This window comes from Pseudopodoces humilis, chromosome 20 (assembly GCF_049639895.1).
Source record: "Pseudopodoces humilis isolate 2021_Gansu_Grassland_sample_001 chromosome 20, ASM4963989v1, whole genome shotgun sequence".
In the NCBI taxonomy this organism is placed as follows: domain Eukaryota; kingdom Metazoa; phylum Chordata; class Aves; order Passeriformes; family Paridae; genus Pseudopodoces; species Pseudopodoces humilis.
In genome coordinates, this window is record NC_142219.1 from 438,108 (window position 1) to 558,098 (window position 119,991).

The 119,991-nt window shown below is 47.8% G+C and overlaps 2 protein-coding genes across 16 annotated transcripts; one reads left to right on the forward strand and one right to left on the reverse strand.

Moving 5' to 3' along the window:
• Positions 1-1,804: 1,804 nt before the first annotated feature.
• RIMBP2 (RIMS binding protein 2) lies at positions 1,805-102,337 on the forward strand. Of its 13 annotated transcripts, none has more exons than XM_088065103.1 (25): positions 1,805-2,057; positions 26,157-26,294; positions 42,489-42,544; positions 49,835-49,924; positions 55,948-56,070; positions 59,403-59,507; positions 64,740-64,790; positions 66,006-66,026; positions 69,844-70,048; positions 76,551-76,702; positions 79,410-79,486; positions 80,520-80,629; positions 81,042-81,851; positions 84,287-84,438; positions 84,746-85,207; positions 85,658-85,801; positions 86,770-86,928; positions 89,234-90,316; positions 92,084-92,198; positions 92,822-93,006; positions 94,177-94,345; positions 96,008-96,105; positions 98,090-98,161; positions 98,391-98,525; positions 100,872-102,337. In XM_088065103.1, exons 6-25 carry the CDS (start codon positions 59,406-59,408, stop codon positions 101,061-101,063), a joined length of 4,494 nt encoding a protein of 1,497 aa, XP_087921229.1. In that variant the 5' UTR covers positions 1,805-2,057; positions 26,157-26,294; positions 42,489-42,544; positions 49,835-49,924; positions 55,948-56,070; positions 59,403-59,405; the 3' UTR covers positions 101,064-102,337. The 13 variants fall into 13 exon arrangements, 12 of the variants coding, with proteins under 12 accessions (XP_087921229.1, XP_087921230.1, XP_087921228.1 ...); XM_088065104.1 differs by having other exon boundaries at positions 42,492-42,544; XM_088065102.1 differs by lacking the exon at positions 42,489-42,544.
• Positions 102,338-102,718: 381 nt separating this feature from the next.
• PIWIL1 (piwi like RNA-mediated gene silencing 1) lies at positions 102,719-116,608 on the reverse strand. 3 transcript variants are annotated; one of them, XM_005524545.2, is made up of 21 exons: positions 116,449-116,608; positions 115,827-115,901; positions 115,119-115,248; positions 114,698-114,823; positions 114,109-114,323; positions 113,075-113,196; positions 112,380-112,460; positions 111,693-111,890; positions 111,226-111,337; positions 110,220-110,337; positions 109,512-109,629; positions 109,246-109,360; positions 108,657-108,844; positions 108,045-108,117; positions 107,516-107,716; positions 107,317-107,420; positions 106,756-106,826; positions 106,108-106,261; positions 105,166-105,291; positions 104,617-104,764; positions 102,719-103,848 (listed from the first exon to the last, which is right to left on the reverse strand). In XM_005524545.2, the coding sequence occupies exons 2-21, from the start codon at positions 115,899-115,901 to the stop codon at positions 103,732-103,734; spliced, it is 2,592 nt and encodes an 863-aa protein (XP_005524602.1). In that variant the 5' UTR covers positions 116,449-116,608; the 3' UTR covers positions 102,719-103,731. The 3 variants fall into 3 exon arrangements, with proteins under 3 accessions (XP_005524602.1, XP_087921159.1, XP_087921160.1); XM_088065033.1 differs by having other exon boundaries at positions 115,827-115,904; XM_088065034.1 differs by having other exon boundaries at positions 115,827-115,953.
• Positions 116,609-119,991: the final 3,383 nt, after the last annotated feature.

Sequence of the window (119,991 nt, forward strand, 5' to 3'; positions counted from 1 at the left end):
TGGGTAAAACTATGGGAGGAAGGCTGGGATCAGAAAAGGAACTGCAGGAAAGACATTATTGAATTGAGGGATGTATTTCTGTAGATATTTGAACAGAATTCAATGAAATAGTGCCTTGAGAGTGCAATATTTCCTTCCCCTGTAAAATACTAAAAGGAAAATACAGAGCTATCACTCAATATAATTCAGATGTTTTCTTGATGATTTAACCTTCATCAGCCTGGAGAATTCAGTGATGTTGTAGTGAATGTTGTAGTGAATGTTGTAGTGAATGCACTCCCAAACTGATCAGATTTTGTCACTTGGATCATCTCTGCTCAGGAGAAACGAGGAGTGAAAAACAATGAGGGAACGACTAAAGTCGGGTTTCTAAAATTCGATTTATTTAAGAACCTTTCCCTTCCAGGGTCTCCCTGTGCTCTCTGGGGAGATGCACCTCAGCAGTTCTGCCCCTGTTGGCTCGGGAAGAGGCGCGGCAGAGCGGCTGGGATGCTCCAGGTTATCCGCGTTAATTCCCTTCTGCATCCATTCCTGCCATCGGGCGGCGGAGCTGCCCTGGGGACCCTGCGGGACCCTGGGGACCCTGCGGGACCCTGCGGACCCTGCGGGACCCTGCGGGACCCTGGGGACCCTGCGGGACCCTGGGGACCCTGCGGGACCCTGCGGACCCTGCGGGACCCTGCGGGACCCTGCGGGACCCTGGGGACCCTGCGGACCCTGCGGACCCTGCGGGACCCTGCGGGACCCTGGGGACCCTGCGGGACCCTGCGGGACCCTGCGGGACCCTGCGGGACCCTGCGGGACCCGTCACAGCTCCGTGCCAGCCCCGCGGCTCACCCCGCCACGGACCCCGAGCTGGCAGCGCCCGCAGCGCCTCTGCCCGGTGTGCCCGGCTGGGTCCGGCCCGGTTCTGTCCGGCCCGGTTCTGTCCGGCCCGGTTCTGTCCGGCCCGGCTGTGCCCGGCTGGGTCCGGCCCGGTTCTGTCCGGCCCGGCTGTGCCCGGTGTGCCCGGCTGTGTCCGCCTCAGCTCTTCCCGGCCCGGCTGTGTCCGCACCAGAGGTTGTGCCCGCTCCAGCTCTGCCCGGTTCTGTCTAGCCCGGTCCTGTCCGGCCCGGTTCTGTGAGGCCTGGTTTTGTCCAGCCCGGTTCTGTCCGGCCCGGTTCTGTCCGGCCCGGTTCTGTCCAGCCCGGTTCTGTGAGGCCCGGTTCTGTGAGGCCCGGTTCTGTGAGGCCCGGTTCTGTGAGGCCCGGTTCTGTGAGGCCCGGTTCTGTGAGGCCCGGTTCTGTCCAGCCCGGTTCTGTGAGGCCCGGTTCTGTTAGGCCCGGTTCTGTTAGGCCCGGTTCTGTGAGGCCCGGTTCTGTCCAGCCCGGTTCTGTCCAGCCCGGTTCTGTCCGGCCTGGCTGTGTCCGCACCAGAGGTTGTGCCCGCCCCAGCTCTGCCCATCCCAGCCCGGCCCGGTTGTTCCCATCCCGGCTGTTCCCATCCCGGCTGTTCCCATCCCGGCTGTTCCCATCCCGGTTGTTCCCATCCCGGTTGTTCCCGTCCCGGTTGTTCCCATCCCGGTTGTTCCCATCCCGGTTGTTCCCATCCCGGCTCCCCCGCGGTCCCTCCGGCGGCTCCCGCTGCGGCCGGGGCCATGTGAGGCGGGCACGGGAGCGGGGAAAGCCATCTTGGGGCGGCTGCGGGAGCGCTGCTGCCTCATAGGCTCGATCGCCGTGTGATGATGCTCGCTCGGCTCTGCCCGCCCGCCAAGCGCCCGTCAAGCGCCGGCCCCGAGCACCGCCGGCCCCGGAGCTGCTGCTGCTGCTGCTGCCGGCCCTGATACCGGAGCTGCTGCTGCTGCTGCCGGCCCTGATACCGGAGCTGCTGCCGGCCCTGATACCGGAGCTGCTGCCGGCCCTGATACCGGAGCTGCTGCCGGCCCTGATACCGGCCCCGATACCGGAGCTGCTGCTGCTGGCCCCGGAGCTGCTGCCGCTGCCGGCCCCGAGCGCCGCCGGCCCCGCTCCGGCCCGAGATGAGCCCCGGAGCCCCGGGCAGCCCCTGAGCGCACACAGGTACGCGGGGATGTCTCGCTCTCTCCCCCAGAGCACCGCGGCTCTGCGGGCCCGGCGGGGATGGGGATGGGGATGGGGATGCGTGTGCGGGGGGAGAATCCCTTCTGGCATCGGTAACTCTTATCGCAGGCAGGCAAACTTTATTATTCTGCAGCAATCTGGCCGTGCCCTTCAGTGAATCTTCCCTTCTGGGTGCCGCTCTGAATGGTAAAATGTGCATCGTGCACGAGCGCTAGGTAAAGGGATTAAACTCTTGCTAGATTATTCCATCCTCCCTCCGACTGATGTTTAATCTGATGTCATTTCCCAGGCACTTCGAGGGTTTCCAATAAGATAAAAGCCATTTTGGCAGGTTTGATGGCTGTGTTTCTGTCTGTGTCGGTGTCTGTGGGCAAAGTTGGTGGTGTCGGTGCTGTCCCTGCCCCAGCCCCGAGCGTGGTGCATCCGCACAGAATGTGTTTGCTTTGCAAATGTGGATTGTCGTGTCATGGCAAAGTCATCAGCGCCGCTCCTGCACAGAGCCACCGGCTGGGCAAATACGTGCCACTTGTCTGGCATCTGATGCTGAACGAGAGCGATCACCAGGGAATAGCTCATCCTTTTTTCCACAGAACGGCCAGATTTGCCGGCAGATCCAGACAGATCCGCGTCTGTATGGGCACCAGGGACAGCAGGATCGGGGGATGTCTGTTCTGCAGGCGAGCACGTAGAACAGAATAACAATCTTTGATGATTGCATATTGCCATAAATACCAGTGAATTAGCGTGTACTGGTGTGCTGTGCTCGGTGTTCCAGGGGATCCTGCAGGGGTTTCATGAACCTCTCCCCAGAATCGGGATTTTTGTGGCGCTGGGCAGGGGGTGTGTCTTTCCCGGAGTGATGTGATGGTCGACATTACAGCTGTACATGGGCTTAGTGCAGTTGTGACTGAGGAGAATCTCAGTGCACAGGAAAGCTTCGGCTTTTCTGTTCCAAACTGCTGCTGCTGCCTGTTATTTTAGAGGTAAAATACTGCCTGGGCTGCTTTGACCACGGCAGGTAGTGATGCAGGGCTGAAATGTAAAATAACTCAGCAGAATAACTTATTAGTGAATCTTGACACTGCAGCTGGCAAATACAGAGCCTGCTTCTTAAGGGGTTGGATATATTTTGCAGAAATAAGCTAAATTCAAAGCCATTGGCTGTAACATTAAGAACTGCATCAAGTTTTCTGTGACAGGGGAAGAATACCATGATTGTTATCATCCAAATAAAATTAAGGACTGTTACTTGGCAAGACAGAAGAGCTGCCTTAAGAAAACAGCAAGAAATACTGAAACACAGACCAAGCAGCAGAGGGGAAGTTACAGCATCCCCATAAAGTCAATATAATAGAAAGCAGCAGTACATGGCACTGATAGGAAAGTTGCTGTAGTCACTTTGTATTTTGGTGTTTTTGATCAGGAGGTGTCACATTTTTATTACAGGAGGGCTTTCAAGTCTGCCCAGCTGACAACTGAAGAAGGTAATTCAGATCAGATATTACAGATGTCAGCCAGGACTCACCACTGTAGACAGCCTTTGAAATACATATGTGCTACTTGTAGGTACCTTAAAGGATTTTGGGTCTTTTTTAGGCGCCTCTTGTTATTCCTTTTTGATCTGATGGTCCTGGTCCGTGGCCTTGTGCAGACTGTTTTCAGTAGGGAAAAGACGGACTGTAAATGAAAGCAGGGAAGTGCTCATGCTGTCTGCAGACTGGAGAGCAGCCCTGACTTTCCCTGCTTGCAGACCTGAATGAGTTCCACCCTGCTGGGATCCAGCACGGCTGCGTCAGCTATCACATCCAGCCTGATGGATCTGTCTCTACCTGGAGCACCTTCTTGAGAAAGGCAGAGCCTTTCTATTCAGAAATAGAGAAATTTCTACAATTCAAGTTACAACTCTAAAACAGCAGGCGGGTTTTAGGGGTAGGAAAAGTGAGATGGAACAAGATATGGGGCAGTGCAGTGCCACAGATTCCCGCATGAAAATGGTCTGAAGAGCTGCTAAATGCTGCTAAATGCTGCTTCAGTGATTGCCAGCTCAGAAAACTGAAGCATCTCTCCACAGGTCAACCCCACACTTGTAGAAGCTGTGTGTGTAGCTGTGCATCTGCACAAGCTGCGTTAGATGGGTGTTAGATGGGCACACACCCGTGTGTGTGTGAGCGATGTGGAGAGCTGTGGGACACTGAGCATTGCATTCATCAGCCAGCACAACAGAGCTGCAAACCTCTGAACCTGTCTGGGTTGCTGCAGGAGAAACGAGGGGCCTGTGATCACTGCATAATTCATATCCTCGGGTATTGGGGGTTTCCTCTTCGTGTGCCAATGCCCCACCACAGATCAAAATTAAACATCCAAGATCACGCTGTAATGAGAAACTGGTTGGTCATGCATCACATCCTGTCCTTTCAATATTTATGTTGAATGAAGCACGGTTTGACAGTCAAGGCTGTTTGTCATTTCACTGAAAGTGTTTCAGGCCCTGTTCACTGCTATGAAATATGTCACAGGAGCTGAAAAACCTGTTAGTCACGACTCTTTTCCTGAGACTTATTTTTGGGTTATTATTCAGCAAAAGGTTCTGACTAAACTGGAATTTTGTGTAAATCCTTTGTTTCCCCCTTTCATAGCCTGTATATCCTGTTCTGATAGAATGTCAAGCTGTAGAAATAACAATTTCTCTTTGGAAAGTCTCTCTGTGCACAGCACCAAGGAGCTGGAATCTGGTTCAGATTTTCTGGAAAACGCCGGGTGCCACTGGTGATTACCTCTGTGAGTGTTGGTGCTGTGTGTGAGATGCCTGGCCACCACAGAGGAGGATTGCCTCAGAGTGCTGCTGACAGTGGCATTTCTTCTGTTAAAGCACCATTTGCTGCTAGAATTGAAAAATAAATCCCAGTATCGTGAATGAAAATAGACCTGGAGTGTAGCCACAGCGCTGGGAAAACGCAGATTCCTCCAAGCATGGTTCCAGGGAGGCAGTGTGAGCTCAGGGGTGAGCAGGGGGCTCTTGCCAGGCTGCTTTGCTCTGGGGGGCTCTGGGAAGGGGCACTGAGCCCTGGGGAGAGCTCAGGCTCCTGGGGCTGCCCTTGGGATGGTCACTGTGGCTCCTCTGCTCACTGGAACCTGCTCAGAGACGTGTTGGAGCCGTGTTCATCCTGCACATCCTCTCACCCTGGAGATGGTGGCTGGAATCCACCTGTGCCTGGGGTTTTGGGGAGGAAACTCCAGTGCCCTAAAGGCTCGTGCTCACAACACTGCCTCATGCTCGTGGTGTGGTGCTGGTCAGGAAATCAGAGTGGGCTTCCAGCCCTGCCACACATTCTGTGAATGGCCCTGAGCAAAGCATTTGGTGTCTCTTGGGCTCTGTTCTCCTTCTGTAAATGGGAATAATAATGAACTCTTTCCACTACATTCTATTTATTTTATCTGCTTAGGAAATGAGATTTTCAGACCAAATACTGTTTTCTCCATCAGGATGCTGAATCCCAACAGAGGCTTCTAGATGCAACTGATAAATCACTTGACAGCCTGCATTGTGTGCTGTTGATCTATAGAAGGATATTGCTGAGTGCCAGAGGAATTTGAATTTGTTCTGAGGTTTCTGGAATAACATTTGATTAGCTAAATGCTCTGTTGTGCTCGTGGGTATGTCCAGGTTGGAGTGAAGAGCCTCATTACCCTGCTGGTGGCAGAAACATTTACAGTGCAGGTGTCAGGACAGAGGGAATGGGACTAGGGGCTTGATTTCTGCTTTTTTTTTTTTTTTAATATATCATTGTCATCAAGTTTTCTGTCTTCTGCTACAAACAGGCTTGATTTCTAGAAGGTGTTGCTGTGCCCAGTGTTTGCTGGTCAGCAGCAGTGCAGGGTGATGTGTGACCAGGCAAAAGGAAAGCACTGAGAATGTAACAGCAAGGCACAAATCCTCTTCCCTGCTCTCATCCCGTGACAATTTGAAACCCTCTTCCATTTCTCCCTTAAAGATCATCCCACAGCCAGCTCCTCTTCCTCAAGGCTTGATGTGATCACGGTGAGCTGGTGGGCAGCCATCAATGCACCCTTTTCCTTTCAGGCTCCACCTCCCCCAGAACTAGACTGATTTATTTTCTTTCACTGAGGAGCATAAATCATCTTTATAGACAACCTCATCAAATTTTTACACTGGATGGGTGATGGAAAAATTTACAGTGATGCCCCCTCGTGCCATCTTTGAAAGGAAAAGAAGCCTTTCTTGAGGCAGGTTATCTTGTTTAGGGTTGGCTTAGAAAAATCCTAAATCAAGGCTAAATTTCTCCAGAACAGGGAATTTATTCTGGGACTTTTACCTTTTCAGCTCCTGCTGAATATTTCTGTACCTCCTTCTTATGGAGTTGAAAAGATGTTCTTTGTTAGTCTGGTGTGGAATAGCAGGGTTCCTGTTCAGTGGTGTGGGAAGAGCATCTGCAGCGAGAGCCCCGTCCCTCAGTGTCACTGTTCTCTGCTGTTGATCAGCAGAGGCTCTCACAGACCTGTGCCAGTCCCAGGAGCACAGCACAGAGCCCCTGGCACTGTGCTGGGGCTGGCCACTCCCTGGAGGTGGCTGGGGGTGCTCAAAATTCAGGGGATGAAGCTCACAGTTGTCACTGCAAGCAGCACTCCAGGGCTGAATCCGGCCCCTATTCGCTGCCTTTCCCTGCTCTGTGACACTCACAGCTTCACCTCCTGCTAAATCTGACTTTCTGTTCCCCCCACCTCCCTGCCCCCAATCCTGCACATCCTTCAGAACCTCAGGAATATTCCCTGCCAGCTCCAGGAGTGTGTTTCTTCCCTTCTCCCTTGTTTACTGCTTGCTAATTAAATTTTGTAGGTGGCAGTTTGAAATCTTAGTGGGACGTGTCATGTGGCTGCTAATGCTCTGCAGATCTCTATTACATAACCTTTAAGTAGTTGGGGAAAATGTGCTTGTGTCATACTGGGCCTGACATAAGGCTCTGTCTGAAGCCAACAGTCTGATCAGGTTTTTTATGTAGGATGACTGTAGAAATCTTGTGGATGGTTTGTTCTGGCACAAGATTTGTGCCCTCGGTTGTCAGGTCAATTGTCTTCCTTGGCGAGATGCTTTGCATGGCTCTGTCTGCCTTCCCTGCAGGGCTCGCATTTAAACACTGGCATGCCAGGTAATGATCAAATAGAAATTAAATGCAGGATGCCAGGAGCCCTTCTGCTTTTCTGAGAGCTTTGCTCACGCCGCTTTTGAAGTGGCCCGAGCACAGAACAAACACAGAGAGCCTCTCAGTTCGTCCCCCCCTTCGCCTCCCACAGATCTCAGCTGGGCTCTGGTGCTTTATGTGAAATGAAAACAGGAATCAAGGCAGCTTTAAAAAGTGCTGTGTAGGGACCATCAGTTTTTAATGCTTGGTAATTCATTAGGTTCTGGTTTGCTAAAGGAGCATTTACTTTTGTAAATGACAGCGAGGTGTCCACTCACAGAGTCAGAGCTCTTCTCCCTCCCTCCCTCCAACCTGGTCCTGCTTCACACACAGCTCCACACTCCTGGTGCCTAAAGCACCTTGGTACATCTTCATACACCTTTAAATATATTTACACATCTTTACACATCTCTACACATATTTATGCACTGTCCAGTGCAGCTCAAGCACTCCATGGATGGACCAGCCTGGCCCTGAAGGAAATAATCTCATTTTGGTTTTGTGGCCAGGGTATGGCCTTGGAGGCTGAGTGCTGTCTGTGGCTCTGGCTGTGTTCTCTGATAATCACAGGGGATCTTCTGCCTCTCTTCATCTGCAGGGAGGGCTCAGGGGCAATGAGCTGCTGTGGCCTTGCAGTGGAAGTTGCAATTAGAAATGAGGAAGAGCTGGATGAAATTTTGTGTGTTGGGTTTTTTTTTAAAGGATATCAGACTTACAAGTTTATAATCTCATATTGAAATCTAATTGTGTGAACCTGTGTTTTGTCTAGAGAAGCTCTTAGTCTGCTTTAAAACTCTTTACTGAGTGCTTAAGAGCGGTGCTTTGATACCATTCTGTCCACTTTGCAGGTCAGAAATTTTCAATGTGCTTCAGGTTTATTTGCCCAAGATCATTCAGCAGGGCCAGTGGAAATCCATGGGTATTGTTTGCAGAACCTGGTCTAACATTTATCCATTGTATTGCTTCTCTTAATTAAATGTTGTATAAGAAAGGGGGAGGGGGAAGTATTGATCTTCTAAAACCAGACTTTTTTTATGGTTTCATTTTAAATTAACTGCCCATGTGCTGCTCATAGTAATGAGTCTGCAAATGTATTAATCTTTAAAAAAATTACTATTGTGATAAATCAGAGTGGCTGCAGTCAGTTTGTGCATGGCAAGGGCTGCCTGTTGGGTATCCTGGAATTGTAAATGTCCCTCTGGAAGGGTCTCCATCCAACAGTCTTAAATCTTCTGTGTAAATGTATTTACCACACACTGCCTGTGACTTTAGTAACTCTGGTTTATTTGAAGATTAAGTACAGTTCAGGCTGCTGTGTCTCCATGGTTGGTGGCTCCTGGATGAACTGGAACGGGAACAGAGGCAGCTGTAAAGGAGTTTTCTGCAGTTTTCTGGGGGTTTTGGAAGGGCAGGTGGGTACAGCTGGTGTTTTTGTGTTTCTGAGGAAAGCTGCAGCTCGTGGCTGCTCTGTTGGTGAGGGTAGGGACGGTGAGGCTGAGGAGGATCAGCTGCTGTGCTGACAGTGACACAGGCACGGCAGAGCTGTCACCAGGGACCCCAGGGACACCAGGGACACCAGGGACACCAGGGACAGTGAGGACACCAGGGACACCAGGGACACCAGGGACACCAGGGAGGGAAGGGACCCCAGGGACAGTGGGGACACCAGGGACAGCAGGGACCCCAGGGACATCAGGGAGGGAAGGGACACCAGGGACATCAGGGACACCAGGGATCCAAGGGACACCAGGGACCCCAGGGACAGTGGGGACACCAGGGACACCAGGGACCCCAGGGAGGGAAGGGACCCCAGGGACACTGGGGACCCCAGGGACACCAGGGACCCCAGGGACATCAGGGAGGGAAGGAACCTCTGGAGAACCTGCAGCAGCAGCAGCAGCTCCTTCCTTGCACTGCCAGGGGGATCCTCTCGTCTCCTGGGCCTGGGGGCTCTTGCTGAGGCTGGAGCAGGACAGAAGTGCCAGCGAGGGTTTTGTGAGCTTTGTGCAGACGCTGTGTGAGCACAAGGACCAGGGCAGCTGGGAGCAAGGGCTGCTCCTGGGGTGACACCATGGCACAGCTCTGGTGGCTCCAGCCACTGCAGCTCAGCCCCTGCAGGGATGGGAGCTCTCAGCTTTGCTCAGAGCTCCAAAAGGGGACGTTTCACACACAGCCAGGGTAAAGCAGCCACTCTGGACATTGATCCCAGCCATCATCCCAGCTGAGAGGTTTGCCACCTTGGATGTTGATAGTTACTGTCATAAACCCTGAACCTTGTGCTCAGCTTGCAGCCCAACTTCCCTTTGGAAAAATGTCTCTTTAATTTCTGCAAATACTGTTACAAGGAAACGGAGCATATAAAGCTTCAAGCTGCTGATATTTTTATAACATAATGCTAAAAGTTTTGTCAATACACAGTCTTTGCTTGTCTTAAAATAAGACAGAAGAATTTAGGAGACAGCAGAGGAGAGGAGGATGAGCTGTCCATGGTGGTGGGAGCTCAGGAGCTGAGCAGTGACTGAGCTGCTGAGCCCAGGCTGTGGCACCGTGGGGCTCAGGTGCTTCCACTGGCTGTTTTTGGGAGAACTGCTGTGAGCAGAGAGCAGGAGCAGCTGCAAGTGCAGTTCCTGTGCCCTGTACAGGAGGGAACAGGCAGGTTTCAGTGGCACAGCACCTGTGGAAGTGTCACTGCCCAGCTGGAGCGATCCCAGCTCCGGAACAGCGCTGGGCTCCAGCTCAGAGCAGCCCCAGAGCCCTCCCAGGCCAGAAATCCAGCTGGACACGGCACAGGCACGCAGCAATTGAGGAGCACAAAGGAAAAGCCTTCTCCTTCCTCCTTGCCCTGCATTTTAGCCCTTTCAGAGGTGCTGCCTTCCCCCTCCACTGCCCCATTGTGCTTTGTGTAACTAACATTTACTCTGTTACATAAAAAACTACCGGGACATTTAATCAAACCACGTTGTTGATTTTTTAGCATCACTTTATTTAATAGCATTGAAGGGCCCATGCAGCTGTTGAGAAGGATGTTTTCTCACTCCCATTTGCTGTAGCTAACAGGAAATGTTCCCTAATGCAGCTGGGCTGTGCACTGTAATGTGTGGATGGAACTGGCTGTAGTGAGTTGGAAATTATTGTTTGAAAGAAGGTTTTTTACAGCAGGAGAGGGGTCTGGAGCAGAGTATCCACTGCTGTTCTCTTTGGGGTTTCAGCAGCCTGGTTTGCCCACTTCAGCTCTTGTGCTTCTTCTGGTGCTCAGGTCAGGTCCTGGAGGATTTCCCAGGCTTTGGGGTAAGGAGGGAAGAAATGGAGAGGCTTAAAAAAACACCCAGTGAGGAGGTGGAGTGGAAAAAACACAATGAATTAAAAGGTAGCACCCATTTGTTTCCCATGTGGGTAAAGGGGTTCCACTGTTGTCTGTCTGCACTTGCATCTCCAGATCATTTGGCAAATGTGAGCTCAGAAGAGCTCTCTGTTAAACACTGATGAGTTTTACTAATTAGTTTTACTAATTCCTTGTCTGTGCTACTGGCTTTGTCCTCAGTAGTACATGACAATTTAGATTTTCACAGGCTTGGCATTTGTGGACTACTCCCCCTCCAAAGCACAGCTCCCAAGTCAGCAAAAAGGGACTGTCCTTGACACCACATCTGCCTCCAGGCTAAAAATGAGACTTTGTTTGTGGTGTGTAAGGGTTGCCAGGAGCACAGAATTTTCATAGCAGTCATGGCTGATAGGAAAATGCAGATTTGAGGCATGTAGCACTATTTGTTTTTTGTTCTCTGCTACATTCATTAAAAGTATAATTGCTGGCATTAGCTAGGCAGAATAACGTATGCCTGTGAGCTCAGTGCTTTTAAAGGCCCATGGCATCCCTATTATCAGAATTTCTGATTTACTGGAATAACTTCAGGGCTGAAATGGGTTTCTTTCATCGTGGGCTGGTGCAGTTTAAGTTATTCAGATACATGGTAAATCTCCTCCTGTGCATGGGAAAAAATGCATCTGGATTTTTATCCTTCCATCAAACCTGCTTTCGGGATGAAGTCCCACAGGAATGTTCAGCTATCACTATCCATCATTACTGGATTGATGACAGACCACTATTACATAAATAATAAAACCAGCAGGTAAATACTTCAGGGGAAATATCACAATATCCACTCTGTGTCTCACATCTCTTCAAATTACGAGGCACATTTGGAAGGGCAGGAGAGACATGTGAGAAACAAACCCCATTATTTCCATCAGCAATAATTAAAACCATTTACAAAGAGTGTGGAGTACTTAAAACACATCTTAAAGCTTTGGCTTTTTGTGTCAGTGTAGGATTTGTGTTCAGGGAGGATGGGTTGGAACTGGAACAAGCCAGAAGAAAGGGCTGTATGAATAAACCAGGAATTTGGGGAGCTTATCTTATGAAACACTAAAAGAGATTATTCTTTCTTGTCTAATAGTGACAAAATGACAAGGTAGGTCTGATTTCGTCACTAATTCTGACTCAAGCACAGACTTGGTGCTCCAATTCAAACACCCAGAGATTGCCAGGGTGATGGAAATGTTCAGAAATGCCAAAAGCTTCATATTCAGTGAAACTTTTCCACAGCATCTGTCTGGCTGAGCTTTAACCCAGCTTCAGTTTTTATCTTGTCTGAGTGCTCCCTGGCCTTGTTCTCTGTCTGAAGTCAGTAATTCTCAATGAACCCTTTCTCCAAGTGCTGCATGAATGTTATTTATGTAAAAAAAAAACCCTTTTACTTTTGCAGTCTTTACATGGTGCCTCTGGTACTTCTCTCAGTGTAGGTGAGTGAATATTTTTCAGTGCAGAGCTCCTAAGTAAAAGCTACATCTGCTCTGGAAGCCCAAGGTTTCTTCCAGTCTCTCACTGCCATAATATTTGTGAGTAGTTCTGCTGTTCTTCTGTAGGTTTTTCCCAAAGGTGTTCTTGGGAAAAGCAGAATTTTATTTTGAATTGTTATTCCCACGGGGCCAAATTCATTGGGTTATTACTTGTACTGTCTCCAGAATCCCTCTGAGCCCCTCATGCACGGGCTTCAGGCAGAATGTTGGGATCACACTCAGGTTTTCTCCACAAAGATAGAACAGAAAGTCACAGTAATAAATGGCTGTGTTTGGGGTAAACTGCCCCTGCTGCTGATGCATATTTTGCCATCACTTTGTGCTATTTCAGGTTTGTGTTTGTTCCGTGGCCTGGAGTGGGCTGCTGCTCTCGGCTGCAGGAGGGGCGCAGAGCAGCCCTGCTGGAAGCCCCTGGGGTCAGCTTGCAGATGATCCAGCACACACAGACCAGGCTCATTTGTTTCCTTTCCATGGAGCTGTTTTGTGCACGTTTGTCTCCAGGCAGTGTGGCAGGTACTGGCGCTGTTAAACTCATTCCTCCTCGGTGAGGTGAAGGAAGGTCTGCAGGCAGAGAGTTCACAGGTTTATTGGCCTCTGGCTCTCTCTCTGCAGGTCTGTTTCCAATGCAGTGGCAGCAGTTTGCCCTTTACAAGCGCAGGATTAATGGTTAAGAAGTGTTAAATGCATTAAAGAAGTGGTAAATGCATTATTCCATATGTGCTTTATTTTATGTTTCATGGATTCACGTGATGCACTTTGCCTTTCATCTGGAGATTTCAGTCCTTACAGACATTAATTAACAAAGTCTCTTTGCACATCTCCTAGGTAAGAATGATTATGATCCCCATTTTGTTCAGAAGGGCACAAATTTCACCAAATTTCTGCAGTGAGTCAGTGGCAGAGCTGGGAATCAAAAGTGGCAGAGCTGCCCACACCAAAGCTCCGCTGCACCGAGGAAACCAGCAGATGTGGAGGTTTCTGTACAATGCACACGAAACACGTTCAGTCATTTCCTGGTGCATAAATGAGAAATGAATTAACAACCAGAAAAGCCAAATTCAGCAGTTGGATCCTGGCAGGGGAAGCGATGGGAGAGGATTTTGTGCGAGAGAGAGGCAGCAGCGCTTGCAGGAGCGCTGGAGGAGCTGCTGGGCTCCCTGCGGGAAGGTGAGTCTGGAACCTCTGCACATCCTCCTCTCCCGTCCTGCCTGGGCTCAGGGCAGGCTCCAGGGGAGGCTCAGGGAGCTGCTCCTGCTGCAGAAAGTGAAGAGTGCTGTTCCTGCTGCTGGCTCACACGCTGGAAAACATCATGGCCTTGCTGAGAGCTCTCCCGCCGTGCCACCAGCGTTTTGCCAGTTATCCAAAGGTGAAAATATTCTTATTTGTGCTCTCCATAGCTGGATTCACTCCCTCCCCATCCCTGCTCCATCATTTGTTTGTGAGACAGACTAGGGGTTTTGTCTGAGCTCTTTGGGTGGAGCTGACCTGGAGATTTCAGGTCTCACCTGTTCCTCTCTGGTTATAAATCATCGCTGATGATTTTTCCTCTCAGTCTGGATAGAACAGGTGAATGCTTTTGACCTTAAGGTCTTCAAACTGTAATTTCTGGGGATGTTATGACTGGGATGTGAGTTATGCAGACCTGTGATGGGTGATGCACAGGAGCCTTAGATCTGCTGCTACAACCTTAAAAATAAAGAAAAATTCCTTTCTTCAGCTGAGAGGGAATTCTGGTCCTAAAAATCCTGCTGAGAATCAAGAGGTTGCTGGAGGTTTCTAAGGAAGGATTCTTTCGGAGAAAATCAGGCCAGGGTTTGCCTTTTTTTCCCCTAGAGTTTAGAAGAGAGAGTGTTTTTAAAGACATCCATTCTCTTCCTACATGAACAGTGGATTGAATTCAGCGTGCTGTCTGCTCTGGAAGTTTATTAATGTAATCACTCAGCTGCAGATAGTTAAAACGTTGAAGGAATCAGGCTGGCAGGGAGCCTAATCACTGTGCAAAACCAAGCCACACCACAGCAATATTAACCTTTCCCGTCTGGAGCTCTCTTAGTTTCCCTCTAGTGTGCTTATCTAAGCCTGCCAGCAGAATGTGCAAGGTAAAGACTTTCAGGAGATGTGCTGGGGTGGGTTTTTTTGGTTTATTTTCAATTGGAAGGATGTATTGCAATATTTGTGCTAACAGCTTTCCTGCAGAGCTGGAATGTGCTCTGTGGAAGGTGAGAGGGGGAAGCTCAGTGTGAAGATGGGACTGGTTCATGGAGTCCTGGAATCAGGGAATCATTTGGCTTGGGAAATAGCTCCAGGGCAGAGTCAGAACCTCTGAGCCAACCTGCTCCTTCTCCAGAGAGGGAGCAGCAGCACAGGGCTTGGGAGCTGATCCCTGGGACAGGACAGCTCAGCAGAACCTGTCCAAACTGGGCTCCAGCTCAGCAGAACCTGTCCAAACTGGGCTCCAGCTCAGCAGAACCTGTCCAAACTGGGCTCCAGCTCAGCAGAACCTGTCCAAACTGGGCTCCAGCTCAGCAGAACCTGTCCAAACTGGGCTCCAGCTCAGCAGAACCTGTCCAAACTGGGCTCCAGCTCAGCAGAACCTGTCCCAGCAGGGCTCCCCAGCCTCTGCAGGGTCCCCAGCTCTGGCACAGCGGCAGTGAGGCTTTCACAGGCTGAGCCTCCCTCCTTCTCACCTGTGCCTTTGCTGGGCTGTTTGCAGCGTGGCTGCTGTTTGTCCCACTGCTGTCACCTGCTGTGTTTGTGTCACCCCCCCTCTCCCCGTTGCCAGTTCCCAGCTGTGGCCAGAGCTGCTCCATGGCAGTGGCAGTGGAAGGCAGTTGGAATGTGCTGCCTGGGGAAGCTTTTGCCCACGAATTGCTCAGGCCGTGCCCCTCATCCCAGGCTCTGCCCCCTCATCCCGGGCTCTGTCCCTCATCCCGGGCTCTGCCCTCTCATCCCGGGCTCTGCCCCTCATCCCGGGCTCTGCCCCCTCATCCCGGGCTCTGCCCCCTCATCCCGGGCCGTGCCCCCTCATCCCGGGCCGTGCCCCCTCATCCCGGGCTCTGCCCCCTCATCCCGGGCTCTGCCCCCTCATCCCGGGCTCTGCCCCCTCACCCCGGGCCGTGCCCCCTCATCCCGGGCTCTGTCCCTCATCCCGGGCTCTGCCCCTCATCCCGGGCTCTGTCCCTCATCCCGGGCTCTGTCCCTCATCCCGGGCCGTGCCCCCTCATCCCGGGCTCTGCCCCCTCATCCCGGGCTCTGTCCCTCAGCCCGGGCTCTGTCCCTCATCCCGGGCTCTGTCCCTCAGCCCGGGCTCTGCCCCTCATCCCGGGCTCTGTCCCTCAGCCCGGGCTCTGTCCCTCATCCCGGGCCGTGCCCCTCATCCCGGGCTCTGTCCCTCATCCCGGGCTCTGCCCCTCATCCCGGGCTCTGTCCCTCATCCCGGGCTCTGTCCCTCAGCCCGGGGTCTGCCCCTCATCCCGGGCTCTGCCCCTCATCCCGGGCTCTGCCCCCTCATCCCGGGCTCTGTCCCCTCATCCCGGGCTCTGTCCCCTCATCCCGGGCTCTGTCCCCTCATCCCGGGCTCTGTCCCTCATCCCGGGCTCTGTCCCCTCATCCCGGGCTCTGTCCCCTCAGCCCGGGCTCTGTCCCTCAGCCCGGGCTCTGCCCCTCATCCCGGGCTCTGTCCCTCATCCCGGGCTCTGTCCCCTCATCCCGGGCTCTGTCCCTCATCCCGGGCTCTGCCCTCTCATCCCGGGCTCTGTCCCTCATCCCGGGCTCTGCCCCCTCATCCCGGGCTCTGCCCCCTCATCCCGGGCTCTGTCCCTCAGCCCGGGCTCTGCCCCCTCAGCCCGGGCTCTGCCCTCTCAGCCCGGGCTCTGTCCCTCATCCCGGGCTCTGCCCCCTCATCCCGGGCTCTGTCCCTCATCCCGGGCTCTGTCCCTCAGCCCGGGCTCTGTCCCTCAGCCCGGGCTCTGCCTCTCAGCCCGGGCTCTGCCTCTCAGCCCGGGCTCTGTCCCTCAGCCCGGGCCGTGCCCCTCATCCCGGGCTCTGCCCTCTCCTGCTCCTGTGGCAGGGGGAGAAGTGATTTTCCCTTCCGTGTGCCAGGTGTGGCACTCCTGCTCATCCACCTCAGCTTATCTCAAACCATCCTTTGGGTGCCACCCATCCGAAAAATGTTGGATGCTAATAAATGCATAAATAGAAAATAATTTTACAAATAATAATATTAAAATATAATATAATAGAACTAAATGTATATAAATTATATAAATATAATTTATAATCTAATTTATATAAATGGTATATAGATATAGAAATATATCTATATATAATCACATACAAATGGCATCTAGATATAGAAATTATATAAATATATAAAATATAAAGATAATATATAAAATATAAAGATAATAAATGTATAAAATATAAAGATAACAAATATCTAAAAATATGTGAATAATAAATATATAGATAATATAAATATACAGAAATATAGAAATAATATAGAAATGAATTTAGAATTTCCATCCAGATGACCCCAAACTCTTGGTGCCTGAAGGCAGCTGTGTGTTTTATGCTGAGGGGTGGCTGGCGAGGCAGGGGTGATGTGGCCCCATCTGTGATGATGGTGATGATGATGATGATGATGTGTCGGTGCTGTGGTGCTCAGCCCGGAGCTGTGGGGAGGCTGCAGGGCTCGGCTGCTCCAGAGCTGCTCTCTCGGTGTTCTTGGCTGCCTGGCTGGGCACAGAGCCAGCAGGGCTCGTGTCAGAGCCTGGCACTGGGCACAATGTGCATTCTGCAGCTTCAGTTTCTGCTTTGGCAGCTCTCTGGGCATCACCTGTGGCTGCAGCAGAGCCCAGGGCAGCGCTGCCGTGGCCTGGGGGGCTCAGGAGCCCCTGGCCCAGCCCTGCCTGCCCAGGGGAGCTGCTGCTCCTGCCCAAGGGATGATTTTGCTGTGCCAGGAGGGGATGCCAGGGCTGTGGAGAGGCACCAGCTGCTCTCGGGGAGCTCTGGCTTTGCTTCCAGATTTCTTCACAGACAGCAATCTTCAGCTCTTGTCCTGTTGTTTATGGCAGGGGCAGTCAGACGTTCTCCTGACTGTCATCTCCTCATGAAAAGCCACCTCAAATCCTTTTTAAAGGATTTACATTTTATGTTGATAATACTTAGGGCTTAAAGGCCTGATTCTCCTCAGACTTGTGGTAGTATCACTGTGGGATAATTCCAGTAAGAAATATATTAGTTACGTGTGTGAAATGAAAGAAAAACTGGTCTGGCTGATCCACAATTCATTTAAATAAAAGTCAACAGCCCCATGGAAAAGGCAGACATTGTTTGCTAGTGTGGAGCTCCTGCAGGGGGATGCAGGGGCTGGTTCACACATGGTGCTGGAAATGGAGATTTAAAAGCTCTGCTGGATGGGGCTGTAGCTGTGACAGCTTTGCCCTGTGCACATCCCTTGCACTCCTCTGAAACCTGAACGTGAAGTCCCTGTTAACAAATGAGATGCTGTGAAATTTCCCATTAAAAATAATATTCTAGAAGATATCTGGTGTTCATTAAGGTTTCTTTTGTCAGCCAGGAGGTTTATCCAGGCTGGAGCTGGGGGTTAATGCTCAGCTTCCTTGCAGTCTGTGCAGAGTGCTGTGAGCACGGGGGCATTCCTCACCCCAGCTCTCCACATCTGCAGCATCAATAAAAAGAGAAAGCAGCCAGCCTTATGCTCAAAAACCTTTTTCTAATTTGTAGATTAGGTAAATTATTTCATACTTATACTTTATGAAAGAAATTCTCAGTGGTATAGACGGGTCTCTCGCCTCTTTATCTTAGTTTGTCCTTGTAAATTTTGTATCAGAGCATTAAAGAGTAATGAATAAATTATTATTAATTTTTCCATCTAGTCAGATTTGTGTTTGTCCCAGGAATCATGTCTTGCTTTGGCCACAGGATTTATTGGCACGTTCTGTGATGCTCTGCTTTTTGAGACTTCCAGCTAGAAGTGGTTTTTAGATTAACACAGCAGCATGAGTCATTTGCATCAGAGCTTCCTGCCCAGAAGGTACCAAAGTTGCTTTGAATTTGTCATAAAAACTTTTGACAGCAGACTCTCACGCTGAATTTAGCATAGATTTCTGCAGATAGGTGTTTAACTAATTAAATTCAGAACAATTTGGCACAGTAGCTAAAAATATGGGAACCCTCAAGACTGCAGTGCTTTGGAGAATTGGTGTCAGCTACAGCAAAGCCACGATGAAAATCAGAGAGATGGAGATTTTTAAACTGAAAGGGCAGGACAATGTGATATTGGCTGCAGGAAAGAGGAGAATTAAGGGCAGGGTATGAGAAGTGAGAGGAGGATTTTGCAAGCTCGAGTTTGCTCAGGGGAGCTCCCAGCAATGCTGGGTTTTGTGAGGAGTTTCATTGATGGAGGAAGGGTTTGTGGGCAGGGAGGTCACAGAGTGGCTGCTTCAAAGGGAGGGAGCACAGAGCCCTGGTGATCTCAGGCAGAGGAAAGTGTGGAAGGCTGTGGAAAAGTAGTTTAATAGTTTATAGGTTCATATAGCTGCTGAAGATTTTATTGTTCCAATTAGAAAAAGAAAAGCCCAGTCCTTAGCTGACTTTTGTTCCTTCACTTGGAAGGAAGTAGTTCACTTATCAAATCCAAGGAAATCAGAGTTTTTCTACAGTGTTTTCCATTGGTTGGTGTGAGCATTTTATTGCTTCTCAGGGGTTTTTTCTTGCCAACTGTCTGCATTCATTTTATCATTCTGGTGATGCAGACTCTGGATGTTTCTGTTCCAGGGCTGGGATTGCATGCCTGGACAGCCTCCAGGACTGCCTATTGTTCTTTCTTACTTTGAGCTGCAAGGGACAAGTGAGCTCTAATTTTTAAATTTATTTATTAAAAAATGGAATCAACAATCTTCCCATTCACAATCAAGATCACCATTCACCCAAAGCTCCATCTCTGTAATTAGCCACAAGCTGAACTCTGCATTTTCAGTAGGGTTTCCTCTCTGCTGTCATGGTGGGAATTGTTCAGTCTGGCTGATGTTGGAAGGCTGTTTGAACAGAGAAAGAAGGATTTTTTTGTCTGATGATAAACACATCTTGCTCATTTGTTTATGATCCTATGGAAGAGCTGACAGCCACCAGAGCAGTTCCATTGAAGGACCAAACTGCTGGGGGAAGCAGGATCGTTAAAGGCAACAACCAGGCCAGAAAAGGTGTCTGCATTTCAAGGGTGAGGTTTGTGTCTGTCACCAGAGCTCAGGTTCAGAAGGAAATGGGGTTTTGTTTTAGCTGGAATCAACAGGTTCAGGTTGCCAACCTCTAGGAAAGTTCAGGTTTACTTTTCTAACTGGTTGTTACTCAGCTCTTGTGAGGTGGTTTCTGTCCTGCCCATCTGCTCTGCAGGGCACAGCAGTAACACTGAAGGGTGTTCTTTCCTTGGAAAGGGCAGTGAGGAGCCCAGGGAGCCAGGAGGGTTTCCCTCAGCAGGGTGGAGGCAGTGTGGAATGCTGAGATCCGAGGTGCACCCTGCAGTGGTGTTCAGCCATGGCCCATCTCAGCAGAGGAACAGAACCTCTGAGCACACCACAAAAGCTCTGAGGGATGCTGGAGGCTCAGATGAGGCCGGGGTTTGTGTCTGACAAATGGCACAGCTGGCAGGGATGGGAGCTGCAATGAAGAGTGACAGAACATAGTGGTAAAAACATCAGATTAATTCAGAGTACAAGTCCAGTGTCCTGCAGTTTGGTCCCCTGCTTGCCTCAGTCTGAAACGTGTTCAGAGAGCTGACAACTCCACCAGGTGTCATCAGTGGAGTACTTTGGGATGGTGCCTTGTCTAACCAAGGAGCACGTTTTGTTACAAGCTTCCAAAAATCATTTAACAAGAAGTTGTGATTCTTTCTTTTGGAGCCCACTTTCCATTTTCCAATGACAGCTTGCTTTCAAAACTCCCAGTGCCATGGGATAATTAGGTAGGGACCCTGCAGGTAATTATCTTTTCTGGAAAGCCAAATACTCATTCTCTCCTGATGGCTGAGGAGAATTCCTGTCAAGCTCACTGTGTGTATTTTTAATAGAGTTTTGCTGTTATTTATCTCGTAATTGCTTCCCTTTCAAGCAGCCAGGTTATTGCAAGGAAGTTCTTTAAGCATTTTTCTCTCAGGAGATGATCTCTCCTGTGAGTTTGCTGTGCTGCCCTTTGGCTGCTGGGCTTTGCAGAGCCTCATCCTCAGCAGGGCTGGGGCTCCCTGGGACTGGGGGGAAATTCCTGAGGGGCCAAAATGGGAACATTCCCCGTGTGTGGAAAGCACGTTTGGGCCTGGAGGGAGAACAGGTCCATCTGGATTGTCTGGGGTTTGTGTAGGAAGAGCTGGCTGGGAAATCTCTGAGCCTTCCCGTGGTGCCAACTGGAATAACTTGACCAGAAACTGCAATAAACTGGATATCAAACTACAGGGAGAGGTACAAACTTCATTAAAGGCACTAAAAGCAGGCAGGAGGATTATGTAGCAAGAGCCCCTCCCCTGCTGGGAGAGGATTCTCAAGCCCAGGTAACAGGTGCAGGCTCTGAACACCTTTCTTTGCTCTCTCCACTTTGATGTCTCTGCAGCTGCTTCTCCTCCTTTGTTTATTATTTCATTAAAAAATATTCATAACAATGAAGCGTGGTTCTGTGTACTGCCCGTGGTCCTGTCAGCATTTGGAACCACTTTTTTCATCAGTTTTCAGTGGCTGGTAAAGTCTGAGCTTCTCTCCTGTGTTTGAGTCCCAGAACAGACCCCAAAATTAAAAGGCTTTAGGACACTTCCTTATGTGTCTGGATTCATAAATTACCAAGATTCCAGGTTAGTGCTCCTTTCCTTCACCCAAATTTTCCTTGGGTGGAACATCTCCCATGTCATGAATATTTTCAGTTTCCTCTTTTGTGCATACAGAGCTCTCTCACAGCTCTCAACCTGCAATTACTGCTCTCCCTAATAAATATTTAAATGGCAGCTCAGCTTTCAGACAGAGGACACCGGTGACAAAGATCAAGCTTTCTGACCTTTTGTTAATTTGCTCACTGAAATAGGATTCCCATGGTCTCATTTTTTGTATTTAAGAGAAGAAATTTGCATACAGAGAGGGTGGTGGCTTTTCTCATTTTTTGTTGCTAATTTCCCTTTGGTGCATTTATTCTAGTAGATCTTAAAGAAAAGTCACTGGATAGTTCTATCAGTTATGCATGAGAGTATGAAAGATAGAATTGAAGTAAAAAAACCCAAACAATTTGGCTCTTTATTGGGAAATTACTTGAAAAAGAATTTTTTTTACCATTGTGGAAAAAAAAAAAATCAGCAAAAAAAGGAAAAGTAGAAATGTGCTAGACCAGTGGAGAAACTTGTTACCCCCACACTGCATTGGAAAGAAATACAAACTGGTTATGATAGCAGTGGAGAGGGAAGCTGGAAAATCTCAATTACTGCTTTGGAAGTGAAGTGATCTGTTCTGGAAAATGCAGCAGCTGCATCCCCCCAGAAACTGAACTGACAGAAGAAACAATGAGGTGTGTCCACGCCATCTCAAATCCACTGGATTGTCAGGAACTGCCAAATGGAAACTGTGTTGTGGAATTGTCAACCCTAGCTAGAAATGTTTGGTTTCTTTGTATTTGTTCTGAGCTTTCTGTGGGTATTCCACAGGAAGGAATTCCTGCAGTTCCTGGAGCACAGGCTGGGGCAGCCAAATCCTGGGAAAGCTCTGCTGCTGGCCCCATAGTTCTGGGATAGTTTGGTTTTGTTCCTTATTTTATATGCAGCCATAAATGAATGGACACAGCTATAAAGTTAATTAAAGAAGGGGCTTAATTAAGGGTTGTAATTAAACTGGTGGAGGAAATGACAATGGAATTGAAAATTCAGAATGAGTGATGTAAAGGCTGATGGTGTTGAGGCAGTAATCTGTATGAAATAATTGATTCTGTAGCCATTAGTCTTTCCTAATGAGATTAAGGACGAGGTGGCACGAGCTCACTAATGAATTTGTTTTGTGCCTTTGAAATGTGGTGTAATGGTACAAAAGTGGTGATTGTTTAACACACCAAGAAGCTCTCAAACTGCAAGACAAAGAGCATCAGGGTAATTCCGTGCTCTCAGATGTGACAGGGTCCAGGGTAAGGTTTGGCTGAAGGCTGAAACACCAACCCAAACATCCTGCGTGCTCCAGCCTCGGAGATTCCAGGAGAATCGGCTGCACAGCTTTTATTTCATCTTTTAGCAGAGGCTCCCTGGGAGCTGCTGGGGAGAAATTCTCCACAAACTCCCCCTGGGAGCGTGTGGGGATCTGAGAGGTGCAGGATTTTTCTGTGCTGTGGGTACTGAGTGGCTGATCCTGCGTTAGCACAGTGCAGGTGATGAGCCTGTAGTGTCTTCACCTAAAAATTCACAGTGCTCCCAGTCCAAGGCTTGTCTTACTGTTACCTTCCTGTACTTACTAGGGCAGTAATAAGTTGTAATAAATTGATTGTAGACAGTAAATAAAACAGATCAGCTTGGTTAGAATTAAATATGTCTTTCTCTGCAAACACCCACACAGTGCAGAGCTGCAGAGCTACTACACATTGTAACAGTGCTGATTATTTCACTAATACCGAATATTTGTACTCACAGAGAGGCAAAAGGAAAAAGACACATTAAAAGCAGAGGGAGGTCAGGAAAATCCTTTCAATTGGAGAGGAAAGATTAAAATGTGTTTTGTGAAGGATTTACTGAAGTATCTTACATTACAAGCTCCACATTTAAGAATTGCTTCAGTGGAGTGATCTAACTTACAATTGTTGACATTTTCCTTCCATGCTGAATGTTCCTGTCCTGTGTGTAACCTGGCTCCTGCTGCTTTGATCACCATGCATTCACCATTTCCAGCTTAGGACCAAAGTTAATTGCTGAGCTGTTTCTAATGTGCAGTAGAGATCAGAGAAGGCAGTGACAGCATCTTTCAGATGAGTGGATGTTCCGAGCAGGCTGGTTTGGCTCCTGTGTGGTTTGTGTCCCGCAGGGCTGTGGCAGTGCCCAGCAGGAGCATCAGCCTGGCACTGCAGCTCCTGGCAGGGATTTTCCTAGAAAGACTTTGCAGTTCTTCAGCAAACTCTCCTCCCGTGTGCTGCAGCAGTGATCTCAGGGAAGGGTCAGCTCCTCTTGCTGCTCCTCTGACCTGGAACTTTCCCGAGTGAAAACTCTAAGGAGTAACTCTATAATCTATAATCAGGACTCTATATAAACCCTATAACCAGAAGGCTTTGGCTCTGGCAGGATTTTTACCTGCATTTATAGAGACTGCAGATACCAGAGTTGTACATTTGTGAAACTGCAGGGACCTATTTATCTTTTATACCCAGAGAGCCCTAAGGGAAGGCTGGAATTCCACAGGAGTGGTAACAACTCTCAGCAAAACAACTCCTCGATTGCAAATCCTGTGCTTGAGCACCAAGCTGCAGCTGTGAATTTGCATTTTCAAGGCCTGTGCCCATCAAGCATCCCTTGCAGCAGAGCCTTTCCGTGCTCTGGATGTGCTTCAGTGCATTTGTTTGTGTCTTTAAGAAGCCATGCCATCCCTCAAAACCAAACGTGGAGAACTTGCAGTGCATGAAGTGACTTCTCAAAATAGATCTTTCCCCAGCAAAAGGCTCTGTCACCAGAGTTCTTTAGCAGCCAGGCTGCACCTTAATGAGTCAGACAGGTTCCAGGGAGGATTGAATTACGATCCTGTTCAGCAGCCACCGATTCTGCTCAGGAAAGTCATGAATAAATAAAAGCTGTGAGCTGCAGGCCCAAGCCCAGCAGACCTGAGAGGATCCATCCTTTTCTGAGCCATTTCCCATCTCCCACTTGATGCTGCCATCAGAATTAGATTTGTGCTGATGAAGACACCAAGCATTATGTAAGTAAAGGCATTTAAAAATAGGTGGCAATGTGGGGGTCTGGGTGGAAGTGTCTGTCATTAACTCCGTGCAATCTGTTCGACTGCGCCCTCTGATATTCAGCTCGTGCACACAGGATGCCATGCAGATGCCTCATTTTGTGTGTGAGGGACACTGTCCAAAGGTATTTTTAGAATTCCATTTCAGGGAGAAAATCAAGTCTTTGGAAGGACTGATTCATGGTTATCATGGTCTCCCCTGCTCTGTTCCAGGATGGTTTTAGCACAATCCGGGCCCCAGAGCGTGTTGTGCTCCCTTGGTTCAGGGACAAGGGGATCGGTGGGGCAGGTTTGGGGTCCAGCAGCTGATCTGGGTTAGTGAAACAGAATCAGGGTGTGGAAGGGAGCTGTGTGCAGCTGGGGAACGGGGCAGGGAGCTGTGAGATGCTGCTGGGGATGGCTGGGACCCCTGGCCAGCCCAGGTGCCCGGGCAAGGGGGAGCTGCAGGAGGACACTGGGGCACTTTGGCATCGCCCTGGGAAGGTTCCTTTGGCTCCGGGGGCAGCACAGGGATGTGTGTGAGCACTGCAGCCCCCGGGGGGACAGAGCTGGTGCTGGGGGACAGGGGCAGTGCTGCTGCTGCCCTGGGGTGTTGAGCAGTTTGCAGGGGCAGGAGGAGGATGCAGGAGCTGTGTTCTGCTGCTGCCTTCAGTGCTGGCTCTGGGGATGGCTCTGGGGGCTGCCCCCAGCTCTGCTGAGCTCCCTCCAGCCCCTCCAGTGAAGCCACCCCTGCAAAGGTGGGGGCTCGCCAGAATTTTATTTGCTGAGCTTAATTAGCGGGTCTTTCTACTCAGGTTTTTTATTTTCTAGTTAGAGAACCACAACCCAAATCAAACATTATGGGAAGACGCCTCACTGCTTCAGAGCCCCAGCTGCAGCACAATCTGCTTCTAGACCTGCCCTTCCAATAGCTCTAGGCACTTTGCACTTGGTTATCCTGACCTGGATCTCGCAAGAAGAGGGATGTGAGGATGGAGCTGTGAGGACTCAGTGGGAAAGCGAGGACAGAGCAAAAGTTCTCCCAGAAATTCACTGCAAAGGTCCCTCTGTGTTTAAGGAACTTTCCCCCAGTTTTTGTGGTTCTTGAGGAAGTGGCTTAAAATGCTGTGGGTGGCATGGAATTGATGTGGTGTGAGGAAGGGAAGCTGCTTCTGCCCGAGGGAGGAAGAGCTGTCCTGGATCTTCCCTGGGTTGTGGAGCTGTCACCAGCTGGGATCCTACCAGAGATCCGGGGGAGTTCTTACCCAGAGTCTGCATTTCATCTCTCTCAGTGATTCACCCTCTCCACTGACTCACTCTGCAAATGCTGCTTGATTGCTGGCCAGAACAAAAAATGCTTAGCAGAGAATTAAGTAGATTTGAGCCATCCCAAGTTGAGGATCCTTTCTCAGAAACATGTGGACTTCAAAGGATATTGGCATGAAAATGTAGTGGATTTGAGGGGGTTGTTCCCAAACCTTTTTGAAAAGGAATTTGAGAAAGTTGTCTTCACTGATTCCATCCAAAAAAGATTTGAAATACCAAATTTAAAGATCCCTATTAAGCTAAGGAGCACTGTGAGCTGAGTGGGTGAGACAGCAAAAACCCTCCAGGATTTCTAATGGTGCCTTGTATTAACCTTTGTCGTTGCTATAAAGAGAGATTCTGGCAAACTTGCAGGCTGTAGTGAGAAATATTGGACAGATTTTTTCTGCTTCCTTCTATGTCCTTACATTTCTTAGAGAAGATATTGAGACTGATTTTCACTCATTTGCCCTCTGAAATGATTTTCTTTCAGAGTTCCAGTGATGATACCATTTAAGGCTTACTTTGGAGTTTTTGGTTGGGTTTCAGTCTTGTTGCCTTCCATGACAAAAACATTTATTCGTCAGGGCTGAATCCATTGATTTAGAGTGGAGTTTATTGTGTGTAATGGATGATTGACCATCAGTTTCCTGCAGCTTTTGGGGGCAGTGCAGGGAAGATGATGTTGGGGAAACCCTGCAAGGGGAGAGCAAGTGCAAACAGCCTTGTAACCAACTGGCCACTGACTCGTTCTGTTTTATCCTGTGCAGTTTGGAAATGATCCAGCATGTCTGCAGCCTGCAGCTCCACAGAAAATATTTGATCAGACCTGGTTTATAGAAGAGAGCCAGATTTCCCAGTCTCATGTCACCACCTTAAACCCGAGGCTTCATCTCTGGCAGCTTTTAGTAAGTCCTGGCTTTGTTTTTACAGTTTTGTGGCAACATTTGAAGGGAAGTTTTGCTTTGCAATCCGTGCTGCTGCTTTGGTTCTGGTTTTTGTTGTTTGCATGGCCATGGTACCAGAGGGGTGGGGATGTGTGAGGGGGAGATTTTGGGAGGGTTTGACTCCACCCTCCTCAAGGCAGGTTCTCTGTACCGGTTCCTAAACTCCAGGGCAGCACCTGCAGGAAAGCCGTGAGCTTGTGATGCAGCCTGAGCCTGAGATGAGAGTTCAAAAGGCAGAAATGTGACAGAAATCCTGCCAGTGCCGAGCTCTGCATGCAGGAATGCAAAGTGCAGGATCCTGTGCACAGTCTGTGCTTTAATCAGCACATCCCAGTCTGGTTTGGTGCATCCCTCCTGGCCTTGGCTCTGAGTATCAGCAGAGGGTTTCTGCTTGGATTTTTGTGTGCTTGCACATGTTCTGATTTTCAGGCACCTTTTGAATTTAGAGAAGAAACTTTTAGAAGGCTTGGTGAGTTGGGTGGTCCCCAGCTCCTGGTGCTGAGTTATGAGATGTGGTTCATATCTCACCTGTCACCTTCAAAACACTTTGCAAACGGTTGCTTACAGAATAATTTAAAGAAAGTTCATTTAAAAATACCATTTTTAAACTTTGTATTCTCACTATTCTTCTTTGTACCTCACTGACCTGAAAGTAAAGGCTTAAAGCTCTGCTTTAAGGGCCTGATGTTTGAAGCTCGAGGTTCTAAATTTGGTGCTGGGTTTATCCATTTGAAGGATATGAGTTTGATTGCATCAGAAGTAATTATATTTAATATGACAAGAGAAAAGTGCATAAATGTGATATTTTGAACGGCTGTTAATACCTTCTTTGCATCTCTGCTTGTGAAAAGAATAATTACATAGTGATGTGAACTGAATGTTAAGGTCTGCTGAAAGACATTTCTGGTAAGAAAGAAGTGGTGTCAATGGTTTAATGCCTCAGTTTGGGGAGGGAGGGTGATGCTTGCAGAGCCTGGCCCAGCACCCTGCCAGAAACCCAGCCTGGGGCCAGTGGGGATTTCACTGTGATTTCTTTCCCACAAATAATTGCTGCCTTCAGGAGACACGAAGTGTTGCAAAGAAAAAAACTTTGGTTTGGCTTTGGGTGTTGGGAAGAGAGGAGAGGAACGATTGTTTGCTGCTCCTCTGAGTCCATCCTGCACTGCCCTTGCAGAAATGTTGATTTTCTGTGTTTGAGGGAAAAGTTGTCTCCAGAATCTAATGGTGGTGAGATCTCCTCGCTGGCTTCCATTGAAATTTCCTCCCAGGTGGCTGCACTGGTAAATGTTTTCCTTTCTCAATGGTTCCAGACACATTCAAAGCTTTTACCTGAGAGGCAGTGGGTGGACGAGGGGAAGGAGTCGTGCTCAGCACAGCAAGCAGATAATGAGCTATATAAATAATTAGCAGCACATTTTAAAGATGCTTATATGGAGCCAAAAGCATCTTGGCTTGAGTTCCCAAAGATGTATCTGAGACTATTCATTCCAGCAAGGCAGATAGAATTTAACTCTTGCTCTGAGTGGTGTTCAAAATTCAGAGGATGTTGTGAGCTCTGTTCATGAAGAAGCAGAACGTGACACGCTTTAAGGCCACTCATGAACGTGTTCTGAAGCTCCCTGGTTCCTGCTCAAGCAGCAGATGACATGTTTGGTGTCGTTGCCATGAAGATTTGCAGTTCATTCCCCACAGGTAAAGCCCCAGAATCAAAGTGGCACAGGCACACAGAGAAGATGAGTGCAAACACTTCAAACATTCTGCTGTAACATTTCAGTTAACAGAAGATAAAATGCAATTCTAGAGCTAACCCATATTTGTACAGATAACTGGAAGATGCATTTGAATGGGATTTGATCTTTTGCAATAATCCCAGGATAATGGGATTGATGGAGAGTTACTGGGATGAGGAAACAGGGCTGGAGCTGGATCTGGGATGGGATGAGCCATTATCTCTCCATGAGCTGGCTGCTGAGGGCAGGCAGGATTCCCCTGCCCTGGCAGGAGGCTCTGAGGAGGCTTTTGGGCTCCCAGCTGTCACTGAAACCCTCCCAGGTTCTGCCCACGAGGCTCTGCTGTGGTTCTGTGCCTGTGACCCAGCCCAGGGCTCTCCTTGCACTGTTCTGGCTGACTGACTTCTGGATTTTTAAATCCCATTTGTTTGTTTATGGCTGTGTGAGCACATTCTCCTCTAATTGCTGACTTGTGTGTCATTAAAAATGGTCTTCATTCCTTAAATTTAGTTCAGCTTTCCAGGTGAGGCGTTAACAGGTGCTGGCACAGCTCTCCAGGCCTGGTCACATCTCAGAGGGGACACTGCTGCACGCTCTGGGGCAGATAAAGGTCAAAATAATATCCAGAGAGCAAGACCAGCATGAATGAAATGGTTGTTGAGTGTGGGAGTTAGTGAAATACATAAATGTGGCAATGAAATCTGCATGTGGCCATCCCTTCATGGAGCTGTCAGTACCTGCTGACACTTTAAATGAAGGTGTTCACAGCCTGTCTGTGGTGTGTACACATCAGCACAGACATCAGGGGCTGGACTCCACACAAACAGTCATTAGCATATTTTAAACTTTCCTGCCCTGACTGCTTAAATACATTTGCATTAATAGAAGGATGAGACCTACTTCATGATACTCCCTGCATGACAAAAGCTAAAAATAGTTCTATTAGAACTTTGGCTGCAGCTCTGCGAGATTTTAGCAGTTTGGGGGAGAGGAAAACACTTTTGAAAGGTTATAATTACTGAGTTATGTGTTGTTGGGTTTTTTCCTGAAGTATACCAAAATAACACGAAGAAATTGGGACAAGCAGGCTTTTTTTGTGCCGTGGCATTTCGAGGGTTGCAGCCTGGCTTCCCACTTGAGGTGGGGGTGGGCTTTGCTGGTGCCTGCTCCCAGCAGCTCCCCTGGGCAGGGATCCAGTGGAAAGATGATTGCACAGGAGGAGAATTCTCTTCTGAATGCACAAAGTGAGGAGCTAAGCCTACCACTGTCTGATGCTGAAAGGAATCCAGCACGGAGTAACTTTATGTGAGAGTGTAAATTGTGTTTAAATAGCTGGCAAGTTAAAAATTCAGATGAATGCCCAGAAAAAGCTGTGGTTTGAATGCAGTTTCCTGTTGTGGTGGGACATGAGATTTTAAAAATAAAAACAATTCCTGTGTGGCAGCAGAGCAGCCCTGGAACCCCGGGAGTGCTGTGCTGGAGGAGGAGAAGGAAGCCAGGCTGCTGTAAGTGCAGGAAAGGGTTAACACACCTGGAGCCTGGGATGTGCACAGCGACCTGCCAGGGCCTGGGATGTGCACAGCGACCTGCCAGGACCTGGGATGTGCACAGCGACCTGCCAGGACCTGGGATGTGCACAGCGACCTGCCAGGACCTGGGATGTGCACAGCGACCTGCCAGGACCTGCTGCTCCCAGCTGGGAGGAGGTGTCAGGGGTGGGGCTGCTGGGGCTCCGGAGGGGTCAGCACGGGCGGGAGGTGAACAGCTGGAACAGCTGGAGCAGCCGGAGCAGCTGGAACAGCCGGAACAGCCGGAACAGCTGGAGCAGCCGGAACAGCTGGAGCAGCTGGAGCAGCTGGAACAGCCAGAACAGCCGGAACAGCTGGAACAGCCAGAACAGCCGGAACAGCTGGAGCAGCCGGAACAGCTGGAACAGCCAGAACAGCCGGAACAGCTGGAGCAGCCGGAACAGCTGGAACAGCCAGAACAGCCGGAACAGCTGGAGCAGCCGGAGCAGTTGGAACACCTGGAGCACCTGGAACACCTGGAGCAGCTGGAACAGCCAGAACAGCTGGAGCACCTGGAGCAGCTGGAGCAGCCGTGCTGGCCCTGCCAGCCCAGCTGGGACTGAGCACAGCCAGCCCAGCACCTGCCCTTGGTGGCAGAGGAAAGGGAGCAGCTGTGAGAGGAACCTCGTGGGCAGCTCCTGGGAACGGCTGCTCTGCTTCCCTCGGGAGCACCGCTGCTTTCTGCAGCTGCTGAGGGGTTCAACAATCACCTTCTGAGCATCTTCAGAGGGGAAGGAAAGCAAGCAGGGTGAAAAGGAGATGGTGCTGCGGCAGATGTGATTTAAATATCCCTGGGTGCCAGAATGGGAGGCATCAGGGTGATCCATGACCCTAGCAGGGAAGATGGAGCAGAGTATTACGGTGAGCTGCTGGGCTGGTGTGGTCTTCAAAGCCCTTCTAGAGTTCTCACCAGGATTTTTGACAGCCAATGGTAATTTTCAGAGACTTTGTCTGCAGTATTTCAGCCTGGCTAAATACCCCATGTGAGAAGCTTATTCATATTTTTGAAATGGCCTTTGAGACCATTAAAATCTGGCTTTGAAAGCTCAATAGAACAGGTTTTTATACCCTTATTTCTGGCATGACATTTTCTGTTTCAGCACTTAGGCTGGTACTACTCCATCAGTTGGCTTCTAGTAGAAAATACAGATTGATTTGATTTTTAAAGGCGATCAAGATCTTTTAAATTTCAGAATTTTACCAATCCAAAGGCTCAGTTCTGAGCTAATTGCATCTCAGCTGTGATGTCAAAGTTTTCCTCCCTGTTTCCATCCTCAGCTGTGCTACTGGAGAAGGAGCTCTGTGTGCTGCCCACGGTGGGGACAGTTCTGAATGCAGCTAAAATCAGCATTTCTGTGCTAAAACCCTCTGTCTGCTTTTATCAGCACTTTTCTCTATTGGCGCAGTGATTTATGAGACAAGGGAGGATGTTTGGCACACTCTGGCCTGTATTTCCCTGCTAATCCTGCTATTCCTGCTGTCCAGTGTCTTTGGGGATGCAGCTGGGGGAGGAGGAAGGGGCACAATGCCTGCCCAGCCCTGGGGCTGTGATGGGAGCCTGGGCTGGCTGTGTTAGCTCTGGTGCTGGAGGAGGCTGGATTTGCTGGTTTTAGGGAGCCTGGGCTGGCTGTGTTAGCCCTGGTGCTGGGACAGGCTGGATTTGCTGGTTTTAGGGAGCCTGGGCTGGCTGTGTTAGCTCTGGTGCTGGAGGAGGCTGGATTTGCTGGTTTTAGGGAGCCTGGGCTGGCTGTGTTAGCTCTGGTGCTGGGACAGGCTGGATTTGCTGGTTTTAGGGAGCCTGGGCTGGCTGTGTTAGCCCTGGTGCTGGGACAGGCTGGATTTGCTGGTTTTAGGGAGCCTGGGCTGGCTGTGTTAGCCCTGGTGCTGGAGGAGGCTGGATTTGCTGGTTTTAGGGAGCTTGGGAGGGCTGTGGCAGCTCTGGGGCAGCACAGGCTCCAGAGCTCTCGACCAATTTCACAGCAAACCTGATTAAGCTGTTAAATTGCAGATCACTCCTGACAGTAAATTAATTCTTAATCCAAGTCCTGCTCTGCACTACACTGGGAGACTTTTGCCAGGAGGCCAGTGGCTTGAAAATGGGTAATTAAATTCTGCTGTAAATACATTTTTATCTACCCTTCTGCTTGCAGGAGCTGGCAAACAAGCATGAGCCATTAATTAATACCTGTAATTTGGTTTAGTTGGAATAAGCCCTGCTCCTGTCAGATTCTGAAATGTAAACCAAGGTTGTGAAGCTGGGAGTACGTAAAAGATAAAGAAGACTGACCAAAATGTATTCATAAGAGAATCTGTTCCTGTTTTTCTCCATAAATATATTGTGTAGTTTGCAAATTTGGAGTTGACAAATTGACAAATTGACAAGTTGACAGGGGACAGGGGACACAGGACAGGGGACACAGGACAGGGGACACAGGACAGGGGACACAGGACACGGACAGGGGACACAGGACAGGGGACACAGGACAGGGGACACAGGACAGGGGACACAGGACAGGGACAGGGGACACAGGACAGGGGACACAGGACAGGGACAGGGGACATCTCTTTGGAGCAGGTGCTTGCCTTCAGTAGCTGTTTGCAGGCAGCTCAGTTTGTGTTTCCCCTTGGCAGAAAACCCAGGGGGAAAAATCCACTTTCACAAAACATCTCCAATACAGAAAATTGCTGTGGGTTTTCCCCACCCCATTTCCCTTTGCTGCTGTGTCAGCAGCTGGAGTCTGGAGGCTTTTGGGGCTTTTTGACTTCAGTTTTGGATTTTAATTTCAGTTCTATTTCTCGGATCCTAGCTGTGAGTGCATCTTCTCATCACGTGAACCAGTTTAGGTTGGCAGATGAGCTGGGCTGTACCCTGTGCAAGATCTCAACTGTTCAGATGCTGGAAATACTCCTGAAATAGGACTGTGTCCTTATCTAGAAAATGAATAAGGCTGCAGTCCTCCCATGCAGCAGCATTTTTAGCACATTACCATATAATTAATCTTAAAAGCAAGACAAGCCCTGGAGTGTGAGTGGGAAATCTCTACCTTTGGGGAAAGGTAACACCACATTTAGGGAGGCACTGGGAAATCCGTGTTAAATCACAAGGAGTGGCTGAGCACCACGTTAGATGTGCTAATTTAGAAATTTCACCTGGTGTTACAGGGGTGAAGCCTTTTTCCCTCAGGTCAATAAAAACATTTGAAGCCACTCAGGAATCTTGCCTGTCTTGGATGCTCAGGAAAGTCATCCATGCTTTAGCCATGAAGTGGTTTTGGAGTGAAGTTCCTGTCACAGAAAGCATGGACTTGGTAATGGCAGAGTGTTCTGTGAATTCTTCTCAGAAGGAGGAGTTAGAGCTAAAAATTAAAAAAAAAAATCAAAAGAAGTGTTTTAGTCGCTGAAATTTGCAATGTATTTAGTGAAATTTGCTGGTGTTTGAGTCCAGTGCCAGATTCAATTTGCAGATTCAGATTTATACACTTTAATTTATTTGAAGTAAGAGATGTGCAGTGGTCAATATTGAAGTATGAGGATGGCTTTGGAGATGATCAGATGTTTTTTCCAGTTTTTATTTTGTGAAAATTCAAAACAACTGTTTCAGCTTGAATAGTAATTTAAAGAACAATCTGAATTGTCTGAAAATGTATTTAAAGTGGAGTAATTTTTCTTGTGTATTGCAAAAAGTAAACGTGATTTTTGGGAACACTCTGTTTGTGGATACGTGGTACAAAAATTAAATGTATGGAAAAGGAAAAGGCTCCACAGTTCCAAAGTGCTGGTGAAATAAGAAGCTACAGAAGCCCTGTAGTGATGTGTTTGTGAGCATTTTCCAGGGCCAAGCTGGCAGCTGTGCTCTGTGACTCACGAGGAGTCCTCTGGGCTTGGTGCTGGTTTCTCCGTCTGGTTTCCATCAGCCTGTCCTTCTCCAGGCTTGGTGGTTCCCCGAGAGCTGTGGGGCAGGAGGAGGGAGCTGTCAGCAGGTCCTGGTGCAGGTCCTGGTGCAGGTCCTGGTGCAGGTCCTGGTGCAGGTCCTGGTGCAGGTCCTGTGCAGGTCCTGGTGCAGGTCCTGGTGCAAGTCCTGGTGCAGGTCCTGCTGCAAGTCCTGGTGCAGGTCCTGTGCAGGTCCTGGTGCAAGTCCTGCTGCAAGTCCTGGTGCAAGTCCTGCTGCAAGTCCTGGTGCAAGTCCTGCTGCAAGTCCTGGTGCAGGTCCTGGTGCAGGTCCTGGTGCAGGTCCTGGTGCAGGTCCTGCTGCAAGTCCTGGTGCAGGTCCTGGTGCAGGTCCTGGTGCAGGTCCTGGTGCAGGTCCTGCTGCAAGTCCTGGTGCAGGTCCTGTGCAGGTCCTGCTGCAAGTCCTGTGCAAGTCCTGGTGCAGGTCCTGGTGCAGGTCCTGGTGCAGGTCCTGTGCAGGTCCTGGTGCAGGTCCTGTGCAGGTCCTGGTGCAGGTCCTGGTGCAGGTCCTGGTGCAGGTCCTGGTGCAGCTGCAGGTCCTGCAGGGCAGCAGGGAAGGTGCTGATGATGCATGAGAGAGGCACAGGAGGAATTCCCACCGTGTGGAGCTGGGCTGCTCTCCAGGGGGGCTGGGAACAAACAGGGTTCAGGTTTTCCAGCTGCAAACAGCAGGAGTAGAATGGTTATTTCTGCCAGGGAGAAACAGCTCCAACATTTTTCTTCCCGATTTTCTTCCCCCACAATTCTTGTTTTGAATCTTTTCTTTAGAGCATGGCAATAAAAGTGTCTCAAGTAGGTTTGATTCGAGTGACATTAATATCTCCCAGCCTGTAAATGCCTCTTCTGGTTCCAAAGCAGGCTGAAAAATCAGAGCCTGGCTCGAGCTGTTAGAACACACGCAGAGATCTGTGAGGAAAAATGATCCTTCCTCTCCGACTGCAAAACCACAGAAAGAGGAATAACGACAAAAGCTATTGCTGAACAAAACAAATTATTTTTGGAAGGCTGTTCTCTTAGCTCAGCCAGTTGCAAAGAGGAGCTGTTCTGTGCCTGTGGATCTGCCTGTCGCTGTGTGCTGCAGCTGAGGATGTGGAGTGAAGCTTTTCCAGAACAAAAGGAAAATCCCCCATTACTCCTATACTGTCTGGTCTTTTGAAGAGTTGCTGATTAAAAAGAAGTGAAATTTAGGTCACGTTAACTCAGCTTTCTTCACAGCTTTGGAAATGGCCAGTGCTGTGCTACACCACTGGACCAGCACTGGTTTCTTGGCTCATGTTCTTGAAAATGTAAAGAGATTCTGTGGCATACTGAATTTGGGAGTTTGGGCCACACTTTTAATGTAACCTCTCTTTTGCTTAGTCTTCAAAAATCCATCAGCATCCTCTAGGGGTTTAGAATTCAGGTGGTTTTGGAGATTGTTCTGGGGATGCAGATGAAGCTCCATGTTAAAAATGCCAAGAACAAGGCTGGGTGTTTCTCTTTCTTTCAGGGCTGAACTCCTGTGTGGTGTCACTTTGGGCTCCCCTGCAGTGCCACAATGCTGCAGGAGAAAGCACAAAAGCCTTTGGCTTTTGAGAAGTGGCCCAAGCCCAAAGCAGGGCTTGCCTTGCCCGTGGCCAGCGAGCCATGGCATCTGCTGAGGGTTTGGGCAGAGCAGGAGGAAATCCTTCCGCAGCCAGGCGGGTCCAGAGGGGAGGAAACACTCGGGAGCTTGTGGGGCTTTGCTGCTGCTGGCTGGGACAGCCTTTGGTCTCTGTCTGTGGTGCCCATGCACAGACTGCCCTGTGCAGCTTCACCCTGCCTTCCCCTGGGCTCTTTCTGAACACTCACAAAAATTGATGGCAAGTTTGGTCCCTGGCTTTTCTGGTTTGCCCTTTTCTCCCCCGGCAGGATCAGTGCCAGGTTTGAAGAACTGTGAAATCTCAATTTAAATGTGGGATGTGTCTAGCGCTGAATTTTTTATTCTGTAGTAATTCACAGAATATCAAACATATGCGAAGCTCAGAGCTGATGGTGGTGAGTGCCTGCAGTCCAGAAGCAGGAACGGTACCAATCATCCGGCTGGGGATGTGGCAGCGGGTTTGAAACCCACCTTGTGGGCTCGGAAAAGTAATTTCAGCTGGCAGCAAACTGTTCTGTTGCCAGCTTGTTTGCTTGGTTGTTCACTCCAGCCTCTTCCAGGTTTTAGAAGCTGGGAATTCAGTCCTCTGAAATTCCCAAAATCAAAGTCTTGGTGCTCCCAGTTCCAGGATGGCAAGGAGCTGCTCTAGGGCAGCGGTGCCAGGCAGATCTGAACCTGGAACCTCTCCTTCCTTTCATTTGCACAAAGGAGTTGGAAATGTCAGCTTTTTGTTCAGAATGCTAATAAAACCTCAACTGGGAGAGTTGGAATCCTCCACAAAAAGGAATATTACTCAAGAGAACGGAGTGGTTTTATTTGGCAAGCACTTTGTAAGTATGTACTGGATGACATCTGAGAGCTGGCTGTTGTTATTGGGATTGTGTTGTGAAACAGCAAGGAAACAGAAAACAGCAACAATGGAATTGCACAGCTTCATTTTCCCAAAGGTTGAGTGCTTGTGTTCACTGAAGTCTGAATTGGTGTTTAAAATGAGGACTTGCCTAGAGGAGTTTCTGGGTTTTTTGTGTACGTTTCACTGGACAGCAAAGCAATTACTTCCTAAATTTAGAAATTACTCTCTACTACATTATAGCAGGATTAGACAAGTTTTGGCATTTGAGCAACTTTCAACACACACTTTGCACATAGGAAGAAATAATGCCATTTGACAATCTGGCAGAGAGAAAATGTTCCAAACTCGGGTTTCTTTCCAGGCTGTCTGGGGAGCAGGGCAGGGATTTCCATGGCAGAGCTGGGGATGCCAGAGCTGCCACATCCCTTCACCTGGGAAAGCTGCTTTAAACTGCCTCCAAGTGCCTCACCAGCAGGAAGAGCCTGGGCTGAGGAGACAGCACGGATCCAATCCAGCCATTCCCAAAGAAAGAATAACGAGAATTATTTGGTTTATTATGTGCCTGAAGCCCACTTAGGGCAGCACCAAGGGGGTGAATCCCGCTGAGCTGGGCTGCAGACACAGGGAAAAGGCTCAGATTGTGATCCTCTGCATCGAGCTGAGGGCAGGCAGGCAGGTCCAGCCCTGGGGGAGCCCAGCATCACCTGAGGATGGAGGATCACCTGAGGATGGAGGATCACCAGGGTTTGAGCCCAGCATCACCTGAGGATGGAGGATCACCTGAGGATGGAGGATCACCTGAGGATGGAGGATCACCAGGGTTTATGCCCAGCATCACCTGAGGATGGAGGATCACCTGAGGATGGAGGGTCACCTGAGGATGGAGGGTCACTGGGGTTTGTGCTCCTGCTCTGCAGCCAGGGCAGCTCCAGCAGGACCAGGAGCGGCCGAGGGTCCGGAGCTAACGCGGATCTGCAGCAGGTACCGCTCCAGGGAGAGATGGCAGCAGGATTCCTGCCCTGGAATTCACCCCAACACACCTCCCCTGCCCTCAAACCACCCCAGGGCTGGGCATTCCTGCTCCCAGCTCCTCTTCTGCTTCCTGAGGAGCCCCACGGGCCTGTTAAGCAGAACTAACTTTGCACAGCTGCGTGAAATCCAAAATGCCCAAGTGAAAGAAATGGATTAAGCAGATAATCTCCCATCATACTTCAAACAACTGGAAGCACAGGGCTTTAAAAAGCGATAATTTTATATGGAGGATATTTTTTTAAACAGGTTATATTCATGGCATAGCACCAATAAATAATAATTTTATTTTCTTAAAAGAATTTCAGAGCACTTGAAAACTGTAGGATGTCTTTACATGTAGGTTCGTCCATAAAGAAAATTTATTATACATCTAATTCAAATGAATAATACAGATTTATTTCTGATTCTTCTGTCCATTCTCCACCATTTACTGGCATTATTTGTGAAAGGAGGAAATATGTGAGGATTTTGTGTCTCCTGCCACAGGCTGGGTGCAGTGCTGTAAAGGGGAAGCAGAAAGGAAAAGAAATTATCTTTTGTTTAAATATCATTTTGGCCTTCACAAGTTGTTCCAGATCAAATCTCTTCATTGAGAATTGGCCAAAAATAGACAGGAAGAATAATCCTCAGAACTGTGATAAGTATTATCATCAGAAATCAATCTTAGAAATAATTTCCACAATTAAATGTAGCGTAAATTGAAGGAGAAGAAAATGCGATTAAATCAGGCGTGGGGGAGAAAGCCTGTAACAACTTTTCTGTAGAATTCAATTTAGTGTTAATTTGCTGGGAGCTTAGAAAATAGAACAACAGCAAACCACTAATGGAGGGAAGGGATGGCTAATGAGGGATACGCAGATTTAGGAGAGAATCAAAACCTCTCACTGCTGCTGTGGTAAAGGAGAAATTCAGAGCTGCACTCACAGCCTGTGCTCCAGGTTTTCAGTCCCCCACGGAGGGAGAACATCCCAGTTTCATCCTGCAGGTAGAGAGGGGTGTTTGAGCTTTGCCTGGGACGTGTTTTCCAGCGCTGGTGGTTGTGTCTGGAGTCGCTGTCAGCGAGGCTCACAGCCCCAGGTGAGGATGCTCTTCAGCCCAGGTGTCCCCTTGGTCCCCTCTCCTGGGAGGTGCTGGCAGCAGGACAGCCTGGAGTGCTGAAATGGAACTTTCCTGTTCCATTGCCCAGCCTGAGCTGGGACAGACCCTGGCCCAGCCTGAAACACGTGAGGATCCTGTGGAAGGGCAGGGTGGAGCAGGGTGGGATCAGTGCAGGAACAGGATCAGAGCAGGATCAGTGCAGGAACAGGGGTGGGAACACTGCAGGATCACTGCAGGAACAGGGGCAGCTCCCCACAGCTCTGGGGATGCTCAGGAGATACTCTGGGGATGCTCAGGAGATGCTCCGGAGATGCTCTGGGGATGCTCTGGAGATGCTCTGGGGATGCTCAGGAGATACTCTGGGGATGCTCAGGAGATGCTCAGGAGATGCTCAGGAGATGCTCTGGAGGTGCTCAGGAGATGCTCAGGAGATGCTCAGGAGATGCTCTGGAGGTGCTCAGGAGATGCTCAGGAGATGCTCAGGAGATGCTCTGGGGATGCTCAGGAGATGCTCAGGAGATGCTCAGGAGATGCTCTGGGGATGCTCTGGGGATGCTCAGGAGATGCTCAGGAGATGCTCTGGGGATGCTCAGGAGATGCTCAGGAGATGCTCAGGAGATGCTCAGGAGATGCTCTGGGGATGCTCAGGAGATGCTCAGGAGATGCTCAGGAGATGCTCTGGGGATGCTCAGGAGATACTCTGGGGATGCTCAGGAGATGCTCAGGAGATGCTCAGGAGATGCTCTGGGGATGCTCAGGAGATACTCTGGGGATGGTCAGGAGATGCTCAGGAGATGCTCAGGAGATGCTCTGGAGATGCTCTGGAGATGCTCAGGAGATGTGGGCTCCTGGCAGAGTGCTTTTGTGAGAACAGAGGTTGCTTTAGTGCTAAGGGCGATGGGAATGCTTTAAGTAGCAGCTCTGGAGTGAAATATTGACTATCCCAATGCACTGGGATATTGAGGAGAAATGTTAATCTTTGATGTGCTCTTTTGCCTTTTCCATGGAGCTGGGATCTGTCAGGGCACCTGACCCCTCACTGCTGCCTGGGAATCACGTTTCTGCAGGCAGGTGCCATTCTTTAGCAGACAGCTGGAAAAAAGAATCAGTGATAGGAAGTCTGTGTTTTAGACAGCCAGAGTCTACACTTCATAAATGCGCAGCCATCTGGGGCTATCTTTAATTTTCCCTGCCATCCTTCCTTTTGCTGATAGCTGCACAGAGAGATTCAGTGATTCTCAGCTTCATTTCAAGCCAGAGGCAGACTGGGGAGATTTCATCTCCATCTCCAGGAGAGAAGAGTTTGGAATCATTTCTTTGCCATCCCTCCACTCCCAGACCTTTCAGATGTGCACAGATCTATTGTCAGATTATTTTTCCTGAGCTTCTCTGGTAGCCATCATCTGTACACATAATTCAGTGATTTTCAGTTCTTCCTGTGCCTAGAAATGTTGCCTGATTTAAAAATCTTGATTCATAATGGGAGCTAAAGTGATAATCCCTTTTGATTAACCTTCTGTCTCAGCCCACTGCGAATCAGAGGCACCACTGAAATTTGTTATCTGTTAACTTTTAACCCAAACTAATTTCTTCTGGCTTTATTAAAACTAATTAGTTTGCTTGAGGACTGAGGATCTCTCAGCATCCCCTGTAACAAATAAATACACCATGAGAAAACATAAGCAACAATTGAAAAGTAGTTCAGTAGGAATAAAGAATACATGTTAATGAAATTTATAATAGGTAGAAATACAGTTGACAGTATCTGGACTCAAGGGTCTGAAATGCTGGAGATTTTTTTGTGTAGTTTTAAAACGTTCTCCAAGGCTTTGTTTTGCACAGAGAATTACAATTACCTTGTGAGAGATCCATTTCTTTCTCCATGAAGAGATTTTCCACCGTAGGTTTGCTTTTAACTGATGAGTTGGGAGAGTTCAGAAATGATGCTGATATCGTCTGTGGATGGCTCAGGAGGTTGCCAAACAAAGATGACACATGAGGCTTATTTTAATCAAGTACATTCTTTTTTGTTCAGTTCTGATAAGCAGCAGTTTGAAGGAGAGAATGTAAGAGATTCTTTATGCCTGGTGTTTTTCAGTATTCCTTTCTTTTTCTTTTTTTCCTCTCCTCACAGACTTTCCTGAGAACTTCAGAGCTTTACATTTACAGCTGCCTCAACAATTGATTTTTATGAAATGAGAAAATTAAAAATGATGAGGCCTAAAGCTAAATTTTATTAGCATTGGCATTGTTTATATATGTATATTATACTTTATTTATTACTACCATATTCAGTAGCAGTAATAATCCTTTCCACTGCCCCACAGTTTTCAGAGACCTCCCTGAGCAGGGTTATTTTCACTGTCCAGAGCTGTTGGTTAGGTTTGGGGTTTATTTCTCCTTTATTTATTTTTCAGTCAGTTCACAGATCAAAGGTGTTTTGCTCCTCCCCTTTCCATTTCCCCCCTTAAGCACAGTTATTTGCTGCTCAGCTGGTATTTTGTACAGAAATGGGTTCTGTGCTCTGACCAACCTTCCTGCTCCGTTGCCCTGATGGGTTTCAGACTCAGGAGCTGCTGTCGGGTTGTTCCTATTTTAATTACAAAACTTGTGGTTAAATATCAGGAAATGTGAAAATCCCAACAAAGACTGTGCAGGTTTTTAGGGAGGACATAAAACAATGTGAGTTTTATTCAGTGTGACAGAAGGAGGTTTTGAAAGCCATATTCAGGGTGTGAGTGATGCATGCTAATACTTATAGGCAAAAGGAAGTTGAATTCTCTACTGCTCAGGTTGTTTTGAGTGTCAGGGGCCAAAGTCTTTTGCAGTCTGTGCCGGTTTTACACATCTCATTTAAAAAACGGGCCAGCAGCAAAGCCATGAACTCTGTGCTCCCCTCGTGTGTCAAGTTTTTATCTTGGAAACAACTGGCACTGAGCTTGGGTTCCTCAGACGAATACAGCTGTCCTCATAGCCAGGATGTCCTGGTGTTCCTCAGATGGATACAGCTGCTCTCATAGCCAGGATGTCCTGGTGTTCCTCAGATGGATACAGCTGTCCTCATAGCCAGGATGTCCTGGTGTTCCTCAGATGGATACAGCTGCTCTCATAGCCAGGATGTCCTGGTGTTCCTCAGATGGATACAGCTGTCCTCACAGCTGGGATGTCCTGCTGTAATTCGGGCAGGACAGACCCGGAGCGGAGTTTAAACCTTCCAGCTCAGCCTGCAGCCGTTCACTGCTGGGGGAATAAACCCGAGTGGGAATATTTGTGGATACGGAGGAGCACGGGAACATTCCGTGCCTGCGGAGCCGGGGCTGAGCGCGGCTGCCCGGGCTCCTCTGGGGATGGCAGCGGGAAAAGCCGGGCACAGGCGGCTCCTGCACAGCGGTGTCCCGGGATGTCCCGGGATGTCCCGGGATGTCTCGGGGTGTCCCGGGATGTCCCGGAATGTCCCGGATGTCCCGGCTGCAGTGGGTGAGGTGTCCCGGGATGTCCCGGAATGTCCCGGTGTCCCGGGATGTCCCGGGATGTCTCGGGATGTTCCGGCTGCGGTGGGCGCAGCTCGGAGCCAGGGCCGGTCCCGCACTGCCGGGATCACGGACACGGAGCGGGGCTGCCCGGGCACCCAGCGGCTGGCACGGGCACAGCTGGAACGGGGCACAGCTGGAACGGGCACGGGCACAGCTGGAACGGGGCACAGCTGGAACGGGGCACAGCTGGAACGGGCAGGGGGAACAGCTGGAACGGGGCACAGCTGGAACGGGCACGGGGAGCAGCTGGAATGGGCACGGGGAACAGCTGGATTTGGCATGGGGAACAGCTGGAACGGGCACGGGAATGGGGCACAGCTGGCAGAGGATGAGGAGGGAGGATGAGAATTCCAGGGAGGATGAGGATGAGGATTCCAGGGAGGATTCCGAGGGAGGATGAGGATTCCAGGGAGGATGAGGAGGGAGGATGCTCTCCTGCTGTCGGTCAGGGCTCCCTGCCACGTGCGGCTCTGGGCGCTGCAGCGCTGCCGCTGCTCGGGGGCCGAGGGGAACGCCCCTCCTCGGTCACAAATTCCAGATTCATCGGTGATGCCCAACAGGGACCGGGACTAAGGAAAGGAACGAGTCTGGCTGTGGCTCCGTGCAGAGCTCTGGGTGCTGGGGTTGTGCCCTGTGGGAAGCGCTCAGGCTCTGCGTTCATCAGATAATGAACCGGAGATTCTCGGGGTCAGATAAATCAGATCAATCCCTGTTGCTTCCATCCCTCGGTTGGGGCCTTGGTGGTTTAGTTTTCTTTCCATTCCATCCCCAGCAGAACAGAACACCGGTATCGGGCTGGCAGCATTCATGAGCCTTTAGGAACAGAAGGTAAGAAAAATGGCAAATGTATTGGTTCGATTACGTGGTGTTTCTTGTCATCCATCAACAGCAAGGGTTTTGTGGTCTGCTCTCCCCAAAAATGCCTTGAGCATTGTCCTTATAAACCACAGAGATGTAGAACAGATTCGTGACAGTAAAACAAGAAGCTGTGGTGGTTCTGAAAGTCTTGTGTGTTTGTGTGAGGATTTTTGTGTATCTGGCTCTGCTTTAATGTTGTCGTTCAGTGTCAGATCCCCTGGGGGTCCCTTCCAGCTCAGAACAGTCTGGGACTGGGATTGAACTTCACTTTTCCAAAGAGTTCTTTGCTGCTTTCTTGCCCAGCTTTTCGGGAATGTTTGCAAGCAGCAGAGGAATCGAAAATCAGCACCCCCCAATTTAAATGGCACTGAAGTGTTCTGAGGGGGGCCCTTCCTTCGAGGTAACTTCAGCTAAGGAAGCTTTGCTTGGACCAGTGTCAGCTTCTGTATCAGTGTCAGCTTCTGTACATTGTCAGGATCAGTGTCAGCTTCTGTACAGCTTTCCCTGTTTGGTGTTCCTGTGTACCACCTCAGCTTAGCAGGAGATGAAAAACGGATTGTGCAGTCTCACTTGAAGGCAGTAATATTATCTGTTCTGAAAACAGAATTTTTGGAGCATGAAGAGCTGTTTTTGAATGATGCTTCTGGCACCTAATCCTGAAAATTATTCAGCATATTTTTCTCGTGTCTGTCTTGAAGTGAAAAATTATCTTCTGTTTTCAAGTCACTTATAACTTCTAAAAATTGGGCTAAACTTTTCAGAGAGAATTCCAAAATTATGCAATATATTAATATAAGTTTCTGCCTAATAAAATTCGTCTGAAACAGCTGAATAATTACTGATGTCACCAGAGTTCACACGAGGCTTTTTAACATTTGCACCTCTACATTTCTTGCTACAAAATCTGCCAGCCTTTGGAAAAGCCAGGGAGCTTTTTGAGCTGTGCTGGATGTTGTGCCGAGGTTCAGTACATTCCATCCTTTTTTAGTGCCACAAGACTGAATTTTTCACCTGCTGGGGCATGACGTTACCATGACAACAGCTGATCTTGTTTGCCGTTCTCTGCTCTTTGTGCATGACAAAAAGGAAAAGCTTTTTGAGGAACATCGGGAGAGGCGGTGTGCCCGGTGTGCCCGGTGTGCCCGGTGTGCCCAGTGTGCCCGGTGTGCCCGGTGTGCCCGGTGTGCCCGGTGTGCCCGGTGTGCCCCATGTGCCCGGTGTGCCCGGTGTGCCCCATGTGCCCCATGTGCCCGGTGTGCCCTGTGTGCCCGGTGTGCCCGGTGTGCCCCATGTGCCCCATGTGCCCGGTGTGCCCTGTGTGCCCGGTGTGCCCGGTGTGCCCGGTGTGCCCAGTGTGCCCGGTGTGCCCGGTGGGCCCCATGTGCCCGGTGTGCCCGGTGTGCCCCATGTGCCCCATGTGCCCGGTGTGCCCGGTGTGCCCGGTGTGCCCGGTGTGCCCCATGTGCCCGGTGTGCCCGGTGTGCCCGGTGTGCCCCATGTGCCCGGTGTGCCCGGTGTGCCCGGTGTGCCCGGTGTGTCCCATGTGCCCGGTGTGCCCGGTGTGCCCCATGTGCCCCATGTGCCCGGTGTGCCCGGTGTGCCCCATGTGCTCGGTGTGCCCGGTGTGCCCCATGTGCCCCATGTGCCCGGTGTGCCCGGTGTTCCCGGTGTGCCCGGTGTGCCCCATGTGCCCCGTGTGTCCGGTGTGCCCGGTGTCCCCGGTGTGCCCGGTGTGCCCGGTGTGCCCCATGTGCCCGGTGTGCCCCATGTGCCCCATGTGCCCGGTGTGCCCGGTGTGCCCGGTGTGCCCGGTGTGCCCCATGTGCCCGGTGTGCCCGGTGTGCCCGGTGTGCCTGGTGTGCCCGGTGTGCCCGGTGTGCCCGGTGTGCCCCATGTGCCCCATGTGCCCGGTGTGCCCGGTGTGCCCCATGTGCCCCATGTGCCCGGTGTGCCCGGTGTGCCCCATGTGCTCGGTGTGCCCGGTGTGCCCCATGTGCCCGGTGTGCCCGGTGTGCCCGGTGTGCCCGGTGTGTCCCATGTGCCCGGTGTGCCCGGTGTGCCCGGTGTGCCCGGTGTGCCCGGTGTGCCCCATGTGCCCGGTGTGCCCGGTGTGCCTGGTGTGCCCCATGTGCCCGGTGTGCCCGGTGTGCCCGGTGTGCCCGGTGTGCCCGGTGTGCCCCATGTGCCCGGTGTGCCCGGTGTGCCCGGTGTGCCCGGTGTGCCCGGTGTGCCCGGTGTGCCCGGTGTGCCCCATGTGCCCCATGTGCCCGGTGTGCCCGGTGTGCCCGGTGTGCCCGGTGTGCCCCATGTGCCCCATGTGCCCGGTGTGCCCTGTGTGCCCGGTGTGCCCGGTGTGCCCGGTGTGCCCGGTGTGCCCCATGTGCCCGGTGTGCCCCATGTGCCCCATGTGCCCGGTGTGCCCGGTGTGCCCGGTGTGCCCCATGTGCCCCATGTGCCCGGTGTGCCCGGTGTGCCCGGTGTGCCCGGTGTGCCCGGTGTGCCCGGTGTGCCCGGTGTGCCCCATGTGCCCGGTGTGCCCGGTGTGCCCCATGTGCCCCATGTGCCCCATGTGCCCGGTGTGCCCGGTGTGCCCGGTGTGCCCGGTGTGCCCGGTGTGCCCGGTGTGCCCGGTGTGTCCCATGTGCCCGGTGTGCCCGGTGTGCCCGGTGTGCCCCATGTGCCCGGTGTGCCCCATGTGCCCGGTGTGCCCGGTGTGTCCCATGTGCCTGGTGTGCCCGGTGTGCCCGGTGTGCCCGGTGTGCCCCATGTGCCCGGTGTGCCCCATGTGCCCGGTGTGCCCGGTGTGCCCCGTGTGCCCGGTGTGCCCGGTGTGCCCCGTGTGCCCAAATGTGCTGGTGATTTTCATTTGTTCTGTTTCGTTTGTTCTTGTTTGCCACCAGAGAAATCAACCTGAGTGGGAAATGTGGGTGAGAGGTTTCTAATGAGTTATCACAAGGTGTGAGGGGAAATTCCTGCATGTGCAGGAACCACTAAAACCACGCTCTGCATTTTAATTGCTTTAGAATATTTGGTGTAATATTTGGTTTGACCTACAAAACTGAATTAGATCTTTGGCTCATCCTTTGGGCTCGAGGTAAAAACCCAATTTTCTACCAACTGGAGCTGTAAAAGGAAAGATCTGTAGGACAATGGTAAGATGAAAATACTTGTTCAGGGGAGATTGGGGAATATCCCCCTCAGACCGTGCCAGCTTCACAGCAGCTTGCAAAAGGAGTTAATGTTTAAACCACACTGTGTTTGCTGCCTTTGTGCCTTTCCACCAGGGCAGGGACGTCGTTCATTCCTTTCTCCCTTAGCAGTGGATAGCTTTTCTTTCCCTTGGCTATAATTTGTGGGAGGAGGGACTGTGCTATGCTGAAGGACAATTCTGTATTTCAGAAACACAGATTATTTTAATGTGTTGAGGAGTGTAAAAATCATTGAAAGAAGAGCCCCTGAAGAAACGTTGGTTTTGCTTCAGCCCACAAATCCAATTGATTCACTTTCTAATGCTATCCTTCCTTCAGCCATGGCAGGTGCAAAAGCAATGTCTTGAGGAGAACTTGCATGTTTGGTGCTTCATTGCAAAGAGCTGCAGCTGTTATTTACCAGGGGATGCTGCCTTAAAACCACTGCTCCTGGATATGTCTAAAGTCATCTCCTCATTTCCATTTCCAGAAGAGCTGAGAGGGTTCTGTCGTGTTTGTACTGAGTGCCAGGGGTGAAGAGAATTAGGAGAAGTGAAGAGACTGAAAAGTAAAGTAGAGAAGTGAAAAATAAGTGCAGAGAATGAGGTGGGGAGTGAGCTGAGCAGCTGTGAGGGATGGCTGGGTGCTCTGAGCAGCAGCAAATCCAACCCAGCTCCGTGAGATCCTCAGCTCGGGGAACCTGCCACGAGTTCAGGTGAGTCTGATGCTTCACCTGGCCGGGGATGGAGCAGAGCCTCAGAGGAATGGGAGAGAGAGGCTGCCTGGAATGAGCTGGGCTTGTTATCTTCAGAGTTTCACTGAAGAGAAAAACAACAGTGAGGAGGAATTGTTTGTGTTTCCTCCCTCACATCTGCTCCCTGTTGCTGGGGTGCCAGGACACCGCTGATTTCCAAGGCCAAGGAACTGCTGCAGCTCCTGTGGCCCTGATTTAGCAGTGCTTTTTAAGAAGTGCTATTTTTATATAGTGTTTCTTATGCTAAATTCAGCCTACTGATTAGAGGGGTAAAGCTGCATTTGTTTTCCTTTGTTAGAACAGGGTATAATTTGCACGGAAAAGTTCCTATTTTTAAAACAAAGGGAATCCAATTGTGAAGTGAATTTATTTAAAATGCAAGCGTTTCTGAGTAGCTCTTCCTTTACCTCAGGAGTGGTCCTGGAAAACACTCATGTCTGGTAGTTTCTCTGTAGGAATTAATTCGTTTTTAAGTGTTAACATCAGAAAATGTCCAGCCACTTTCCTGTGCTGCTTGCTAACATGTGCTTCGCCATGGCACTTGAGAGGAAGGATCCAGAGGAAATAGTAAAACACCTTAAAAAAGTAAGACAATCTGGTTTGTTTATTTTTCATTGTGTGCAATAGTTTTCCACTAACTTACCAAATGTGATTTATTGGAAGCTGTGACGGTGCTGCACGAGCTGAGCCCTTCCTGGGAGGGGAGGGGACATTCAGCATCTGCCCTGGTCCTGCTGGGTCCTGCTGGGGCAGGACAGGGACAGGGACAGGGACAGGGACAGGGACAGGAGAAGTGCATGGACAGGAGCAGGGACAGGACAGGGACAGGAGCAGGGAAAGGACAGGGACAGGGAAAGGGACAGGGACAGGACAGGGACAGGGGCAGGGACAGGACAGGGACAGGACAGGAGCAGGGACAGGGACAGGGGCAGGGACAGGAGCAGGGACAGGACAGGGACAGGGACAGGAGCTCTCCTGAAGTCCATCCTCCTCCTCCTGCCCAGCTCCTCTCTGCCCAGAGCCCTTGGTAATGGTCACAATTGTGCAGGGCAGGCTGGATCCTTCTTGCCTTATGCAGGTACTGATTCAAAGGTAAAATCAGCAAGGGTTCAAGGGCAGTGAAATCAGCAAGGGTTCAAGGGCAGTGAGATCAGCAAGGGTTCAAGGGCAGTGAGATCAGCAAGGGTTCAAGGGCAGTGAAATCAGCAAGGGTTCAAGGGCAGTGAAATCAGCAAGGGTTCAAGGGCAGTGAAATCAGCAAGGGTTCAAGGGCAGTGAAATCAGCAAGGGTTCAAGGGCAGTTTGCTGTGCAGGCTGTGCCTCTCAGCCCAGCTCTGTTGGCCCTGGGAGGTTCTCCAGTTGTACAACTGGGGAGAGTCAGCTTTGCCTTTAAAATCCAGCTCTTGGAGGAAATAAAAAATGAACTGGAGATGATGAACCTGACCTTTGAATGAGTCATTTACAGGACCAAAATACATGAGAGAAGATCAGAAGATTCTTTATTTTCTTCTTTTTACGTACCCGCAGCCTACAGGTGTTCCCTTTGCTCCTGATGAACCCTGTTTGTGCATCAGCCAAACAAAGAGCTCTCTCGGGGTTACAATCAGAATGTTCCAGTGCAGCCCTTCCAGGGCACTGGCAGCAATAATTCTCGAAGAAAAAGAGCTGCAAATAAATGAATAGTGTACAAGATTTTTTTAAAAACAAAAATAATTGATGGATGAGCAAACCAGCACACAGGGCACCAGATGCCTTTCTGCAGGCAATGTAGAACCTTGTTACCCAGACAGTGGTGCCAGATTGTATTAAATCTACCAAAGCCATCCTCCTGCTGGGAATATTTTAGTTAGTCCTCACATCCATAGGAGAGTTTTTACTTTTGCTCTGCTGCAAGCACACATTTATGCCTTCATTTCTGCACTTTAAAAGATGCAACTTAGATATAAGGTAACACAATTTGTTGTTGATGTCTCTCAGATATTGAAGTTTTCATAGCTGTTTCTTTATAAATTGTCTCATGGTCTGTGAAGTATGTGCTGGTGTGTGAACCTTTCAATCTGCTCTGGGCACCCCAAAAGCAGCACTGCTGGGGTACATTTGGGAGGGCTGGCAATCTTCTGATTGAGTTTGCTCTTCACATTCCAAAAATATCATTCTGAGTGTTGTTTCCTTAACTGAACATGCCTGAAGCATTCCTTGCATCCAGCAGGAAATTAAAAAAACCCATAAATTATTTCTGATCACTCAAAGGCAGGCCAAGTGTTACCCACCTTAATGCAGTTTTTGGCAGAAACAAGGAGTGTTTTCAGAGGCAGCGTGTAATGTGTGTAAGGCAGGGTGGAAAGGTCACAGATTGCTCAGCGTGACTGATGGCAACTTTAATATGAAATTGAATTTAAGATACAATCTCCAACAACCACCTTTGGGAACTTGTGCAAAAACAAAATGGAAGTGTCAGAGGATGCTGCTGGCTCTCCCTGAGCTCTCTTTCGGTTTGAGTGACCTGACAAAGCATTTCCACCCTGCTAGTTTGACCTTTGACTGCATATTTGAGTTTTATTTACTGTTCTTTTATCCAGCTTACATTGCTGTCTAAATACATAAAAATATATTCCTGAGGCTGCAGTTAATACCTTGATCTTTAGGCACAGGTTCCTTGCCTTCTGACTTCCTGCATTTCTGATTGCCTGTCACTGCAGGACAGGGCTGCTGTATTTGTGTTTGTGTGTAATGCTTGCATATTGTGTTGGATACATTGTGCAGATGTGTATATTTATATATATTGTGTATATATTGTACTGTAGTGTGTTTGTATTAGAATGTGGCTGTTTACTCAGAACCAGATATGCACTACAAGTAGGGTGAATTGTGTGAATGTGAAAGTGTGTACGTGAGTAACATTCCAGTGGTTGTCTCTCTGCCCTCAGAATGCCTTCTGGACCCCTAAATTGCTTTATTTCCTGGGAGCTGTGTCTCTTTCTCCTCCCAGCTCTGGGAGAGGTGAGGCAGCCAAGTCTGAGCTCTTTGTTACCTCCACAGGGAGATTTGTGTTATTATTTCTGTAGGCAGCAGGCCTGTGAAGCCAGGTCATCTCTCTTTGCTTGCACATCTTTAATCAGATCATCTACTGAAAACATGGGGGTTTATGGCAGAGCTGCCTGTAATTGCAAATTAATCTGGAGCTTCTGCACCTTCCGTGCCTTTGGCTCCGGGCCTCGTATTGCTCTTAATAGTGCCTTAATTCCAAATAATGCAGAAGCCCTTAATGGGATGTGCTGTAATGGAGATGCGGCCTGTGACGCTTTGTTTCTGTTCCAGGAGAAGGAGCTGAAGGATGCTGAGCAGGAGGAGAAGGGCGTGAGGCTGCAGGATGCCAGCGTGTGCCCCTGAGCCCTGCAGCGCTGCCAGGTAACGGCCCAGCCCCGGGGGCAGGTCTGGGTACCAGCCCTGGGAACCAGCCCTGGGTACCAGCCCCAGGAACCAGCCCTGGGGCCAGGTGTGGGTACCAGCCCCAGGTACCAGCCCCGGGGTCAGGTCTGGGTACCAGCCCCAGGTACCCAACCCCAGATACCAACCCCAGGTACCAGCCCCAGGTACCAGCCCCAGGTACCAACCCCAGGTACCAACCCCAGGTACCAGCCCCAGGTACCAACCCCAGGTACCAACCCCAGGTACCCAACCCCAGGTACCAACCCCAGGTACCAGCCCCAGGTACCAACCCCAGGTACCCAACCCCAGGTACCAACCCCAGGTACCAACCCCAGGTACCCAACCCCAGGTACCAACCCCAGGTACCAGCCCCAGGTACCAACACCAGGTACCAGCCCCAGGTACCAACCCCAGGTACCAGCCCCAGGTACCAGCCCCAGGTACCAACCCCAGGTACCCAGCCCCAGGTACCAACCCCAGGTACCCAACCCCAGGTACCAACCCCAGGTACCAACCCCAGGTACCAGCCCCAGGTACCAGCCCCAGGTACCAATCCCAGGTACCAACCCCAGCTACCAACCCCAGGTACCAACCCCAGGTACCCAACCCCAGGTACCAATCCCAGGTACCCAACCCCAGGTACCCAACCCCAGGTACCAACCCCAGGTACCCAACCCCAGGTACCAATCCCAGGTACCAGCCCCAGGTACCCAACCCCAGGTACCAATCCCAGGTACCAGCCCCAGGTACCCAACCCCAGGTACCAGCTCCAGGGGCACCTCAGACCCCACTTTCTGCTCCCCCTGCTGCGCCTCCACGTGGAGAATGGCAGCTGAAAATAAATCACAGCAAACTGCCTCAGGAACAAATGGGATTTCCAGGTGAATGTTGAAGGTGCTGCTGGGCTGGAGAGAGGTGCATTGTGCCTCTGACGTGTGTTTTCTGAGTATGGTAAATTAGGCTTTGGTAAAAGACTTTTTTGGTCATTTTGGTGAGACACAGTTGAAGAATTCTCTACTTTTTCTGGAAAATTCCTATCCATCAGTTGGGATTTTCTCAGTAAAACGTTGAAAAGCTCTTGTCCAGCAGCAAATGCCCCAAACTCTCTTTAGCAGTTATTTCCCCTGCCACATGGAACAGTCTCAGCTATTCCAGGTCCTGAGAGAAAAACTATTTTAACAGTAAGTGTTTTTCCTCAGTTCTTACTTGTGCCTGCTGGGGACTGAAAGGTCTCTCTCTGCCTGCAGTGTGAATTTATCTCTGGCAAATCCTGCATGGGGTGGCTGCTGGGAGGAGAGGCCGATGTGCCCCACCTCAGCACATCTGCATTCAGTGGGAGAAGCATCATGAGCCAGCCACTTCACAGGGCTGCATCTGGCTAAAAATAAAACTCCAATCTGGGATTTCTGCAGGGCTTAAGTGAGTTGCTGGGCAACCTCATTCATATCAGAGGAGCTGTTACACGGGCTCTGCTGGGAGCTGGGCTGGGCTCTGCTGGGCTGGGCTCTGCTGGGCTGGGCTCTGCTGGGCTGGGCTCAGCTGAACTGGGAGCTCTGGGCAGGGACACAGCTGAACTGGGAGCTCTGGGCAGGGACACAGCTGAACTGGGAGCTCTGGGCAGGGACACAGCATGGCCACTCTGAACTGGGAGCTGGCAGAGGGGGCTCAGAGGGTCACCAGGGCAATCACCAGAATTCAGAGCTGGCTGCAGCCCCTGGTGTCGAAGCAGACCTGACAGCTCCTGTTGCTGATGAATTGAAATGGGTTTTGTAGAAAAGGCAGAGTTATAATACTTTATGATAGGAGGCAGCCATGTGTATCACAGCATCACTTAATTTTATTCATCCATCTGTCTCCAAACTTCTCCCTTTCCTAATGTGTTTCTCTTCTCTTTATTGTTGTTTACACATTACCTTTGCTCTTTACCTCACGAGGCACATAAAGATAAAGTCTCACTTGGGCAGTTTTCTATTCTAGCTGACACACAACAGTGTGCATCATTGGTGAGTGAAGGCTCAGTACTTTGGTGACACTAAAAATGTGAGTCCTGTGACTATCAGCAAGTGCACAGCTTGCATGGCTGACAGTGCTTTATTATAGCATTTATATATAAATATATATATTTATATATATATTATAATGTTTGTCTTGAGCTGCATTGGAAAAGTTCTGCTAAAACCAATTTAAAATACAGAGGTCAACGTTTGTCACGTTAGCCACTAACCTAGAAATAAAATTTCCCCTTACTATTGTAATGTCAGAATTTATCATACTGTGGGTCCCTGTTTCTTCACATCTGTTAAATACTGTGAAAGGAACAGAGCAAAAATTCTGGATGTTTGCACTGCTGAGCTCATGCAACAGCCTCAATGCAACCAAAATCTTGTTATGAGTGCTGTGTCACCTTTAACCAATGGAGCAGCATGGAATCCTGGCCAGGTACCCTGGATGGTAACAAACCTTCCGTTTTGCTCTTACAGAAAAGATCTCCTGAGGTTTTTTTGCCCTCCACACAGAGGCTGAGGATAGATTGTGCAGTTTAGATTGCATTTTATTGTTGAGAATGTGCGAAACTCTGCAGCTTTGGATGTGGAGGTTGGAGCAGAATTCTGACAGAGTTAGGGCTCAGCCCTGAAGAGGAAAACCTGCCCAAATTAATTTATTCTTTTTCACCCTTGGGAGCTGGCCTGGAAAACAGGCCAACTTCATCCAGGCACGTGGGGCTGGGGGTTGTGTGTGAATTCTCTCCTGCAGCACTGCCAAAGCCCCTGCCCATCTCTGCACAAAGGGCTCGCTGAAGTTTGGCTCCAGAAGGGACTGGGTGTCAGGCTGGCCCAGGAGCCCAGCAAATCAACCTCAAACTGAGCCTGGCTCAGGTGGGGCTGCTGCTCTGCTAAGGGAAACAGAATCACATCACAAAATCCAGGTGTGCATTCCTGTGGAGGATTTGGTGTCCTGGTGGCGCTGGGCTCTGGCTTGTTTCCATCGGGGTACGAACGAGTCCGTGTGTTCATGTAAAGGACAACGGGCATTCTGCACATTTCCACAGGGAACCACTCCATGGTGCCTTCTCAGGGTGTTTCTGGTCACTGCTGCTTGTGTCAGGGGCTGGCAGCTCCCTGGAACAAAGGGCTGTGCTGGTGATCAGCCTGATGGAGCTCCTCACTGAGAACAGCAGCACCTGGGTTTGGTTTTCTGGAGCTGCTGGGTTTGGTTTTCTGGAGCTGCTGGGTTTGGTTTTCTGGAGCTGCTGGGTTTGGTTTTCTGGAGCTGCTGGCCCCTGGGTTTGGTTTTCTGGAGCTGCTCTCTGTGGAAGTGCATCACATCACAGACCCCTGGCCCTCAGATGGACCCAAGGAGGGCACAGTTAGTGAAGATCCAGGATGCAAAATGCACTGGGTGATGAATTGAATAGAGAAGCATCACAGATGAAAATGTTCCCTGTTCCTGCCATGAGATCAGAGCTGTTTCTGGTGCTCTCTATTTAGGTCAGCTGCTTTTGCCACTGGGAACGTTGATGTTTTGATATGCTCTGGGAGTAATTCAGGTTCATGTATGTCCCATATGTTCTTGAGCATTCTGCGTGGAGAGAGCATTAAAGTCACATTTAAGAGCAAATGTTGTCTAAAAAAGAAAAAGGAAATGATGGTCTCATCAAGCTTTATGATGCCATCTGGGTTATATAAATGTGTGTGTCACAGCATTCCATGCAATGCAAGATCTTCAGAGGAGGAGGTCCTGGCGAGAATATCCTGTAGAAATATTAAAAGATATCAGTGTTTCTGGAAGTAACAGCAGTAATTAGCTGTTTAATTAGTATAACAGTACTTAATTAGTACAACAGCAATTATCAGGAGGAGTTTGGTAGATTTGGTTCAGTTCTTCCCAGTACTCAGAATCAAAACCTTGCTCCAAAGCTGATCTGCCAGAAGAGAAAGCAGAGAAATGATCAGAGCCATTGGTGTGTTCCCAAGCTTTGACCGATTTAGGTGGGCACTGGGACCCTGAATGAAAGATGTAAAAATCTGTGTAAAATACCTGCAGTTGTTCCTGTGTCTAATCCATCTCTTTCCAAAGTTCCTTCAGCCCCTCAGAGCTGCTGGTTCTGAGAGCCCATCCCTGGCAGCAGGCTCAGAGCAGAAGGGAGCCCTGCTCCCTTGCTCCCAGAAATATTCACAATATGGGGATTAGTGAGTTTTAGGAAAACTTCTTTCCAGAGGTGGTCAGTTGGTATGAGTTGTTCTGGAGACAGGGAAGTCTAAATTCTGACAAAAATAACCTTTTCTTGTAACTTGTTCCAATAACTGTATTTAATTAATCCTGAGGAAATGAGCTGGGAAAGGCAGACAAGAACAGGATTGCATCGTTGATCCTGATACCTCACAGTTCCTTTTTTCCTTCCCATTATTCCTCAACAATCCACACTGCCTGCCCAATATGCAATACAATATTAATTAATAGGAAGGGTGCAGGAGGTAAGAGATTCTGAAAATCCATTGTTTAATAGTTTGTTACAAAAACTGAGAGGAAGGGAAAAGAAAAATCCGTGCGCAGAAAAAAAAAATATATCCAGAGATTGACAATAATTGCATCAGTTCTTGTGGAAAACATGATTTGTTCCCTTTTCCTCTCTTTTTTTCTAGTGCAGTGCTCTCCAAAGAGCCCTTCTGCAGAGCTGAGTGCGAGGGCTGGCTGCAGCCTTTTAGACTGCTTGGGCCATGGCAGAATCTGCAAGTTAACAAACTGGAGGCAGAAGGCAATAAAAGGCTGAATCAGCTTTGGAAACATTGCATTAGGAAATGGCCAGCAGAGAGATCCATGCCCAAGATTGCTTAGTGCCCTTTGCTCTCACACAGAAAAAGAGAATACAGTAATTAAACTGGGAGGGAGAGGGGATTTGTCACTTCCCTGAGTGGGGTCAGGAGGAGGCAGGGGCTGCCCAAGGTAAATCCCAGCCCTGGGCTGCTCCCCTGCCCTGCCTGTGCTGCAGCCACAGAGGACAAGAGATGCTGCTCACCAGAAATGTCACTGCCTCCTTCCCTTCTGTCAACACTGCAGAAAAGTGGCACTAGTAGGTGAAAATAATTTTTTTTTTTTTACCCAAGTGTTTATTCCTGCTTGGTTTTTTCTTAGTGTAACAGATGCAAGTTTCTGATTTGATACAAGCTGTAATAATCTTGTTGTGCATCAATACAGATCTCAAACTCATAAAGAGATCAGGGCTAGGAAATCAAACTTTCAGCTGGTCTGAATTAAAGAAAGAACTTTTCCATGGCAGGCTAAAGTAATTCAATGTATTTTCCTGTTTTCTGTGTCTGTTTATGAAGTAATCACTATCACTGATGATTCACAAAATCCTGTATAAAAACACTTGATCCTACTGAACTGGTTAACATAGGACCACGTGAATTCAATCATAAAACAAATCTTATTTTATGAATATCTGATCCTTTGAATACCTTGTGTATAGAAATGTTTTGGGGGAGAGCAAGGGGTTTATTGCAGAAGAACACTTGCTTTTGAATTGCAGGTACACTGATTTCCAGCGTTAGCACAGGCTGATCATGTGTATTTGAGTTTATTCTGAAGGCAGTTTACACTTGAAAGAGTCCAGACAAAATGTAAATTTGAGTTATATTTTATGTATATATACGTTAGATCTGTGCCTCTCTATAGAGCACACCCATCTCTGAGGCCCCTGAGATCCAGAGAATTCTGAAATGTTTTGATTGCCATTCATTCTGTGCATGATAGAGTGTATTTGTTTAAATCTACATGACTTATGCATAAGTGCAGTTTGGTTGCCAGACTCTAGTCCCTGCTGAGGGGAAATGTGTGAGGCACACACGGCTTCCTCACTGAACATTCCCTTTTCAGTTCTGAATTTATTTCCTCTGAACCTTTTCCTTTCTTCATTTGAACATGCAGAAATATTTGTGCCAGGTGTGGGTTTGCCTCCATTCGTTGCAGTTTGGGCAATAACCCCATTTTATGTTTTCCAGGTAAAATCAGACTATGACCATCTTCGAGAAACCTTTCTCAGAGTGACCAAAGAACGAGATTTGGCTGTAAGGGGAAAACACCAGCTCCAAGCCAAGCTGGAGAACCTAGAGCAGGTCCTAAAGGTGTGTATAAACCTGAAACTCCATCAGTGCTGCTTCCACTGCTCGTCCATGATTCCTGATCCGGGGGTGCCCTGCAGACCTGATCAGCTCTGCTCAGATGTGTGCAATGATCAGATGAGAGCAGCAGGTCCTGACAGGGATCCCAGACCAGCAGAGACGTTCAGAGACCTCTGACACTTCATAGCAATTGCACCTCCCTTGCACTGTACAGTTATTTATGTCCAAATGAGAGAGAGAGAATGAGAACACGAACAAACTGCTCTGATATTTTGCTTTAGAGAGCTGTGTCTGCCAGTCTAACTGGCTGCAAAATATTACTGCAGCCTTTACATTCTGTACCTCTCGCTGCTCTGCTTCAGAACTCCTTCAAAAATTTTCCTTAGCTGAAAGAAAAGATTCTCATGTGGATTCAGAGATCCTGGCTGCTCATGTCTGTGCCTTTCTGCCCCGAGCTGAGCCCTTGTGAGCTGGCAGAGCAGCTCCAGCAGGCTCCAAGCCCTGCAGCTCCTTTCTAGCACCGTGCCCAAGCAGGTGCAGCTCGTGCTGGATCTCACGTGTGTCCTCATGTGCTCGGGAAAAACGGCTTGCAGCTTTCCAGCCATTGCAAAAAAGTTCTGAGAAATGTTGAGCCTGGTTTCCCTGTCTGAAAAGAAGTTCTGCTGCTCTTTTGAGAAATTCAGGATATATTGACAGAGCAGAAAAGGGGAGCTGCAGAAGTGCTGAATTAGCTGTCTTCTGAGGATGCTGGCAGTGGAGAAGGGCTCTGATTTCCTGATGTGTGCAGGCAGCGTTTGCATTCACCCCGGGAGAGCTGCTGCTCTCCCATCTGCCAGCACAGATGAGCCTTTTGATGCTGTGGGGATTAACTCTGCTCCTCAGCCAGCCCTGGGAGCAGGGACTGCTCTGTCCTCGGGGTCCTGGGGCTCTGGGGCTCTGTCCTGCTCTGTCCCTGGGGCTCTGTCCTTGGGACCCTGGGGCTCTGTCCTTGGGACCCTGGGGCTCTGTCCTGCTCTGTCCTGCTCCCCTCTGCTCACCTGGAGCTGGCCCTGGGGCTCTGCAGCTGAGCCAGGCTGGCTGCCGAGTGTCCCTGGTGCCCTGGGGAAACAAGAACCATGTCAGGAGGCTCTCCAGGGCTCCTCCAGCAGCAGTTTGTGCTCCCAGCTCTCACTCCACAGTCTGAAGGAAATCTGCTGAGTGCAGGCTGTGTCCTGTTCCTTCTCTGCTGCCCAGCAGGGTTTTGGTGCCTTTGGTCTGACAGATCCACTGAGGAGACGACTTCTGCTCGCTCTCTTTGAGGGACGGAGCATTCCTGGACAATTGTGATGGTGTGGAGAGCCCCTGCTGTATTTCTTCTGTGCTCTTTTAATTGTGGGTTTGCCTCCTGATGTTGGAGCAGTGTGACTGGGAGCTGTGGAAGGGGTGCAGGAGAGAAGTGCCAATTGACACGTTGGGAAGTTCTAAGCTGCCTGACACTGAGGACAGCAGCAGCACAGACAGGATTGTCACTGTCACCTCCTGGCCAGGTCCTGGGGGATCCCAGCAGCTCAGAGCTCCCCAGGAGCCCCTCTGTGCCCTGTCCTGGCAGCTGAGTGCAGGGACAGCGGTGCTGGCACAGCTGCTTGGGGCAGATGTGGAGCAGGGGAGGGCAGAGATCCTCACTGCTTCCCCAAGAGCGTGGTGACAATGTGGTGACAATACTGACACTGCCAGGGTAACACAGCTCACCAAGTGGCCTTTTTAACCTCAAAATCTGCAAATTCCACCTCGTTAAATAGATGTTTTAGGAACCACAGGAATTGAAAGCTGGGGAAAATCACAGATCATGGATCGCAATCTGTTTCTTCATTACATTTTATAGATTCACTGTATGTTCACAGTACTGATTATTTATTGATCTTTTCAAAGGACTAGAAATGTTCTGTAGTAGCTTGTGTAAAATAGTAAGAGCTCAACAGTAACAAAATATGCTGTATCAGCTCTGATACTAAATTTCAACAGAGGGAAATGAGACTTCTTCTTCCTGATAATTTAAACCTTGAGGAAGACTAGTTGGTAAAATGGGTGATGTTCATCCAGGTGAGATAAGAATCAGAGCCATTCTTGTTGGTTGTTATAAAATGCTGAGAACAGACATTCCCTGTGAGCTTTTGTACAGTGTGCAGTGCAGAAATGTCTACAGACAAGCACCAAATCCTCACAAAACTCCTGGAAAACAAGCCAGAGCCATGGGTAAAAACTTACAAAGTGGGAAATCTTCTTGTTGTTGTTGATAATGAAACAAAAAATGAATAAATCCCAAGCAGAGGCCAAATGGAGAAATTTCTGCTCCTCTTGCAAACATGTCCAGGCTGAGATGCCAGCCTGCCTGGCTGTGCCTGTGTGCTGCAGGTAATAACAGCTCATTACAGCTAAGAAATGTGCCTGATAAAATTCTCTCTTGTAGACAATAAGAGATATTTTGGGCTGTTCTTGTCGATTTTCACCATGCATTTGTTTTCCCAGGTGCTGATTTCTAATGGGCTTGTGTGTAATAACTTGGTGCTGCAGATAAGGCAGAGTGCCTCTGCTCTCAGACTATTATGGGAATAGTATGTCATTTGGAAAATAAAAATCTTTAATACCACCTTCACCAGGGAAGAGATCAGAATCTAGAAAGAGATATTTCTTAACTCCCGTTTATTAAGAGGGTGTTTGAAAGTTGCAGTGATGCTGGGAGAGGAATATTAACCTGTAATGAAAAAGATTTCTATCTGTAAAGGGTGTCTTGACATGGTGCAGCTCGTGCTCTTCCCAGGAGCCTGTCTGGTATTGCTGTGGGTCTTCAGCATCAAATGCACTTCAGGAGGTGGCTGTGAGCCCTGTGCAGTCCCTTTTGTCCAAAGCACCTGTGTTGGTTCTGTTCTGTCTCGTTTTGTGCAGAGAACAGGCAGAGATCAGCCAGGGTAAGCTGTTTCTTTAGGGTCAGCGTTTGCAAAACAAATCTCAGCAGCCTGTCCTGGATAAAGGGGCACTTAGGGAATTGTCAGGGCAATTTTTTTCCAGGCTTTAGTTTTTCAGCACAGTGCTCCCTAGGAACAGAAATGGGGCTGGAATGGGTCCTGCTCTCCCGTGTGTCCCCAGGGCCCGAGCCGTGGATCCCCCAGGGCTGGTGTCCAAACACCTCGGTTTGGCTGAACTCCTGCAGCTCCTGACCCCACTGCCTCCCCTCCTGCCTCCCAGGGGTGCCAGGGAGCTTTGTGTGCAGGGAACTCGTGCCTCCCTGGCTGTGGCAGCCCGTGGGGCTGAGCTGGGGCTGTTCAGAGCCCTGAGTGCCCCGTTCTCTCCTGGCACAGCACATGCGAGAGGCTGCGGAACGGCGGCAACAGCTGGAGCTGGAGCATGAGCAAGCCTTGGCTGTCCTCAACGCCAAACAGCAGGAGATCGAGCTGCTGCAGAAGGTACTGGGGCTGGGATGGGACTGGGATGGGACTGGGATGGGACAGGGATGGGACAGGGATGGGACTGGGATGGGACTGGGATGGGACTGGGACAGGGATGGGACTGGGATGGGACAGGACAGGGATGGGACAGGGATGGGACTGGGATGGGACTGGGATGGGACTGGGACAGGGATGGGACAGGACAGGGATGGGACTGGGATGGGACTGGGATGGGACTGGGATGGGACTGGGATGGGACTGGGATGGGACAGGGATGGGACAGGGACAGGGATGGGACTGGGATGGGACTGGGATGGGACTGGGATGGGACAGGACAGGGATGGGACTGGGATGGGACTGGGATGGGACTGGGATAGGGATGGGACTGGGATGGGACAGGACAGGGATGGGACTGGGATGGGACTGGGATGGGACTGGGACAGGGATGGGACTGGGATGGGACAGGACAGGGATGGGACAGGGATGGGACTGGGATGGGACTGGGATGGAGCTGCTGTAGAAGGTACAGGGGACAGGGATGGGACAGGGATAGGGATGGGACAGGACAGGGATAGGATAGGGATAGGGATGGGACTGGGATGGGACAGGGACAGGACTGGGACAGGAATGGAGCTCTGCAGAAGGCACCTGAGGACAGGGACAGGCAGGTGGGACCAGGAGCTGCAGGGACATGGTGGGATGGCTCTCCTGGCTGAAGGCATTCCCAGCCAGCTGCCAGGCTGCTCCCTGCCCTGGCTGCTTCCATGGCACTGCTGCTGCTGGAACAGGAGGGTGCTCTCTGTGTGAAAGGATTTATAAATGTTCCTGCCAGAGAACATGGATTAACCTGGCCCCACTGTACCTGAGTTTTTCTGTTTCCCAACAAGGGTAAGAGTGGCACAGTCTCGTGGATTCCTTTGGCATTTCCCTTGCTTCCCTCCATGTTTGGCTTGGTGATACTTGTGCATTTCTTAAATGTCACAAAAGAATCCGGCCTTAATTTCCTGACCATCAAAATACGAGGTTTCTACCATTTCTAGAGTGCTGTTAACATTCTCACTGACACATCAGGGTTTTCTTGGCCTCCTCTTCCAGACATGCAATTCTTGCTCCCTTTCTCCAGTAGATTAGATTAAAGGACCTTGTCAAGGTCCTGACACGCTGCAGGTATATTCCTTTTCAAGAATGTCATTTTGTGTGGCAAGGGTTTGGTGTCCAGCCAGCATCAGCCCAGCACAGAAACTGAACAGTTGCTTAAAAACCTCATTTCCAAGGTCATTCTCTAATTCACAAATCACTTTTAAGACTTTTTTTTCACGCTGCAATTTCTCAGTATTCATTGTAATACAAAAACCATGATGCTGAGTTTCAGTCTTGCCAGAGTCACTTAAAGCTGCAATTGTCTCAGTGCTAATGTTGATTTTTCCAATTGCTGGACTAGATTAAAACACAGAAATAATGCTGCTAATGGTAATTTGGTAGAGAATTGGAGGGACCTTCTCAGCAGAATAAAAGATGTATCTAATATAGTTGCTTGAAATAGAAAGCTGTAGTTGACCAAATGAAATCTTCCAGTTAATTTTCTTTTAGTCTTTCTCAATAAGCGTACTTAGGCACACTGCAAAATGCCATTTCTAGTTATATTCAGCTGTTATTATTAGAACTGCCTCATAAATTTTGGTCTTAAATTTCCTGGCAAAGAAAAGAAATCAAAGGAAGGAATCATTTCTTGCTAATTTTTATTACATTCTTCTAATAAATCCTCCTTTGGACTGGCAGCAGGAGACAAATCTGTGTTCTCCTCTCCCTGCAGCCCCTGTGCTGAGCTGATGTGACAGACATGTGCTGGCTTTGGTATTTCACCCCCTGCAACAAGCTCAGCAGATAAATATTTTAAATAAACCTGTTAGCTAAGGAACTGTAACACGCCACTGCCAGTTTAAACAGGATGTTCAAATGTGGTGCCTCCCAATGGACCCAGTACTTGGCTGTTAAATTCCTTTTTCCCTTTTTTTTTTATTGGAGTCACCTTCACTTGAAGAAGTATTTCCAAAGGGAAGTAGAAGGTGTGGGCAGTGACAGGATGGCATTTCACAGCACATCTGGGGATGTTGTAGAGCTGCTGCTGAACCCCCCAAATGTGCCCTTCAGAGCACAGCCAGTCACTGCTGCAGCCCCGTGCATTTGCTGTCACGTTTTGAATAGAAATAAAAGCTCATTTTCTCTTTAATACATGCACAGACTGATCAGATTTTTCAGGCTAGAAGGAAGAACACAATATTGTCCATGGAGGTTTTGTGTTGATGGGGACTCAGATGATCTTTTCCCTTAAGAGAACCTTAATACCAGGCAGTTTGATGTTGAGGAGAGATAACTATGGATGCAGCTCCTGTCATCATTTATCCAGAGCCCAGGCTCTGGGGAGCTTTTATTAAACTTGTGATGGATGACTCAAGGCTTTCTACTACCTGCTGTCACGTGTTGGCTGGTGCTGCAGGGGCCAGCACGTCCTGCCCTGCTGGCAGGCAGAGTTACTGCTGAGTACAGGCAGAGTTACTGCTGAGTACAGGCAGAGTTACTGCTGAGTACAGGCAGAGTTACTGCTGAGTACAGGCAGAGTTACTGCTGAGTACAGGCAGAGTTACTGCTGAGTACAGGCAGAGTGACTGCTGAGTACAGGCAGAGTTACTGCTGAGTACAGGCAGAGTTACTGCTGAGTACAGGCAGAGTTACTGCTGAGTACAGAGTTACTGCTGAGTACAGGCAGAGTGACTGCTGAGTACAGGCAGAGTTACTGCTGAGTACAGGCAGAGTTACTGCTGAGTACAGGCAGAGTGACTGCTGAGTACAGGCAGAGTTACTGCTGAGTACAGGCAGAGTTACTGCTGAGTACAGAGTGACTGCTGAGTACAGGCAGAGTGACTGCTGAGTACAGGCAGAGTGACTGCTGAGTACAGAGTTACTGGTGAGTACAGGCAGAGTTACTGCTGAGTACAGAGTTACTGCTGAGTACAGGCAGAGTGACTGCTGAGTACAGAGTGACTGCTGAGTACAGGCAGAGTGACTGCTGAGTACAGGCAGAGTTACTGCTGAGTACAGAGTGACTGCTGAGTACAGGCAGAGTGACTGCTGAGTACAGAGTGACTGCTGAGTACAGGCAGAGTGACTGCTGAGTACAGAGTGACTGCTGAGTACAGGCAGAGTGACTGCTGAGTACAGGCAGAGTGACTGCTGAGTACAGAGTTACTGGTGAGTACAGGCAGAGTTACTGCTGAGTACAGAGTGACTGCTGAGTACAGGCAGAGTTACTGCTGAGTACAGAGTTACTGCTGAGTACAGGCAGAGTTACTGCTGAGTACATGCAGAGTTACTGCTGAGTACAGAGTTACTGCTGAGTACAGGCAGAGTGACTGCTGAGTACAGAGTGACTGCTGAGTACAGGCAGAGTGACTGCTGAGTACAGGCAGAGTGACTGCTGAGTACAGAGTGACTGCTGAGTACAGGCAGAGTGACTGCTGAGTACAGGCAGAGTGACTGCTGAGTACAGGCAGAGTTACTGATGAGTACAGGCAGAGTGACTGCTGAGTACAGGCAGAGTGACTGCTGAGTACAGAGTTACTGCTGAGTACAGGCAGAGTTACTGCTGAGTACAGGCAGAGTGACTGATGAGTACAGGCAGAGTTATTGGTGAGTACAGGCAGAGTTACTGCTGAGTACAGGCAGAGTTACTGCTGAGTACAGGCAGAGTGACTGATGAGTACAGGCAGAGTGACTGGTGAGTACAGAATTCCTGGTGAGTACAGAGTTACTGCTGAGTACAGAGTTACTGGTTAGTACAGAGTTACTGGTGAGTACAGGCAGAGTGACTGCTGAGTACAGAGTTATTGGTGAGTACAGAGTGACTGATGAGTACAGGCAGAGTGACTGCTGAGTACAGAATTCCTGGTGAGTACAGAGTTACTGGTGAGTACAGGCAGAGTGACTGGTGAGTACAGAATTCCTGGTGAGTACAGAGTTACTGGTTAGTACAGAGTTACTGGTGAGTACAGGCAGAGTTACTGCTGAGTACAGAGTTACTGCTGAGTACAGGCAGAGTGACTGCTGAGTACAGGCAGAGTTATTGGTGAGTACAGAGTTATTGGTGAGTACAGAGTTACTGGTGAGTACAGAGTTCCTGGTGAGTACAGAGTTACTGGTGAGTACAGAGTTCCTGGTGAGTACAGAGTTACTGCTGAGTACAGGCAGAGTGACTGATGAGTACAGGCAGAGTTATTGGTGAGTACAGAGTGACTGATGAGTACAGGCAGAGTTACTGCTGAGTACAGGCAGAGTGACTGCTGAGTACAGAGTGACTGCTGAGTACAGGCAGAGTGACTGCTGAGTACAGGCAGAGTTATTGGTGAGTACAGAGTTACTGCTGAGTACAGAGTTACTGGTGAGTACAGGCAGAGTTACTGCTGAGTACAGAGTTACTGCTGAGTACAGAGTTACTGCTGAGTACAGGCAGAGTGACTGCTGAGTACAGAGTTACTGCTGAGTACAGGCAGAGTGACTGATGAGTACAGGCAGAGTTATTGGTGAGTACAGAGTGACTGATGAGTACAGGCAGAGTGACTGGTGAGTACAGAATTCCTGGTGAGTACAGAGTTACTGCTGAGTACAGGCAGAGTTCCTGGTGAGTACAGAGTTACTGGTTAGTACAGAGTTACTGGTGAGTACAGGCAGAGTGACTGCTGAGTACAGAGTTATTGGTGAGTACAGAGTGACTGATGAGTACAGGCAGAGTGACTGGTGAGTACAGAGTTATTGGTGAGTACAGAATTCCTGGTGAGTACAGATTTACTGCTGAGTACAGAATTCCTGGTGAGTACAGGCAGAGTGACTGGTGAGTACAGAATTCCTGGTGAGTACAGGCAGGAGTGAGGCTGGGCTGCAGGGTCAGGGTCCAGGTCCATTTTGGTTGGAATTTGGAGGGTTCCAGGAGCTCTGAGCTGGTGTGGCAGCGTGCTGAGCATGGTTGTGATGCTCCAGCTCCGCTCTGAAGCCTCGCAGAGACTCAGGCTCCCAAAATAAACCTCGATTTGCAGGCAGGGAGAGCAGGGCAGAGCTGGCACAGCCACCCCTGCTGGATGGAAAGCAGCTCTGGGGACAGCTTTGTGTGCTTGCAGCATGTTGTACACGGCATGACTAATGAATTGTCCTTCTTCCTCCTTCTCCCTTTTTCCCTTTCTCCTTTTCCTCCGAAACAAGGCTCAGGTTGAAGCTAAGAAGGAACATGAAGGAGCAGTTCAGTTGCTAGAGGTAAGATCCTCTGTGTTCCCTGGGCTTGTTCAGGGATATAAAATCCCCTCTGAGCAGGATCATTTACAGTGTCATCACCTGGGAACGTTTCAGGGAGGCAAAGAGGGGCTTTCTTTCTCTTCTGATATAATTGCATCCTTTAAGATTTATGGTGCAGTTAGGAGTGCATTGAGCTGAGCTGTTGGAAGTGATGCATGTTTCTCTTTTGGTACCATTTTTTGTAAAATACTATTAAAGGGAGTGATTAATGATGAGGATTTTAATTTATTAGACTGGAAATACCAATTGCTTACCTAGGGTTCCTAATTAAATACTGTCTAATAATCATAAAGCAACATGTTAAAGAACCAGAAATTGTAAACCTAAGGAAAGAATTGAGAATTTACTTCAAAAAGCCTTCAAAGGGTGTGCTGGAAAGAGGACACTTAATTTTTCTCCCTGAGGAAAAGGCATTAAATGGTTTTAAGTGTTAATGTACGTATCTTAAAGAACGTGTAAAAATATGGATTGGAAATAGCAAGTGCATTGTCAATGTTTCATTTAGAATTTGCTTTTATCTAAAGGTGCTTCCCAATCTTTCTACCTTCCCACAGTATTTCTGTATGTATTTGCTGGCCATGCCTTGGTGAAAGGTGTTTTTTTTTTCTGGTGCATTGATCAACTTTAAAAAAAACCCCAAAATTAAAGTATTTGTTTATTATTATCTGTAAAAGTTAATATTCCCACAGAATGTGTTTTGCTCATAGGCTTTCATTATCATTATATATATTAAGTTTGTTTAGCTCCCAGACTATAAGCTGCAGTTATGATTTAATGCCTGGTGGAAAGAATATGATACAGGAAAATACAAATAAGACAGGCAAGAGATTATTTACCCCCCTCAAGCTGAGCACAATTCTTATTTAGCTGATGTGTCTGCAGCCTCTGATTTGCATCACCCCAACAAGATTTCCAAAGCTTTTGCTTTTTCTTGCCACGAGCACATTATGTTTTAGCGTTTTGTTTAATGTGCCTTTTGCAGTTTGGGATCAGCAGCAGTGTGGGTTTCTGTAGGTGGTTTGTGTTAATGCATGTTTTCACACGTGGAGCTGTTCTAATGGACTTTGCTTTGTAATGTAAAGAAAGTATTCAAAACTGCTTTTGTTTCTTTGTTTATTTCACATCTCTTTGTTTACTGTGTCTTGTTTGGGATTTCTTGCTTTGCACTTCATCCAGAACACCTTGGACAGCATGCAGGTATTTTAGGGCATAAATTCTCCTCTCCCTGTCCTGAGTCCTGCACTTGTCCCTTGAGCACGAGAGCCCTGCCTCAGCTTGCATGGGATGCGTGCTGGAACCATTGTTCTGCGAGCATGCTCTGCATTCATCAGCCTGATACCAAATCACCAAATCCAGGACGATTTGCTACGAGAAATTAACCTTGGCATGGTTTAATGAGAACTCAGATCCTGGTTTTCAAAGTCAATTCCTCACGAGCATGCCCAGTAGGAATGGTTTGGTAGTTCCCTGCAGGTTGTACCTTTCTGGCTGTGTGGATTTGGTGTGAATTCAGATTGTTCCTTTGCCGAGCAGAGGTTTAATGTTTTCCGTGACGTTTTCACCCGGCTGCTGCAAGGGAGGGGCACCAGCGCAGCACAAGGGGCTCCCCAGGGCTCTGAATTCACACCTGGCCACCTGGAAAGCTGCTCATCATCTCACCTGTGCTGTGTGCACAGTGTCTGGCTGGCATGGATGGAGCCTGCCTCGGTTCCCAGGGCACTGGGAGCTCGGCACATCCAGCTCAGATCCAGCTCAGATCCAGCTCAGATCCAGCTCGGATCCAGCTCAGCACATCCAGCTCAGATCCAGCTCAGCACATCCAGCTCAGATCCAGCTCAGATCCAGCTCAGATCCAGCTCAGCACATCCAGCTCAGATCCAGCTCAGATCCAGCTCAGATCCAGCTCAGCACATCCAGCTCAGATCCAGCTCGGATCCAGCTCAGATCCAGCTCAGATCCAGCTCAGATCCAGCTCAGATCCAGCTCGGATCCAGCTCAGATCCAGCTCAGATCCAGCTCAGCACATCCAGCTCAGATCCAGCTCAGATCCAGCTCAGATCCAGCTCAGATCCAGCTCAGATCCAGCTCAGCACATCCAGCTCAGATCCAGCTCAGCACATCCAGCTCAGATCCAGCTCAGATCCAGCTCGGATCCAGCTCAGCACATCCAGCTCAGATCCAGCTCAGATCCAGCTCGGATCCAGCTCAGATCCAGCTCAGATCCAGCTCAGATCCAGCTCAGCACATCCAGCTCAGATCCAGCTCGGATCCAGCTCAGATCCAGCTCAGCACATCCAGCTCAGATCCAGCTCAGATCCAGCTCAGCACATCCAGCTCAGATCCAGCTCAGATCCAGCTCAGCACATCCAGCTCAGATCCAGCTCAGATCCAGCTCAGATCCAGCTCAGATCCAGCTCAGCACATCCAGCTCAGATCCAGCTCAGATCCAGCTCAGATCCAGCTCAGATCCAGCTCGGATCCAGCTCGGATCCAGCTCGGATCCAGCTCAGATCCAGCTCAGATTCAGCTCAGATCCAGCTCAGCACATCCAGCTCAGATCCAGCTCAGATCCAGCTCAGATCCAGCTCAGATCCAGCTCAGATCCAGCTCGGATCCAGCTCGGATCCAGCTCGGATCCAGCTCGGATCCAGCTCAGATCCAGCTCGGATCCAGCTCGGATCCAGCTCGGATCCAGCTCGGATCCAGCTCAGATCCAGCTCAGCACATCCAGCTCAGATCCAGCTCAGATCCAGCTCAGCACATCCAGCTCAGCACATCCAGCTCAGATCCAGCTCAGCACATCCAGCTCAGATCCAGCTCAGATCCAGCTCAGCACATCCAGCTCAGATCCAGCTCAGCACATCCAGCTCGGATCCAGCTCGGAACCTGCCCAGCTGTGGCACAGCTGGAACACCCTGAGCCCCTGCTAGGGCAGCTCCAGCTCCAGGAGCCTGGGCACGGGGTGAAAATTCACAATTCTGGGGCTGTGAGCACAGATTAAATGGCAGGAACCACGGCACAGGGTGAAAATTCACAATTCTGGGGCTGTGAGCACACGTGGCTCTGCAGGGTCAGACACAAATTTGTAGATTTTCTGCAGTGAGCTGGGGCTGGCTGGCATGTGCCTGGAGTCAAGGAAGAGGGATGAGCATGGGGATGCCTCCTGGTAGCTCAATCATGGCTCTCATGGCAAATTTTCTTTATAAAATGAGCTTTGTGCTCACTTCTAACTCACCACCCTACTAAAAACACAGCAGTAAAGGCATTTACTGCAATAGAGATAATTTTTTAAGTTAATAATAATATTCATACTTTTTCAAAAATACTTTTAAGGCAGCCTCAGCTCCTTGTTGAGGTCTGGATTGTGATTGATTTTATTTTTTTTTTTTGTGCTAGAGTTTCCATAGCTGCTTGTGGAAAGGTTATTAATATTCTTAGAGAGTTGAATAGCTCATCCTTAAGCTTTCCAATGGAAAGTGGGGACCAAAAAAAACCCAAGCCAGTTTTCATCTTTGTTTGCTTAATGTCCTTTTGAAACTGTGCATTGATGCCATTTTCATGCAGCAAATTAACAAGCAGCAAAGTCTGACATTTCATTTGCTCAAAAGCACAGTGAAAAAATAAAAAATGAAAGACAAAAACCCCAAACATTTCATGTTTGTGTAAAACTCCCACAATGTCTGATTCTTGCTGTTCTTCGTTCCATAATTAATCAGATGGATACCCTGAGATTTCTTGTGCAGAAATAAATTAATTTGTGTGTTATGAATGCAAAGAAATTATATATTTAAAATTCACACTGACTTAAAAAACGTATTTGTTACAAGAACAGGAACAAACAGTACCATCTTGTAGAGTAGACATTTGGATTTTTGGGTTCTTCTGGGTGCTGTAAGTATTTTCCTTTAGCTAGGACCTTTTTTATAGGTGGTACATAATACATGTTGTTTTCTTGATATATAAAATGTACAGTTTTTCTTACACAAACTGAGAATGGTTTTTTCCTTTAAAAAAAGCAGAACTCTTAGTTCAGTTGAGTGACTTTAATTACTAGCCAGACCTCCTTTGTTAGTACAGCTGCTTACCCAAGCACAGGAGGGGTTTTTAATGAGGGAAGGTGATGTTTGTTCACCAGACCTGGATCCATTATTATCCCCTTAATTTACCTGGCCCAGTGAATGTGCAGATTTGGATAAAAGGGGGTTTTGTGCTGTAGTGTCCTCACTGCTCTTTGCACATTTGGAGTCAAACCTGGAGCAACCTGCAGAGTTCCCCTTGCCCTTTGTCTCGGCTTCCAGCCAGGGAATGTGGTGAATCCATCACCAGCAATTCAGAATTCATTCTGGCTAGGCAGATTCCCAGCTCACAACAGACACTGATCTTTTAGGTTCTGTTGTGTTGAAGCCTGATGCCTTTAATTCAAACAAAACTGCTGCATTTTGGGATTTCTCCCAGGCTCACCAAAGCCTGTTCGTGGCTGGTGCCTGCAGCACCTCGCTGTGGTTTGGATTTGCAGTGAGCAGCGTTGTTTGAAGGGCAGTTCAGCCAGGGGCTGGGCCCAAATTCTGCAGGAGCCACTGGGGGTTTTCTGCTCTTGTTGGGTTTTAATTGACAAATGTTAAAGCAGCAATTTAGGAAGTGTCAATTTAATAGCAGAAGATGGGCAGAGATACCTCAGAGATACACCTGGTTTTTAGAGAAAGCTGGGAAAGCGCACAAAACCGACATTCAGGTGTGCGAAGAAGTCTCAAAGCTGTAGGATCTCCTTGCAGGTGTTGTTGGCAGTGATGTTTCAGCACTGCCAGGGTGTAAGATGAGGGATTTCCCCTCTGGAAGGAGAGATGGTCTCGGCGTTCCCCATCCGCGCGTGGGTCGCGTTCTGCGCGGGTGGGAGTTGGGAGGGAGCCCTGGGGCTGTCCCGGCTCCTGTGCCTGTCCTGGCTCCCAGCTCCTGTGCCTGTCCTGGCCCCAGGAGCTGGCCAGGCAGGCTGTGGCAGTGGCTGTGTGTCCTGCAGGCCAAGGTGCGGGAGCTGGAGGAGAAATGCCGGACGCAGAGCGAGCAGTTTAACCTCCTGTCGCGGGAGCTGGAGCGGTTCCGGCAGCAGGCGGGCAAGATCGACCTCCTCAGCAGCAACTCCCTGGCACCCCCGGGCCTGGCCGGGGCTCCTGGAAAATCCCTGTCCCAGCTGATGAATGGAATTGCCACTTCCATAGGCAAAGGTAAGGAGCAGCAGTGCGCTGTGCTGCTGCAGGGTGGGATGGACACGGAGCTCCCCGCGCAAACGGGATGGAGAATCCACTCCTGGTGGCACCTTCCCATTCCCAGAGCATCTCCTCAGCCTCCACTGAGCTTGTTCTGGTTTCATCTGGGCACTGCTGGGAGCAAAATCCTCTCTGATTGTTGAGTGTGGTGGTAAGAAGCCTGTTCAGTGTTAAAATCCCATATTCTTCATGTCAAAATACAGCTCTCTGTGAGAGGAAGAGTGTCTGCACGTACAGGCGTTGTTGGCAACCCTCCCCGTGGCAGGGACAGGAGCAGGTCTGCTCTCCTGTTGAAGGAGGAGTTAATGGGGAAAGAAAGCACAGAGACCCCACACACTGCATTGGCCATTAGATAAAAACCATTTCAGCACAGCTGGGTAGGCGGTGGCGAGACTGAAGGGAGTGTTTTGACAGACATGAAAATGGATTGGGCTCAGTTTCATTTGTGCAACAGAAATTATGCTCTTCTCCATAAGAATTTGAAAGTAAAACATTTCATAAAGCAAAAAAATATTTTCAAGAGAAATGGAGAACATAAAGTAAAACAACAGAATTATTTTACATCTGTATTGATGTTGTTACACTGGCAGTCCCCAGCAGAGTCAACAGTGTGTGTTTATCCAAGATCTGTGCTGAACTTTCACCAGGTCATCTCCTGTTGCCAGAGGCAACGGCTCTCCCAAGTGCACAGCTTTGTAAACGATCCATTATTCATAGGAAAATTACAAAGATCAAGGCAAGAGGTTACCTGAGGACACTTAAAAACAACTTCTACATATATCACATATTAGATTGTGTGTTATTGCATGTGAATCACCTTAGATTGTGTTATTCCATGTCAATCACATGTTAGTGTGTGTTATTCCATGTCAATCACATGTTAGTGTGTGTTATTCCATGTCAATCACACGTTAGTGTGTGTTATTCCATGTCAATCATACATTAGTGTGTGTTATTCCATGTCAATCATACATTAGTGTGTGTTATTCCATGTCAATCATACATTAGTGTGTGTTATTCCATGTCAATCATACATTAGTGTGTGTTATTCCATGTCAATCACATGTTAGTGTGTGTTATTCCATGTCAGTCACATGTTAGTGTGTGTTATTCCATGTCAATCACATGTTAGTGTGTGTTATTCCATGTCAATCATACATTAGTGTGTGTTATTCCATGTCAATCATACATTAGTGTGTGTTATTCCATGTCAATCACATGTTAGTGTGTGTTATTCCATGTCAATCATACATTAGTGTGTGTTATTCCATGTCAATCATACATTAGTGTGTGTTATTCCATGTCAATCACATGTTAGTGTGTGTTATTCCATGTCAATCATACATTAGTGTGTGTTATTCCATGTCAATCATACATTAGTGTGTGTTATTCCATGTCAATCATACATTAGTGTGTGTTATTCCATGTCAATCACATGTTAGTGTGTGTTATTCCATGTCAATCATACATTAGTGTGTGTTATTCCATGTCAATCATACATTAGTGTGTGTTATTCCATGTCAATCATACATTAGTGTGTGTTATTCCATGTCAATCATACATTAGTGTGTGTTATTCCATGTCAATCACACGTTAGTGTGTGTTATTCCATGTCAATCATACATTAGTGTGTGTTATTCCATGTCAATCATACATTAGTGTGTGTTATTCCATGTCAATCATACATTAGTGTGTGTTATTCCATGTCAATCACATGTTAGTGTGTGTTATTCCATGTCAATCACATGTTAGTGTGTGTTATTCCATGTCAATCATACATTAGTGTGTGTTATTCCATGTCAATCATACATTAGCGTGTGTGTTATTCCATGTCAATCATACATTAGTGTGTGTTATTCCATGTCAATCACATGTTAGTGTGTGTTATTCCATGTCAATCATACATTAGTGTGTGTTATTCCATGTCAATCACATGTTAGTGTGTGTTATTCCATGTCAATCATACATTAGTGTGTGTTATTCCATGTCAATCATACATTAGTGTGTGTTATTCCATGTCAATCACACGTTAGTGTGTGTTATTCCATGTCAATCACATGTTAGTGTGTGTTATTCCATGTCAATCATACATTAGTGTGTGTTATTCCATGTCAATCACATGTTAGTGTGTGTTATTCCATGTCAATCACATGTTAGTGTGTGTTATTCCATGTCAATCATACATTAGTGTGTGTTATTCCATGTCAATCACACGTTAGTGTGTGTTATTCCATGTCAATCATACATTAGTGTGTGTTATTCCATGTCAATCATACATTAGTGTGTGTGTTACTCCATGTGTGATCGGTACCACCCAGGCTGGAATCACTTCAGCTGTCCTGTGAAGAAGAACAGTTGTCAGGTTGTTCTCGTTACAAATGCCCCCGAAGTTGTTTGAGTTTGTTCCTGCTTCAGTGTCCCTGTTTGTTCCTTTCTCCCTGGGCTTGCAGAGGAGCTCTGGGTTTCAGGGGCTGGAGGTCAGAGGCATTTCCCTGCGGTCAGGGAAGGTGCTGAGCTCCGTGTGACAGCAGGGCAGGAGCAGCTGAGGTGACAGCCCTGTCTCATTCCAGTGGCTCAGGATTTGTGTGCCTGGCTTTCCTGGACAGGGCTGGAGCCCCTGGCAGCTCCCTGTGGTGCTCAGGCTGTTCTGGAGCTCCAGGCTTCCCTGGGTGGGCATTAAAGGCACCAAATGCAGAATTCTGAAGGCATTTCCTGATAGAAGAATTTGGTAGAAATTTCCTTGATACCCACAGCAATAGCTCCTCATGTCTCTAAGGACAGGATTTTCAAAGCAACAATTAATTTAAAAGGAAAGGTAATTAGGTATTGAGCTGTCCTTTAGGCAGAAGGGAAGGTCCAGCCTGTATCACTGTGATTGATTTAATGAGAAATGGAAATCAGCTAAACACCTTTTGGGTACCCAGCCAATCTCTGATTTATACTTATGCTAATGGAAAAAGCTTTTTAAAAACTTCAAAACATGCCCAGCTGACATCTCCCAATTAACCCTTGAGTAAAACCACAGCAAACACAGCCAGGTCTGCAGCCAAGGCATTTAAGGGCCTTCCCCTCTAAACCTTTTCTCAAAACCTTTTGATTTTTATGGGACTTGGAATTCAGGGCCTGCAGCACTTGTGTCTAAACACCAGAACTGCTTGGACAACATTTATCCTCAGTGTGAATGCACTGATAACAATAAAGTCATGTTTGAGCAAGTGGGCAGGATTTCTATTTATTGAAATCAGCCCTTTCTCAGTAATGATGGTAGAGTACAGCAAGTTCTTCTAACCAGAAGTGTATTATTTTTATTATGTGTAAGGAAGAAAGAACATGAGAGGGAACACAGGGACAGCTTTCAAAGCAAAGCAAATGATGGAAATTAAATCAGTTTATGACCAGCTGCCTTGCCTTAATTGGTGATGTTTGAATGTATCAGGAAATGAAATAAACCTAGCCAGGATAGATTAGAGCATGAAAAGTTCACTTTAAGGGTACAATAATGTCACCATCAGATATAGAAGCCTTAAGATTTATTATTCATCAGTTAAAAGGCTCATTTTAAATGGTCTTTCTAGATAATTTAGGTAGTCCATATGGAATCAGCAATTGCAATAAATAAAATGGAGACTCTAATTGTAATGCAAGTATGGACAGATTTAATTCTCCTGAAACATTTAAATTAGATCTGGTGCTCTTCCTTTTTCCTTGGTAGGTTGTTCTTCAGACTTCCTTAACAAATATTTTCCAGTCATAGGAAAATAAAGGCCATTTTAAGCATATATGGATTTAAAAAGACTTCGTGGACAAAACCCCTGTGGCTTTACAAGGTTCTTCTCTAATACTTAAAGAAAAAAACCCCAGACATTTCTAAATGCTGCTGTGTGTTCTTATGAGCTGACTTCTTGTATATTTTATTTTTAACTCTGTTTTTTTTTTTTTCCAGAGGGAAAATGTAAAAGGAAAGGTGTTTTACTGAGGGTTTTTTGTTTGGTTTTTTTTTTTGTAAGTTTCCAGTTAAGAAGCTTTAAAAGTCTGCAGCTCTGACTCCTTGTCATTCTGCTGTTCAAGCCCAGAGCCCTCAGTGTAATTGCCTTGGGTGAATGAGAGAACCAGGTTTATTCAGCTGCTTTTTTTGGAGGTGAACAGGCCAGGTTTTAAATGCAGCTTTTTTGTCTGTGCTGCTGTGTGGACAACAGGAGCAGAGTTCCTCCCCAGGAACGCTCAGGAGATCACACATCCTCAGGAGCAATGTGCTTCCTGCACTCTGAGGCTGCCTTGCTCTGATTTCTTGTTTTGCAAAGGCATTACCTGGTGATGTTTGTGTTCCAGCTGTGGCTCTACAGACCTAGAACCACATGAATTTACACAGGACATTTGTCTCATCACCTCTGTAAAAGCTCCTTCCTCTGCAGAATACCCAGGAGCTCACTGCTAACAGTGATTGGGCACATTTCTGACACAGAAATCTGTTCTCTCCATTTATGCTCTTGCTGTGGGATATTCAGAGCCTCTGCTGGGCAGGGAGGTGGAGGCTGTGTGGAGTTATCAGCACTAATTATTGAAATCAATAATGATGGCAGAGTACAGCAGGTTCTTCAAAGCACGAGTGTCATTATTTGGGGCCAGAGATCCCCTTCACACAGGCCCAGCCACCACACACCTTTCTCTCCTGTGTGTTGAGGACTCGGGGTGAATTTTATGTACCTTATTTTCCACCTGAAAAAAATAAGACAGATCCATATCTTCCAGCATCTCGGTATTCCTGGAGTTCCTGATGGTGTGTGGTGTGTGCTGGCAATTGTCCTATATGGCTACAAAGCAAGGGCTGCATTGCCCTAGCACCTTCCTCCACATTTTGTACCTAGTGCCAGCAATTTGGAAACAAAGCCTGGAGAATGCAGGAGGTCTGAGAGCAGCCAGAGGCTTCCTTTGAATGAATAATCACAGTTGGCCCAATTATTTATAGCTTGGCGCTGGCTGGCTGAGATGGCAAACACATTAACAGCAAACAGAAGGAGCTAAATTGGCTAAAGGTTCCTGAACGGGGAGGACTTTTCTGTGAGAGATGTGAGAAAGGTTCCAAGAATAAGAAATGTGCCCTTTTCCAGCCTGGGGATTGCTCTGAGTGGGGCTGGTTGTAATTAATCTTTTGTGTGGTGAGTTATATGTTTCCCTGCTGTCAATGTGCTTCAGCTGGCCTGCTGTAAATTACAGAGATGCAGAGAAAATTAATCATATTGGCCTAATGAGCCCAGCAGAACAAGCCCCTGATGGTATTCCTGGAGCTCATTGTCCTCCGGGGTGTGAACAAAGAGGTTCCTCTGATGATTCCTGGTGATGTGGACTGGGACTCCTGCAATTGAGTAACAAAAACATTGCTGTCCAGACTTCTGGGAGAACAGGAGAGGAAATGCTGAGCCTTTTTCAGGGCCTGAAAAATTAGAGCACAGGCTCATTATGCTAATGAGAGGCAGAATGCCCTGTGCACATCTGGGTGTGTCAGCAGCTCACTGCTCTGCTGTAGCTTCTGCTCAGCCTGCAGGTGAAATCCAGCTCAGGTCACAATTCCTGCTTCCACCTGCTTTGGGGACTGAGCTAACAGTGAAAGGTAAAGTGTACAAGTGGTTTTTACTCAGCTTTATTAGTCTCTCCTGCAGCCTCGATGCTGTTGTTCTTTTTGCTTGTCTCACCTCTGGTTTTCACCCGAGTCAGGAGGAGCTGCGTGTTCAGCCTCTTGTGAGCCTGTTCAATATAATCTGTCTTTTCCTTTCTCCTAAGCTGTTTTTAAAAAGCACAGTAAAAATAGCCCAAAAGGATTTTTGGAGATTTTCCCTTTTGCTCAGTCTTAGTTTCCATGTTTTAGAAACTGGAGAGATGGCCCTGGGATCAAATTAATGTGCTTTAGTGCTGCTATCGGTGAGGAGCTCCTCAGAAATATGAAGCAGGTGCTCCTTCCTGCCTGCCAAAAGTCAAACAACTTCATTGCAAAATGGATATCCTGCCAAGTAGATCATTAGCATTTTGGTGTCTCTTTTAGAAGGCAGATGTATGACTTGATCCTGATTTCCAGTGTGTGACAGAGTCCCTGAAGGAGCCCGAGGTTCCATCAGCAGCTCTGTAGTGTGGGGTGTGTTTCACAGCACGTCACAGAGCTTCCCCAAACATCCCAAGGGGCTCAGAACAAACGTGGGCTTCTTTTCACTGGGGGAAACTTCACCTTTGGACCCTTGGAATGAAAATGCCTTCACTTTGTGCCTTGTGTTTTGTTACGTGTTGTTGACTCCGGCAATTCACCGGAGCCGGGAGCTGGCAGGCTGAGCTGTGCTCTGCAGTCTGCCCACCACAGCCTTCCTCCTGGAGGATTTTAAACAGGAGAGGAAAATAACCTTCTGCTGTGTGTTGGCAGTGCTCCTGCTTGAGATCCATTCCTGATTCTGGTGTGTGTTCTGTTCACTGGCAGGTCATGAAAGCCCTTCTGGGAGTCGCTGTGTGATTTCAGAGTTTATCCGGCCCCTTCAGATATCTGGAGACAAACCAGAACAATTGTCTGTCAAACCCACATTCCTGTCCAAGTCAAGATCTGGGACCCCAAGATGCAGATTTGATTCAGACGTGAGTCTTTTTGAATTTTTTTACAGAAAAGTGATTTAGGGCTGAGCCTTCTCTGCCCCAGCAGGCTGTGCAGGTTGATCCACCTGCTTTGGAAAAACCAAGAGAGGAATGTTCTCATTTTCTGAGGCAGCTCAGGAGCACCATCAGTGGGATATTCTCAAAGAAGCTGCAGTTGATGTCCCAGTTACACAGGGTGAAAATCAGGTGTGTGGAGCTGGAGTTTCTCTGAAGGTCTCAGGCCTCATGATGCACTCAGAGCATTTCAGTGCCTCTGGGAGGGGGCAGAGCAGCATTTCTGCAGTGGGGCAGGGCTCTGGCAGGCAGCTTAGCAGTGTTCCAGCTCCCAAAAGCTGGGGCAGAAGGAGCAGGAGTTCCCTGCTGTGCCCCAGGGTGCTGGGACAGGAAAATGGTTCCTTTTGCAGGACTCATTCCTGCCTGGCTTTCCTGGTGTGTGAATCTCCCCCTGCAGCAGGGCACACACCACCTGCTCACAGCCTCCCCTGCTCCTCCTAAAGCATTCTGAGCCTGGAAAATGGAAGTGAAATTGCAGGGTGTTGTCACTAAAGTCATTCAACTCTACATTTTGTATTCAGTCATACTTTTGAAGGGTTCTGTTCCTCCTTTCTCAGGAAGCTTTTCTGCTTTTCAGTGGAATTCCACTAGAAATCCAATGGGAAGCTCAGAAAAGCTTTTCAAAGGGGCCATAACAAGTTGGTTTTTAATATTTAGGACAAATGTTAAATATAAAAACTGCATAGAACAAATTCTGGAGACTCTGTAGAAGGGCATTATTTTCTATTAAATACCCTGGTTGCTATGGGCAGATAGCCACGAGAAAATGATCTTCAGATTTTACCCCTCATTTCACAAAATCCCTTTCCCAGTCTTTACAGGAGTAAATAAATTGCCACTGTGTGCATACTTTCTGTCTATGTAATATTCATTGACACTGAAAATGGGAAAGTTGATGGAATCAGAGTGTTTCTAAATGGATCACAAGCCTGAGGATATTCAACAAAATATTGGATTCTTGTATAGTGGGAATTCCTTGGGCATATCTGAGGATTATCCACAGGAAATATTTGTGTATATTTGTGTAGCAGCATTACTGAAAAGTGGAAACATTCACTGCTTTTTGAAGAGGCCACAGAAAAAGCAGCTTAGCAAGGAGACTTAGGGAAGCAGAACTAACAGCAAGGAACAGAAGAAGCACACGTCAAGTTGAATTCCCCTTTTCTATTATTTTTGAGTTATCTCTCAGTGAGAATGTCAAGCCCTCTTTTGCAGAACTGTACATTTTGTGCCTTCTAGAGTGTAATTATGTGATACACTCTTACATTATGCAAGCTCACAGAAATTAAGCTCCATTCCTTTCTAGAGATACCCAGACCCAAGGGAGGGTGTATGAATAAAATCTAAAAAATGGAAAATAATGCTGGGAAGCCTGAAATAAACAAACAAACAAATAAATAAATAGTTACTCTGCAAATAATGCAGTTGCAAGTGCCCTGGTTGTTCTATTAAAAAGCCTTCTAGAACAAGCATTCCTGGTTGTGTGCTCGATGAGGTACCAGGGGATAATCCTGGCAGATTTTCCTGGGTGTCCCAGTGCTGCACAGGGAATCCCTGGGAGCTGGAGCAGTGTGGGCTGGGCTGAACCACCCCTCAGGAAAAGGCACTTGACTCAGAATTTTCCTGGTGTGCTTTGGGCAGGGACCAGTTTAGACCTGGCAGCTGCAGTTCAGTGCTCACTCTGTCTGGGTTGTAAAATTTTGCTCTGCTTTTGAACAAGTTATTTTATTTGATCCCACTGTTACTCCAGTACTTCTACCTCAATTAAAGTTCTCTCAAGCTCAGGCAGAAAGTTGGTCATTTTTTCTGAAATGGCTCACAGCAAACTCTACAATAAGTGAAGTTCAGCCCTCACTTTAAAACCTCTAGCTCAAAGCATAGCTGAAATTACTGTTTTACCTGTGAGGAACCTCGTGCAGAGCTAAAATAGGCAGAGTCTGTGTTGATTCAACACCACAACTAAATCTCTGGGTTTTGTGGACCAGATTTGTAATGGAATAAATGTGTGGCTTCACAGGATTGAATTAAATGTGATGTTAAATTCAGAAGAAAATTTGTTATTTCCTTCAGTTAGAGGAAAAGGTGGCATCAACAGATGCTGATGCTGCGGGTTGGGTTGGAATGGGTTGGATTGGGTTGGTTTGAGTTGGATTGGTTTGGGTTGGGTTGGGTTGGGTTGGGTTGGGTTGGGTTGGAATGGGTTGGATTGGGTTGGTTTGAGTTGGATTGGTTTGGGTTGGGTTGGGTTGGGTTGGGTTGGGTTGGAATGGGTTGGGTTGGAATGGGTTGGGTTGGGTTGGTTTGAGTTGGATTGGTTTGGGTTGGATTGGGTTGGGTTGGAATGGGTTGGGTTGGAATGGGTTGGGTTGGGTTGGGTTGGCAGGGGGGGTCTATTTTGTGTTTCCAGGGGTTTGGAAGTTGACATTTGCACCAGTTCTAAATTCAGCATTTGTTTTAAGTACTCAGTCACCGGAATCTGCCCTTCTAAGTAAAATTAACCAGTTGTGTTCCATGTTAGAATTGAATTTTTTTTCCCCTTGATATTGGGTGTTCACTGATTTATATCTCCTGTCAGGAAAAATATTTCTTCTTCTTTTTTTTGTAATCACATTCTCTTTTTTCTCCCCTCTCACAGATGGATAATGATCAGAATTCCAATACCTCAAAGCAGAGATATTCTGGGAAAGTCCACCTTTGCATTGCCCGGTACAGGTAAAGCTCCCCTCTCCTCACAGGTGTCACACACAGCTGTGAAATTCAACATCAGGTGTGGCTGCACTTCACCTGTGTGCTGAGTGATGATGGGATGGATGGTTATGGTTATGGTTGTGGTTATGGTTGTGGTTATGATTGATTATGGTTGTGGTTATGGTTATGGTTATAGTTATGATTGATTATGGTTCTGATTATGGTTATGGTTATGATCGATTATGGTTCTGATTATGGTTATGGTTATGATTGATTATGTTTATGATTATGGTTCTGATTATGGTGATGGTTATGATTGATTATGGTTATGGTGATGGTTATGATTTATTATGGTTATGATTATGGTTGTGATGGGGTGGATGTTGTGGTGCTGTGCTGTTTGCACTTGGAGCTGTCAGTGGGAGCTGAGCACCCCCTGCCTCTCCACCCCCTGCATTCCTGCCCTTCAGGTCTAAATCAGATTTAATGGCACCTCCTGCTCTGGAGAGGAGCTCTCAGTCTCTTCTTATCAATTACTTTTTCAAGCAAGAAAGGATTTTGAGTCCATCACTGCTCTGCACATTAAGATTTCAGGCATGAACTACTGTCATGGTGAAAATTTCAGTGACTAGCAGTTTCTTTCAGGATGGATACGGATTTAAGTAATTAATAAATACTTTTTGTCTCTCAGTAGCTTCCCTTAGATGTAGCTCACTGTTTTTTGTCTTCTTTTACCTTGCCTGTGTAGAAGTTTAATGAACTTGTGTAAAAGGAACATAAAATTGAATACAGTGACTGGAAAAGACCCCCACCACTGAGTTTGCTTTAATTCTCCAAAAAATAAAGAGAATTTTGGCCAGTGTTTTTCAAGAGCCCTAAGTGGGAAGTGTCTGAGTAAACCCTGCAGGAAAGGACACGGGTTTAGGGTAGAGGGGACCTCAGAGGCACAACCTGACTCAGGCCCACTCAGAAGGTGCCTCAGAAGGGAGGCAAAGACAGCCTGGGGAGATTGTCCTGCGTGGAGCTGTGGCCCTGAGCTCTGCCTGTCCCCCCACAGCTACAACCCCTTTGATGGACCAAATGAGAACCCAGAGGCGGAGCTCCCTCTCACGGCAGGAAAATACCTTTATGTCTACGGGGACATGGACGAGGACGGCTTCTACGAAGGTACTTTTTATTGAATCCATGAATTCATGCTAATTCATGCAGATTGGAATCGGCTCATCTGTCAAACACGCTCCAAATTCCTTCCTTCGTCTGCTCCTAAATCGGTTGCTAAAATTAGCTTTATCATCGTGGTGTTAATTAAAAGAGTTTCTGCATCAGCAAAGCCGCTCCTTGCAGGCAGAGCTAATTATAAGATATTTTATGGTGTCAGCTTTTCCTACTGGCAAGATTTAAGTTGACAAAAAAGCTTAGTGGCAGTTCTGGTATTTCCCTTACTAGGCCTTTGTTCCCAAACTGGGGGTGCTCATGTGTTTCACTCACCCCTCGCCCCCTGTCCTGCCCACTCTCAGGGCACTGCCATGCAGGAGCTCTCCTCCATCAGGGGTTTCATGGCATTGCTCTTTCTCACCAGGAGAACTTCTGGATGGACAAAGAGGACTGGTCCCTTCGAACTTTGTGGATTTTGTTCAAGACAACGAGAGCCGGTTGTCAAGCACACTGAGCAGCGAGCAGGATCAGAACTTCATCAACCGCTCGGGCCCTCCCCTGGAAGGAGATCTCTTGGAGATCAGTCCCCCGAGTCACATCGACTCCGGCGTGGTCAGCAACGGCGCGGGGACGCTGGATGTGAACATTGATGAGATTGGAGAAGACATTGTGCCTTATCCTAGAAAAATCACCCTTATCAAACAACTAGCCAAAAGTGTTATTGTGGGCTGGGAGCCACCGGTGGTGCCGCCCGGCTGGGGAACCGTCAGCAGCTACAACGTCCTGGTGGACAAGGAGATCAGGATGAACGTAGCCCTGGGCAGCAGGACGAAAGCCCTGATAGAAAAGCTCAACATCTCCACCTGCACGTACCGGATATCCATCCAGAGCATCACCAACAAGGGCAACTCCGACGAGCTGCAGTGCACCTTGGTGGTGGGCAAGGACGTCATCGTAGCCCCCTCCAACCTCAGAGTGGACAACATCACCCAGATTTCTGCTGAGCTGTCCTGGCTCCCTACAAACAGTAATTACAGTCATGTCATCTTCCTGAACGAGGAGGAGTTTGACATTGTCAAGGCTGCTAGCTACAAGTACCATTTTTTTAATTTGAAGCCCAATATGGCCTACAAGGTGAAGGTCATGGCAAAGCCCCACCAGATGCCCTGGCAGCTTCCCCTGGAACAGCGAGAAAAAAAGGAAGCCTTTGTGGAATTTTCTACATTGCCAGCAGGTTGGGTATTTTCCTTCGTACCCCAAAACTCTTCAGTTGAATTTCTCTGAAAATGCTAGATAAAATGCTTTAACCTTCACAGCATTTAGGGGATGTAAGTGCATTTTGGTTGTGGAGCTGTAATTGACTCCATTGCACAATTTGAATTTGTAAAGTCAACAGATTTGTTGTGTTTTGGAAAGTCTGAGGTTTTTTCCCACCTGGCTTTTACATTAAGGGTGTTGGTAAGTGTTGTCACTCATTTGCCATTATTCAAGAACCTTGAAGTGGTGTTGAAAACTAGAGCAGAAATAATGGAGTGAATTTGAAGGATAATCTCTTGTTTTGGGGGCGTATGGCAGCAACTGAAAAAATCTGAGTGTCTTTCCTTTCAGATTTACCTACCCAAGGTCATCTGATCATGGCCAAGCAGGAGACCCTTGGGGGTAAACACTAAATATTCAGTGTTTCAGGTCCCTGGGTGCCTCTGAAGGGACACTCAAGTTCAAGTGGCCCCTGGCAGGTGAAACATCAGCAGATGTTCTGGGCTGGGGTTTGCTCCCTCCCTGCCAGGCTTTGGTTCCAGCAGAGGGGCAGGAATTCCTGCTGCTCTCCTCCTCAGCCTGCCTGACTCTCATGAGAGGAGACAGGGAGGGCAGAGGGGAGGGGAGTGAGGCTTTGATTGATGCCAGTCTGTTTCCAGTGAAGATGTCCTGACACGTTTCCCTTTAGTCTGGAATCGCTGCACGGTGGCAGTGCTGGTGTGGGATGTGCTGGGAGGAGGGCACCTCACCCCTGGGATGTGTCCTGGGGGAGCTGGGAGGCACTGCCTGGGTGCTGGCTTGAACTCATTTCAACTTTGCTATTTAGGAAAGGCCTTTTGAAGTGAGGGTTTTTCCAGGCTAAGCACTTCCCATGCTGCATCTCCCTCTAGCTGTGGAGTCTGCTGAGCAGTGCAGAGCTGTTCTCTGCTGAGGAGATCGAGCCACAGCTTTTAGAACCAGAATCTTCCCCAGTGCTTCATTTCACTTCTACAGAACCCAGTCAGCTTTTCACTGTTGTGTAGAGAAAACAAAATAGCAGCTGTGGCCGTGATCAGAGGCTGATGCCTGATTGCAGAGTCACTGGAACAAAGGAAAAGGATGAATTTGGAGTCAGTGATGGGAGTTACCATCATAGTGCCATGCAATTGAATTCATCTTCATTCATCAATGGAATGCAATTGCTTAAACAAAAATAGAAGTGTTTCTCTCTTGGGCACTCAGATCTGAAAATAGAGATAAGTACAGGATCAGGACCAATGGGGCTGCTGTGGTTTTTGGAGCTAATTTATGTGAAAAAAAGGAGAAAAGTGTAGCAGAATTCCAAAATAAACATTTATGTTGGTGACCAAGACCATGGAAAACCATCAGGAATAATTTCCCATTTAATGTTGGGAGGAAATAGAAGCCATGCTGAGCCTCGGGCACTGCAGTTTATTAAACCTGGCTCTGCCACAGCCTGTGAAGGTCGAGACAGACACCCTGGGGATTGTTTGGTTTTGGGGAATGAAGGGAAGGTGACTCCTCCTGCAAGAGCAGATTAATGGCATTGGCATTGGCAGGAGGCTGGGTCAGATCAGATGCATTCTAGCTTGTAAGCTGAGCAGCCCTGCTGAGCCGGGAATGCTGGCTGTCAATAAAGCAGGAGGATCAGTAAAGCTGAAATTCAACCCCAAACCAATATCTCTCTTGGCCAAGAATAATAGTAGGCCAATTTGCATACTCTTCACTTGCAAGATAAAAATACTTTATATATTCAGGGATGGTATAAGCAAAAACTTCCTGTTGTGCCTGTACTGAGCTGAACATGACCATGGTTTTATTTCCATGTCTGCTGGAGGCTGGAATTCAGCAGAGCAGTGAAATGCACTGGCTGTTTGCTGGTGCCTGTGTGGTGTTTGCAGATTATTGTGCACACAGTAAAGTGTTTGTAGCTCTTGGGCAGATGAACAGGAATGGGCTGTGTTTGGTTCCCTGGGAGAAGGGTTTCCCAGCAGCCAAGCCTGTGTTCTGTCCTGCAGAGACGGCTGCAGCTGGGCCCTGACACCTTTTAGCAGCAGACTCTGCTCAGGGTTTGATGGTTAAATCTACACAACAGGATGCTTGAAAAATTCATGAACTAATAAACTCTGTGATATTTTTACTTTGGCTTTCTGGCCAAAGAAGAGCTATTTATAGTGGGGTAATGCCTTTTAATTAAGGAGCTATTTGGTTGTGGTTACACTGACATACTGTCAGTGCCTTCAGAGGTTTGGGTGTGTTTTTTGATTCACGGCAGAGAAGGGACTGTGAGAGCAGCTGTCCTTTAATCAGCTGCTGGAAAATGCTGAAGTTTCAGCTTGCAGCCCACTCTGCACCTCAGTTCACTGCACTTCTGACCTGAGGCTCGAGAGTGACCATTCCCATCTCTCTCAGGTCCTCCAGCTCCACCTCAAGATGTGTCTGTCCGGGCAGGGTCCACGCCAGGGACCATCCAGGTGTCCTGGAAGCCCCCGGTGCTGTCGGCGACGGGGACGTCACACGGTGCCAGCGTCACGGGCTACGGTGTCTACGCCAAAGGCCAGCGGGTGAGTCCGTCCTGCTGCCTCAGGAATTACAGCTGGCAGGGTGGCACAGCCCTGCAGGGACTGTGGGGGCTGCCAGTGGAGCCTGTGCTGTGCTTTGGGCACAGCTCACTGCCCCTCTAACAGCCCTTTGGCCATCGGGGTTGGGAGGATGAAATTGGGGTCGGTGATGGGAGTCACCCCATGGTGCCAGCTGGGGCAGGGGCTCTCAGCCCAGCAGCTCCCTCTGTGCAGGCTCTGGAGGCTGTTCCTGGGCAGGGCTGAGGGGAGGGCGGCAGGGCGTGGTGCTCACAGGTGTGTGTGCCCTCAGGTGGCAGAGGTGATGTTCCCAGCAGCCGAGAGCACGCCGCTGGAGCTGCGGATCCTGCGGAGCCTGGACGCCAGGGAAGTGACGGTCCGGACGCTCTCTGCGCAGGGAGACTCGGTGGACTCTTGTGTTGCTGCCATTCCATCTGACCTCCTGGTGCCTCCAACCCCTCACCCCAGAACCGCTCCCAAATCTAAGCCATTAGCAAGTGCCGGAGCCCCAGAAACCAAAGAAGAACACTTAGGCCCGCATTTAAAAAGGGATGAGTCGTGGGAGCAGACTCGTTCGGTGTCCCCTGTCCACGGACACATGCTGGAGCCACCCAACTTCCACGGCCCACTCCAGGGGAGGAGATCTCCATCCCCCAACAGAATCCTGCCCCAGCCTCAAGGCACTCCAGTCCCCAACACCATCGCAAAAGCCATGGCAAGAGAAGCTGCACAAAGAGTGGCAGAGAGCAACAGGGTAAAGGCAAACTTCTTCCTGAGGCTTTTGGGGGTGGTTTGTTCATTGTGGCGCTTGACAGCCAAGAATTTTCATTGTGTGCCCTGAGGTGATCATCCCTAAGCTCTGAAGATGCATGGCTTGGGATGCAGCGTGCCTGTAAAGCCCTTCTGTGCCCACTGCCATGGGTCCACAGGGAATTTGACATATTTGTCCTTCCCAGTGCTGCATTTCCACACTTGTTTGCAGCTGCTTTTTGTTCCAGCTCCTCCTGGAGCTGCCAGCAGTGTCACTGCCCGGGCACACCCCTGTGTGGGCACCTCTGTGTCCCTGGGGCAGGGACAGTGATCCTCACAGCTCTCTGCTGTTTTGCCCTGCTAGATGGAGAGGAGAGCATTTATTTATTTGCCATTTGTGTCCCTGGGGCAGGGACAGTGATCCTCACAGCTCTCTGCTGTTTTGCCCTGCTAGATGGAGAGGAGGAGCGTTTTCAGCGAGCGGAGCAGCGCGGCCCCGTTCTCCGATGAGGAGGAGGATGGTTATGACTCCCCCAAGGTCAAGCGAAGGGGAGCCTCGGTTGATGATTTCCTGAAAGGGTCAGAGCTTGGCAAGCAGGTGAGTGGCCTGGTTTTGTTGCTGCATCAGGTGTTCAGGAAGGGTTTTGGGAGGCCCAGCTCTGCCCAGTCCCCTCTGAGAGCTGTGGCTGTGTTGGTGACCCAAGGCTGAGCCCTGGGCACAGGAGCTGCTGTTCCTGGAGCTGAGTGCTTGGCACAGGGATCTCCTGAGCATCCTCCCTTCCAGCAGCCCCAGGCACTGCAAACTGAAAAAAAAGATGATAACAATATAGAAAATGTGACTGGACCGTCCTGTTTGGGTCCTGGGTGTTTTCTGTGTGGGTGTTGCTGCTGCATGGGAGAACCTGCTGTGGGAAAGGGAACGTGGGAAGGATTCCTGGGTGCCACAAAGGGACCTAAGGGCAGGAAACAAATGTGCCGTGGGAATGGCTCCAAGGAATGGAAGCTTTTATTCTGATCCCACTGAAAACAAATATAAAATAATTTATTACATTACTTTCAAGAGAGGTAGAACTTCTAGAAATGAGATATTTTCTTATGTCTTGGCATAGTTTAAAAAACCTTAGCCAAAGACCTGACCCCCTGTGTTGAGGGTCCACAGTGGTGGTGATATGCTGCAAGAATTGGATGCCGATCACTTTTAAATTCTAATGTGATGTAACAAACAGCTGCGAAGAACAGATGATATGTCAATTAACCTAAGGCTTTTACAATTTGGTCAGCAATTCCATTGGTGCATGAAGGACTTCTAATGAGGGGAATTTGAGCAAGTCTAAACCTAGGTTTGGTGCTGTGAGTGGGGATATCCTTTCCTGTGTCAGCTGGGATTGAGCTGGGATTTGTTGAGTTGGGATCACAGATGGTGAGAAGAGAGCAGAGGATGTGTGAGCAGAGCAGAGCCCAGGCCTGGTGCTGTGTCCCAGGGTGGCTCACAGCAGTCCCGGGCAGCGCTCGGGGTCATGGGGATCAGCGGCGTTAGCGGCACTGAGCTCTGTCCTCGCCCGCCAGGCTCACTACTGCCACGGGGATGAGTACCAGACCGAGAGCAGCCGCGGCTCCGACCTGTCCGACATCCTGGAGGAGGATGAGGAGGAGCTCTACTCCGAGATGCAGCTGGAGGAGGGCGGCCGGCGGCGCCTCAGCCTCACCTCGCACGGAGCGCTCAAGGTGAGCGCCCAGGGACCCCTCGGGGCTGCTCCAGAACCTTCCCTCAGCTTCTGCAGGGCCCTGGACTCGCTCTGTGGGACACAGCCACACCCCAGTGCATTTATTACCCTGGTGTTCGTTATTTGATAGATAAACTTCAGCTGACTGACCGTTTTCCTACATGTGATTGTTGCAGTTGCAATTTCTGTTCTGCATCTGGGGCCCTTCCCCGTGTCTCCGTGAAGACAGACTGCATGTGCTAGCCCGAAAATGAGTTGTTTCTGAGCAAGGAGATTTGTAAAAACTTACAAAACAACTTCTGTTTTTCCTGTCTGAGTGATTTGTCCACGTATCCAGTGCTAGTCCCATCCCTTCCACAGGCTTAAAGCATTCCTGTAGGAAAGGGAGTTGTTTCAGCTTTGTTTGATCAATGCTTTATCAAAACTCCTTGTGCTCTGAATATCGGGGAACCAGCAGAGAGAGTAGGAAATACATTCCAGAAATATTGCTTTAATACAGGAATATTCATCATGAAACACAACTTCAGTGTAGCAACTAAAGCATATGCAGAGCACAAAACACTCCCAACACTCAATATATATTTCCATATTCTATTTGTACATGTAAATTGTATTTGCTTCTTCATGTGTGTAGTAATTACACAAACTGTGTTTTTCTAGAAAGCACAAAGCCACAGGCTACCTGTTTTTCAGTAGATTGTTATTGAACTAAAATCAGCACTATTTTCTCATGCATACAAGAATTCTGAGCATTCTTATGGCTGCTTTCATGTGCTGTAAATTCAGTCCTTTTATTCTGTCTGCAGTGAGACAGATACTTTTTCAAAAGAAGAAATGATCAGTGTTTCTATTACTGCACCAACATAAAGGTTGAAACCAAAATCCTTCTGCATCTTCTTCTGTTCCCTTCCCCTGGCAAAAAGAATAATCCCCAGACTGTTCTTGTTCTTTATGCATCAGAAGGTGCATTTACTTCTTGGATTTAAATCAGTATTGGCAGAGTTGATACTGAGAAAGTTCCAGAACCTTAACTGGTGTAGGCAATCATTTTTGACCTGCTGAGGTTTGCAGGCTTCTCTTGATGTAGTGTCTATCAAAACTGTGATAATTTGTGCTTACTGATCTTTTGTCCACTTCTGTAGCGCTCCATCTCAAGTTCCACGGGTGTTACATGCATTTTAAAAACAAAGGAAAACAGGTGAAACAGTCTGAAGTAACTTAGGAAGTGTGGAAGGGCACAGCCAGGTTCAGGGTGCTCGGAGGGAGGTTGCTGAAATCTCTGAGAGGATCTGTTGTTATTTATGGGAGCTGTTGAGCCCAGAGATTCCCCTGATCCGGGCATTAAGCACAAGGGGAGATGATCTCTGGGATGCAGAATCAATAAATCCTGGCAGTCAGAGGCAGCACCTCCTGCCCTGTGCTCCCTTCCCTCCTCCCAGAGCCCAGCCAGGACACTCAGGATTCTTTGTCAGATTCTTTGTTTTGTGGAAATGGAATAGGAAGGTTGCAGAATGTATCTGGCATGTCCAGAATGCTTCTTTTACCCAGGCTGGGATAGCTCTTACCTGCTTCTGGCATAAACAGAGACTTTTACCTCTGCTCATAGGCTGATTTTCAAACACTGGTTCTATGAAGCAGGGACAGGATCATGATGGGAGATTTGATGGCAGTGCAGACCCAGTGACCTCTGAGAGCAGCCTGCATCCAGGGGGCTTTCCCTGGAAGCCAAGCTTTGAAAATGGTTCAGGTGTTCTAGGATTTTAGAAAGGAAAGCAGAACTCTTTAGTGACGGCTGTGGAATAGCTCTCCTCTGACAGGAGACTGAAGATTTTTACAGCTTATACAGGAAGCTTTAAGAGATTCAAAGCAAGAAAGCTTGCTGGGGCAGAGCTGTCATTCTCAGACACGGGTTCTGCTCACACAGAAAATCAGATGGCAGTTTGGCACGGGGCAAGGAAGGAGTTTTACTGCCATTGTCATTCCCCATGCTGGAACACGTGTGTGGCTTTCATCCCTCCCTTGCAAATGCATGAGTTTAGTCGTGTTGAGAGCATCACTCAGTTGTTTGTACTGACCTCTCACGCTGTATCTGGCACCCAGCAACTTCTTAATCATGTCTTTATTTTTCACAGATCCTCATTCAAAGCATGACGTCCTTTTCACTGTATAAGCTGCATGTCTTACGTTTGCCATTGCTCTAAAACTAATTCTGTCTTTATTTTTCTTTTCTCCCTTTTCCCTCCTATTTTATTTTTGTCACACACTCTTTGTTCCCTGTCTGGTTTTTGACATTACATAATCTTAAGGAGTACGATAAGACCACTGAAGCCACTTTTTGGGAGCAGCCTGACTTTGCCCAGCAGACACACCACAGTAAAAGGCTTTTCAGTATTCCAGAAGTGGCTGAAGAGGACGGTGAATACTCTGAACTGCTGTACAGGCAGGGTTTAGGTATGCCCTATAGAAAGAACCCCAGGGTAGCCAGAGAGCCCAGAGCAAGCAGGCCCTGTCCCCAGGAGCAGCAGCACAGCCCCTGGCACCGCTCGGGGCCGGGGCTGGAGGAGCTGGTGCCGGACGAGCGCGGATGCAAATTCAGACAGTCCCTGTCCCGGAGCCCGGACAGCGGGCTGGACTGCGGCAGCGAGGAAGAGGAGCCCAGGGGCAGTGCCAGACACACCTGGGGCAGGGAGGAAGAGGAGCCCAGGGGCAGTGCCAGACACACCTGGGGCAGGGAGGAAGAGGAGCCCAGGGGCAGTGCCAGACACACCTGGGGCAGGGAGGAAGAGGAGCCCTGGCACAGTGTGAGACCCCAGTGGGGCAGGGATGAAGAGCAATTCCAGCACAGTGTGAGACCCCAGTGGGGCAGGGATGAAGAGCAAGCCCAGCACAGGCTCAGAGCTCAGTGGGGCAGGGATGAAGAGCAGTCCCAGCATGGTGTGAGAGCCCAGTGGGGCAGGGATGAGGATGAGGAGCAGCCCCAGCACAGAGCCCATTGGGGCAAGGATGAGGATGAGGATGAGGATGAGGATGAGGATGAGGATGAGGATGAGGATGAGGATGAGCAGCCCCAGCACAGAGCCCAGGGGGACGCAGAGCCCTGCCCCTGCCGGAGGGGCCCGCGGCCGCTGCTGGCCCGCAGGAGGACCCTGACCAGGCAGAGCAGCATCGAGGAGGATTTCGGGGAGCTGGGGCCGTCCCTCGGGGAGCCCAGGAGCGAGCAGAGCCAGCAGAGCCAGCAGAGGAGGTCGGCAGCTCAGAAGGGCCACAGAACAGATCGTGTGGCTAACGAAGAAGTGCAGGGAGGCTGGAAGAGCGACTTTAAAGCAGCTGACTCTAGGGCAGCTGCTGTCCCTGCAAAGCCATCCCACAGAGATGCAGAAGACTCTCTGGTGTGTGAAGTATCTTCCTTCTAACATCTGCTTGCCGAATCAGTCTGTTTTCTTTATTCTCTTAATTTTTTGTTCTTTATTTTTTTTCTTTTTTCATTTTTTTTTCCCCAAATTGATTTTTCAAGTCCATCCTTTGGGCCCATCTGCTACATTCCCCCTCCCCCCTTTTTTTTTCTTCCCAACTCATTTTTGTTTATTACTCTGCATTTTTGTTTATGGTCCTCTTTTGTGCCATGCTGAAATCAGATTAATTTGCTTTGCAATGATTTTCCCCCAGAACAAATTACAATAATGGCTGCTTTTATTAAAGGACAACTGAATCTAAATTTTAATTAAGGGTTAGCTGAACTATAATTTTTCCAAAAGATTGCTTTTCTTTATTTTGCCCATCTGAATTAAAAAAAAAAAAGCAAAAAATCAAAAAACCACAAATGGCTGCATTTTTAACTGGAGAAATGTTTCATCGGTATTTTAATTTTATTTTTTTTTTTTAATTATTGTCAAGGAATTCATTTCATCGTGTTGTTTTTATTCATCTCATTCCCAGAATTTTCAGCTCATGCTCTTTATCATGGAACATCTCAAGACAAGGATCAAGATTCTCCCCCAGTGTGACAGTGACCCAGATTTGGGGAGTCACAGCTTCACCATTTTCATTTTCTGCCTTTCCTCTGCGCTGTCACTGCTTCGCCGTCCTTTCTAGACCATCTCTTCTTGCCTTTGAAGTTGCAGACTGCATCTCTGCAGGAGAATGCAGGCACGGAGCTGCTTCCAAAGGGAGCCCAGGGCCCTTCCACCTCCCCTGAGGATGCTCTGCACGACTTTCCCCGTTTGCATTTCTGTCAATTCATGTCCAGAGGAGCCTCCAGGTGTGAGGGACAGAGAGAACAGAGAGCAGAGCCCCTTCCTTACCCTGCAGCGGCCTGGAGCACAAAAACTCCTCTCTGGGACATTCCTGGAGCACAAAAACTCTCTGGCACTTTCCAGGGCAGAGCAGAGATCAGCTGCTGCTCTTCCAGCCTCCAGCTCAGGCTGCAGGAGCCCAGCAGAGCTGCAGGAGCCCAGCAGAGCTGGGATGAGCCCAGCAGAGCTGCAGGAGCCCAGCAGAGCTGCAGGAGCCCAGCAGAGCTGCAGGAGCCCAGCAGAGCTGCAGGAGCCCAGCAGAGCTGCAGGAGCCCAGCAGAGCTGCAGGAGCCCAGCAGAGCTGCAGGCCTGGCTGCACTGGTGTCAGTGGCCACACGAGAGGCTCTGGAGAGCTCTTGGCCTCCTCATCCTCGCGGCTGGCGGCGTTCGGGCGAGCGGAGCATCCGCGTCCCTTCTGCACCTGCTGCCACCCGGATGAACTGTGCTGGGAGCCTCAGAGGCTCAGAGCCTGCCCTGGCTGCCCTGCACAGGGGGATCCCCAGAGCTGAGTGTGCCCTCCCGGGCTCCCCAGCCCCAGCTCTCGGCAGGACGCTCAAACCTTAGCAGCAACAACAAAGGCAAAAGAATATTTCAAAAATTATTCTTTTCTTTTCTTTTTGTTCTGATGTGTGACTGCTGGTTTCAAAACTCTGCCATAAATCAGGAAGCCATTTTTTTTCTTTTGCAGGTTTTCCAGGCAGCAGTACTCACTTTTCAGCTAACCTTTCAGTTAAAAACTAAGTTTAGTTGCCTTTAGAGCTTACGCTTCCAAATGTGATTGACCTGATCCATGTCCAGCCGCGCCACCGCCGCGGTGCCGTGCACAGAACTGACAAATCCGTTCTTTCTGTTGTTGTGTTTTAGCTTTTAGGTAACCCAGCCTCGGCAGGACGGCAGGACAGGGTGGAGCACGCAGGGCGGAGGTCCCACGGCAGCGCGGTGCCACCGAGGTCTCGGCCCGTCTTGGTCCCCTCCATTGGTGAGTTGGGCAGATTCCTGCTCCTCACAGCCTGGGCTTGCCAAGGAAACCCTTCCAGAGAAGCAGCAGCCCCAGCGTGGGAGCAGGCTCCTCCTGCTGAGCCTTCCCCTGGCAGGGCCAGGGGCTTCCTCCAGTTCAGTGCCTGGGGCAGCTTGTTCCAGCTCAAACACTCACAGTGGGCTCTCACCTCAGAAGAAATCTGCTGGCAGCTTGCTCTGTGGCCAGTGAGATCAGTGTGGCCATGCAGGCACCCACCCAGCCCTGCGTCCTGCCATCATCAGCCATCACTCTGTATTCACTTGCCCTTCTCTTGACTGCTTTTTTTTTCAGTTTATGGCAAACTCTTGCAAACCTGGCAGAAATGGCTTTCCTAGGTGAGCTGTGCAAACGTCAGTCTGCTGCAGGAAATCAGCCCAGCTGCCAGTGCAGGTTTTATAAGCTTTTTTTAAAGATAGAAACTTGCTAATCAAAACCCAAAACAACCCACCAAGCTTTATAGGACGTGCAGTGAGGTTTGGGGTTTGTCCTGAAAGGCCAAACACATTTCAGATTTAACTGGGATAGCTGGATGGTGAGGCCAGCTTGTATTACTGAATTGTTCTTTTCTGAATTTGCTTTCACAGATGGCTACGGTGGCCATGACCATCTTTCTCCAGATATTTATGAGGAGTCTGAAACAGATCCTGGCACAGAAGATCTTTCCACTCGAATATTTGTTGCACTTTTTGACTACGATCCACTGACCATGTCCCCAAACCCCGATGCTGCAGAGGAGGAGCTGCCATTTAAAGAAGGACAGATCATTAAGGTGAGGTCTGAAAACAAAGGAGACAAATGACAATTTTACAAACATTTCTCCTCTGGGAGAAAGCCGCCTGTGTGATCAGAATCCAGAGGGGGGTTTTCCTTCAGAGGTTCAGGCTGTAAATCTCACTGGACCTGGTAATTAACAGTTAGTGCTAATGGCTTAAAAATGATCACAAAATGGGCAAAAACCTCAAAGCTGCTGTACATAGTTAGGGCCAGTCTTAATTATTAGGCTGAACCCAGAATTGTGACTCTGAAGCTCCCTAAGTCCATTGCCACAAAGCCTGCAGGAAGAGCAGCTTCAGAGAGGATCTTTGGGCGAGAGAAGTGCCAGAGTCTGCAGCCTCCCTCCCTCCCTCCCTCCCTCCCGATCCCCTGGGATGCTCGGGCTGGGCAGGAGCAGCTGCTGGCAGTGCAGGGGGAATTGGCATTTCAGGGTGATCTGGAGCAGAACATAAAAAAAATATCCACTCATTTGAACATTGCACATTTCAGAGACTAAATTGTGATTTAAACTGGTGAAATACTGACTGCCTTCCACTGGGCTGGGTCCTGACACAAACATCTGTACCTGATTCACAGTCTTTGTACTGTTAAATTCTTCTTCAATGTTCTGCTTACCTCACGTTACATGGTTTATGCCAAAGAAGAGGAACTTGTTTGAGAGTTCCTTTTCCTCTGCAAGAATGTGCATTTCATCCAGGTATTTTTTTTATACCTTAAGTCGTGTTTTTAAATCAAATCAAAAGACAATAGGAGAGCTTAAGTACCTTATGTATGAGATAAGCATTTTTGGTCATATAAAGGTTGTTAGAATCAAAATAATAACATTTTGTCACAATTTTGCAAATGTTTCATGTTTCATTCATACATCAAATAAACACCTGGCTCAGCACAGGGAGAAACTGATGGCTTTTAATGAACTTTTTGTCCCTTTCACTGCTAACAACAACAACAAAAAAAAGTCCAAATTCTGCTTATGTATCTGAAGTCACAATTCAAATAAATATAACAATTCCAGTTTTATAACCTAAGTCAGAGTGGTCCAGAACTAATATAATTCCACATCTAAATTGCAGTTATTATCTATGCTTTAGTAACCCTTAGCGTGCACTGAAATTCCTAAATGCTGAAACCTTTTTGAGCAATATTTTCATTCTTTGAATGTCAGGTTTATGGGGACAAAGATGCTGATGGATTTTACCGTGGAGAAACCTGTGCAAGAGTTGGCCTTATCCCCTGTAATATGGTCTCTGAGATACAAGCAGATGATGAAGAGATGATGGATCAGCTTCTCAAACAAGGTTTCCTTCCTTTGAACACTCCAATTGAGAAAATCGGTGAGAGAACATGCAGACATTTCACTTCAGACTCTTGGGTCTCGAAACTCGGCTCCATCCACTTTGCCTCTCGTTTTTATGCAGCTGCATCTCCATTTTGCAGTCATTTACTGCCCCAGGGGATGCATTCTGTGTCAGTGTCTGACTTCATGCTAATATTTAGTCTTGGTGATGTCGCTGCGAATGGGGACCTGTAGCTTCACCACTCCACTTGTTACTTTCTTTTCTGATAAAAAAAATAAAGTGGGTTTTGTCTCCTGAAATATTTGTGGGCCCACAACTCGATCCCTGAGCTGTGGACTCTGCTGTGCAGAGTGAGCTGAGGATTCTGTGCCTTAAAGCAGAGCAAGAACACTGTTAATTCTCATTTAATTACATGTTAATTGTCATTTATGGCCTTTGTGTGGCTGCCCATCCTCAGTCTGTGTGGGTGGGTGTGCTCAGCCGAGGCTGCTCCCCATGGGCTGGAGCAGTGGGCAGGATGCTGCTGCCCCTCTGGGAGGGGGTGAGGAGTGGTTGAGCAGCCCAGCAGGGTTTGATATGGTTTGATATGATATATTGATATGGTTTGATATGGTTTAATATGGTTTGATATGATATATTGATGTGGTGTGATATGTGATATATTGATGTGGTGTGATATGTGATATATTGATGTGGTTTGATATATTGATGTGGTTTAATATGGTTTGATATGGTTTGATACAATATATTGATGTGGTGTGATATATTGATGTGGTTTGATATGGTGCGATGTGGTTTGATATGATATATTGATGTGGTGTGATATATTGATGTGGTGTGATATATTGATGTGGTGTGATATATTGATATGGTTTGATATATTGATGTGGTGTGATATGATATATTGATGTGGTGTGATATGATATATTGATGTGGTGTGATACATTGATGTGGTTTGATATGGTGTGATATGGTGTGATATGATATATTGATGTGGTGTGATACATTGATGTGGTTTGATATGGTGTGATATGGTTTGATATGATATATTGATGTGGTGTGATATATTGATGTGGTTTGATATGATATATTGATGTGGTGTGATATATTGATGTGGTGTGATATATTGATGTGGTTTGATATGGTGTGATGTGGTTTGATATGATATATTGATGTGGTGTGATACATTGATGTGGTTTGATATGGTGTGATGTGGTTTGATATGATATATTGATGTGGTGTGATATGATATATTGATGTGGTGTGATATATTGATGTGGTGTGATATATTGATGTGGTGTGATATGTGATATATTGATGTTGTGTGATACATTGATGTGGTTTGATATGGTGTGATATGATATATTGATGTGGTGTGATACATTGATGTGGTTTGATATGGTGTGATATGGTTTGATATGATATATTGATGTGGTGTGATATATTGATGTGGTTTGATATGATATATTGATGTGGTGTGATATATTGATGTGGTGTGATATATTGATGTGGTTTGATATGGTGTGATATGGTTTGATATGATATATTGATGTGGTGTGATATATTGATGTGGTTTGATATGATATATTGATGTGGTGTGATATATTGATGTGGTGTGATATATTGATGTGGTGTGATACATTGATGTGGTTTGATATGATACATTGATGTGGTGTGATATATCTTTTTCCCTGGCAGAGCGGGGCCGGCGCAGGCAGCAGCAGCTCAGCACCAGGAGGATGGTGGCTCTCTACGACTACGACCCCAGGGAGAGCTCCCCGAACGTGGATGTGGAGGTAGGGCCAGAGCTGAGCAGGGAGCGGGCTCAGGGCCCATGGGCTGCCTCAGTATTCCTCCAAAACATGCTTTGGTTCCTTCCTTGGTGAGCTGTAGAACAGTCTGGAGTTGTTTTAAGGAGAAAGTGAATTTTGAAATATCTGGGACTTGGTGCTTTCAGGCACAGCCAGGGTTGTTTTCTGTTTCTTTTCAAACCAAATCTTTTTCTAAATTATGGTGTTTCAAAGTGGTTTGGCCAACAAATCAAGTAAATTGTGCTGGTGTATTGCAAAGATTTTGTTTGTCCTCTCTCCCATGACCACAGGAAATTAAAAATAATTTAAAGCCCCCACCCTAATTACATTTAAGCCACAGACAATTAAAAAGAGCCCAGTGCACTGTTTGCTGCTCAGAGGGGAGCTGCTTATTGTGAAGGTTTTATTGAAGAGGCTTCAGGGCAGGTCCAGTGCAGGAACGTTGGGTTTGGGCTGGGTGATGTCCAGAGGTCCCTCCTGGGCTGGTGCTGAGCACAGCAGCTCTCTGGAACTCACAGCTCTGGAACTCACAGCTCTGGAACTCACAGCTCTGGAACTCACAGCTCTGGAACTCACAGCTCTCTGGAACTCACAGCTCTGGAACTCACAGAGCTCTGGAACTCACAGCTCTGGAACTCACACAGCTCTGGAACTCACACAGCTCTCTGGAACTCACTCAGCTCTGGAACTCACTCAGCTCTGGAACTCACAGCTCTGGAACTCACAGCTCTGGAACTCACAGCTCTGGAACTCACTCAGCTCTGGAACTCACTCAGCTCTGGAACTCACAGCTCTGGAACTCACACAGCTCTGGAACTCACAGCTCTGGAACTCACACAGCTCTGGAACTCACAGCTCTGGAACTCACACAGCTCTGGAACTCACAGCTCTGGAACTCACACAGCTCTGGAACTCACACAGCTCTGGAACTCACAGCTCTGGAACTCACAGAGCTCTGGAACTCACACAGCTCTCTGGAACTCACAGCTCTGGAACTCACAGCTCTGGAACTCACAGCTCTGGAACTCACAGAGCTCTGGAACTCACAGAGCTCTGGAACTCACAGAGCTCTGGAACTCACTCAGCTCTGGAACTCACACAGCTCTGGAACTCACAGCTCTGGAACTCACTGCTCTGGAACTCACACAGCTCTGGAACTCACAGAGCTCTGGAACTCACTCAGCTCTGGAACTCACAGCTCTGGAACTCACTGCTCTGGAACTCACTGCTCTGGAACTCACACAGCTCTGGAACTCACACAGCTCTGGAACTCACACAGCTCTGGAACTCACTCAGCTCTGGAACTCACAGCTCTGGAACTCACTCAGCTCTGGAACTCACAGCTCTGGAACTCACACAGCTCTGGAACTCACACAGCTCTCTGGAACTCACAGCTCTGGAACTCACACAGCTCTCTGGAACTCACAGCTCTGGAACTCACACAGCTCTGGAACTCACACAGCTCTGGAACTCACTCAGCTCTGGAACTCACAGCTCTGGAACTCACTCAGCTCTGGAACTCACACAGCTCTGGAACTCACAGCTCTGGAACTCACACAGCTCTCTGGAACTCACTCAGCTCTCTGGAACTCACTCAGCTCTCTGAAGCTCACTCAGCTCTCTGGAACTCACTCAGAGCAGGGCCTGAGCCATGTCCCACCTCAGCTGTTCCCTCTGCACCAGTTTTCATTCAGGGGCTCTTTGAAGCTGTGAAGTTCAACCTTCCAAGCTTGTCCAGGTTGTGCGATGTCCCAGCTGCTGCTCCCAGCACACACTGGGAGAGGTGCCAGGTTTAGAAAGCTGAGGAAAAAAACCCAAGGGAAAAAAAAAAGAGGTTTGGGTCTCAAAAATCAATTTGGTTTCACCAGAGTCTTAACATGAAGGAGTAGGGAGAAATGTTCCTGGATTTCCTGTTGATAAAGGAAAGGTTGATGTTTGCCTGAGAGCTGTCCCTGCTCCTTCCCTGCAGGCCGAGCTGACGTTCTGCACCGGGGACATCATCACCGTCTTCGGTGAGATCGATGAAGATGGATTTTATTATGTAAGTTGTGTCTGCTGGGTCACTCCAAACTGCTCCCAGCCCCTCCAGCACCAGGTACCAGCCTGGGAGGGATGTGGAAATGGGGGAGCTCTCAGCGTCCCCAGGGACCTTGGATGGGAATTTCCTCTTCCTCACCAGCTTTGAAATAGGCAAAAAATATTTCCCTGCCTGCCTGGGAGCCTGCAGGTGATGAAATGAAAGCATTCCCTTTCCTTCCCTCTGCTGACAGGGTGAACTCAATGGACAAAAGGGGCTGGTTCCTTCCAACTTCCTTGAAGAAGTGCCTGATGATGTTGAGGTGTTTCTCTCCGACGCACCCTCGCGCTACGTCCACGACACACCCACGCGATCCAAGGCAAAAAGGGTAAGCAACCCGCTAAGAAACGCTTAAATTTTCATTTCCCATTTCATTCTGTCTCATGGATAATTTAGACATTATTTTTTAACATTACTTTTAAATTCATTTGCCCATTTAAAGTTATGTTTCAAACAGATAAAATAAAACATGAGGAAGAATGACTGTAGCCTTGGCTAGCTCGTTACATTTGTAAATGGAGAAACTGAACGGACTGATTGCAGTCGTTACAGTACCGGCCATTATAATCTGAATTAAAGCAGCTCTTTCCTGGCGGTAGTTATTGCCCAAAGCTTCTAAATTGCTCTTACTAAAAAAGTTCTTGTGCACAAAAGACTGGTACCAGTGTTCCTCTAAATACAAACTGTAACTGCAGCTGATGGACTGACAGTGGTCGTCTCCTAATCCCTACAACTTCCTGCTCCAACTGGCGATAATTAATTGCTCAGAGACTTCTCTTTTATGAAAGAATTAATTATGTTTAGAGTATCTCATTTTTGGTTTTGTTTCATCACTGCAATACTTTTATATATTATATATTTTATATATATTTTTATTTCTTTGCTCATCTGCTTGGAAACAGAAGAAGAGTGTTCATTTCACACCTTAATAAGGCAATGTAGCCTTCACGTAAGTGAGCAACTGAAGATACCAATAGAGATTTCAATTAAAGCTACCTGGCTATCTAATGCAAGTCTTGAAACCTAATTGTGGGGGAAAAGAAAAGAAATATGTCTCCAAACCCCTTGGCCACAGAAGCCCGGGCTGAAAGCCTTTACTGTACCTGGTCAAGCCAGCTCCTTTCTTGGGAGACAAATCCTTTAAAACAGGAGCCCTCCGAGAGCCGCCAGAGCTCCCTTGGTGCAGGTCAGCGTTTGGAACATATTTCTTCCCGAGCTCAATGTTTATGTTTACATAGAGAGGAGAGTTTGATGTCTAACTACCCTACAAACAAAGCTGCATATTGCATTGCTAGCCAAGCTGGGATGTAAAAATTCCAAGCTCCCGTGTCAAGAGAAAAGCACAACAGCTTTGCAGAAACAGCAGTGACGCTGGCACGGACCGTAGTGCACCAGGGGATAGTTGGTTCTGAAACTCACTACACTCAAACACAGCTACTTAAATTGTCTGCCTTAAAATGTGTTTTCCACAATCGATTATACCCCAGTTTGCCTAAGACCAACTATTCAACACTTCTAAAAAAAAAATCCCTTCCCGTGGTACAATTTACTCGGATTTTTCCTGGTACATTTGCAATATTAGCAACTGTTTGGTTTACCAATGCAATAAAAGTCTCGACCTGAAACATGCAGCTCACTGAATGAATGCATTAGACTCGATATCTGGTATCTTCAGGTGTACGTTGGGGTGCTTTACCAAGTTGTTTTGTTTTTTGGTTTGTTTTTTTCATTAGAATTAGACCTTGATTTAAAATCAAAGTAGGCTTGAAGCCCCTTTGCTTAACTCACCGTTGCACAAGAAGCCAGTAAATTGCTGATGTTTTAACTGCAAGCTAGCAGGCCTCCCTACAGCATGGATTCTACTGTGAAAATATCATCTGAATTGATAGCAACCATTCTGCCAGCTGGGCACTGTAGTTAGGATAGGCTGAGTATACGTAATTTTAGCATTTTCATCCAAGTGCTTTTGATGACTGAAAAAAAAACAAAGCTGTTCAAAATATTTAGGAATGCTGTCATCTAACAACCTCATAGCTGCAGCAAACACATCAAGCACTCAGGGCCTTTAAGCTTTCTTTGATTGTAATTAAGGTTCATTTTAGCTTTTTCTTTTTCTTTTTTTTTTTTTTTTTTTAAGCCAGTGTGCCATCTTCTCTAATCTGTACATAAAGTTTGCTAGCCAATTTTAAAGAAAAGGCTTTTAAAGGACATAAAAAAGTAAGTGATCATGTAGCATTTTAAGTCATTTCTTCTGGAAAGAGTTTGGCTTCTATAGATTGCTAACCTGTAATAATTAACATGTTTATTTTTCTTAAATCTATAGCTAAAAGTATCCCTCTGCATTTTAGTACTATCAGAGTGCTGAAATGAAAAACCGAAGCCAGTTCTGTGGCTTTGGTGGCCAGAATTCTGGCAAAGCAAATGTATCCAACTTTTCCTTTAAAAAGGTATAACCAAAACTGGGCTTTATTGGTGGGCTTTCTATTTCTATAATTTTTTTCTCTAAATTGATGCATTTTCCATAAGCCCAGGCAGTATTTTAAGCCAGAGAGAAGAAAGAAACCAGCCCTTTTGTTTAAGTGGGTAATGGGACAAGTGATGTTACCAAGTTTCTTGCTGATGATGGCTTTGAAGCTTTCAAAGATTGAATAAATGATAACAATGTACCTACTAGGTTCCTCCTGAGAATACAGGTACACCCCGGAGAGCAGCATCCCCCACAGCTCATCTCCATTCCGGGTCACCTCCGTCACCGGTGATGGGCTCTGGTAGTCCCGGGAGAGGCAGGGATATGGCCTCGAAAAAGAAAAAGGGGCTGCTTTCCAAAGGCAAGAAACTGCTGAAAAAGCTTGGTGCAGTGAAATGAGTCCTGTGCTCCTGGACAACTTGTAAAGCTTCCAGTCTGTGTACTTCTTTTTTTTTTTTTTTTTTTAAAGTCAAAACTAGGGCTTTCATGACTGTGCAGTACTTTACCAGACCTTTGCATTTTTAACTCTGACATCAATAGAATCATGTGAATCGCTTAATCAAAACAGCAAGAGAAAAAAGGAAGTGGATTTGTTGTTGGTAAAAACATTATTTAAAAAGTAAAAAAATAAAAAAAAATAAAAATATTGTGGGATTAAGGCCAGAAGAACATGGTTTTATTTGAAGTCAACACCTGCAACTCCATTGGAAAAATCTCAGCCTTTATTCTCCTTTAACCATGAGTGGGGGGAGAAAACTCTCTTCACTGATTGCTAGCTCAGAGAGATCACCCCACTGTATCCAATCATTAGCATTAACAATGGTCTTGAAACTCCTAGTTGAATCAGCCTTGATGTTTTGCCTTATTAATGCACAATGATTTGTACTGTCTAATAAATATGCAGCGTATACTTTGTATGTACTGTGTATTCCGCTGTCTCCATCCTCCCTCCCTGCGGGATTCCAGATCGGTCACTGACCCCGATGAGCTCCTGGAGTGTGCAAGTGCTGTGCTGAACGCTACATTTGAGTTTTTGCTGCCCCAGTACAACCCAAACCCCTGTGTTGATTTGTCCTTCCCGCTCTGCTGAACGGGGCAGTGTGAGGGACTCAGAACCTCACCCATTCCAAGCAGCCGAGCTCCAGCTTTGGGCTCCTGGTTCTCTTCCAAGCCCCTGGGACAAAGCCAGCTCCTCGCCCACCCCCCTTTCTTTACTCCCCGTTTTCCCTGGCGGGTTCAGGCCCAGGTTGGAAGGTGTTTTCAGGGTGCTGCTGGCAGCTCCAGGCTGCAGCAGCTCCGGAGGGAGGGACGGACTGTCCCAGGCTCCGAGCACACGGGAATCAGGAGAAGCTCCCCCACACACTGATGGCAGTCATTGGCTGGTACTATTTTGTAATTCTTGTCCATTTGTAAATTGTTTTTACTGTTTATACATACTTTTCAGACTGCCTTTCTTTTTGTAATTTATGGAAGGTTTATAAATGAATGATCAAAGCTTCCCCATTGTGTCTTCAGATAATGTAAATTACTGTAAAATACTGTGTGCTAGATTATAACCTTTAATTAAAGAAAATAACTGGCCTACGTTTGTGGTAAAGTACTGTGTGGGTGTGTGCATGTGTACAATCATTGTGTATTATATTTTATATAAATAAATAATTTGATATTTTGTAGAGTGCAGTATGTTTCATACATCCACTGTGGCAGCTGCTGGCTTCTTGCATCAGCCTTTTTCCAGAACTGTCCATGGCTGCTCAAGTCTACTGCAGAATAAAAGAAAGGCTCCTCTATCTGCAAGACTGCAGGAGCTTCCCAGAGGTAAAAAAGGGTTGCCAAGTTACTCCAGCAATTGTCCCATCTGTGCCCAAAGCCCTGTGGTGAAGTACAAAATACACAGAACAGGCTCAAAGGAGCAAGGATTACAGCAACAACTTTATTTAAATCTCACAAAGGAAAGCAACAAGGTTCACAACAAGGCGGTTAAGAAAACCAGCACTAATCTGAATTTCTCCACGTGCAGTAGTTTGCTACTGCAAAAATCTGAAATCCCCCTCCATCCCCACACCTGCTATTAGTTTCACAAACCGGGCTGCAGAACAGTGACCAATGAAAACCTCAGACATGAACAAGGCAGGGCTGCTTCCCACTGCTTGGAACTACAAAACCAGAGAGCCCCAAAGCTGGCAGCAGTCCCTGATGGAAATTGTATTTGCCATTTCAGAAGCCTGGTTCGGCAGGAGCAGCCTGGCAGCGCAGCTCCTGCTGTGGGAAGCCTCTCCTGGCCCAGGGGTGAGTGTGAAGCTGCCACAGGCCCAGGACAAGCCCTGCCAGCCCCAGCTGCTGCAGCAGCAGGGCTCCATCCCAGCCCTCCCCTGCTGTGGAGACTGGCACACACAGCATCCCCCTGCAGCTGCCCAGCCTGACACAGCCCCCCTCACTCCCCTCTGCTCCGAGGGAGACTCAAGCCGGCACCAGAGTTTGTGGCTGGTTTGCAAATTCCTCACAAGGACAACTGTTAAAAACCCTTCCAGAGGTTCTGCATCACTGTACAGCCTTAAAAACAAAGCCTTGGTAACCAACAGCGTCTGGTCAGCTCCTTTTAAGGTATGAAACGGGTCAAGAGACAAACTTGGCCCTCATTTTAACAGCAAAGAATAACAAGGAATCAACAATATTGAAGCATTTTGAAAATTAAAAGGGTAAAGTACTAGCTGGAAGAGTTTGGATTCTGGTCTGCATAACTATCCCTCATGCAAGAAGTAATTCTGTATAAGACTTCTCAAAATGTAAATAAGAACAACCAATAAACTTTAGGGAAGAATCACAGAGAAAACTTTAGTAAATAAGTATCAAAAATCACAAAAATTAGTGCAGTTATTCTAGCAAGCAGACACCTGTTCAAAATGCAAATCAGCCATCTCCAGCTTTTCCCTGGTATAATGAAAATTAAATAAATTTTCACAACTGCAGGTATCCTGTGCACATCTCTTAGGAAAAACCAAAACTAAACCAAGAGCCCAGACAATTCTACATTCCCTAGAGAGGAACTACGCTCTTCTGCTTGGCTTCAAAGGTAGTACAGTCTTTCTGAAAGCACCAGGTTTGGCTCTCTGTGGATACTCTGACCGACAAGGAAAGCCAATTTGTGAGCGTACTGGCAAGGAGCAGGTACTCTGATAATACCCTGCAGAAAGGGGAAAAAAGAGAAAAAGGCAGTTATTTTCAACTAATTTAAATAAGCATGCAATCACTGTAACGAGGACCCCTGGACCTCCAAAGTCTGCATGCTTGTAGAATTTGTATTGCCTGCTGTTTATGCTGATTTGTGAAAATAACTTTACATACACCAAACACAACAGAAGAGATGCAAAAAACCCCCAAACCTGCCAACAGGAGTGTCCTCCTGACACCTCCCAGACAGGTTTACACTCAGTGCTGGGCCTTGCAGGGAGGTGGGACACGGGCTCAGTCGTGTCTGGTGTTTCTGACTGCTCAGGTGCCAAAGCTAAGCACACCTTGGGCACCTGCTGAGCTGTGCTGAGCTGGGTGTGCAACAGAGGCCTCAAGGGAAATGCAGCAACACAGTTCCACCTCCACAGTAAGGAGCAGATATTTCTGCAGGTAAGAAATTATTTCAGTTTTGCTTCTGACACAGAATTTGGGAACAATTCTCACAAGTATTTGCTAGGGAGAATAAAGATTGCTGCAATCCTCAGAGACCAGGTAGCTATAAACCATCCAGTCCTCCAACTGCTCCAGGTGCCAAAGCATCCTTGCAGGCTCTTTGGAGCTGCAGGGGCGTTTCAAGGACACCTGCTGTCCCTGCTGCAGGCTGTCCCTGCTGCAGGCTGTCCCTGCTGCAGGCTGTCCCTGCTGCAGGCTGTCCCTGCTGCAGGCTGTCCCTGCTGCAGGCTGTCCCTGCTGCAGGCTGTCCCTGCCAGGGAGCACTCACCGACCAGTTGTAGTACATGTGGCACAGTTTGTAGGTCAGGCGCTGCACGTGGTCTGGTTTCAGCTGGCTGGTGTCGTAAATGACGTTGTAGTGAGTCGGTGCAACACAGCCATTCTTCACGGTCTGGCTCACCACAAAGAAATCATACCTGCCAGAGAAAGGCAAACCCCACCAGTGAGCTACAGAAAGGGCTCCTTGTCTTAGGAAAGTGCAAGTCCCCATGTATTTGTCTTGTTTTCCTCGAGTCACTTTATGCCTATTGAGTAAACCCCAGAAGGGTGCTTAGGCTTTGGCCACCAAAGCTTCCTCTCAAAGGCCAGGAGACCTGGAGGAACAGGAATCATATTATATGGACCAGGTCTTGAGACCGTAACAACCATTTGTCCTGTCCCATTTTCCTCCTGGTGATCACCCTGCACATGGACTTAGCTTACACTGCTCATTTTCTCAGCCCCTGAGCCACGGAAGTGTGGGGAGCATTTTCACCCTTGATCCCACAGTCCATGTAGTACTGGATGAATTTCCTTTGTGACCTCTGCAGGAACTCACCACTCTGGCCTGGTCACCACCGTATCAACAACCGTCCCAGGGGGTGGGTTTTTGAGTCCTCCACCGATCTCTGCAAAGAACCTGGCACCCACTCGTTTCTTCACCACAATCACAGTGAGTTTTGGGCTAAAAGAAAGGAAAAGGGAAAAAACAACACTCTCTTGGAAACTGCACTAGGACTATTTCAGGAGCAGATCTGCTGGAGTTCCAGGGCATTCATTTCACATGTAAGTCTTTGCTGATTCAGATTAAATAAGACATTGTTCACAACTTTAGATTTTTAGTTGAGGTACAACACTCATATTATTTTCCACCAATCCAACTTGACTTTTACTTCACTGAGAAGCAGAAAATGGACCAAAAAGGGATCTTCCAAATAAAGACTGGATTTCCACTCCCTAGCCCATTGTTTCCTAAACAAAACACTTTGTCTTAACAGTATTTTTTGGTAAAGACATTAACAAAAGCTAAACATAAGAACTGAGCACTTGAATTGTGCTTGCCTGCAGTGTAAGGATTTTTTTTTACTTTTCAGAGGAGAAGTCGCTGCAGTTGGTAATTTTCAAAGCAGAATGTTGAAAATGTGATTGGAGAACTTTCTTTAAGAAGTGGAAAGAAGAAAAAAAAGGCCTTACCAGACACACGTAACAGTCAGGCTATGATCAACCAGTGGGACTAAAGTAAATTATCACATCCACCAAGAATGCCCAAAGAGTGCATGTGCACACGTGTGTGGAAGTCACTGCACTAAGAATCTTCCTATTACATTACAAGCCAAGTATCTGAAATCATGTAAATAATCATCAGAAGAGCAGTTATCTGAGCTCAGGTGAAAATCAGTAAGGATGGAAAGACAACAGTCCTCATCCAGAGCCTTGTTCTGCATCCCAGTGTTTATTTCTCTGGCAGTGTAAAGAAGATGGTTGGTAGAAACAGATTTACCTATAGTCAGTACCAATACTCTTCAAGCAATCCAGAAACTGAGGCACTTCATAATTAACCAAAGTATTGAGTTGTCCATCTCCAACACCATCACGATACACAAAAATACGAGAGGGCAAACACTTATTCCACTTGGACCAGTTCCTTAGAGCAGCTTAAAAAAAAAAAAGTAAAAGCCATTAGTTGTAATCACAATTCATTCCAAAACAAAAATTGACTTTTATTCCTAGAAAAGCAGCACTAAGTTGGGAAACCAAGTAACATGAAATGATGGGTCAGCATCATGCTACACAAACCTGCAGGAGGAGCTCTGCTTTGCCTGTGCACCCACACAAACAGGGCCCAAGGACACACCTGCTCCTCTCACAGAGGAGCTGCCCTCCCTGAAATCATCCTCCCTTAAAGCATTCTTGGAAGTGCACTGCTAAGTTGTTTGAATTATTGCAAAGAAATGTGGGAATCAGTGAAAGATTTACACAAGATGCTGTTCATTTTCAGCAGTATTTATCACGGAATGTTTAATCTGCTGTTATCCAAGTGCACGTTGGTAGCACTCCCCTCAGGGCAGCAGGGTTGTGAGGAAGCTGAATTGTCAGTGCTTAGATCTGGCTCCACAAGAGCAGAACCCCTTCCCTCTCCTTCCCTTACTTTGCAAGCAGGCTTTGATTCCATCCACAAGCTCCTGCCCACGACTTTGAACAACGCAGCGGGAGAACCACCTGTGAAGAACAAAATGAAAGAGACCTTCAAAGCATTTCCCAGGCTTACTGCAATGAAGTTATTTTTAAAATGCCCATGACCACCCAGTCTTTATGGGTGCTGTGGGTCAATGCAGCCACAGAGGAGTTGGGGTTCTACGAGAGTATGCCCCATGACTTAAAATTCTCAGCCAAGAGAACCAGTGGGACAAAAGTAGAAGCCTTTCACACAAGCCTACTCAAAAGAGGAAAGCACCTGTCACCCTGATGTCCTCCATTCATCCCAGCCCTGTCTCCACCACTTGACTCCTCTCTCAAGCGATATGGGAAAAGGACAAGGCCACTCCTTCAAGTGATGCAGTGGAAAAAAATTCACAATAGATTTCTTATTACAGCAAGCCAATTCTGAATTTTCCTGATGCATCACCACAATGAAGCTGCTCTTCAGTCAAAGGAAAGGTTTATTTTGCTGTTTTGGGGGTTTTTTGTGCCTCTGGCACTCTGATCTTACCGTGTCACTGATTGATTCAGGCTGGCGACAAACCCCGCAATGGACTGCTTCCCAGAGACAGTGTCATGGTAACAATCAATGCCCACAATCATCACCTGCTTCAGCTGCAAGGCAACCACACACAGCACAGATCCACGGTGCATACAGGGCTGCTCTTTACACAAAGCCTGACAGAGGAGTTACCATTGACAATACTTACTGGGATCTCAACACTCCACAGCTCTCCGCCCATTTTACAGTTCATTTGCAAGGCAATTTTTGTTGCTACAGTCATGATAGTCTGTGGCTTACTCAAAGTGCGAGCCAGCACACACTGGCTGGGGATGGGACAGTCTGTACACAAGTACTTCTTGATGGCATCGTATTTATCCTTTCGGGAGCTAGACAAAATACAAACCACCTTTGAAGAAAAAGGAATCTTTGTAAGAATCTGCGTTCTCAGAGTTATACAGCGCTTAAAGAGTTCTTTAGGAAAAACTTCTTATGCTCAAGAGAAATATTCAAATGTTCACAGTGAAAGAAACACTGCAAAATGTCAGTGTCTGTGCTTCAGAAGCAAAGGCTCTTATCCAGAAGGACACCCATGGTCAGGGTTAGGTTTGCACAGGAAGTTGTGCAGGTACGTCGTGGATTCTCAGGAGCCCAGAGTTGTATTTCTGAGAGCAAATCCCACTAAACACCAATTACAGAAATAAACAGGACTTGAAATTATGGATTCAAATACATACTATGTTTGTGTCAGGGGTAACCCTTTGCTGTAAAACCCTTAAATAAGCTTCTGTTCTATCATCTACTTCAATCCTGAAAAGAAAGAGAGAAAATGGTTACAGAGAAAACACAATTAACAGCTATTGAGACTTCAGCAAAAGCATAAAAGCTTGCTACGCATCAATGGCGTATGAAATGTCACATTTACAGCTATTAACAAACATACAACTTTCACATAACTCAAGATTAAAAGGAATCACCTCCAAACTTAGGTTTCCAAACACAATGAAATTCAAAATTAAAGGCAAGTACAGGTACTCAAGGAAGGATATTTGCAAGGAGAACAGAGCAGAACCAGAATATGTTATAAGTTGGAAGAAAATACTCCTTAGAAAAGGGTTTGCTCAATGACTGTCTAGTACTTCTTAATTTTGGCATGTGAAAAGCTCTCAGAAATAAAAGTGTGAGTAAGAGAAGTCAGTCACAAGAGAAAACTAAACAATCTGCATACTGAAAGCAACTTTGCTGTATTGAAAATCTCACAGACCTTGGCTGTGTGACACACTACACCCTCTCCTCACTGAACAGCCTAACACGGCAAGGATTTCTCGCCTGTCTTTGTGAACACTCACATGTTTGGCTTGTTCATGCGGATGCCCATGGACGGGGTGACCTTGAAGAGGCTCTGCAGCAGGGTGTTGGCCACGTCGTAGTTGCGGCGGGTGTAGATGAGCAGCCAGCTGTCCACGGGCACCGCGCGGATCAGGGGCACGCCCCGCGTCTCCTTGGTCCAGTCGGCAAACTGAGGGTTGTAATCGAACTGCGCAGCAAACAGCTCATGTTTTACACTGCCTCCACTCAAATCTACATCACTCATATCGCTCAGCCCCCTCTGAGAGAACAGACTGTGTTCCAGATACTCAACTGAAACTACTCCTGCCTTTTCAGCTGAGAGCTCTGGGACATTATCAGTAGGTGGAAATTAGAAACAGCTCCAGTCTCCTGGTGTGTGTATCTGACCAGGACTGTTCTACTGGAACAGAGTGCCTTCAAGGGTTTCTAACCACAACTTGGGAACCATTCAGGAAATCTGAAAGTCTCCTTACTGCACAAAGACTTGTGTAAAATGTTTTCACTCTCTAGCCTTTACTTATAAATCAAAAAGTACTATTTCCTTCCTTAAGACACCCAGAAGATTTTATAAGTTGATTTATTATGTACCATGGTTCCTGATTGAAAGATCTTTTCTCCTTGAACAACTCTTCCTGTAAAGGACACTGATTTATAATCAAAGCTTAAGCCCCAGTTTCGGAGTTCCTTCTGAACATTGTCGTCCCTGTTGAAAAACAAGATTTGAATTGAAAACGTAAAAAATTTGTTCCTGCTGACTTTTTTAAAACTAGTAAGATTTCAGAAGTTTTGTTGCTAGAATTTGTCATACAAATGTTTCATGAGACAGAAATGGAGTGGACATTAAGGTGCCATACTTTTGGATGTAGTTCAGAAGCCTCCCAAGCTCGCGCTGCCTCTGCTCAGGGGGCAGCCGTGTGTGGATGGCCAAGTCTTTCATCATACTGAAATCACTGCGCATCTTGTCAGTCAGTCCTGCCAACAGCAAAGCCTTTTCTGAGTCAAGGTCAACACTAAGGACTACGAAAACTAAACTTGCAGCTTGTGCTCATCAGTGATGCATGACACAGGAAGTGGTGGCAGTAGTAGCCAAAGTTTTCAGTTGCTTCCTGTACAAGCATCCCCACTGGCATAGAAAAAATATCCTGGATTTTGCACTTGAGAGGAAACCACACAAGGCATTGCAGCTCCTCAGTTCCATTTTCAAATCAAAACAAAACAGTGCTGAGATAGACAGGTACTGCAAGTGCAAAGTGAGCACCTCGGAGCAAAACATGTATTTTCAAAAATTATCATCAATTTATGTTTCTCAACGGAAGTTCTACCACCAAAACTCTCTACAAGTTATCAGAGTGCTGATGTTGAACACCATACAACAACAAACCCCCTCGAGCTTTCCTGTCCTACTTAAGTATCCAATCTTTTAGCTACAAAATGTTTTTCTGAACTCACATTTATACAAACAAAACAAGTCTGAACTTTGCAGAAAGCTGCTGTCAGAATACCTCTTTCAGTAGGCATGATGGTTTGACAAATGCTTTGATTATGGAAAAATACTACAGTACCTGTTAGGGAGCAGAGCTCTGGAATCAGAGCCACAGATCCCTGTATGTTCCCTCTCTTCCTCTTCATCTGACTGATCAGGACAGGCTGCATCCAATCACTGATTTCTATGTTGTATTGCTGCATCAGAAATACAGACTGCATGTTCATTTACTCATAACAAACAAGTTACTCACAACTAACATTATTTCTGAATAATAGTGCTCACTTTAGAAAACAAGTGCTGTTCCTAAAACAAACAAAACCAAAAGCAACTAGTAACCTTTTTCAGTTAGCACATCTCAGAAGAACTGATTTTGTCAGAAAAGGCCAAGCAGGGAAGCACTGCTCTCCCAACTGATGCCATAAACTATTGATGTGTGAGAGACAACAGAAACAAAGCTTGTGCCTTGCTTGAGGCATTATCATCTGGGGTGTCTAACTCAATATTGAGATACTCTTTCCAGTTCAGCAGTGGACAAAGTTCCTGCCCTACAGAGCAATTTAATTTAATTTAAGAAATCACAAGAATCAAACAAGACTGTCAAGTGAAGTTTCTGAAATTTAACCTTCGCATGGCCTTAAGTTCCATCCTGATTCAGTTGTAACTGGTATGCATAAAGACCTGACAATTACAGAGGGAGGCCTCAGTGTTCAAAACTCAATCCCAGAGGCACCCTGGCTTTCCCAACCTCAGTTCTGCACGCTGTGACAATGTATCTGTATTCCTCTCACACCATCTGTCCCTGCTTCAACCTTCCCAAAGCTTCCTTTTTCAGTCTTCCCAAGAGCTCTTTGTTCATCCATGCCCTCCTGGCCCTTCTGCCTGACCAATGACTCACTGGGATGGGTTATTGCCACCAATCCATGCTGTGCAGGTTAGTTACTGATCTCAGATTACACACTGTCCCTTCAACAAAATTCTGTTAAAAATACTATGAACTACAAATCCATACATCCTAAGTAAACCTGTAACAACGACTGAACATTCCAAGTTAAAGCATAGAACACAAAGGGAAGTTTCCATACCTTTTTGTAGTATTCCACAAAGCTCATCTCAGAACCATCTGATTTTCTAAAGGTACCCTTTGGATTGTTATCCCAGTCAATGTCATCAATTCTGTACGTTCTGTTATTGTACCTACATAAACATTTCATCACTTTTTGTTTAAATCTTAACTCAAACAGAAAACAAATACAGCTGTGGGATGACAAAGTTAATCTCACTATTCATGCAAGTTGGAAATTTTACTCCTTTCAGAAGTAGCAACTTCAAGTTTTCAATTATAATAGGCTCTCAATTATACCAAAAGCTGAACTGTAACAAACCCAAAAGAAAACCAGTGTGTACTTCCTGGTTTTGCAAATGCTTCACCTTCATCAGTTTGCTAGCTTGACAATGACAGCATTTTCAGGCTTTCTGATGCTTTATTGCATACTTCAGGACATGGAGCATAAACAGCTCTCCAAGACAACAAGGGTCCAAAAAGACTTACTTTGTAAGAACAATTAAACCAATCAGCTCTTTAGCACAGGTGTCTCTAAATCTTTCCTCTCCAACCTGGGAGTGAAGGCTGTGCATAGTATCCAGCACTGTCTCCCCACGGAGAACCTTATGGCTCACATCTGCACACAGCATGATGTTCTCCTCATACTGCAGGATGGAACTTGTGAAGCCCAGCCACACCATCAGCCTGGAAAAAGAGAACACACAACATCTTAGTGTGCTTCAGAGCACCTTCATTCTCACCCCTTAGTCCTGCCCACTTTCAGACACCAGAGAGCAATGATGGCACAGAGAAACCATTATCCAAATATAAACAAGCTCTTGAACGTTAACAAAATCAAAAGTATTTTACAGGTAGCTATCTTTAGTCAGCTAAGAAATCCATTTCATGCTATTAAGTATCTGTCAGGCAAAGTGTGCAGGTATTTAGGACACTTTTAAAAGAAAAAAACCAGCAGTTTATCCAGCAGGTCACTGCCCAGTTCTTTCCATCAACCAGGCTGTACAGGTCAGGTTAATGGCAGGGAGTGCACCACAGACACATGACAGGCCACCAGGCAAACTCAAGCCTACCAGCCTGTACACCAGGACCCTGCAGGGATCCTGCAGGGAACAAGGACACCCTGACAGCCAGCAACCCTGGCACCCCTCCGAAAGCCAAGGATTTCTGTCCAACCTGTGATTAGGGATGCTGACTGGATCACTGGGGTTGTAATAATTACGTCCAATCTGCTGCAAATTCAGCATCTTCAAAAGCCTAAAAATTGAAAAATGGATGTAGTTCAGCACTATTACTACTATAATCATTATTTCATCATGCATGATCCAATCCCTATGCACAAACTCCTTGTTCATCTGGCTACATAAAATACGAATGTCTCATGAACCTCAATTTATAAAGGTGATGGACACTTATTACCAACAATCAGGTGAGAAGTTCATGTCCAACCCCACCCTTCACCAACCAGCTGAAGGCAGCAGTCCAAACAGGCCACATCTCAGGTGCCCCACACAGTCCAGGTGCCAAGGGTAAGAGGAAAGACTACAGCCACAAAGAAGGAAATTGCCAGTTCAGTGTCCCGCTCTATTATTTGCTTTAAGAGGCAAACCCACACACACAAAGGAGGGTAGGGTGTTGTAACTGCCTACAACAGCAGGAACTCCTTTCACACTAACATGGCCAAGAAATACACACAACTGCACATTACAGTATTGCCAGATGTGGTTGACCCCACGGTAACAGCAGCCAGAAAGGCTTAAAAATTTACATTTATAATACTTATTTGTTGTAGCCTATTCCTCAGAATGGAAAAACTTAAGTCAGATATTTTTAGAATGACTTCTTATAAAGACATAATTTGTACAGCAAACCTTCTAAAGATGATGTTGTAGAACTGCAGACAAGTAGGTGAAGTAGGTGGCAACTCATTGGTGAGCGTGACTGTTATCCTCACATCCTCCCCATTTCGGGTCCTACTGAACAGTTCCGTAACCTGAGAAAGTGAAATGAGGTTCACAAACCCAGAGCAAACAGGACTGTCTCTGGATTTCACTCCAGGAATATCAAACTGGACTTAGCCAATAACTGAAGACTAAGTGAAATGTGGATTTGATCTCCCACTAGGACTGTAACCTACAGCCTGAAAGCCTCTGTTCCTCTGGGTGCCAACAACTCTTGTGGTAGAACGGGGCCATCCACAGAGCAGCTGAACTCGAGATGAAGGCAGGGACATCACTTACCAAGTACCATGACAGGAAAAAGACTCAGCTTGAGGAAATAAACTTAACATATTGCCAACTAATACATATTTAATTACCGATTCAGGTACTGGGAAGCAAAAAGACAAAGGTTAGCACACACAGTGAGAACATCTTCCCCTCCTCCCTTTCCAAACTCAGCTTCACTCTGGACTCCTCTGGCCCCTCTGTGAACAGCACTGGCTATACTCACTCCCTGCAGCAAAACAAGGAGTAGCACAAGGCACAGAGGCCAGGGATTACCATCAGTACAGAGGTGTTTTCCCTCTGGTGCTCCTTTCTTCTCAGGTTTTTCCTTGCTCTGCAATTTTTCCCTGCTTTTTAAATACACAGACGTGCCAACAACTTTGCTGATGGGCTCAGCTTTGGCCTGTGATGGGTCCGTTCTGAAGCTGGCTGGCAATGACTGTGTACACCACAGGGCTGACCCTGACCCCTTCCCATAGGAGCCACCCCGACCCCTCCAGCTACCAAAACCTTGCCACATATACCCAAATTTCTCTACCCAATTTATCTTACACTGATATATTCAATCCAACTGAATGCTGCTTGTGGGACATCAATTCCCTAACTTCACCCCAGCTAGTAAGAAACAATAATAAAATGCAAGTCATGACAAAAAATAAAATAGTATTCTCATATCACACCTTATTCTCCAGTTTCTTTGGCAGGAATAATATTGAGCCATCAAAGGCATGGGTCTTTCCAATGGTCTCCTCGTGCTGGAAGAGCAGAGCCGAGCGCAGGCGCCGCGCCTCCATCTCGGGGCTGTAGCCCACGTGGTACTGATACAGGGCCCACTGCGGGCGGGACGTCAGCCGGAAGTGGTTGGTGGTCAGTTTGATCATTTTTCCTGAAAAACCTGAAATGAGATGCAAATGTGGTAAGAGCTACAAAAAAACGTCACCACTTTGCAGTGCTCCAACAGCGCTGGGACTTTTTTTAAAGCTACGGCAGTCAGACTGGAGGTGAGTTGTGTTCTGCCTCTGCTCTAGGTGAGCTATAGCTCAGTTATCAGACACTGATCCACTCTCTGAAGCTCTCTGTAAAGCTTTCAGCTGCCAGGACCACTCTCCATGCTGCTCTCCAGGGACCAGCAACAACTTTTTATCATTTTCTAATACACGCTAAAGATTTTTTATTTACTTGGCTCTTTAGGGGAAACTAAGAGCACAAATAAAGGAAAGTATCTTTCATTTCAAATTGCTTATATGTCTAGAGTCTAATTAAACATACCGGTTTTGGATTCTCGAACATGCACCATGGCTTGCCGAGTATTTACCCCAATGTCATGGAAATCTCTGCGACGTCCACCCCTATCTCTTAAAGACAAATCCTGGAGCCCTGAGGAAACCTGCAATCCTATTTAAAATTTGAGGGAGAATCACAATCAAGTAATAAATAACATATATATCATCATATATTGACAAACAAAAATACATAATGTGATTCAATCTTGAAAGGCATTAAGACAAATTTAAGAGTAAACACAGAATGTTAAGTTCCAGCTTTTGTTGTGTAGCAAACATCTTTCCAATCTTAGCAATAAATCTAATTTTGAAAAGGAAAAAGAGAAATACAGTCTAAAGGATATCTTAATTATATTCTCTTGAAAACACGTGCTCTTGTGGACACTGAATCTCCCAGCCTCTCTGACCTTCAGGCCTTCTCTCCTGCAGGACGTTCTCACAGCCTCGCAGGCGGCCCTGGCCCCCAGGCTCCTCTGGCTGTGCTGGAGGAACGTGGAGCTGCTGGGGCTGCCTCCGGTGGCGCATGCCCTGCTGAACCTGCCAACAAACAGCGACTTCAACACAGCATTCACTAAGGATAGAACATTCAAACACTCAGTGCAAGAGATACCTACATTTAAATCCTTTTTATCCTATACTAAGTAGCAAAGTTATTGTTCTGCACTTGAAACTCAAAATTACTGGACCGTGGAAATTTTTCAAGTTATTATTCATTTAACTAATAAGTAATGCAGTGCTCCTCTTTCCAAGCTCTAACTAAAATTTACGGACTTTTCATCTTCTACTATCTTTACATCACTCTGACTGACTAACTGACTAGTTATTCTATAAAAACATCTTTTGTAATTTCAGTGTCTAGTGAATAAGTAATATTAAAAAGTGTCATGGCTGGAATAACATCAACCTTAAGCCATGAGCAACCCCATAATTCATAGATTCATATTACTGGAAACTTAATAAAATGTCCTTAATAAAGTAGAGCTATATCAACTGTACACCCAACAGAATATGTGTACACACACTTATAATGCATCTTCCCGAAATTACAATAGGAAGAAGGTTAGGTATGACATATCAAATCCTGGTTGCACTCATTAAGAAGAAAACCAACTTACAGGTGCATCTCCTAGAGCAGGAAGAGCAGGTGCCTGTCTGGGAGGTCTTCCTCTGGCTCTGGCTCTTCCTGTCATCTTCTAAAACGAGCAATCTGCAGCTTTAGTGTTCTATCTTCTCCTTCCCACCCTGCCCCAATAAAAGGATGAGCAGCACTACTGCACTTGCCCTGCTTTAATTTCAAGTGGCTCAGTAAAATACACGCATCCCTGCAGAATTTGCTGCTCGGGGAGCTCCACAGCGACAGAGGCCCAAGGGGAGTGTGGGGAAGCCCTTTCAGCCGGGTTTGCACAGACCGGCACAGGCTGCCACATATCAGAAGCCGCCGGGTCGATCAGATCGGAGAGCACGGCAGGGCCTTCTGACGTTACTTTCAAGTTTCACTCGGTTCAGCCCGATTTGTGACCTCGCACCAGGAGCGGAGCACCCTTCTCCAGAGCAGCTGCCAGCGCTGCGGCCTAGCCAGTCCCGCCCAGCCCTGCCCATCCTCTCCACCCACAGCCACCCTGCTGGGCCCCTGGGCCTGGCCCGAGCCTCCCTGCCCGCCTCGAGCGCTTTGTGGGGCCAAAATCCCCAACCAGAGCCGCGCTCCGCACCCTCACCCGCACCGGCCCTCGGCCTTACCTCAGCCTGCCCTCCGGCCGCACGGGGACGCTGCTCCTACCCGCCTGCAGACAGCAAGCCGCCCTCCCCAGGCCCCCGCACGCCTTTGTCCCCGCTGGAGCCGCCGCCTGTCTCGCAGGCCGGGCCCGCGGCGACCCCGGCCCCGCCGCGCCCTCAGCTCGGAGCCGCACGGCACGCGACAGCGGGGCGAGGCGGGAAGGCGCCCGCTGCGCTGATTGGCTGCCGAGCGCTGCCGGAGAGTGCCGAAGGGAGCCGAAGGGAGGAGCTCGCCCCACCCTCACGGCACCGCCTCTTGCGGCCGCGCCCGCGGGGATGGCGGGGCCTGGACCGGGACCTTCCGTGGGGCTGTACCGGGACTGTTCGTGGGGCTGTACCGGGACCTTCCGTGGGGCTGTACCGGGACTGTTCGTGGGGCTGTACCGGGACCTTCCGTGGGGCTGTACCGGGACCTTCCGCGGGGCTGTACCGGGACCTTCCGCGGGGCTGTACCGGGACTGTTCGTGGGGCTGTACCGGGACTGTTCGTGGGGCTGTACCGGGACTGTTCGTGGGGTGTACCGGGACTGTTCGTGGGGTGTACCGGGACCCTCCGCGGGGCTGTACCGGGACCGTTCGTGGGGCTGTACCGGGACCTTCCGTGGGGCTGTACCGGGACTGTTCGTGGGGCTGTACCGGGACCTTCCGTGGGGCTGTACCGGGACTGTTCGTGGGGCTGTACCGGGACCTTCCGTGGGGCTGTACCGGGACCTTCCGTGGGGCTGTACCGGGACCTTCCGTGGGGCTGTACCGGGACTGTTCGTGGGGCTGTACCGGGACTGTTCGTGGGGCTGTACCGGGACCTTCCGCGGGGCTGTACCGGGACCTTCCGTGGGGCTGTACCGGGACTGTTCGTGGGGTGTACCGGGACCTTCCGTGGGGCTGTACCGGGACTGTTAGTGGGGCTGTACCGGGACTGTTCGTGGGGTGTACCGGGACTGTTCGTGGGGTGTACCGGGACTGTTCGTGGGGTGTACCGGGACCTTCCGTGGGGCTGTACCGGGACTGTTAGTGGGGCTGTACCGGGACTGTTCGTGGGGTGTACCGGGACTGTTCGTGGGGCTGTACCGGGACTGTTCGTGGGGCTGTACCGGGACTGTTCGTGGGGTGTACCGGGACTGTTCGTGGGGTGTACCGGGACTGTTCGTAGGGCTGTACCGGGACTGTTCGTGGGGCTGTACCGGGACTGTTCGTGGGGCTGTACCGGGACCTTCCGTGGGGCTGTACCGGGACCTTCCGTGGGGCTGTACCGGGACTGTTCGTAGGGCTGTACCGGGACTGTTCGTGGGGCTGTACCGGGACCCTCCGGGGCCGTGGCCCGGCTGCAGCCCGGCTCCGGGGCGCTGTCCGTGGCTGGCCCGGGGGTCCCCGCCGCAGGTGCCCCCGGGGGTCCCGGCAGGAGCTCCGCACGCCGTTCCCGCTGAGGGGTTTCCGTGAACATTGGGAAATGAACATTTCTGTTCGCCAGGAGGTGGAGCAGTCAAACAAGGAATGGAGCCCGCTCTCGGCAGGGCTCAGCTTCAGACACTCCAGCAACAGCCCTGTCACCTTCCATCAGCCATGAGGTTCTTTCTGTTGATAGCATCTACATTTACCAAATCAGTATATTTTGGGAAATTTAAAATCAATCAGATGAGCTGCATGTAAACTTACTGATGCATTTAAAATACTTTAAAGTGCTTCTAATTAATGCATGTGTTTAATGCTCTGTATCTCACAGCAATAAAATAAATATCAGTCCTTAGAAATTGTGACTTCTTAACTGACTAATCAAACTGACATGGAACTATAGAACAATGAAACACAACCCTTACCATAAACAGATCTATTAAAACACCTTTTTACTTTGACTTTATTAAGTGGCTTTATTAAATGATAAATAAAAATAAGCATCATTTCTTCCTCGCTGCCACGGAAGGACAGCCACTCTTGGCAGCAGAACTGAGTGTGGAACTGTCACCAGGAGTGATGTGACACAACCTGGTGGAGCACCAACAGGTCAAACCCCAGGAGTGACAATGTCCTGACCCTGAGGGACGTTGTCCAGCAGCCCAGCAATCAAACAGAGCAAGAGAGCCTTTTTCAGAGAACTGAGGCTGGCCCAGTTGCCATGGCTGTTACAGAGAACCACAACTTGGATTTCGGACTTCACCACAGAGCTAGCAAACCTTACAGCTTGGGGGGAAGAGGTCTGAAGTGGGAAATAACTCTCCAGCAAGCTTTTTCCATGAAAAACACGATGAGAAGATGGCACCAGGACTCACATGCACCATTTCTGTTTACAAGTGTGCCTGTGCTTAAAGAGTAAATGGCTGTGATGTGTTTGGAGATTTCAAGGGACCAGAGAGAACATTACCTAATAAACACTTATCTTTATGAAAGACTGCTCTGGTCCTGTGAGGTCATTTACAATTTTTGAGGTACCTGCAGTGAATAAGGTTCCTTTTCCTTGTTCTCTGCTATTCCAGGTAGCAGTGGGTGACACTTAACATTAATACTTAAATAATAGGAATAGCTCTTTTCTTTTTTTTTCATTTATATTGTTAGCCTGTCCTCAAAGCCAGTTTTCCTGTGCTTACTATGTCAGCACAGCACCGCACTCAGGAAGCCAGGTTCTCTTTCAGAAGTTAAAAAGAAGAGCTTTCAAATTATGAAAATGTTGATGCTGCTGCTTAAAGACAGCTGAAGTACTTTTAGCATGTGATTTCCATTATTCACATATAAATTTGGATAAATATTTAACAAACTCAATGCATACACTTAGATGTGGCATGTTCAATGCTTTTAAGAGCACTGATTACTCCTGGCCACGGGCTCTTCACCCACAGTGACAGCTTTTATTGCTCTGTAGCCTGCAGAACTCTCCAGCAGGTCAGAGGTTTAAAGCTGCAGAAACACAATATGCAGATTTTTTTGGCTCAGCAGTATTTTAAGATCAACAGAATATAAAGATGTTGTCAAAGTCATTTGTGTTATGTAAATCACGAGAAAGCAGAATGTGTGTGTTGGAAAGAGTTATGTTTGTTTATTCATTTAAAATATCTGCCTGCTTAATGGTTTTTTTATGCCAAATTCCTTGCATTTCACTGTAGAACTTAATTATCTTTAGAAGAGAGTTGTTAAAAGTACTTAATCAGGCTGGCTACCTACAGCAATTCCTTATTAAAGTGAAAATAAACATCAACAATAAGCACTCTAATTTTATACGTGGGCTGTCAGACAGTTAATTAGTACTTAGTGAAAGATAGGTTCCAGTTTGCTTCACAGTCTTTCAGACCTGCTTTTTTTAAACAATTCAATCCAGTCAAAACCAGCTGTGCAGGTGGCCTTAGAGGATTTTCATAGTCAGAGGGGATGTGGAAAAGGCAGCAGGTCCATCATGTCCTCAGCCCAGCCAGGTTCACACAAACACCAAGACAGACAAGGTTTGGAAAACTGTTTGCTCTTTATTTTTGTGTTGACAAAAATCCTCCCAAGCTGGACTTCAACACGTCAGAATATCACATAT

What these genes read in the sequence shown, in the direction of transcription:
- PIWIL1 (XM_005524545.2), bottom strand. Translation starts at nt 115,901, where the DNA reads ATGACAGGAAGAGCCAGAGCCAGAGGAAGACCTCCCAGACAGGCACCT. An exon ending in TGTTCGAGAATCCAAAACCG is followed by an intron (nt 114,324 to 114,697) that starts GTATGTTTAATT and finishes ATCTCATTTCAG; the next exon opens with GTTTTTCAGGAAAAATGATC. An exon ending in ACATGTACTACAACTGGTCG is followed by an intron (nt 103,849 to 104,616) that starts GTGAGTGCTCCC and finishes CCCTTTCTGCAG; the next exon opens with GGTATTATCAGAGTACCTGC.
- RIMBP2 (XM_088065103.1), top strand. Translation starts at nt 59,406, where the DNA reads ATGCGAGAGGCTGCGGAACGGCGGCAACAGCTGGAGCTGGAGCATGAG. An exon ending in AGATCGAGCTGCTGCAGAAG is followed by an intron (nt 59,508 to 64,739) that starts GTACTGGGGCTG and finishes CTCCGAAACAAG; the next exon opens with GCTCAGGTTGAAGCTAAGAA. An exon ending in GAGTGGCAGAGAGCAACAGG is followed by an intron (nt 85,208 to 85,657) that starts GTAAAGGCAAAC and finishes TTGCCCTGCTAG; the next exon opens with ATGGAGAGGAGGAGCGTTTT.